Below are 105,675 nucleotides of genomic sequence, written 5' to 3'. Positions count from 1 at the left end.
TTGCTGCTAACATGATGGTACTGGGCCACTGCATTTGTTCAGTGTGTAATCACAGAGGACTGAGGTGCACAGGTATAAAATGCAATTGACCTTCCTCCAGTAAGGTTCTTCCAACAAACAGGAAATTTCTTTATCACTCCCTATTCACAGCTCCCTACTGTAGATTAAGTCATTCCTTTGGATTAGAATGGCCTGTCACAATGACACAGGTGTCACTTGAGGTGAAACGAGAGTACCCACATATTCCATTATCTTATCCTCAAAAGCGCCAGGTGCCACAATATGAGTCGGTCCAGAAAATACGCCATGCCCGCACTGTGGTAATGGACCTGAGTGAGCTGAAATCCGTGACCCGGTTTTGTGCGTAAAGGTGTCAGTTGGGTCACTGTGGCTCACGTGCAGACCCTGTATGCAGGCTGCATCCACACCATCAGAAGTGAGATAAATAGGAGGCGGCTGCTATTTCAGCTTAGAATAATGTGTCTACCCAAGTCCCCTCCATTCTTAGGAAAAATAGGCCCTGTCAGCTTAGCTTACTCTGACCCATCTTAGCTGTGTGTGTGCCGTTTTTATGCTCCCCAGTATGCCTCATTTCATTTATACTGATGGAGTTTCATCCGCTTCTGAAGTCCTGCTTCCCACAGAGTCTTTAGAGTTCAACCACCTGTTCCACGCTTCTTTGTAAATAAATGAGCTGTAATGTGAATATGTAAATAAATGTGTGAGTAATAAGATAAATAATGCAAAAAGATATGTAAAAAAAATGTTATGCTGCAGTGTAGCATAGTGTTAAGGAGCAGGACTCGTAACCAAAGCCAGTTTGATTTCCTGCTTGGGCACTGCTGTTGTACCCTTCAGCGAGGTACTTACCTAGAATTGCTTCAGTAAATACCCAGCCGTATAAGTGGGTGACATTTAAAAAATTATAACCTGTAAGTCACTAGGGATAAAAGCGTCTGCTAAATGACAATAATGTAATATAATGTAAATGAGTAAGAATGTGTGTCAGGTTGAGTGGTGGAGGAGGAAATGGTGATATTTGTGCTTTTTTTCCCCCTCTGTTACAGAGGCCCCAACAAAAAGACAGAGGCCAATTATGATACTTGTTTGCAGATCTGGCATATATCTTGGGAAGAGAAATGTGTGTAAATTAATGTACTTTTCCAGGGCTACAGGCCAAGCTACTGTTGTATCTGGAATTGGTTTAGCCCAGGTCAATCTGGTGTCGAAAGTTTACAGCTTGCTTCAGGTTTCGCTGACCTACAGCTAAGGCAGGTCAGGGGAAACGCCTCTGGCTCGCCTCAAGTGTGGGTGACCTCAACCTAAGGTGAATCAGTAGAAACGCCTCCAGTTTGCCGTTAGGTATAGCTGACCTACAGTTAAACTGCTTCCATAGAAATGCCACAGGTATAGCTGACCCACACCTAAGGTGAGTCAGGGCAGTGAATGTTTGTTTTGGAATGCAGCCATGATGTGACATGTTGACGGGAGCTAGTCAAAATTTTGGTTAAAGTGTTGGTTTGTGTTTAGAGCAGACCGGGGCAAGACTGTCCCCTGATGAAGTGGTACCTGCATGTGCAACTGCTTAACAACCACCCAACCTGTTAATCCTATGGACGTTAATGGCTTCAGATGAAAATCGGAGTTAGAGTTCAACCAAAGACACTGTTTAAATTTTAGATGTCCTTGAATTGCCCTCTCCTGATATTTTTTTCATAAATCATTAAATGAAAGCACTGACAAAGGTTATGGAATTAGTGTGTAATGAAAATATATCAATGCAACTTTATTGGGTTTTTTTCCCCTGTTTGCTTTTAAACAAATACCTGTATACCTCTTTATTCAGGAACTGATAAAAAATGGTGAAGATCAGGGATGTAGGTCAGTGGTTCTAAACATTTTTCAAATGATACAGCTAGCTACAAAAGACATATGGCTGCCTGACTGCTATAAAGTATTCAGAGGAGAAAAACAACTACAAAAAGGGCAGCATATGCATATAACAACTACAGTAACTACTTTTTTGCTGGTAGGAAAGACAAAAGTATGAAAAACATTGAGAGGTGTCTCAAGCGGAGTGGGAGTACACTGGTAAATAAACTTTTGAGAACAGATTGAGACTTTATTGATGTAAGTTTGATTTATTTACTCATAACATACAATATAAAGGCTTAGGAAGCTTGTTATCGTGAAATCACAAAAACCACAGTAACCACCCACCAAACCACTACCAAAGCATAGAGGTTCCACAACATTCTGGCTGGTAATTGCCACGGTCACCTGTTAAGCTACACAAAGCTACTGGCTTTGGTGAGGAAGAAGTGACACTGTATGAAATGCAACCTCTGTAAATGCTGGATTGCCTATGCAAGCACTCTCACGCTTATAATGCAGATGTTTTTTTGGGCTCTGCCTACATTTCCCTGTACCCAATGCAAATGAAACATTATAGAAATATAGCATACAAGCACAAATTCCGGATGGGCTGATAGGAAAATTCCTACACTCCTCTTAGTCCAAATCCCATTTTATGCAATGCTGGGCTTTTTTTGCTATTACTGGTGTTGCCTTTGATATTGACTTTGGAGCAACATTGACATTTGACGCCTGTTTCCCAATGACTTGTAACCCATTTGAAGCTCCAAAGTTCACCTCCTTTTTGATAGCTTTCAGAGTGAGCTATCATTAAATCCAACCACTGTGGTGCCTTGTCCCTACCTCAGTGAATGACTGTGTGCAAATGTTACACTTTTTTATTATTCTTATACAACATTTTTTGTGAATAAAGGAAAAAGAATAAAAGCAGAACAATTTCTAACGTTAGTAATGTTAAGAACAAGGCACTTTGGAGGATCACCTAAATCTGGGATTAAAATAGACAGATGCAACATACTGGATAGTGATACTTGGCCTATCTGTGAGGTCAGGGTTCACACCAGACTATTCAAAATTAAGAGTGACCAATCACACTCACCCAGAAGTTTCCCTTTGAGGAAATGGCATGCACAATGAGTAAACATTGCACCAGAAACTAACTGAAGCAAATAGGCTCAGTAAACACATGTGAATTTGTCTGAAATCTTGTTGCGTTACCTGATTTTGTAAACACTGGTATTTCAGTTTGTATCATAATAGTTGGTTTGTGTATTGTAACACTTCAAGTTGGAGTAACGTGAACCTGCAGTTATTTTCATGCTTCATCTCCAAAGATAATTAAAATGTGTAGAATATGTACTGTTTAAAGCATTTGCCTGTTTGGCAGATGCACTTTCAATGAGAACAAAAGAAACCCTCTATCATCTCTTGTTGATTTAGGTGAGAATTCCCCTGGTTCATAAGAGCTACCCATGTGGAAATGAAATACATTGTAATATACTGAGAAATATGCTGTTCAACCCAAGAAAATATAGGAAGTATAATGAATACCAAACAGCAACATAATTTAAATACCAAAAGGACAAAAAATTGCAAGTAGTTATTGGGGTAAAAACATATTCTCTAAAATATATTTTCAAAATATAATTTCTTGTAAAGGAATGCATGACAGACATGTGACAGGATTCATAATAACATGTTAATGTCATAATTAGTCATGATTATCCAGCATAATTTGACTTAGCATTCATGATGTGAGTAATATTCATCATGTGTTGAGTTCTAAGGAACAGGTAAAACTTGCACAGACATTCAGGAACCTATATGCAGTAATTAAACGTTTATTCTGTTCAGATAGAATATTGCACAGTATACATTATAGTGCTAAATACCAAATTCGAGTCTCAAAGCATCAACTAAGTAAAGAGAGTCAATAAGTCAAATACATGTTTTTATCTTTTTTATCATGCGGATGAAGTTGCTACATGGATGACAGGTTGATCAATCAGCCTGATTGATTACTTTGACTTTTGCATGCAGCTGCACCAAGATTACACCCTATTACACAGACGCTCTGTGTAAATATTCGGAGAGCTTTTCGTAACCCCCTTCCACCCACCCCACCCCCCTTTGCACCAAAATATGCCGCCCACTCCCGGCTCTGGTATAAAGGCCCGGTCCAGCTCCAGCCCAGGCACCTTTCCCTGCTCTCTCCTCTCCAGAACCTGGACCCAGAGGACCGCTCAGCATGAGGCTGCTCTCCCAGACACTGTGCCTGTGCCTGGCTCTGGCTCTGAGCCAGGCCGCTCCATCGTGAGTAGCGCTGTCACACGGGTCCTGCTTTGCCTCAGTCACACATCTGTGAAGCAGTTAATGTAGATAATGCAGGGCAGTTTGTCCCAAGGCCGAAGCCCAGCTTGTTATTGCTGTCCCTTGCTATTCATATTTTAATGTGCGGATACACTTTACGTTCTGTTTAGGGTGAATTCTGGCTCTCATATTAGACTTATTGCAGCTTATAAGATGTCGTGTTTGGCCTGCTGCAGGGTACCAACCATTGCTGATCATACAGATAATATAGTAAGAGAGAGGCTCTGACGGTGTCTTCATCATGGACATTGTGGATGGTTAAATTGTCATATGGGGCACTTCTGTGGTTCCCTTAGTCAAAAGTATTTAACCAGACTTTCTTTAGCAAATATTCTCCTGTACGAATGAAAAAAAAAAAGACAGAAGCGTAAGCCACTCCAGGTAAGCAAAGCTGTTATACAAATGAACGTTGATGATGTGATGAGTCCCTCCTATGATATTCTCCACCTACACTGAAACACATTCATAACAAATTCAGGTGAAGTGAAGGAATCTTTTAGATGTGGGAATTCTGAATGCTTTCATCTCTTCTTAACAGGCACTATGACTTCATGATGGCAGGTGAGTGATCCATGAGGTAATATTACACAAAATTAGTGATGTCAGTCACAGTGACAGACTCACACCTACACCCAGATAGTCCCAGTCTGTGGACTTGATGATAAATCAACATGGAAAAAAACACAGGTGCCTGAAAGGTCGTGTCTATACCATGAATGCTCCGGCACCGCCACTGTCTTAGCTGTCACAACTCAATTGACCACAAGAGGGCGATAGTGCCAAACATTTGAATAGTAGAATGGTACAGTCTGTGCTTCCAAAATGAGATAAAATTATCAGGAGATTTAGACTTGATGCTCTCATCATATCCTGACCTTTGTGGTGCATGTTAGCATCTCTTGCCATTCATGTGATCCATGTTAGCAGAGCATTTTGCAATTAACATGACAATATCCCAGGTAAACATGAGAAATGAATGGCAATTGGAATTTGGACACTGGCTGACCTGGAGTATGATTGGCTATGCCAGATCACCATGGTGCACACGACCACCCGCTGCACCTGGATGACGATGCCCACCACGGTGCCAAGCCTGACCGCTGTGAGGGAATCGAGTTTGATGCCATCACCCCTGATGAGAAGGGAAACGTCTTCTTCTTCAAGGGTATTGAAATGAGGACATTTTATCCGTTAATCGATGCAGACTTATTATCATTAGTGCCTTTTACTTTCAGCCGGGACCAATATTCATGGCCATGTCTCAGTGTTTTACAACTCCTGCTATGTATAATGGCATAACACGCAGTCCAGCCTCCAGAAGATATACTTTTTTCATCTAATTGAAAGGTTCAGTTGATTGCCTGATCAGTTTTTGGGCCAAAGCATGAGTTCCTAAACTGGAAAAATTGAAATAATTGAAAAGAGTTGCAGGAGAGCTGTACTCACCTTCATAGAAAATAACAGATATGAATGTAGTGTGCTGTGCCTGTATGTTTCAATGTGAAAATACTGTTACGCTATTAACAAGCTGAAATTTGAGAAGCGTCAGTCTACTAGCAGGGGTGTGACTCACCCCAGGTCTGTCATTTGGCACACCCAGGTGATCACCTGTGGAAGGGCTACAGTGGACCTGCTGAGCTGTCGAATGCCTTCTTCAAGGAGCTGGACGAACACCAACACCTGGGTCATGTGGACGCTGCTTTCCGCATGCACTACACAGACGACCCCACGCACCATGACCACATCTTCTTCTTCCTGGTATATTTACTCTGCCTCTCTCTAAAATCCTCTTCTTGGTACATTCCGTAAGCTCCTTCTTTCTTTGCTTCTGTTGTACTTTTTTCTTGGTACAGTACAGGTGCCTTCTTTTACATGGTCCATGTGCAGTCTATATGCTCTCCCCTTCAAATCTTCCATTTGGAATTGTTCAGAAAATCTTGCCTGCTGTTGAACATTCGCTAAGACGAGACTCGTCTTAGATTCTTAGACTCAGACGTCTTGCACACACACACACACACACACACACACACACACACACACGCACACACACACACACACACACACATGTGTGAGAACCTTTTTGGTCTAATGTTTTGACTTTTGACACAAAATAGTAATGTCTCTGATAACCTCTTTCCTCTTTCACTTGCATTGTAGGATGACCACGTCTTCAGCTACTACAACCACACCCTGGAGGAGGGCTTCCCAAAGAAGATCCAGGAAGTGTTCCCAGGCATCCCAGACCACCTGGACGCTGCTGTGGAGTGCCCCAAGGGCGAGTGTATTGTTGACTCTGTCATCTTCTTCAAGGGTGAGTGTGCCCAAGGGGCGCAACACCAGCACCTCCAACAGCAGTCTGACAGTAATGGTCACAGTGCAACCGCCCCTGCTAGCAGGTCACATGCTGGCAAGTGTTGCTCTAGCAACAACAATGCAAAAATTAAATATTGATTTTCTGAGGTTCAGTGAGGGATCACTGAACAGTGTGTGAGATGTGTTCTCTTGGGACAGTCTCTCTTTTTAAAGATAATCTCTAATGTTTTATTTTAAATACAGGTATATTTATAAAAACAAATATTGACAAGAGAAAGTTATGTTGTGCACAGTTAATTTAGATAATTAGCATTTATTAAATACCATTTATTTCACACAAAACTGTATCTCTTTAACTGTTTTTTCTCTATAACACAACCAATCTCTGAACTAAAAGTGAAGGTTTATTAGTTACAATGATATTTCAATTGTTGCTATCATCTTCTTTTGCCAGTAAAAAAAAAATGTATGCATTGTTTGTGGGATGGAACCCGGTTCAACAGTTTCCCTGTTGTTTTCTAGGAAACAAAGTGTACCACTACGACATTGCAACCAAGGCGGTGAAGGAGAAGGAGTGGTCCCACATGCCCAACTGCACATCTGCCTATCGTTGGCTTGAGCGTCACTACTGTTTCCATGGACACAATTTCACCAGGTTCCACCCTGTCACTGGATCTGTGGTTGGAATGTACCCCAAGGATGCCCGTGACTTCTTTATGAAGTGCCCCGGCCGTGGTATGTGGAGGAGGAAAAGGAAAGAGCAGGACATGTATTTGTCCTGCCCCTCTTGCTTGTCTTGAATAGAGTATATGGTGCAAAAAAAAGTAAAAACAAAAACGAAACAATCAAAGCAAATCAATTCTTCTTAAATTCGGGTTCCAGATTGTGCTTGTGTAAGGGGTGGTATCTTGCGTTGTGTTTAATTTGATGTTACGTGGGTCAGCGAGCGAGCGAGTTTTGAACCGAGGTTCTTACTGTTCGCTGTCAACCCCTTACAGCCAGCATCATTGCCAGTTGAGCTAAAGGCGAATTGCCCCTAGCCTGTTGGCAACAACGCTACTTAACCAGGTCTCGGATAGTGACGTAGCCGCTGCAACTGCTCGGCTACCTGCTACCCGCTACCCGCTACCAAGGCTTTTACGCAGAACTCACACAAGCTATTACTTCAGCTCTGCTACACTTGATTACTGTCTTGATTGCTGCTTGACTGTGCCTGTTGTAGTTTCACAAGATGTCGTGGTGCTGGTATGTGCGCAGTTGTGTCCAGTGTGCTGAATGGATGCCAACACCTGTTGCCGTTCTGCAGGCCATGGGCATGGTGGCTCGGACAGCGAACGCTGCAAGGACGTGAAGCTGGACGCCATAACCTCAGATGACAAGGGCAAGACCTACGCCTTTAGCGGTGAGGGCTGCCGCTCTCTGTCTGTCTCTCGATCGATTTAGAGAGATAGACCCAGTCTTCGAGAAGTTAGAAATATTACCTCCCCCTGTGTGCGCAATGAGTAGCAGGATCTGTTTTTTTTTGTGCATATGTGTGGACACATAGACCTGCATTTCTGCAAGTGGTAACTGGTTGTAGCTGCCCCCCTTCTAACACAGGTAAAGTCTACATGCGTCTGGACACCCACCGAGACGGCTGGCACGGCTTCTCAATAGCCAGTGCCTGGAAGGAGGTAGAGAGCGATGTGGACGCAGTCTTCTCCTACGACCAGAAGATGTACCTCATTAAGGTTTGCTTAGCCGGATGCCAGATGCATGAGTATGAGTGTTTGTGTGAAACTGAATGAATTCCCTTTACATTCTTGTTTCCTCAGCCGACACCCTAATCCAAGATCATTTGTAGACCTTCATTTGTAGATCATTTGTAGACCTTCTTTTCTCCAACATCTCTTACCCATGAAGCCTTACATAACACTTATAGTTTCACACCTTATTGAAGGGTGCGATTAATAGTGTCCCACCGGGGATTTGAACCCACAACCTTTAGATTCAGAGTCCAGTGCTGTAACCACTGCTGTACGCTGCCAGTCATAGCTGGTATTGTCTAAAGGCATCATAAGCAGAGATCGCGATGAATGATGATCTTTCAAATGAACTGAAAAATGACTGAAAACTAATGATTCTGACTTACATCATCACATCAATGAAAGTCCCCTCCGCTGTCTGTTTAACAGGGTGACCAAGTTTACATCTACAAATCGGCAGCACATTACACTCTCATAGAGGGGTACCCCAAACCCCTGAAAGAGGAGCTGGGCATTGAGGGCCCCGTGAATGCTGCATTTGTGTGTGGAGACCAACACACTGTGCAGATCATTAAAGGTACCTGCTTTTACCTGTGCATCTGAGCTTACCATTTCTCATTATTCACCTGCAGTCACCATTAATGATCATGCATCCCTGGTATTACCTGTTTGCATGGATGCTCACCTGAGTTGATATGATGAGAATCAAATACAGCCCTAGCAAGAGGGGCGATGCCATCCTCACTGAAACCCCGGTCTGTCTTGTCTTCCCCAGGGCCGAAGTTGCTGGACATTGACCTGTCTGCCACGCCACGGCGCGTGGTCAAGGAGTCTCCCCTGCCCTTCCCCAAAATTGATGCCAGCATGTGTGGCCCCACCGGCCTGAAAGTGTATGCAGGATCTGACTATTACCAGTTTGAGAGCCCCGCTCTCCTGACTTCTGGCAAAATTCGGCCCCAACCCCACAAGATCCCCCAGGAGATGCTGGGCTGCGGCCACTAGGATGGCGATCTCATAGAGGAAAGGGCATGGAGAAAGTGGTTTAGTACACACAATGTCAGTCAGGCATCGCCAGAATGGTGTTAAAGAATCTTGACAGGAGGTGGCCGTGTTGCCACACACACACACACACACACGCATATGTAGAGTAGCAGATTACATGTCTTGTGTTTGTTTCTGTGTTTACCATAGGAATGCATGTTTCTTGTAAATCACTCCCTATCACTTTTGAAATCTTGTACTCGCATAGCCACTGACTACATCATAATATGCATTCTTTACCACCACCTGTAGTTCTGCATCAGCTGTGTTCATCGCAGAGATTTCACGTAATCCCGTTGAAATCATGGAAGGAAATGCCTGTTCCATTGCAGCTGCTCACGGTGTCTCCACATTCCTGGTTGTGCCTTCCATTGTGACCACATTGTTATCAGTATTTTGTGAGACAATAAAAACTTTGACATGATTATTGCTATTTTCTCTCTTTGGTAAAGAAACCAAGAGATCTTCTATTAGTACACTATCTGTTCCCTTTCCTTTGCTTAGCAGATGCTCTTATCCAGAGCAAATTTCATAGCTTACAACATTTACACCTTGTGCATTTATACAACTGGATGTTTACTGATTTGGGTTCAGAACTTTGTCCGAGGGTCCAACAGCAGTGACCCACATGGGAATCAAACGAGCAGCCTTTGCGTCACAAGCCGTGCTCCTGACCGCTACACCACTCTGCACATGCTGCACTTTTTTTCTAACGTAACTTTCCAAAGCACGCCTTCATAATGTTACATTATGTTGACAGATTTAACCAGAGAAGTGTGGATGAAGTTTATAATTTTATGTAAAATACCTAGCTGAGCTTCCATATCAAGCAGTCTGACACAAATCTGGCCACAAATCATAGTTTAGACAGTTCTCATTTACACAAGGAAGAACAGAAAACTTCCCCATTGTACCCACAGTAAGTCCACAAGCACAACATCAGTGTCCATACAGTCACAGCTCAATCATTAAGAGGTGAAAAGATTTGGGGTGACAGAGGACATTGTAGGGGGCTCCCTCTTTGTGTGGTCTGTGTTCCGCATGGTGACAACACCAAGAGCTTGTACCTTGACCGTTTCGGCGTTCTGTTTAATACTACAAACCATGTTTACACATGGTTACACACTGTTCGATCAAACAGTCTGCCCTGGGGCCCACACTGATGAGTAACTTTGAATGATACTGCTGCTGCAAGAGCTTCAGAAAGATGAGAGTGCTTCGATTTTTCTTTGACAGCATTGTAAAATATTGATACTATATGAATGGATGCCTGAAGTACATGTTGTGCAAAAGTGCACTCCATGCCAGTTTAATGAACTTAGCTTCGGTAGCCTTTTCTTTAATCATGTTTTCTGTTGCAAGGATTTTAGCATTCTCAATAGAAACATTGGAACAGGAATATAAAAGAATTTCTTCCTTTACCATAAACTGTCATGGCTGCACCCAGGTAAGAGGGTTTGAGGTCTCGCGTGTTACAGTGTCTGACCACTCACAGCTGGGTGGCCAGATCGGATGTCTGTGTATCTACCATCTTTACGTCAAATGGACAGATAACCTATAGAAGCCTGAACTCCATGAACGCTGGAATCCTTCACCCAGAGTGTCCCCGGGTCTTGCATCTCCCTGGAAAATGTACCAGCTGACCTTGGCATTGATCCTTACGAAGCAACCTTGCCTGATATAATGAATCAACATGCCCCCGTTTGTAACTCCCACTGAAAAATCAACCCCGGTTAAGACCAGAATACTAAGCTCTGGAAAGGAAGGGGTGCTGCCAGGTGAAGGCTCAGAGGAAATGCTGTTGCAAAAGGTTGTATTAAGATAGCTGCCTAACTATCTCAGCTACAAATCACAAGTGACAAGAACAAGTTGGATGCTACAACAAAATACAAACTTTATATTTTCTCACGCACATGCTGTCCGCATGCAAGCAGTGGTGTGTCTAGGACGCAGGGAATCAAAACACAAGGAAAGTCTAATTTCGATGGGGCAGTGTGAAATACTGTATGATTAATATTAGCAAACTGGCTGATATGTGCATTGAGTAGCCTGTCACTTGTGTGGTTGAGCATCTGCAGCTGCACAAGTTGCAACTCAATACGAGGAAAAAGGCCATGTGGTTCTGTTCCCTGGGGCCATGACTCTTTTTCCACAGAGGTGCTAGACTTTAAAAGCCTGCATTTCCATGTTGCATTACATTACATTCATTTAGCAGATGCTCTTATCCAGAGCGACTTCCAGCAAATAGAACATAAGTGTATCCATTCAAGTTGAATGAGCAACAGTGTCAGACCAGGCTAACAAACAAGCCCTACCACAAGTTGTTTTGCCCTAACACCAAGGTTGATGGTACATGTGCCCTCCCCGCCCCTGTCTCATAGCTGCAGCAGTGAAGGTGGTTCCCCTGTTCCTGTGCCCAGCCCTGGGCTGTGTCCTGTCTCTAGGCCTTTGTACCTAAGAGAACAGTTTGTCAGGGTGTCAGTGTCCTACAGGCTATACTAACAGTCCTCCTTCAGGGGCTAAGTGAGGAGAATCAGGGCACCTCTTTTTACATTTTTGGGCTATAAATTTGGGTTGCCAGATGGCCGGGGCACATTTCATACAGGCAGAAGGGGTCAGCGGCTCTTGGCTGCAGGTAAAATGAACAGTCATTGGTGAACTGGGGTCCCCTCACTTTCAAATGGTGGTCAACAGCTTACTTTTACGTTCACATGTACAGTGATCTATTGTCATGGAGATCAGTCTAATTGCCAAAATGACGGAAACTGACAACTGACATGATGTCCTGTGATGACCCCTGGACTCCCCCTTCGGCTTCTGCTGTCACTTCTTTTTCTGAGGACATGGATGGAGGGTGTTACCTTTCTGTTGGTGCTTCCCAGGTTGCTACAAGAACTGTGGTTCTCAGACTGCAGATGTGGATGGAATGGAACACTGTGGATTATATAGTAAATTCCATCTCCTGTCACCAGGGCTGAGACTGTGGACCTGGCCTCTGACAGGACCCAGCACTTAACTCAGGGCCTCCACTAATCTGTAGTGTGAGTTTACAGAGTGCACAGGCACCCTAAACAGGGGTGGCAGGCTCTTACAACTGTAGCATACACCATCTGTGGTGTGCGGCCAGACAAAAGGATGGTCTGTACTGTGCTGCCCCAGTGACTCTTCCATTTGTACAAGAATTGCTTAATACAGGAAGATAACCACAAACTTTGTGTGGGCTTGTGGTGGCAATCTGTACTGATCAAACAGCTGCCTGAGGGCTATTTGCAGGGGTTAGCTAATATTTTCTCGAGAGCACTTGCTTGCTTTAGCCTCACAGGACTGAATACCCTCTGCATTAGAGGTGAAGCAAATTTTGAAAGCCCTTGCCTGGACATCTTTCAGGCCCGTAAGATTTATTGAGCCGAGCTAATTTTCAGTGAAGACTGCTTTCTTTTCATCAATAACATCAGCTAAGTGGGTTAATGAAGACACTTACAAGTTGCTTACAGCTGTAAAATCTGAAGCTAATTCCTTTTCATGCGAACTGGTTCTGCTGTCTTATACAGAACATTGGCCACAACAGATTTTGGCTAAGCTAGAACAATACTGTTATGATCTTCCAATAAAAGGTCAGATGACAGAATATCAGGAAAACAAAAACCACATATTCCAGGCAACACTGCCCCATAACATGCCCAAAATTATACCTCATATATGCATTGTATGTACCTTTTATACATTAGACCTCACAAACAATGCATTACAAAGCTTTAGCATTTCAGTGAGTATTTCTAAAACAGTGCATGCAATTAATAGTAGACATTTCAAAGCAAACATAGTCTACAAAATGTGGTCAAAACTCTGATAACATTCCAGCCCAAAGGGCTGTGTAGAGGTGATATTGAGCTCTGCAACATTATACCCATCCAACTGAAACCTATACTGCGTGCAGAATTAAACAAAAAGAGTCCAAGTAATGCATTCATGTAATACATGATCAGTGTAATGTGATTTGATTTTGGTTTATCTAGATATGAAATGAGGCTAGAACCCAAACATTTATACCCACTCTGCCCCTCCAGTCACATGCACTTGAAAATATCTCCAATAATACCAGCTCATAAATGCCATACAGAATTCGATAACATAATGGCCTAACCCTTTAGTAGCAGGACAGTTTTATGAGGATTTGTTTGCATTCCATGTGGTTTTTTTAATCTTGGGATACCTGCCAAGGGTTCAGGGTTCATAAGAGGCAATGCCAAAGCCATAGTAACTTATCAAACAAGGATTTCTTAAATTCGTCAGACTAAAACATTTAGCAAACAGTGCAAAATTCATTCCAAAAGGCAAAGATCCCCACGCAGTTTAAACATTAGTGCAATTCCAGGTATGTTCAGATTGATTTGTTCCAATGGCAAACATGTAGGTGTTGATTTATTTGTTTCTGCGATACACAGTGTATGCTGTTATTTTGTTTGCTGTCTCTTTATTACAATATGATTCTGTTCTTTTCAAGCACCCCTCAAAAATAGGTGTGTACGTACTTCTGCAGATATGCTATTCTGAAGAGCATCGAGCAAAAATGAATTTGCGTATAGACGTACTCAAGAAGAAGGCAAGATAATGAAAACACCAAACAACATATGAATAATAAAATTAGTAGCTGGGCTGTCCTTTGCATTCAAAACAGCTTTAACCCTTCTTTGGAATGCTCTTACACAAGTTTTGAACTGTTTCTACTGGGATATTGGACCATTCTTTGAAGGAAAAACTCCAGTTCTTTGAGAGATGAAGGAGATGGAAATCTACTCTGCACACATCCGGTGATTGAGGAGACCATGAAGGGTGTTTGACTTCATCCTGGTCTTCATGAAACCACTTGTGAATCTGTTTAGTAAAATACATGGGGGCTTTATCGTATATGGGAATATGGGAACATCTTGAGGGAACAATGTTTGAACCACAGGGTGGACCTGATCCCCTAAAATGGGTTTATGTGGCATGATTCCACCGTGCAGAGTAAGAACTGGACCCAATGATGTCGACGAAATGGCTGGCCATACCATAACAGGTCCATCACCATGTTTAACAGTTGAAAACAGCCAGTGTGGTTTCAAATAATAAAGATTTAACGGTAGAAATGGAAGCTGGGGGAAAGAGCAGAAGTCTGAGATTTGTATTTGTTTTTGTCACAGCGACGTGCTGCCTAACGCGTAACGGGGGAGGAGGTTCCTGCCCTGAGTCGTGTGTTCTAGTATTTTCCTCTCCAAAAAAAAAAAAAAACAGCACCATGTCAGCACACTTACAACTCAGCATTTTCCCAAGTTTCTGCACCCAGTGGTGCAGTATGTATTGTGGTCTAGTGTTTTAGAATGCGAGGCAGCAAAACCGAAATGGAACCGAAACAGAAATGATAGCAGGAAACACCAGAAAAAAGCTCAGCCACAATCCTTTTAAATTTCAAATATCTTTCTTGCATCAGTAAAACATCCATTTCTTACCCAAGGACATATTGGGTAGGATCTTCTTCTCTGACAGCAATCACAATTCAGAATGCTGCCAAACATCTTAATATTCAACCTGCTGTCCTGGTACCCATCCATGAAACCCTACCATTACCATAATCCAAGTTCCTCTTTCAATCTCACTCTATAAATCCCCATTTGGCAGCAAAACTATGCAACCAAGGCAAGATCCTCAGAAAATCCCAGGTCCTGAAAATGTTTAGATAAATCTGTATTACACTGGGGGAAGGTTTTTAAAATCATATTCTTATGATTCTTATGTGTGTTAACAAGGCTAATGGAATGAATGACACATAAAAAGTAATTCAGATTAAGCAGAATGGCCCTTCATAAGAAATAATGTGACATTTGCAAAAAAATCTGGGTCCGTATTCAACATGCCATACTCCTGTTACATATGGGGATGAATCCCATACTCTCTGTTACACATTCTCACATGAGCTAATTGTAATTGGGTGATTTTTGAGGAATGTATTCTGATACAAAATGTATAAATGTGTCTGAGGCCTGTTTCTGAGTTTATTTTATTTTGGTTAAGTAGGAGCATCCCAATGAGGAAAATCCATTAGTGTTTAGAAGCTATCAGTATCACGGTGCATAGGTAAAAATATATGGTTGGAAAAAGATTATATTTGCAAACAAGTGCATCCATGCTAAAATGGCCTGGAGGTTCAGTGAATGCGCTATACTAAATTAGCCGTATCTTCTAATAAACTAGCTTGTCCTATAGAGCATTTTGCAAAGGTTTGCACAAGCTACTGATGAAGTATTGATCTTTTTAGTGCAGAGATACCTTCCTTGAAACAGACATGCGCTGTCAAATACCTTGATTACCTTGACCATTGTCTGAAATCGTGCTCCCATCCACCTCCACTCTGTGTAAACTGTGGGAGAGGGTGTTTGCTGTCGGCGCTTTGTGCCAAGTTTCCCTGCACCCCCTCTGCCTGCTCTGGCCAACATGCCACCCACTCCCGGCTCAGGTATAAAGGCCCGGTCCAGCTCCAGCCCAGGCACCTTTCCCTGCTCTCTCCTCTCCAGAACCTGGACCCAGAGGACCGCTCAGCATGAGGCTGCTCTCCCAGACACTGTGCCTGTGCCTGGCTCTGGCTCTGAGCCAGGCCGCTCCATCGTGAGTAGCAACATGCTTCGCACCTTGTCTCTCCCGACCACTTTCCTCCTCACTCTCACTGTCTTTCCTGCATCTCACTGATTTTTGACTCCAACAAGCAGACAGACCTTTCACTATCTGCTCCTGAGCTTCACTAACAGTCTCTGAGATACTCTAACACGCTCTCCTCTATCTGTGTCCTGACTGACATTCTGTGAGGGTGTTTCCACCATCATATATCCATCATATAACTCATATTTTCTTGAACTTAAACTGTGACACATAATTCAGTTGACCAAAATTTTGTGATCAGATCAAAAACATATGGTTAATCTTTTAAGGTTTCAAGTTGTTGTATAGTTTATCCAGTGACAAAACTATGAATACAAAATTCTAAATAATGCATTTCTTCTCTGCACAGACACCATACTGAAAAGATGGCAGGTGGTGAGTCTCTTTTCATGAATAAAACTGTTTTCCCTTAATCGAAAATAGAAGGTGGGTGTGGAGAACAGTTCAGTGTCATGTCAATGTAGAATGGAGTCCTTAAGTTCTCCACTCTTGCTCTGGCTGATTTTGATTAAAAAAAAATACCACTAACCTTGGGTTACAACTTCTCTTCACATAGTTTTTTGATTGAATCTGTAATGCAGCATGGTCCATATGCACTCATTTTAAAAAAGAGAAGCATATGCTAATAAGAATACAATGACTGACACATCTGATATCTGATTGGTTTGCTCAGATGAGGCTCCCAAACATGACCATAAAGAACACCATGGTGCTGTTCATGAACGGTGTGAGGGGATTGAGTTTGATGCCATTGCTGCCAGCGAGAAGGGCGTCCCATTCTTCTTCAAGGGTATGTAACGAGTGACTTCATATGTGCGTGACATACACTTGAATACATACACATGCTCCTCCATAATTGCTCTTTTGCTATGACATTAGAAAAGCTTATTTAGTGTTAATTTTATGTGTATGGTTGTATCACATTTGGTTGTGAGCTTATTGTAGCAGGTTTTGTACCCTGAAACTCTATCACTGATGTGTTGATGAGTGTGCAGGAAATGAATATGCCTAAAGCATATATCCTTCAGTAATGGTTTCAGCATTCAGAATGCATATTTATTCGTATGCTCTCCCTATGCTGTTAGCAAAGAAATTTACATATGTTGCCAGATTTAGTTGACATGCCTGTCTATTTTAAATCAATATGAGTGTCCTGCTCTACTTCATCTATTATTGTCAATCTTTTTCTCGAAAGACCGAAATGAAAATATTTTCCACTTTAATATTAATGATATAAAGGGGCAACTGCTGTTAACTGAAGAACATGCCTGTGATGTTACCTTATAAACAAAGGTACTGCATAACGTTGCTCAGCTGTACTGAAATGGTTGTACTGTGCAAAGGTCGCACTTCATGCACTTCAACTTTTTTTTTATCTCATGGAACATTTGAGTGCATTTGAGCACTGAGGAACTAAAGAGGAGCTTTCCTGACCCAAGTTTGAATAACCACTCGTATGAGAGTTCTGAGTGCAACTGACCAGTGCTAATCGAACAAGCACCGCCTCCCCTGTGTCCTGTCAGGTGATCATCTCTGGAAGGGCTTCCACGGACCTGCTGAGCTGTCAAATGGTTCTTTCAAGGAGCTGGATGATCACCACCACCTGGGGCATGTGGATGCTGCTTTCCGCATGCACTACGAAGACGACCTCAAGCACCACGACCACATCTTCTTCTTCCTGGTACAGACCACTCCCATCTCCCATGGCTTCAGTTTGTTTTGTCCTATTACACCTTGCGTGCTGTCCTGCTCAGTACAGCGCACACTCAACAGATCAATGAAATCTGCAGTAGTACAGAGACCAAGCAGTGCCCTGCGTCTACTTATTACATCTCTTTACTTAATTCAGAAGTTTGAAAATGGCTAATAACCTCCCTCCTCTTTCATTCACACTGTAGGATGACCACGTCTTCAGCTACTACAACCACACCCTGGAGGAGGGCTTCCCAAAGAAGATCCAGGAAGTGTTCCCAGGCATCCCAGACCACCTGGACGCTGCTGTGGAGTGCCCCAAGGGAGAGTGTGATGTTGACTCTGTCCTCTTCTTCAAGGGTGAGCATGCGCAAGGAATGTGACGCTTTTACAGCAAAAATGCTGGGGAGCACCACCAGCATCAGTCTGACAGTATGATCAATGGCCTTATTTTTCATAACAATGGAACTTATGCTTTAACAGAGTAGTGTGCACTGTACTCTTGCAAAAAAGGATTTGTAATGATCTGTTCTGTTGCCAGCCAGGCATTACAGTGATCTCTTTCTGATAGAGGCTTGATTGAGGTTTCATTGCGCTATAGGCAGAAGTGCTGGTGTCAAAGGCAAAAAGGCTGTTGTCAGTGTATTTCCTTCTAGTCCTCTACAGGGAAGTAAACAGATAAATAGAGGATGAATTTGGTCCCAGAACACAGTCATGTGGAACATCACCTAACACATTTAAATACATTTAAGTGTATCCATAAGAGTAAATTAAAACGATTGTCTAATACAAATTTTGAGTGTAGTGTTTTCCCACCTGTGTTTAATATTTTCCCAGTTTAATTTCAGTGCACAAACTGAAATTAACTGAAACTCCTTTTGTATCTGTTTCCTAGGAGATGATGTGTTCCACTTTGAAGTTGCAAGCAAAAAAGTAGAGGAGAGGGAGTGGGCCCACCTGCCCAACTGCACATCAGCTTTCCGGTGGCTGGAGCATTACTACTGTTTCCATGGACACAAATTCACCAAATTCCACCCTGTCACCGGACTCGTGACTGGAAAGTACCCGAAGGATGCGCGCGATTTCTTCATGAGGTGCTCCAAGTTTGGTACGCGCAAAAAGGAATGCTTTGATAAAAAAAATGTGTGAAAAATGTGTAGAATTCACCCTAGAGCCAGTTTTCTTTCTCTACGAATTCATTGAAGCCCACAGTAGTTGTGAATTTCTAATTCACTTTCATGACAATCTATTAGAAAGCAAGAGCAGACCTTGCAGGAAACTGATCTTTAATAAAAAAAAAAAAAAAAAAAAAAAAAAATGAAGTTCCCCATATCCATCATGTCCCCATGCTGTGTGTAGGTGCTGTATTTTTGAGTGCAGGGAAATACGTTTGCCTTGTGCTAGTGGAACAACAGCGTTGTCGTGTTACAGGTGAGGACAGCGACCACGTGGAGAGGGAGCAGTGTAGCCGAGTGCATCTGGATGCCATCACTTCAGACGATAGCGGCACCATCTACGCTTTCAGAGGTAAGGACCGGTTCTATCTGTGTCCATGTGTGTGCATGTACAAATAGGATTTAGACCTACATGTGTATGAAAGAGGGCTATGTGACATCAATGACCCTCACGACCACACCCCCACCCCACTCCTCCAACCTTCAGGTCACCACTACCTGCACCAGGAAAAAGCAACTGATGCTTGGAAGGGCTTCACTATTGAGAGCAGCTTTAAAGAGCTGCACAGTGAGGTGGATGCCGTCTTCTCCCACAAAGGTCACCTCTACATGATCAAGGTAAAGTGAGCTGCAGAAGACAGGGAGGAAGGAGGGTGAGGGGTGACGGTGAAAGGAAATGCAGAAGTTCTACACTAGAGGTAATCGGTATCCCAACAACATCAGACAAAGGAGTCTACCAACATTTAGCAACTATACTATACATATATATATATATACGTGTGTGTGTGTGTGTGTGTGTGTGTGTGTAGTATGTATGTATGCATGCATGTATAGTATACTATACAGACAATAACAAAGATATGTCAGACAATCAGTGTGATATAATCCACTGTGAAACACTCTACTCTGCAGGATGACCAAGTGTTTAACTACAAAGAGGGGGAGCCCCACACCCTGGTCGACGGGTACCCCAAATCTGTGAAGGAGGTGCTGGGGATCGATGGCCATGTGGACGCTGCCTTCGTGTGTGGAGATCACCACACTGTGCATGTCATTCAAGGTATTTACATTTACCTGTGCGTATTACAGCAGCAGTGTGGAGTAGAGGTTTGACACTAGCTCTAAGAGCCCGGAACATCAAGTCTATGAGTGACTGTCCCTGATAGACTGCTCAGGGTTCTTAAAACAGGTCTCAGACAGACTGAAATTTTTCACAAGCAAATGGGTGCATTTTCACAACAGGTTCAATTCTTTCTTGAGTGAGTCACATTGGTTTTCGGCAGCAAACAGCTTTGATTGAGAGCTGCATTTTTCATTTGGGTTTTGTTGTGCTGGCTGCCGTCTGAATGTAAATCTAGAAAATCAGACCTGTGCGATACCCGGGGTCTTGTACCCACATCAAATTAAGCCATAAAATTAGCCTCTATGTTATTGTAATCATTAATTCTTACCTCTGTGTAGCCATACTCAGCTGAGCTACACTCAGTAGCTATACTCATTTTTATTAATGTTCACCTGGACAGACACAGTGTGCTTGCCTGTGCTGTATTTAGCAGTTTAAGGCCAGCCATAGGGGTGAAACTATGATGACCAATGCTGCAAGACAGCTTCAAATGCCCATTTATCTGTTTCTTTTCTCTTCCAGGACATAAAATGTTTGACCTTGACCTGTCCAAAACCCCCGCTGAAGTGTTACAGACAGTTGAGCTGCCTTTCAAAAATGTGGATGCGGGCATGTGCGGCCCTTCCGGGCTCAAGATCCTGCGGGGATCCCATTTCTACCACTATGACTCCCCCATGATCATGTCTGCCAGCAAGGCGATGCCCGAGGCACACAAGATCTCCCTGGACCTGCTTGGCTGCGACCATTAGGGCGGCGATCTCTCAGTGACGAGAGCAGACAAATCACAACAGCAGGAGGAGGAGCAACGTGTATCCAGTGCAAACACACAGACACACACTGCGAAAACAGTACTACACAGCAGCAGTTTTTAATTTTCTCTCAAGCGAACATTCCTACCTCCAGCTCTAGGTTCTGCTTTCACAAGACCCCCCCCCCCTTCCCCACAACCCCTGCAAGAGCCAATTATGTTATGTAAAGCCTTGCAGTTACTACTGTGATGTGATCTGCCTCAGCTTGGTGCATCCCTCAGAGAGGAAGCATTATCAGAGAGATATAAAGGGTTACTGAGGGTGTTTCTTAAGAAGAGAACTGCAAAGAAGTGACCTAACAGAGTTATTCAGAAATAAAGATGAGCCTTTAAGACAAATCTGGATTGCTCTCGTGTGTCTCTGTTTATTCCATGTGACTGGAGAGTCAGACTCTGTTTTTGTGCTTCCCTTCCTCTTTAGAAACGGTGCGCATGCAGAAAGATCGCCATTATAGAGACTGCCTGTATCCGCACATTGGAAGTTATTTATAGGGTTGCACGACAAAGGGGACAAAACTACACAGACTCATCCCTACAGAATTACATTACGTTACATCATTGTCATGTAGCAGATGCTCTTATCCAGAGCGCCTTACACAGGTTACAATTTTTACATGTTTATGTAATTTATACTTTTACCACTTACCACAGGTGGATATTTACTGAGGCAATTGGGGGTTAAGCATCTTGCCCAAGGGTACAGCAGCAGTGCGCCAGCAGGGAATAAAACCAGCGACAATAAGTGACAGTCAAATACAAAACTGTAATCATCTTAACATTGTTATTATTATTAACTAATTATATCTGGACAGCACCCAGTGACAACTGTTCAGAATAAAACTGGCATGTTCACATCACTTCTAAGCAGTAGCTGTCCACACTACTGGGGTATTTTAGTTTAGGTAAAATCTAAAAATGTCTCCACCCCTAAAAATATACTTGCTCTATAGGCACTTTAAAAGAGCGTCTCTTTGCCTCACCCCATCGTTGTCTGAGTGTAATAATAACAATGTCGTGCAACCCAAAGGGAATGAATACAATGAATACAATAGCCAATATCCCTTGCAGAGATCAAATGTGCCAATGCAGTTACCCTGGCTAATCTTCACCAACAGATCATCAAGGAGGGGCACAGGATAGCAAATCAGGAGATTAAGTTTATTTATATTAAGTCCATTCATTTTCACACTGGTTCTTTCTTTTGGGAACAGTGACTACTTTATGGTGGCGCAATAACCCCCATGGCCTTCATCATCTGCACCTTTACTTTCAGGACTCCCACTAGCCTCTCTGGCACCTGGTAGGAATGCTAGCATCTCGGAGCCAGACTATTTAGGCAAATAATTTGGTCAGAATGTTTTTAAAGCTTTTGTTGGAATACTGCTGGCCCCTGAAAGCTGTTAAAGGTCTTGGTGTTGTTGCTCTGACAGACTCTCCAGCTCCACCCCTAGTGGTTGGGTCTGGTATTACAAGTCACTGTTTGATCACCATCATCCTGCACTAAGCACACCATTAAAGCAGTGATGTGGTACCTCCACCTCTGATTCAACTCCCTGAGCTCCCCGTGTATGCCACGGGTTGCAATAGCCCCCCGCAACAACAGGACATATCAGCCCACTGAGGGCAAAGACAGGTAAGTATATATAAAAAATATATAAAATTATAAGAAAATATAAAATTAAGGATAATGCCCTCTTATTCCCACCCCCCTAAGCCCAATGTCACTCCCACACTCACACTCACACTCCAGGCTCCCCCTTCTGGCTACACACAATAGTGCACAACCAAATTAGTTAATGACACTGCAGTGAGTCTACTCCTGAGGTTTTAAGAGCTCACCGTAGAGGTCACTGATTGTGTTTGTTTGCACACCCACACATAGCTGGCAAAGCTAGCGGAAAAAAGCAAGCACACTTCACTTCACTGCCAGGCTTAACTTCAATGGAACTAACTTGAACAAAATCACTGCTGAAGGATTGTGACAATGGTCCTCCATTGGACCCAGAGCTGATGAAGGATTACCTGTGTTGATGTAAGCAAGCTACAATGACAGTGTCCTCTTTATATGTGCATCTATAAGAATTAAAAACATTCACTTTTTTGTTTTTATTTGAGTAAACATAAAATTTAACATAAAAAAATGTCACCAAACTTGAATATGTATTTGGTGACACATTTCATTTATTTATTTATTCATTTTATTCCAAAGATTTTTGTCTCAGAGAAAGAGGGAGAGAAGACAGAGGAGGATGAAAAGAGAGCCCCTATATGTCAGAAAATATACATTTTTTATATATATATATATATATATATATATATATATAAAGGTTATATATATATATATATATATATATATATATATATATATATATATATATATATATATATATATATATGTAAAGGTTATAAAAGGTTGCCGGTTCAATCCCTGCTGGGACACTGCTGCTGTACCCTTGGGCAAGGTACTTAACCCACAGTTGCCTCAGTAAATATCCAGCTGTATAAATGGATAACATTGTAAAGAACTGTAACCTATGTAAGTCGCTTTGGATAAAAGCGTCTGCCAAATGAATAAATGTAAATGTAAATATATATATATATATATATATATATATATATATATATATATAGAGAGAGAGAGAGAGAGAGAGAGAGAGAGAAACAGAGAAAGAGACATACATATATATGATATACACATAGATTGGGTAGTACTTTGACTTTGTCCATTTGCACTGCAAATATGTATGTAACTACTTACTGCCAGTCAACTGATCCTGCTTTCACGATCTGATAACAAAAAAAACTTAATGCTCATTCCAGATTGGGTCTTTCCTTTGTGTAACTTCACCTTAAAGCTTTTGTATCAGGTGTGATAAGCCCATAAATTCCATATTAGGCATGCTTTTGAAATCATGAATTATCCCAGTTAGTGGTTTGTAATTTTTCTTATAATAGAGCCCACCCATGTAAGAAAAGGGGAGGGGGAGGGGGAACCCCACAGGGAAGTGGTAAAGTGAGGAATTTCTAAAAGAAAACACATTAGACTCATAACGTAAGATGCAATTCCTCTTCTATATCAACGATGTCTCAGCCATCAGTCTGCCTTGGTTTGTGTTTTAAAGTGATTAAATGTACAATTCAATATCCTCCTGTATCATACCTCAACATAGACTATGGCTGTACATGACGGAAACTATATATATTCAACATAAATGAGAACTGATTGGTTGTAGCTAACTTGTTCTGGCTGCTTGATGTCCAGTAGTTATATTACATGATTGCATTGAAACATGTCTTCAATATATACAGGGTCACCTTCTGACTGTCCCCATTATTTGTTATCTGTACATTAAAGTTTTAAGAGGGGGACACTCCCTCAGTGAAGAAGTGACTTTTTATTTTTTGGCTTTTCACAAGATTCACAGAATTCATTGTTAGTGGACTGCATGAGCATATGTTGTACTTGAAGCAAAGGGCAATAAAGAAATAGAAGAGATTAGTTTTACTAGAGGAGGGCCGTGACACTGTCTGGGTTAACTGTCACACATAAAAGCGGCATACATCAAGAGGGTGCATTATCAGGCTCCTTGTTCTGCCAGATTATGTACCTGCACCTTGCAGAACCACACTGATTCTGCTCTTCATGCTGAGGGAGTTGGCCCGTCTCCTCAGCAGCGCGGTAATGAAGCTGACCTACAACACCTTTCATGAGGAGATGGGCATCAGCCGCCGAAGGGCTGAACTGCAGAACATCAAGGCCCGCCTCCCCGAGGACATACTCGGCAAATCCTTCTGAGGGGAGACAAGCGCACAGCAACTGCTTCTGACTTTTGAGGATATGTGGCGGATAAAGTGGTATTAATAAATTATTAGCTCTCAAGGCCAGAGCTCCCCAACTAACCCACTGCCGTTCCCTCTCATAGCTAAATCAATAAATCCCATCTTTATTTATCATAAAGAAAAAAATAATAAATCCAGTTATGTTTTACAACATTTTGATAAGGGTTTTGTGACGTGAAAGAGCAGCTATGTACCAGTTGCTCAGTATGTTACATCTTGCAAAGCTTCCTCAGTGCAAAGTGTTGAGTGCCTTTTCAGGAATATTAGTGTGTTTTTATATCCATTTATGATGTAGGGCAAAACACATTAGCACATATAATGAATTTGACCGTAGCCATAAGATCACAAACCAACAGACCCACCACTAAAATTGCAATGACAATTACATGGTATTAGGAATAAAACAATGTAAAATGTCATGGATCATTTAGAACATTTTTATTTATTACATCTCTTAAAAGAATTCAAAATATCAGTAATTAACCAAAGGATCTGCATGAAACAGAACAAAAACGTCAGCTATGGTGAGGGCATTCTGAATTCAGAACCAGAGATTCATGATGAAAGAGGGGCAAAATAAATACATCAGAATGAAAAAAAAAGTGAAGCAGACGCGTGCTGTTGGAAATTCTGCGTCGGTGGGAATTTCCCATCTCTCCCAACGGGCCATCCTAACTCTCCTTTCACTTTCTCTACTGGTGTGCTGTGTGTTTCCTGTCTGAGACACTGTCTGTTGTAAGACACACTTTTCTGATTGTAAGAGATTTGCTAGACAGCAGGATAGTAGAGATAATGCCAAAAGTGACTAATTATGGTGGCAGCCTAATGTGTGCCCACCAAGACTAAGGCCAGTTACTGTCATGCTTATGCACGCTTATGCTTGTGTCTTATGCACTAATATGTATTATAATGTCTATTTTAATATTATGTATCCCTGTATCTAATGTACTGTCTCAACTGATATTTTATTCATGACTGTACTGATTCTGCTGGCATGGTACTAATCCAGAATTGCATCAGTAAATATGTAGCCATGTTCTCAATATGGATAAATCTAATCAATGTAACATATATTTGCTAAAATGTATTGTAGCATGTATGTATTTATGGTAGCACTAGTAATGATAGTAATTGGCTGGGTTCAGTATGATCCATTGTGCCTGTGACTTGATTAGATGCATCTTGTACTCTTTAAATTGCTCTGGATAAAAATGTCTGATAAATGACTAAATGTAAATATAGGTCTCCCTGGACACAAATGTCTAAGTAAGATTGCCATGTAATAAAAGCACAGTAGTATTACATTCAGAGGTTTATCATTGTGTTTAATAATGGGCTTACTACACTCATGAGATAATGAAAAAAGGCCTTAATAATTTCCTAAATTACCTAACAATTTCACAAAATCAAACACACAAAAACAATGCAGCTCACTGACATACAGTAGTTCATTGGTAAATATACATAAGGATGTTGTACAGGCGTAATAATCAATAAAAAGGTTGGACTGTCTCAGAATTCATAGTCTTTACTCAAGTGACTTGACCACTGGACAAATTTGTCTGACTCCAAGGAAGGATTAGGATCTTGGCTACCAGCTGCAGATTCCACAAGTGACACTAAGTGTTTTTATACTGCATAAATGAGAGGAGTGATTTGGCATACACCTCCATCAGGATGTCTGCAGTGAGGGTAATGAGGGTAATGAGGTGGCAAGCTTCAAAATGTGTGGTTTAAACCTTCCCCGGTATAATGATAACAGTCATGCACTGAATGGACTGAGTAGTTGTGTATGTTGTTAAGCACAGAAATATATATGTTCTGAAAAATATTAACTGCTGAAACACATATAAATTCAATATTATACAGTACAGTATAATTTTAAAGAAGTGTGTGGCAATATTGTACAGTACAGTAGAGTTTTAGAGAAGGCTATTGTTTCCCTGAGAATAAAAGCCAAATGCAAGAAATTGCTTAATAATGGGCCTGCCATTTGCTACTTCCCCTGATGGGACGACCCTACAGAAAATAGAAAAAAAAAAACAAAGCAACCTGCAGCCCTGTAGGCTGAACCACCAACCTTGATGCTGTCCACTTCTCTCTATAAAAATGACAACTTCCTCACTGCCTCATTAAGAAGCGTAGGTGCTTAACCATCACATCCTCTTACCACGGCGTAAGTTCCTTTGTATGCGCTGTACGGTACGACTGTCAGAACTGCAGTAACTCAACAGCATAGTGAAGACTTTGGAAAAGCGAGCATTTTAAAGGTAATGTTGACACAATAATGTATGTGATGGTTTTACAGCTGTATGGAGCAAATTTCAGTGGTCTGAATTAAGATGTAGCAGAGAGAGATGTTACTTACCTGACTTAGTTTTTCAGGTAGGAAAATTTAGGAAATGTTAATTAGCATTCTGAAATGCTAAATACTACTACAGTAGTACTACTACTACTAATGTTACTGCAGTGTTCCTCAGAATATAAATTGAGGTGGGTGGGGGGAGATATTTATCCAATTCTTTTCAAGTAGATACTTTAGGTAATTAGAGATTTACATCTGATTCAGCAAATTCAGCCCCATCAGAATATTCCTTGAAGACTTAAGGATGCTTCCATATGAAGATGTTAAGTTAACCATTGAAATCAATAGGCATTAAAGATAACACATAAAGAACAGCCACTCATCCTATATTATTCCTGTATCTCAGATCCTCTTTCGACAATGGACGGCCCACCAGAAAGCTATGAAGATGCCATCGATTCTTCTGAGAGGTTAGTGTTATTTTATTTTTCTTAGACCTGCTTGTACACAATCTCTGAGATTTTTTTTGGGGAAATTTGATTCCATTTACACAGATTTTGATTATTTTGATTATTAGTCACAACAGCAAGGTTACCTTACTTTTACAGGTTGCCTCTAGTTTCTGGATGTTTCCACTGTTTTGAGGCTGTAAAGCGTGTAGTTATTGTTTCTTTTTTTGTTGCCATCTCAGTAAACCAATGGAGGGAGTATTCCACACCCACCTGGATGAAAGGGTCCGTCCTTACATCGATCTGATCGACTCCCTGAGAGGGATCGGCATTGAGAAGGACCTGGCTCTGCCGGCCATCGCTGTGATTGGAGACCAGAGCTCTGGCAAGAGCTCCGTACTGGAGGCCCTGTCTGGAGTGTCACTGCCCAGAGGGAGCGGTAAGACACACAGCATGCACACCACACACGCACACACACAATGGGATGCCAGATAGAGAGCCAATGGTTACTTGACTATCATTAGTTGTGGCATCTTTTCTGTTTAGTTGGGTCGATGTCACTAACTAACATTAACCATGATTTAAAAACATATTTTAACATGATTAAACACACACACGCGTGTGTCATTGGAGCACATTATGCAGTAAATTTGCGGAAAATATGATCATTGAGAAAATATGATTATGAATGGAATTTGCGGAAAGACCCTCAAATCCAACTAGAGATGCACACGTACTGTAACATTCCTTCAACATTGCTCTGACAACATAGCAGCTTCATTTGCTGTATTTTTCCAGTTAGACCCAAGATGTAAAAATGTTGAGGGACCTCTCATGTTCAGGCAGGAGAAAAGATTAATGTCTGCACATACACACACAAACGGGAGGCTGTGAACATCAAAGTGACCGTCAAAGAATCTTACTCTCTCCTATCCAGGTATAGTCACCAGATGTCCCCTTGAGCTGAAGCTGAGGAAGCTCAGAGGCGGAGTGCAGTGGAAGGCCATCCTCTCTTACAATGAGGAGTACATCCAGTTTGACGATCCTTCACTGGTGGAACGCTATGTGGCTGAAGGTTAGTCTGGGTTTGGGACACTGTGCCTGTGCAATGATTCTGGCAAAGGGCGGATCGGCATCATCAACAAATCAACTCCTTGGGTCTTTGGGCAGAAAATGAATGCCCTCGTCTCACTTCCCTCTCGATAACATGCGCTGCCAGGAATGTCTTTGCCTGGTTTGGATAAGTTCCGTAACAGATTACCCAAGTGACACTTTCTCAGTTGCAGTATGATGTTGTTCATCCTTTCATTTCCTGTTTTGAGGTGTAGAATTTCTTTGCCTTAGAGAGCAGCAATGAGGAACGTCGTAATGTGTGAAACTTTCAGATGCCACGATGCTGAAGTTAAACCAGAGCAATAACAGTTTCAAATTAGTGCCATACCGGACATTTCTTTTTTACCTATTTTTAATACCTGGTCTACAGGAGGCATGTTAGTTGAAGCTGTGTTCATAAACAGTTGGGGTTGATTGATACTTTTTATCCCCTTCCTCCCAACAGGAAAGCACTGTGTTGAGGTGGAAATATTGGGCTAAAATATTATGCATATATAATGCTGGTTTGTTCACAGCCCAGAATGAGCTGGCTGGAGAAGGTGTGGGGATCTGTGATGACCTGATCACTCTGGAGATCAGCTCCCCTGATGTGTGTGACCTCACCCTGATCGATCTACCCGGGATCGCCCGAGTCCCTGTGAAAGGCCAGCCGGAGGATATAGGGGACCAGGTAAGGATTATACCAGGTTAGGATTATAGGTAAAATTTGGGCCTAATGCCATATAATGACATGAGTTTCATCAAGGACGCTATTAAATGGATCCTATAAAAAGGTCAAATCAGTGACTTTTTAATGGAGCAGATTAAAGTCTAGCTGTGGTTTTAAAACTAAAATGTAATCAGTTACTCCACATCCAATCCAATCCTAACACATCACCCAGAAACAATGAGTGCTTTACAATGATTTAATACAACTACTACTAAAAAAAAAAAATAATAATAATAATAAAATTTGGCCAACAGTTCTCACAAAAAATGTGTTTAGTTTAGTTATTGGTTAGTGCAAATGTGTTGACACACATTTAAACAGAATTAAAATGTTTTTGGGGACAGTTGAAGGCTCTCCTTCACGCTGCCGTTTTTTTATAATAGGTGTTAATGGTGTAAAACATACTTGGCCATAATGACCAAAACACACTTAGAAATGTCACATTTATGAAAATGGCACGTAGATTTCACTGACAGAAGGCACCAATGGCAAATGCAAATAATGTGTTTACATTTTCAGATAAAAAGTCTCATCCTCAACTTTATTGAGAAGAGTGAAACCATTATACTGGTAGTGGTGCCATGTAATGTTGACATAGCAACCACAGAAGCTCTGAGGATGGCCCAGGAAGTGGATCCTGAGGGGAAGAGGACTCTGGGTAATAAAACAACAGACATAAGTCTTATTTGCAGGGAAGACCCTGCAATTGAGAATTTGCAATTTGCAGTTCCTGCCAGGCATCACTCCCTTGCTTTACTCTGGCCACAATACATCATGGCAATCCATTTATTGTATGCATATACATACATATTCATATACATATACATATACATATACATATATATATACGTATTATTCACCTGTTTTTTTATTCAATTGTAATTTAAAATTTAAATTTAAAATTTCCCTTTGCACCTTTGATTATCAGAATGCAACAACACACTATTTCCCCATTCATGAAGATTTCTACAACATAACATTTCTGAATGGCAATTTTCCCATTCTCTGTTGTGTCTGGAAGTATGCTGGGTCCTGTTTTAATGAACAGTTAATCCTCACACCCTCAGGAAAAAAAAAAAAGAATTTGCTGCGATTGTGTTTGTTTCTCTCTAAAGCTATCCTGACAAAGCCGGACCTGGTTGACAAAGGCACAGAGAAGAACGTTCTGGACATTGTCCGAAATCAAGTTATTCCGCTGAGCAAGGGCTACATCATTGTGAAATGCCGTGGTCAGAAGCAGATCAATGATAGAATCTCCCTGACTGATGCCACAAGGATAGAGAGAGATTTCTTCAGACGCCATGAGTACTTTAGGTATGTTCAAAGAGCAGTGCCTCACCCCACATCAAATTAAATACCACTCTGTGCATATTCGTAAATCCATTGTGTTAGATATTAGGTGGATATTACACAGATATGATGGGCTGGTGTGACTACAGAAAGAGGCTGAATCTATGAGTCAAATGTGAATTTTAATAGGGAATTAATCTTTCAGATGTTTCTGACTTGCATCTGAAGTGTGTTAAAATAAGCACCAAAAGAAGGTGAAATCATAAACAAAAAAGTATGTATCAATAGTTTTGTATTGAACCACTGGTATTCAGACACAGAGCTGTCATTCTTTTCCAGTTGTCTTCTGTATGAGGAAAAAGCAACCACACAGTGTCTTGCCTCAAAACTGACCCAGGACCTGGTGGACCATATCAAAGTGAGTCTCACTGCCTGCCATTTCTCAGCACAACTGAAGAAGCTTTGAGTGGATTTTAATTGTAGGTTCAACTACAGGCAGGTTACATGTTAGGGACCCTTTAAAGGAGCAACTAACCCCAAATAACATCATTACTGGTTTACTTGGGGAAACACATTATTTTTATATACCATAATTAGCCATGATTAAATAAATTACTAAATGTAAAATTAAAAAATAAAACATTATTCATTTTTATTCCAGTGCCTATACTGAAGTAGACATGATTCACCTCACAAATTACTAAAGGTCCGCTTATGCTTTATTGCACTGTCTGCATTAGAACAGGTGCTATAAACAAGTAAGAAATATTTGCATTTGCATTTACATTTATGTATATTCATTTGGCAGAGTATCTGGCACAGTAAAACGTTTTACTTGTCAGACATTTTTGGCTGAGCTGATTAATCGCGTGAGCCTTGATATAGTGAGTGTTACTGTCTAATTCTGAGCATTTGTTCCTCTTTCAGAAATCCCTGCCGATCATATCGGAGCAGATTAAGAAACAGCTGTGGGACACCAGGAAGGAGCTGAGCCAGTGTGAGGAGGGGCCGCCCTTGGACCCCCACAAGAGGAAGACTTTCCTTATTGATGTAAGCCTGTGCTCACCTGTGCCACTAGCATCTGCCCTGCCCTACACACCGTGCCCACTGTCAGCAGCCTCCTGCCTTCTGAAGTGCTCGTATTCCTACACATTCATTCCAAACATTGTTCTGAAGCGCTGAGTTCTACCTTTGACGGTGTATCGGAGTGGATGTAATCTGATATTCAAGATGAATGCAGTGAAGTCTTGTCTTAATGTATTATGTGGGTCGCCTTTATGTGGCCCACTGTAAGCCATTAGTTCTATGTACTGTTTCCTATGTTGGTCATTAAAGTATGATGTAAAATGTATTTATTGTGAAAGCATTATCTATGGTTTATTTAAGATGGTTATAATTAGATAAAAACAATAAAAGAGAAAAAAAGAATAAAGGCATTAAAGATACAATAGCACATTGCAAACAGAATACAAATAATAGCATAGAGCATTTAGCATTTCTGTTCTTTGACTTCCTTGTTTTTTGCCTCAAGACTCTGACCCACTTCAATGACAAGATAAACCGACTGTCCACGGGGGAGGTCGTCAATGAAGAAAACCTATTCATCCTTCTGCGCTCTGAATTTAAAAAGTGGAACGATCACCTGGACAACACGAAAGCATCATGTATGTCACAAGTTTTTAAAAAAATAATATTTCTATTGCTATTATTCTTTAGAACAAGCCTATTCATGCTAATTAAAAAGAAAAGAAAAGAAACATACATATACACACACATACACATGCCCGCACATGCACACACACATATAATATTATTGGTAAGTCATCGATGTTTCACAAGTGAAGCATTGGCAGATAAGTTTTTCTCTGTCAACACACCTGCATTATGTTTTGAAGGACGTTTAAAGACCCAGCTACTGTTTCCTATTTTTATTAATAATGTAAAGCTTATGTTTAGCTAACGTACAGCATACTTAGGTTGCATATAGGCTCACTATTTTGACACATTATGGAATTATATGCTTGTGTCTGTGTGTTTGATTTCCTACTTTGTTTTTTTGTCTTTCTGTGTCCATCCAGTCCACAAAACGGTGCAGGAAGTGATCAATGAATATGATTCCAAACACAGAGGGAGAGAGTTGCCTTGTTTTAGCGACTACAACGTGTTTGAGATGGTCGTTCAGAGGCTGGTGGTGGCACTCAAGGGGCCAGCGATAGACACGATGAAGGTTGTCAGAGGTAACATCACGTGCTTTATCTCAAGCTCTTAGGAAAAGGAATGTATCCACTTTTACAGAAGTGATTACAGAGTTTAATGCTACCAGATTACCCCTTTCCACATATCCTCATATGTGTAATGCCTCATTATAAAAATTTGCAAAAGCCTAACAAAATGTACTTACATAACATCATCATAACATTTATATATGTGATTTTTTTTGGGGGGGGGGGGGGGGGGGGGGCATTTTTAAATTTTGTAGTAATTGTGCAATGTTTTACTTTGTTTCCCAGAGACTGTCCAGCAGCAGTTTACTGACGTGACTAAAATGTGCTTCCCGTGTTATCCTTTTCTTCAATGCGTTTCATCGGTAATTCTCACAATTAAAACTGATATTAATAGACTCTAAAACCATTAATCCTTCATACTGAATTCTGACCTTCCCTTGATATAGATTGTCTCATTGAGATAAAAATACAACATCATTTATATTGAATTCTGATCCAATTCTCACACTAAGTGCCTCATCAGCAAACTCCCACAGTAATAATCCCTTGTCATGCATTATGTGATATATGTGATATCAATATAATGTGATAGTGCAGTCTTGTACGAGTGACTGCCAGGCCCACTGTGCTTCTCCCTTTTTCATTCCATCATCCACAGAACAAGATAGACAACATCCAGTCCAAGCAGCAGGCCAAAGTGGAGGAGAGGATCCTGGAGCAGTTTGAAATGGAACAGCTGGTCTACACTCAGGACGGCATTTACTTCAAGTCCCTGAACGAGTGTGCCTCTGCGGGGGTTTCAGAGGACAACTGCGCTGGGTTCGACAGCAGGGTCAAGTACCCCGAGATGCTCAGGGCCTACTATGAGGTGCGTCAGACAACCTCAAAGGGAGGGGGTCTCAATGTCTCAATCTCAGCTATGGGATTTGGAATTCTTCTTTTGTTGCTGTAGGTTTTTCTAGGTGGTTCTACACCAGATGTCTCTGAGTAGTTTGGTGACAGCGGGTACAATGTGTTTTGACACAAACCGTAACAAAACACCTGCAGTATCTGCTATATCAGCCCTCGTATTATATAGACAAAGAGGTTTCCCTCACAAGCTGTCAAAGCACCAAAATTGTTTGTTTCACGAAGCTAAATGTTAATTTGATTAATAAAATAATATATTTCAGCATGAATTTCCATACAATCAAAGTGTGAAGGCTACAGTTGATTTGGTCATAGTGGTTCTTTTATATGGTTTGGAGTCCGATGGAGGGATCACATCCCAGGGGCTGACGTTGTTGACCTGCCATTTGGACATCACAAATAGGGAAGAGAAAGCGGGAGATGGGCGGAGGAGGGATGACATGAACAGCTGATGTGGAAAGGGTGTGGTAGTTCTATAGTTGTCAACAAGACCAGTTATGGTCTATTGTGCTGGAATTCGCTGTGGATAAGAGCATCTGCTGAATGAATGTAATGTAATGTAAAATTCTCCTTCTGATTCTCCTCCTGATTCTTTGTTGCAAACTTCAGTAATACAAGAGGGACTTCTGAGATCTTACATCGAGTATTGTAATAAACAGTAATCGAAATAAACAGTAATCGAAACAGTCTTATTACAAAGGACAGACTGTTAATCTTCCCTCCTTGTTTTTTTGTGTGTTTGTTTGTTATTTCTGGCCACCTCTCGCAGATCGTGGTCCAGCGTCTGGCTGACCAGGTGCCCATGCTGATCCGCTTCTTCCTGCTGAAGGAGTCGGCCCAGCTGCTGTGCAGGGAGATGCTGAACCTGATGGACGGTGGGAACGTGAATGAGATCCTACGTGAGGAGTCTGAGGTCAGCCGCCGGAGGGTCGACATGCAGAACCGCATGGAGCGCCTCACCCTGGCCCAGAGCAAGCTCGGCAACTTCCTCTGAGGAGCAAAAGGAGCCCAAAGAGACAGGAAGCACAACACTGTTGGTCTGTGGGAGGCTCTCAGTGCTGCTGTGTGAATGCCATTCTTGCTGGTACTGTACCAGCACATTCTCAAAAACGTGTCATGGTTTATGTTTTTGACTTAGCAGAAAACACAGTTAACACAGCCTTTATCAGTTGAGAGATGCAATGTATTTGTGTGACAAATGAAACATGATATTGTAATAGAAACCAAAATAGAGAAATTGGAAATTGTGGTGTTTGTTGTTAATTGTGTTACGTAGTTACTCAGGTGAGTCTCCTAGCACACAGTTATCTGAAAACTGTACGAGTGCGGTTCTTCATTCATGACGTAATAGCTCCTGTTCAATAACAACTGTAGGCTTTTTTTTTTTCAAAAAATAAAAATGATTGTGAACCATGCAAGAGTGTTTTTTTCCAAAGTTTCTAAAAGGTAAATGCTGATTAATTTAAATCAGAATGTCAAACATAATAATTAAGCAGGACTACACAGTATAATGTTTTATTCTCCCAAAAAGGCAAGTGATTGAAGACCTGCTAAATCATCACTGAATGGTATAATAATTTAACATTTAACAATGATTTCCATTTCCCAGCGCCAGGTCAAGCTTCAGTACTGTGTAAATAAGTGCATATTCAATAAAAATGCGTTTTACATGCAAAATGTATATTTATGCAAGGGAATATGTCAGAGGGTTTTTTGCACCATTAATTTGGTTCCTGCAAAGAGGAACAAAACTTAGCTCATAAATGGTTTTGTCTTCCTCCATTCACCTCATATCAAGAGACAAAAGCAGTGATTGTTTAGAGCAGGTTATTTTCACTCTGTACCAGATGGCCAATGCAGCAGGTAATAAAGCCATCACTGGAGGACCATACCGTTGGGAACAGGTACATGATGTTATTATTTCAAAACAAGCAGTAAAAATTATGCTGAAGAATTTAAGAATATAAGCAATTTAGTGCTTAGTGGAACTTAGTGGAAATTTGCCCAGTGCTGCAAGCCTAATCAAAAAGAACTGTGTTTCCATTGGTGTACATTTATGGTAAATATCATAAGATGGATTTGTCACAGTTAAAATTCTGTAGACTTACACTTACACTGATTTTGAACTAGGCTATTTATCTTACCAAGAACACATTACAGTATGTTGGAATTCATTTCAGAATTTTTCGTCTCATCAAGTGGTTGTGTATGTGGTGGTATATACTGTTACTGAAAAGGTTGGATATCTATCAAAAATATTTTTAATGGATGACATACGCTTAATGCCCAATAGAAGAGCCACTTCTGTAACTTGCATAACAGACTCCCATTGTGGTTCCGAGCACATTTAAGGTTTGTAACAATAAAAATGAAATGTGCTGCCTTATTGTATAAATATAGAGAAAGGGGCTAAGAAATGGGTAATAATGTCACTAAAAGTTACAAAAAACTTAAAACTGCTGTTTCACACTTTTTTTATACATTCTCACAGGTTAGGATGCTGGCAGAAAATCTCAAGAACTAACCACTTCTCTCAAGACTCTCTTAATAACTAATGGCACAGATGACCATTGACACTGAGGTCTTTCATGGAGATCTTGTCACCAGGTGACTTGCAATTCATGTAGGACCGTAAATGTGGGAGGGGCGATACAAGTCTGATATGCAGGGAGATTACCTAAGGTTATAAGTATGGGAAAGTAGAAAAGAAGTAACATATATATATCTCTTTTACAGTTACCGGCTGGATGCTTCTTGCCCATTGTCTGTCATTGCTGATACATACCATGCTGCCGAAGATGCAGTGTTTCCCTCTCCCAGAAGAATTTGTAATTTCTCTACATCTAAGTATTTATCTCTCATTGTTTGGAATGTGTTACTGAGTAGGAGCCACTTCTGTAGTATTCATCCACAGACAAAAGAGGTGTGCTACAGCAGAAAGTGAAAGTCAAGTGAAATTATTAATGACAATAAACAGCACACATCATGTTATCAAAGTGTAAAGTCAACTTTTATGGGTTTTAATGGGCAAAGTCTAATTTTACCATGGTGCTCAGAGTACTAAATTGGGTATCAAGCATTAGTCTTCCTTTATGCCCTTGTGTATGCCTCAAGTTCAACAGTGTTCACAAAAGTAAAAAGTTACCATTTTTATCTTTTATTTTAAATTTGAATCTTTTGTACATGCTTTGATGCTGTCCCTCATTGCTTGTTTACATTTGCTGTATCAAATGTATAAAACATGCAAAAGTACCTATTCTACTTTTGTCACTTCCATAAATAAACCATGCAATACAAGAAGAATTTATGCTATCCTTGTGAATGCAGTATTGAATTGTAATGATTTTGCCTTCAAAATATCTGTCTGTGCATTATTTGATGCTACTCCTGAAAGCTAAGCAAAGGTGGATTTTCTTTGCACTACAGATCCGTATATGACTCTCTTAAAATATATTTAAGCAATTTCACAACACTTTATAAAGACAAAAAAGACAAGCCCGGTGAGGAATTTTCTTCTGTGACACAATTTTAAAAGTAACTGTCCTGTTTTTTTTATTCATGACAGCATGACAGTTTTTTTTTTTATTTTGTGTCATCAGGCTTACAAATAAAGATTATTCCCTTTTACACAATAAGTGGGTAATATATCACTGGAAAAGTTACAAGAAAATTACATCTGCTGTTTCACACTCTTTTTATACAATCTCACAGGTTAATAGAGTGCTGGCAGAAAATCTCAAGGAGTAACCATTTAAAACAAATTTCATTTTGAAGTGATCAATGTATTCTGAATGTTTGCATTCGGACGTGACAACTGTACTGTTTGAATTGTCCTTGATGCATTATAAACATGAAATGAAGTATTAAAACATATTTTATGCAAGGTAAAGGAAGACCATTGAATTTGGTCTAGATTGGCTGGTTATGTACACTTTACACTCTAGTTAGTGGTGTTAGCTAGTTATGTGGCTAGCCAGATAAAAGTATGATGGAAGGGTATATTAGAATAATATAGTAAAAAACGGTAAACTATGCAATGTACTGTAATTTTAAGTGCTACAATGTCTCTCTGTCGACTGAACTTCTATATTTCACAGACCAATAGTTGCACAAGAATGGCAAAAAAAAAAACAGATAATCTGCAAATGTTCACGTCCTATTGTTTTAAAACCTGAGGAACAATAAAGAAGAAAGGAATGAAATGTAATTTAAAAGAAAGATTTTTCTGTAATCAGAAGACATACAGGCATCAGGAAATTTGTTTCAAAATGAGTAGCTCAGTATTGACTGTTCTGTCTCCCTTCAAGTTGGGTTCAGGCAAAGTGGGGTAACAGAAAAAGTTATCTCCAGTCTGGGTACGGTTCGAGTGTTGAAGTGTGTGTGTTGGATTGGGCTGAGGTTTCACTTTCATGCCTGTGTGGATCTTTCCTTCCAGTATTACAGATTTTAGCATGTCTTTAATTTTGGTCTGGGAAGAAGAGTTATAATTGTAATTGTGATGTTTATTCTAAAATTTTCTGAGCCAATGAAAAAGTTAAATAAAACTGAAAGAACCTGAACCTGATCTACAATACTATACTGTTTTATTATATAGGCTACCTAAGAATGAAATCAGGCGATAGTCCTCCTTCAAAGACAGCAAACTCTCTCAATGTATTGAAATGTACTTCCTGTACAACAAACCTGAACTTTGTTCTTTAACCTGCTCAGATAGGATATATAAAGTACTTGCATCCCACCATTTCAGACAAGATTTTGCGTAACAATACACTAGAGCATCTGTTCTGAAAGGGGTAAGTTTTGTGTTTTCATTATTTTCCACTAGCAATGGACAGTCCTACGGAAGAGTCTGAAGACACCTTCTCGTTTTCACAAAGGTAAAAGGATATAGTTTTTGTCTCACTAAAGCTGATGTGTTGTTAAAATCATAAACTGTATCTGTTTGCCTTTGACAATTTATTTTTGGGTCAAATTATTGTTCCTCTGCCACAAAAAAGGAAAATGCACACAACATAGACATTTACTTCATAAAAGCAAATATTCAAAATATTAAAAAAACACACACACACACACAAAAACAGACAAAAGGGGTGAGATATTGGGGACTCCTCATCTCTCTACTGACAAAATACAAGTCATCACAATAATTGTACATGGTTCATAACACATTTCCATTGTAATAATTGCACATTTCCAAGAATTAGCCTCATTTCTGATGAATGCACGTTGCTCTGGATATATCACTGCTAAAATGATTGTTGATGTAGATGTGTCAATCATAGCATTTGCACAATACTCTGATTCCCACTGACAATAATTGCACATCACCTGGAATATACCGGGGTAGGCAAATAATGGGAAACACCAAAAATATGTGAATATTAACTAATAAGGAGTTGGGCCACCCTTTGCCTTCAGAACAGTATCAGTCCTTCTTGGAATGCTGTTATCCAACATTTGAAATGTATCTAGAGGGATATCAGACTACTTTCAAGACCCTTTCGCAATGGGTATGGGGGCATTAAAGGCTTCCTTTGGCTGTTTGTAAAAATAAACCTCTTCAGATGTTGGAAAAAGAGTAATAGATGACTCATCATATCATATTACTTCCTTCCACTGCTCAAAGGTCAAGGTTTTGAGCTCAGTGCATTGTTGTATGCTGGTGTTACACGGAGCAGGAAGAATGCAAGTGCAGAGACCACACAGCGACACACATGGGTTATGAGAAAACAATTTTCACTGGAGGCTCAAAAAAAAAAAAGACTTTGTGCACAGGAACATACACATAGCATAGCAGCTCAAGACTGTGTGAAGACCCAGAGAACAACCAGGGTTTAAATAGTACACAAAACACATGACCAGACCAACTAAACAGGTGAACTTGATTAACTGGATTAGAAAAGGTACAAGAAGACAGGAACTCTGGTGGAAGTCCAGGGCAGCAGAAACACCTACCTCTGTTACAATAACTGTACATTGTCCAAAATATATGTCAGTCATAATAATTGTACAATACTCTGAGACTCAAAAAAAAGATTGCACTTAGTCCAAAGCATCACAGCTATAGTGATTCTGCACTGCTACAGATAAATGCTAATCATGTTAATTTCATAATCAGAGACTATTTGAGGAAGCTACCATACTAACAGCTGTGGTAAAGCACACATCAATAGTTGACTCCTTAGCTGACTCCTCGGAAAAAAAACAGTGGCTGCATTCTACTTACCCCCATGTCTCATAGACAGTTGCTGCCATCAGAATTGCTTTCCCTAGCTTGCCCCACTGTCTCTACAAGCACAGCTAAAATACAAAAAGAGTGATTAAAATCACAGTGACTCCCTATGAAGCATGAGACCCTGCATGCAGACTTGAAGAGAGAATATTGACTACCTTGTCAGCTTATTTGTAGACCAACAACACAAATTTGTCCGAAACAAACACACAGTAGCTGTAGGAGTCATATTCAACAGTCAACTTGATGTGCCATCAATGTGCCATCTTTTTGCAGAAATTGCAGAAAAATATAAATTGTAGAGCCTTTTTTGTTGTCTGCTACCTACATGGTCCTACTGCATTTCATTGGCTTTGTACTTGTACTCTGCACAATGACAATAAAGTTGAATCTAATCTAATCTAATGCCCTACCTGTTATGCAACTAACGAATTTTGCTCCAAAAATTAGGAAGGTAATGTTATATAATTAAATCAATGTAATCATTTTGGACAATACTTTGAGCTTAACTTTTAACTTCATGTAAACCATGGAAACAGCTAAGGGGAACTCCTCATTTTGAGTGTAAAACTCATGAACCACTCTTAATGCACACAGAAATTATAGCTCTGAGTCACACTAAACACTTTTTGGTATTATGCTGTTACCACCAAGCAGTACATCATGGACAAACCGGCCATTTGCTTTGTAAATGGTTTATTTAATGTTATGCCTTTTCAGTAAACCAGTGGAGGGAGTCTTCTACAGCCACTTGGAGGAGAAGGTGCGCCCTTACATCGACCTGATTGATACCCTTAGAGGGATTGGCATTGAGAGGGATGTTGATCTGCCAGCCATTGCTGTTGTTGGAGACCAGAGCTCCGGCAAGAGCTCCGTACTGGAGGCCCTGTCTGGAGTGGCACTGCCCAGAGGCACCGGTAAAAGATTTCTTATTAAAAAAAGGAAATATATGTTTGTATGTATCTGTGTGTGTGTGTGTGTGTGTGTGTGTGAAAAAAAATCACCAGTGAAAATGTTTGAAGGGTAACTTTAATGGACCTTTGAAGACTGATTTTTGAATGCAAGACAGTGGGCATTGGGATTTATCAAAAAATATAATGAAAAGATCTATGCAACTGATATTAATAAGGAGACGTACATCTGCTTCTAATGTAATGTAATGATTCTCACTCTGGTTTCAAGGAATAGTCACCAGGTGTCCACTGGAACTTAAGCTGAGAAGGCTGAGGGGTGGATTGCCATGGAGAGGAGTCATCTCCTACAAGGACGAGAGAATTCCCTTTCGTGAGCCTTCAGAAGTGACGCAACATGTTGAAAAAGGTCTGTCAGATTCCTGATTAATTTGGGCAAGACAACGAGTCAACAAACACAACGCCCCCCCCCCCCCCCTCAAAAAACAAAACAAACAAACAAACAAAAAAACTGTGTACTGGAATATATTTTCTGTAAATAACTCAAAGGCAGTAATGACAGTTCCCACAAATAGCTTGTTAGCTAACAAGACAGTTTCTGTGGTTAAAAAACTACATCAGGTAACATAGTAGTTGGTAAATATCTAGATAGCCAAACTGGGTGATAAAAACAGAAAATAAATTGTAGTTAGCTACCTAACTACTATCAGGTTACAATAATTAGGTAGCTAGCTACTTTTGCTAAACCCTTGCTTGATGGTGGAAAGAAGTGTTGATAGCCAAAATGCTTTTCACTTGCTAGTGAAGCACACGTACTGACTTGTAAATGGGGTGTTATCACATGTAGTGAAGCAGCTAGCTGGCTATGGCATCCCAAATTTACCAACTGGTAACATAGGTCATTTTTTATGCCATTGGTGGCCTGAATTGGCTTCTTTTGTTATTAAAAGGCAAAAACAGTTCTAAAAATCTCAATAATAAAAAGTGTGACTGTTGACCAATAGATAAATAGCTTCGCTAAAAGCTTAGATAAAAAGTTCAGGTTGGCAGGGCATATACCCCCTACCAACACAGCACCAAGAGTTAGAGCCTTACAAATAACCACAATGACCCTGTGGTCTGATCCATTACATACAGTACATCTCCATGTGACACAGTCCTGGAGACACTGAAGAATCTATTTATCACCATATGATGTTTGACAGTACTGCCTGGAATGGCATGTACCCAAGGGTTATGGTTATGCTCAAAGTGAACTCCTTGCAGACGTAGCCACTTTATTTGAATAAGAAAGGGTAAATATTGACATATTGAAAGACAAATGTTGAAGGTGATGCAAAGATTAAATATTAATGAATTCACGAACAAATAATTTAATAAAAATCTGGCTAATATGACAAACATTATATGCTATCATTTTTCAGGTTCTTGTTATGATTACAAAACTGTTTTTTTTTTCACAGCCCAGGAAAAGCTAGCAGGAACAGGTGAAGGAATATGCAATGAAATAATTTCTCTTGAGATCAGCTCCCCTGATGTGTGTGACCTCACCCTGATTGATCTACCTGGGATTGCCAGAGTTGCTATAAAAAACCAACCAGAAGACATAGGGGAGCAGGTGGGTACAGAAATAGATTATAAATAGATTATATAGTGCTGTATTGTGATCATTCAGAAAAAAAAAAAAAAAAGTTTGGTAATGCTGAATACTGTACAAAGCGCATTGACAAAGCTGGTTAGAGACAGCCATAATCTACCGTTTCCTAAAATAATTTAGTGAGAATTCCATGAATCAGCTACTTTGCTAATATGTTCTTCATGGTGTGGACATTTCCATGCAATTTTGCGTCAAAGCTCGGCTTAAGGTTTAAGAAACCCACCATTCTAAAGCTGACATGTTGAGATGAATCTGTTTTAAAGAGCAACTCTTTATGCCATTCTCTATCAGTGTTAAGAATCAATTAAGCTGCAAAGAAATATTTTCACTGAAATTTCTCATATATTTCAATAATACTGTTTAGAAAACAAAACACAAATCAAAATTATTCATGTTCCACTCAGCACCACAGTGAGAAAGCCATTGACAATTGTCAGGATTAAACCTGACAATTAAAAATCTATCAAAAATGGGGCCGGGGTGAGGGGAGGTCCCTCATGCAACTAAATTTAACTACTGTCACTTAATTCCCATTCCTTCAGATCATTTTTACATATGCTGCATTCTTTTTAGATCAGAAGTCTCATACAGACATTTATTGAGAAGGCAGAAACTATTATTTTGGTGGTGGTTCCATGTAATACTGACATAGCAACAACAGAAGCTTTGAAAATGGCCCAAGAAGTGGATCCTGAGGGAATAAGAACACTAGGTAAGGAAACAAACAATTAAACATTCTTTATCTTCATTCTGGGTTGTTTTTAATTAACTGAAATGTATGAATTCTAGTTAATTGACACTTAAAATAATATTTTGTTTGTTTCTTTCTTGAAAAGCTGTTCTGACAAAACCAGACCTGATTGACAGAGGCACAGAGAAGAATATTCTAGACATTGTCCGAAACAAAGTTGTCCCACTCAGCAAGGGCTACATCCTTGTGAAATGTCGTGGTCAGAAGCAAATTGATGAAAAAGTCTCACTCATTGATGCTACCAAGACTGAACGAGAGTTCTTCAGTAACCATGCAGAATTCAGGTATATCCACAGACAGATTGTTTTGGTTGGGGGGGGGGGGGGGGGGGCATAAAAGAGGCGTAATGAACACAACTTGGAAAAATAAAGAAAAAGCATACTAGATGAGGATGCACCGCTGTCATTTATTATGCCAGTTTCTGACACAACTCTTGATGCATTTCCAGGTCTCTTCTTAGTGATGAGAGAGCTACAACACAACGTCTTGCCGCAGTTCTGACCCAAAACCTTGTGGACCACATCAAGGTACATTTAGACTGAATCTGCCCTTTTGATGCCACTCGTGATCATCTTCAGCTGTCTGCCACCTTTTTATGTTGAATAGTGGAGCTGATTTAATGCATTTTACAGTCTTTTTTATTCATGGTTGACATTTACTCAGCTTTTCTTTTGAATATTTTCTGTAGACATCACTACCAGTCATAAGTGAACAAATTAGGAAGCAGCTAGGGGACTTTAAAAAGGAGCTGATACAGTATGAAGAGGGACCCCCACTTGATCCACAGAGACAAAAGACATTTCTAATCAATGTAAGTCCCTTCGCTTTTCTCCCTACATTTGTGTAAGTGTATTTAATGTAACAAATGCATGCATCCAAAATGTTTGAATATTTGAATATTTCTATCCAGATACTCACCAATTTCAATGACAAGATCAACAAACTAACTTCAGGAGAGGCCATCAACCAAGAAAATCTCTTCTTGCTCCTGCGGCCTGAATTTCAGAAGTGGAAGAAGTGTCTGTATGACAGCAAAGATGGATGTAATTTTTTTCTAATTTTCAACTGTGTTCCTATTTTCATTTTCTGTTGGTTGTGCTTGAATAGTGTATTCACAGACATACATCTTATGGTTATAAAGAGATATGAATTCCTATGAATTTTACATTTGTTTATACAATTACAAACACCAACTACAGAATGCTGATATGATTCACACTCATTTATATGCATTAATATTTCATTTTCTTAATTTAGTTTTGAAAGTGTGAACATATGGAAAATCCTCAAAGTGCTTTAGCAGTCATAGATATTTATCATTTTTATCTCTAGTTAGTTTAAATAGTACAAACTGCTACTTCCTCTAGCTACACGTTGGTGGTGCCAAAGTTTTTTGGTTTTCATAATGGATGTTTCTCTTGGGACATATCACATTTTAAGACTGTCACCCAATGGAATAGGCACTACACATCATGTTTTATTCAGCTACAAAATCTAGATTTAACACAGTGTATCCCCTACATTACATGGTGAAATCACGACCACTTTGCAGTTTGAAAAAAGTATTTATTTATTTTACTCTAACTGCATAGTCCTTAGCTCCAGGCAGGAGGGAATTGAACAGTAATCATTATCATTGGCCTGGTTCACCATTTTCATTCACTGTACTGATTTAGTGTGACAGATTTATTCAGAGCTTTTATGTTCATGTTGATGTTCAGTGACTCTATGGGTGCACATTGTTTGGATATACTACCTGGTGAGAAGCATGCCCGGTCAGTAATTATTTTTGTTTTGTGGTTTATATTTAAATAGGGGTCTATATATAAATAGGTGTTACTCAATGCATTTGGGACAGCCTGGGGTTGACCTAAAATAATGCCTTTTAAAATAGCAATCAAGCAAGTCAATTTCAAATATGATACACAAAACATTTGCTCATTTGCAAATTGAACACAACTGTTACCTGTTAAAATGCAAATGAAATTTTGAGAAGTACTAAAGTACTAAAATAGTAATCTATAGAGGAGTACACCTGTCAAACCTGTCATTTTACAAATGCCAGAAAATATATCCATGAATATTAATAAATATCATTAGATGAGTAAAAGTTGACAAGTCTAAGTGGAAATTGAAAGTTGAAAGTTGAAAATTGAAAGTGCAAATTGAAAAATAAACAAGTGTTTACTTATTTTTATATCTTAGTATTAATGAAATAATTTAATAACATGAAATATTAATTGCAATTGAAGTGTTCATTTTCTATGTTTATGTTTCTGTGCTTGTGTGGGAAAATCTCCAAAGTTTAAATTTCTAAATGAAGCAGGGAACATCACTATATATCATTGTACTATTTGGTATATGTACTGTAAAATACACCGATGAGCCAAAACATTATGACTACCCGCCTAATATGATGTTGGTCCTCTGTGCGCCGCCAAAACAGTGCCGACCTGCTGAGGCATGGACTCTACAAGACCCCTGAAGGTGTCCTGTGGTGTCTGGCACCAAAACATTAGCAGCAGATCCTTAAAGTCCTATAAGATGCGAGGTGGAGCCACCGTGGATCGGACTTGTCAGTCCAGCACATCCCACAGATGCTCAATCGGATTGAGATCTGGAGAATTTGGAGGCCAGGACAACACCTTGAACACTTCATCATGTTCCTCAGACCATTCCCGAACAATGTGTGCAGTGTGGCAGGGCGCATTATCCTGCTGAAAGAAGGCATTGCCATCTGGGAATACCATCGCCATGAAGGGGCACACCTGGTCTGTAACAATGTTTAGGTATGTGGCGTCCGCGTGAATGGCCGGACCCAGGGTTTCCCAGCAGAACATTGCCCAGAGCATCACACTCCCTCCTCTGGCTTGTCGTCTTCCCACAGTGCATCCTGATGGCAATCAGTTCCCCAGGTAAATGGCACACACGTACGCGGCCATCCACGTGATTTTAAAAGAAAACAGGACTCATCGGACCAGGCGACCTTCTTCCACACTTCCAACACTCACGTGCCCATTGTAGGCGCTTTCGGCGGTGGACAGGGGTCATCATGGGTGCTCGGACTGGTCTGCGGCTACGTGGCCCCATACAACAACAGGGTGGGATGCACTGTGTGTTGAGACACATTCCTCTCGTAACCATTATTAAAATTTTCTGAGACTTGTGGCACAGTAGACCTTCTGTCGGTTCAGACCAGACGGGATAGCCTTCATTGCCCTCATGCGTCGATTAGCCCCAGGCGCCCAACACCCTGTCGCTGGTTTGTGGTTTGTTCCTCCTTAGACCACTGTCAGTAGGTACTCACCACTGCTGACCGGGAGCACCCTACAAGCCATTTCAGAGATGCTCTGACCCAGTCGTCTGGCCATAACAATTTGGCCCTTGTCAGTAACTCAGGTCTTTACTCCTGCCCATTTCTCCTGCATCCAACATGTTGACTATGAGAACTGATTGTTTGCTTACTATCTAATCTACCCAGACCTTGACATGTGCCCTTGTTTCGAGATGACCATCGTTATTCGGTTCACCTGTGAGGGGTCATAATGTTTTGGCTCATCGGTGTACACTGAAGAGTACAAAAAGAAACTCAAATTTGAAGCATTATTGTGAACTGTATTCTATTGTCTAATGTTGATAGCAAACCAAGATAATTTCATGTGAACAGATTTACATGTAAGTAACTGAAATTTGTATGTGCATGTTTCTTTTCTAAATCAGTCCAAAAAACAGTACAGGAAGTAGTTGATGAGTATGACTCCAACCACAGAGGGAGGGAGCTTCCATGCTTTAGCCAGTACCATGTGTTTGAGAGCGTTGTTAAGAGACAAGTGAAGGAACTCAAGGAGCCAGCAATGGACACGGTGAAATCCATCCAAGGTATTTGTAGGTCAAGCATTGACACTCTGACATGCAAAAAGCTGTATGTAGGCTAATCAATGCATAATAACAGTATAAACTGTGTCAAACATTCAATTCACATATTAATATTTATATTTACATCCTGATTTTATTCAAATGAATACACCTTTTGTTTAATACACCAATAAAATAAGAATCATCATTGTATATCATAGAATTTTTTCCTTTCCTGTAACCTAATTTTGTTTGTTTCCCAGAGATTGTGAAGAAGCAGTTTGCATATCTGGCCGAAACATGTTTCAGGAGTCACTCGTACCTTAAATCAATAGCTTTGGTAAACAACATTTTTTACAACAATACAAAATAATACAGATAACTTGTACACTACTAAAGGGGATATATACAGTAGTTTCCTGTAAATGCTGATCTAGGACCAGTTCTGCTGTTAGACTAGCATTAACCATCTCTGGCTTTATGGGATTATTTCAAAACCCCAACCCGAAGTTACAGTAGCTGTCTTCCAGAACAGCCCAAGCCAAAATAAAAGCCAAACTGTCAGCTGGCTTTCTGCAAGTTAGAATTTGTAAGGAATCATACTGTGTGGCTATTTCTGCACGATCCCACCTTGCCTTTTAGCTGAAAAAGGTTATCACTCCTGCTTTTGTGTCAGACTGAAGTCTTTATAAGCTCAAAATGAAATGTCCTTGCTTTCTAAATTGCTATGTGGACTGCATCAAGTACTGCCTCAATTATTTTTGTGGAGGGCTGTGTGTTATAAAAGGTCATACAGATTGTGTTTCCTGAATGTCTCTAAACAATAAGTGCTTAGGGTGTCCAAATACTGCATGCAGGAATACATGGTGATGTAACTAAATATAATGATTGAAAACAGTAAATCAAAACAGATTCAATCAATCTACTAATTAGTCTCAGTATTAACAGGTATTGCATCCTCATAAGACCTTTTGGTTTACCATTGCGATATTTTTTCTCACTATCTTGCAGGACAAAATTTATAACATCCAGTCAAACCAGGAGGCCAAAGTGCAGAAAAGGATCCTGGAGCAATTTGAAATGGAACAGCTGGTCTACACTCAAGACAGTATTTTCTTCAAAACCTTGTTTGATATCTCTGAAGATGATGAGGTTCCACGTGGGAAATTAGAACCATTTTTCAGCAGGTCTACATACCCAGAGATGCTTGATGCCTACTACAAGGTGGGAAAATGCACTGTAATATCTTTATCTAAGCATGTAAAAAATATGAAATCAGTGAAAAGGTTTTTCTGCATTAGAGCAGCTGCATAGTATGAGGGCTGCAGAAATTACATGAACCTGTGTTGCATTTCACAATTCATCCGGTTCTTTCAAATAGCGCCTTGTGAACTAAGCTCTCCGATAGACACAAACACTGCTCTTTCTGAATCATACTTACTGTGCTAACAAAATGAATGAGTCATGTTGGATTCAGTGCCTTTGTTCCTCCACCTCAGATCGTTGTCCAGCGGCTGGCAGACGAGGTGCCCATGCTCATCCTTCTCTTCATGCTGAAGAAGTCAGGCAAACTGCTGATCAGCGAGATGCTCAACCTGATAGACGGGGGTAACGTGGCCGAGATTCTGCGCGACGACTCGGCAGCCAGCAGGCAGAGACTTGACCTGCAGCACCGTGTTGCCAGACTCAACAGAGCTCAGGAGAAACTTGCTGAATTTTTCTACTGAGCCACAACTCTAGAATGTAGATTACAAAAGTCAATTGAATGCAAATCTGTTTGCCCAGACGTGCGTTTAGGAATTAATTTTAAGTATACATTTCTGTAAATCAATCATATAATATAATAATGATATTTAATACATTTAAATGTTGAATACTTAATGATATTTTGCTTTTACTTTGAGTATGTTATTCATCTGTACTTATCTGAAGTTATTCCTTAAGGCTGGAACATGTTGCCACTATGCATAAATGCAAGACTTACCAAAGTTATTTGAGAAATCTGACATTTCAATATAACATAGCATAACAAAAATGGCAAATGTAAAAGTGTGTGATGTAATTTCACTATTATCATCATGGCATTTTCATCTGCAGTGCTCTAAGACATGCCAACCTTGACTGTCAATGGTTATAAAGAGAAAGATGGAAGTTGGATGTGCATATGACATCACTAATTTGCCAAATAAAAGGGGAAAACAAAGTTATGATGAAGTCCATCTTAGAGACCATGCTGATAACCCAATACAAATGCATGCTTAACCCATGACAGCACTTCCAAGTGTTGCTCTGCCTTAAAATGCTGTTTGGTCACAATCATTAGATGAGTGCAAAATATATGAGATTTGCTAGGAAAAGGATAGTAGAGATAATGCCAGGATTTACCTCATTATGGCGACAGCCTAATGCATGCCCACCAAGACTGAGGCCATTTATGGTTACGCTTTGTCTTATGATTAGTTCTAGAATTGGGGGTACATTTTGCGTCTCGCAGATAAAGCTTCTGTTATTTTTCAAAAAAAAACTTTATTGAATCACTTTTGAATAATAATACTAATTATATTAAACTTTCACTAATAATAGTGCTTGATGTATATTTTAGGCGCAATTATTATTCAAGTTCATGAAAGATCTGTAATTCAGATGTTAGGGTTAAATAATTGTTTTTACATTTAAAAATGGTTTTAAAAGTTTTTGAGTCAGGCAGAAATTGTTTTTGGTCTTTCAACTATGGGTGGTCAAGTCTGTTATTCATATTTATTCATATCAACTCTGTTACCATCAATGTCAACTCTGTTTAAGGTTTTGCTTTAAAAATGATCATTAGATATGTTTTATTGTTAACAAATTGATCAGAAGCTGTGTCACAACTAACATTCTTACTACATGAAATTTCAAAGCATTTCATTCATTTTTAAAGCTATTTTTAGAGAAAATGCGCACCATCTTGGCAACGTTTCAGTTAAATATGTTGATATTTTTACTCCAAAACAAAAAGTCGTATAGACGACAGTAATGAAATATCTTCTTTGAAGTTTCCCCCCATAAAATATTTGAAGCTTGTTATCTGATCCAGTCTCTTTTCGCACTACACAAACAGCATTCAAACATGGTTCTGAAACATAGCGCTGTTATTTCAGAACCATGGACAGCGCTGTTTGTTGTGCATTGCCAAGAGATTTATCTATTATATTTGAACTGTACGCGATGTGATAAAACCGTTAACACTCAAGCTAGTTTGCTTGCTAAATATTTAATTCAACTTTCGCCACCATGTTACGTAGCTTGTTTGCTTAGCCAAAAAGCAGTTCAGGATGGATATCAGAACGTGGTTTTGTAAGAAAAAACAAAACATCGTAGTGACCCCAGCCGAGGCCAGTAGCCTCAGCAGCACCAATGATATTGCTGAGCCTGAACTTAATCTACTAGCTCCACCAGCCGCACAGTAAGGTAGGGTCATAGGGAATTGTTCCCATCTAGTCAAAACGCCACTATATTGCCACCAGGATGAAACAAAATGCAGAAATAGGCATAGCAGGATGATAACCTGCTGTTTTACTATATAAAAAGATTTGCCTATATCCTATAAGCCTCAGAGTGGATGGCCAAGTGTTCTCAATGCACAGGTAGCTCCAATAAACCAATGTCCAAACAATAGGTCCAGGTTTTTATCTGGTGCAGATCAAAGGTGCTGGTGATATTAATAAAAGGAATTGTGCTGTGATGGTTGTAGTGTGGCAGCATTATTTTGGCTACGGCTACGGTAAGAAGCGTGTCTCCTCCGCCATCCACACCTTCACCTAATTAATGTGTGAACACCTGTTCATATACACCTGTGAACCCATGTGACTAACACCCAGTGCATTACACCCCCAACTGGCTAAAACAAGAAAGACCAATAAACCCACAAATTAAAGGTGACTAAATGGCTCCTACACCCCCCTCAGTCACTTCATCCTGGTGCCGGGCCTGGCTCATTAAGTGCTTGGACCGTACTGTATGTGGAATCCCACTTTTGCATTATTTCTCCGTTTTGCAGACAATTTCATCCAACTCAAGGAAGGATTGGGATCTTGGCTACAAACAGCAGATTCCAGAGGTGACACTAAATGTTTTTATGCTGCATAAATGAGAGGAGTGATTTGGCATACACCTCCGTCAGGATGGCACATCATCCCCGGAGAGAGATTCGTGAAGAAAGGAGGGCAAAATAAATGCATCAGAATGAAAGTGAAACGGGCACAGGCTGGTGTAAATTGTGCGACAGTGGAAATTTACAAGGTCTGCACAAACTGTCCCAACCTAACTCTCCTTTCACTTTCATTCTTAAGTCTCTTCTGGTGTGCTTGATGCCCACTGCTTCTCTGCATATATACCACAGCTTCCTCTCCACCTCACTAAGAAGAGTAGGTGATCAACCATCACATCCTCTTACTGTACTACGGGGTAAGTTCCTTTGTATGCAATCTTACAAATGTTCCTTAGTGCAAAATCTTGATAGCCTTTTCAGGAATACTGGTGTGTTTTTAGATGCTGTTTATATCCATTTATGATGTAGAACAAAGCACAGTAGGATATGGAATCAATTTGACTGTAATCGGGAGATCAGCAACCAACAAACCCACCACTAAGATTACAGTGAAAGTTACATGGTATTAGGAATAAAACAATGTAAAATGTCAGGGACCATTTTACATAATTTTTATTTATTGCACCTCTTAAAGGAAGCCACAATGTCAGTGTCTGGCATGGGCATTTCTGGCAATGTAGTATGGGTTTCTATAGCCTCTTTGCACAGCATAGAATATTTCTGTAAATACTTCTTTACACCACCCACTGTTTGAGATGCCATTTTCCCAGAAAGAAGCTCATTAATCTTTTGTTTAATTTTATTGGCTTGTGTAAGTTTAGATTTCCAATTCTTATGCAGGTTTTCAAAGAGCAACGTAATTCCTTTTAACATCAATTTCCTCACATGCCTTTCTGGCTCAACAGAAGAATTAAGCTTAGCACCAGCATCATCTATTTCTCCCGTAGCCGCATCAGCGGCAGTGGCCTCGGAAGACAATGTCAGCAAATAGCCAAAGAATCTATGTAAAAGAATACTAAAAAGTCAGCTGTGGTGAGGGATTTCTGTATTCAAAAAAAGAGATGCATGATGAAAGAGGGCAAAATAAGTACATCAGAATGAAGGAAAGTAATTAAGCAGACTGACTTAAATTGAAACTGGCTGACTTAACTTGCCTTTCACTTTCTTTCTTAAGTCTCTACTGGTGTGCTCTGTGTTTCCTGTCTGAGACATTTTGAAGGTAGTAATAATGTATGTGATGGCTTTACGTCTGTATGGAGCAAATCTCACTTGACGCCAGCTGTCTCTGATTGGCTCCGTTGCAACAATTTAAATGTCAACTGTTAAACTGGTCAGAGTGAGGGGATATCAAAGACAGAACAAAGGCTGCCAATAAAGCCAATAAAAACACTGAGCGTATTGACACTGGCAACAAGAATCCTCCTCTGGGTCCTAACTGTATGGACTTTTTATTCTGCTGTTACGTCATACCTCTAATTTGTTGGAATAGAATCTTAGTGGGATTGTTTTATCTAATCTGTTGTTATGGAGATTGTTTCAAGTGCTCCTTTCTATTAGTTAACTCTCCTACACTGGAAATGTAGTGGGGGGGGGGGGGGGGGGGGGGGACTGCTTAGGGGACTGCTTTGGGGGACTGCTTGGGGTTATGACTGATGACGCTACTGCTCCGCACGGACCAGCCTGGTTTACTGTATGTGAACCATGTACAATAAACCTTTTGCATCAGACTTTGAGGAATATTTTGTATTAATTTTTGGAGATTGTTCCTTTTTGCATTGGATATAGCTTCCTTGCGGCGCATTAGCAGATAACGGCGGGGAGTGGTGTGGTCACCACACGGGACACCCCGATTGCCACCTGGTATTTTGCACAATGTTAAAACCTACAATGGCTATATGTGTGAAGACTGCTGTATTGCGATAATTCTATACGTGGACTCTGAAGTCCGTTTGGGGGTGTAATGCACCCCCTTAGCGCCGGCGCCGGATTGCCATGTGTCACTGCTCGTCAACCCCAGAGGAATCTAGGTGAACAGCCCTGCGAAAGGCAGCAACTCTCCTGCTATAAATATCTGATAACTGAATAACTGAATTACTGGGCAGATGTACGCCTGAGACGGTGAAAAATAAGCAAGGAGAAATCTGAGTTAAGGGCGCGGCAGCTGTAAATTGTTTCATTCCCACTCAATTATGCGAACAATTATTACGTGAGCAATGTGTGCAGGATCTTTATCGCTAATCGCCAACAACGAAATAAAACAATTACTCAACTAATGCGACTAAGGCGATTCTTTATGACAGGATGAGAATTCAGGTGTCGAAAGGCTTACGGTTTGATTACGGCAAGTAATCAAGATTAATTACATTTGTACATACGTAAATGCATATTAGATGCCATCATATGATGCCCTCTTCATAAAACAACAAAAACGGGGTTTTTCCGTGACTGTCGTAAAAAGCGAGAAACGAAACTTGGCTCGTCTTTGACTTTCAGTTTCCACAGTGTACACCTCCTACCCTGCGTATAAAACCCAGTATGCTTTGTTTCCGTTGTAGTTTCTTGTCGGTTACCAGCTTCGATGGCACACGTCAAGCGGGGTCAGATCATGGCAGATTCCAGTCTAGAAACAGAGGCACAAGAACTGGAAACAGGTACGGTTTATTCCATTATCCCTATTCACAGTATATATAGTAAAAAGAAATATTAGACATTAGACATTTCAGTATTTGATTATCTAGTTGCGTCAATGATTTCAACAACGATTGTTGTAAGTGAGATCACATTATTTGCTAATACTGGGTTTTACTTTTTACTTTTAAAACATTTAATTCCATGCATATTGTTCACTTTTTTGTAAATAGCAGAAACGCATCATATGACAGTTAAAATGAGTAACACCCTGAACCAGCACTATGAAGAGAAGGTGCGTCCCTGCATCGACCTGATTGACTCCCTGCGCTCCCTGGGGGTGGAGAAGGACCTGGCTCTGCCGGCCATCGCTGTGATTGGAGACCAGAGCTCCGGCAAGAGCTCTGTACTGGAGGCCCTGTCTGGAGTGGCACTGCCCAGAGGGAGCGGTGAGACACACACACGCACCACTCTCTCTCTCTCTCTCTCTCTCTCTCTCACACACACACACACACACACACACACACACACGCCTCTATGTCTGAATTATTAGATAAGATAATGTCATGAAACCACAATATTTGAGTCATATTCTGAGGCATTAACAGACATTAACAGGCATTAACATCCACCATCTCTTAAAATGTCTGTAATGTGCTTGATTTTGAAAGCCTATTGTTGGAATGACATCAGGAGGGCACAGCAGTGTAACTAAGTTTTCTGACTGTAACCACTTTCTCTGTGCAGGCATTGTGACAAGATGCCCTCTGGAGCTGAAGATGAAGAGGGTGAAAGAGGAAGAAGGGTGGCATGGGAAAATCATCTATCAGGGCAAAGAGGGTATAGACATTGACGACCCTGCTGACGTGGAGATGATGATCAGAGAAGGTAGGGCTCCTGCCACACATGAGCCTTTGTGCTCAGCGGAAGGATATGACATTTAGAGGTCATTTGGTGGTCACCCGAGATGCAAGCAACAACTCATCACCACAGAGGTTAGGACAGCAGAGTTGCATCTGAAGACCCACCTCTTCAGACTGCATCTTGGTTTCACCTCAATCCCCACCCCCAATATCTGCTACCTCTAGGATTTGATGTGTATTTTACCTTGCAGTGGAAAGGCTTGAATAGTGTTATGCTCACACTCACTGGTCTGTGAGTGTTGTTAGCCTGGTCTGATAATGTTTTTAATTCAACTTGAATGGATACACTTAATCTCTATTGTGCTGGAAGTCACTCTGGATAGGAGCATCTGCTAAATGCATGTAATGTAATGTAATCACAAGGGAATGTAGTCTGTTTCCCTGTTTATGGAGACCAGCCCAGAACACCATTTGGTTGCATGCTGAAGTGTAATGCATGGATAGTATTTCTGAGAAAAGAGTTCTTCCATTGCTCCAGGATTGGGTTGTAAGATACTGCTGAGAGCTTACATGGTTATGCAGCCTTGTTAGCATGGGTAGCTGATATAAATTACCAGTTTGGTGAACAGGGGGAAATATTTTAATTCGTATGATCATTTCAGAAAGCCTAATGCATGGGGCACTCTAAAGTTGTTGAAGACTGTTTAAGCAGTCTTGGGCTGGGTGGCTGTAGCGAAGGGCGAGAGCAGTCGCCCCGCCCGGCCTTAAACCCGGGTCTACGGGGTACCAAACATGCAACTTTGACCGCGACGCCAAAGAGCCAGGCTCGTTGGTATGGCAGTCAGAGCACATACTCAACCGTAGTGACGGCACTCCGTCACAGTGGCTCATATTCATTTGTTAATTTAAGTTTTACTTGGATTGACTGGGAGACAATGGAGTGTCCTGATGGCCGTTTACATATTGCTTTACATTCCTTTAAAACCCACACTTCTGCATTCCGCCTTCCTGCAGCTCAGGACGAAATGGCGGGGGTCGGGGTGGGGATCAGCGATGACCTCATCAGTCTGGAGATCTCCTCCCCTGACGTCCCTGACCTCACGCTCATCGACCTGCCGGGCATCGCCAGGGTCGCTGTGAAAGGTCAGCCCGAGAACATCGGGGACCAGGTGAGAGCCCCACCTATGACCTGTGCCCCAGCCTCCACCTGCTTTAAGTATGCCTGAGTCTGTGAGATCAAAAATCAACTGTAGTCTTTTGAAAGTAGCTGCTTATTTTAGTTTAATTTACTGATTAAAAACTTTGGCTGGAGGTGTATGTGGCTGTTATGTAAGGTAATGGTGAGATAAAAAAAAATTATATTTTTTCTTATGTTAGCATTATTAGCAGGATATTTCATTTTTGTAAAAGCAGGTTGACAATGAGAAAATCGAAACAGGAGAGGTTTATAAGATGTTTGCACTGGATGAAATTATTACCTTAATTCAGTCTTTTCTGTGTGGATTTCTTGATTTTAGAATAATGACTACTTCCATTCAGTATGCCGTGTTTTACTCTCCATAAAAATGCCTTGAATTTCACTTTGTAGTTTTTAACCCCCACTTTTTAACCAAGGAAACAGCACATTAATCTAAAAGCAGTGTAAAGCAAAGGTAGCCATGGGCACTGTGAACACAGCCTTCATTAGTCTGTCCAGTTTTATAAAAAATATAAAAAATATAAAAAATCCTTTGAGACTTACATGCTACGTGCCTTCAGAGTGGTTGATGAAAACTAGCCAGGAACATTAGAGAGGCCAGAAAAGTGTAATATTTATACTAAAATTTTACTGTTTTTCAGATCAAGAGACTGATCAAGAAGTTCATCATGAGGCAGGAGACCATTAACCTGGTGGTGGTGCCAAGCAATGTCGACATAGCAACAACGGAAGCCTTGAAGATGGCACAGGAAGTGGACCCTGAAGGGCAGAGGACCCTGGGTAATAACATGTCACTCAGAGTGCAGTGCTACTACTGCTCTTTTCACAGTCATAGCTCACAAACACTGGCTAAATGCCGGCAACTCATTCTACCATTGCTTTCCCGACCAGTACTTCTGTTGTCTCTGCACTGCGATGCTGGCAAGACTGGACCAATGAATCATATTTTCTCAATATAAGAAGAAAAACGTTGTAAAAACTCTGTGGCAGGTATTCTGACAAAGCCGGACCTGGTGGACAAGGGCACAGAAGAGACAGTCGTGGACATTGTCCACAATGAGTCATCCACTTGAACAAGGGCTACATGATCGTCAAGTGCAGGGGACAAAAGGAGATCATTGACAAGGTGTCCCTGAGTGAAGCTACCGAAAAAGAGAAGGCCTTCTTCCAGGATCACCCACATTTCAGGTAAGAAATTTGGCTGCGTGTGCCCATCTCAAAGTTTTGGGGTCATACAGACATAATGATATCTTTTCTTTTTTTGAGGCTCATGTTGCCTTTGGTCATTATTGGATCTAAGGGCCATAATTTCTGTTGTTTGTAGCCGCCTCTCAATCTTTTGAATCATGTAAGGCAAATTTACTTTTGGTTATTATTTTAAATACCTGTCTTGTTTACTTAATGTTTTTGTCACACTGTTGGTGTCCTGTTCAGTACCCTGTTTGACGAAGGTTTTGCCACCATACCCAAGCTGGCAGAGAAATTAACCTTGGAACTGGTCCATCATATTGAAGTAAGCAACAATTTCACAATTTAAAAATTAGAAACCAGAAACTGCTCACAAAAAATACAACATGTGTCTCATAGCAACATAACACCGCATGCTATTTTCTTCCTCAAATGAATTGACTGCAACACCAAATTTGTTTATGGTAATGCCAAAAATAGTCATAGTCAAATAAACATGAACATATTCAGGCAGCCTGTGCCCAATTTGTGAGCTTAGTAAAGAAAGTGACTGCTCAGGTGTGTTTTTATTGCCTGTAGAAATCTTTGCCTCGGCTGGAGGAACAGATTGAGGCTAAGCTGGCTGACACTCAGCTGGAGCTGGAGAGGTATGGAACTGGACCCCCCACAGACCCTACAGAGAGGCTATACTTCCTGATTGACGTAAGTTTTGATTCAAATGCGGATACAGCTGGTCTGAATGAAGAGTTTTGGTTGAAGAATCTGTCCTCGGAACAAGAGGGAAAAGACAACATTGAGCACCAGCACTGTCATTGTTTTGATGATCTTCCAGCCATAGACTACTAACCAGTGATGATGCATTAATTACCATATCCCTAATTCATCAACCACACATAAAGTGAAAGAAATATACATTTAAACTGTGACCCATCTGCTAATAACCATGACAGGGATAGGAACAGCAATGCAATTTGAATCATCCCTGGTTTTTTATTAACCTTGGGTTGAAGCTGTCTGTTGGTTTCTTCCAGTCAGTATACTTACCTGCTCCCAGGAAGACTTAGAATGGTTTTGTGACTTCTCTTCATATTCAAGTATAACTTTTTTTTTTACCCTCTCATTCAAATACAGAATTATAGTGCAGTACAACACAGCTAAAAGACCAAAGATTAGGTATTGGGACTCAAATCTTATGACAGTTTGAGTACAGGCATTCCTGCTAGGGTCAGAAGCCTCCCGTTTGTATGTCATGAGTAGAAGGTAAGGGACAGCTTCAGAAACATGGACATGTGCAGTAATACCAGGCCGCACATGACCAAGGGACACACAGTTTGAAATATGTAATGTGGATAGAATTGGCAAATCAGAGCCTGTCCTCTGTGCATAGAGATGGATCAATCAAAAAGACTCATTTGGCACAAGGTTCCCTTCACTTGTAAAGAATGCAAAGAATGCTTTTTCACTTTGGAGAGCTTCCAACTCGCTTTGATACAATGTGCCCATGCTGCACATCGTCCCCTACAGAAAGTGACCGGGTTCACCCAGGACATCATCAGCCTGACCATTGGAGAGGAGCTGAAGAATGGAGACAAACTGAACCTCTTCTCCAAGCTGAGAGAGGAGTTTGGGAAATGGAAGGCGCATCTCGATCGCTCTGGAGACAGCTGTGAGTGCTGCTTTCCTCACTTCCTGTAACGGTCAGTGAAACTGTGATGGAATTCCGAAATCATAGATCGTGGACCACATTTAAAATGCTGACATAGCTAGCAATCCCTTCACAGATTAACTTCTTTTTCTAAAATGTCATGTTCAAAGGTGCACCACTACTGATCTTGGGACCATGTGACTCCACACCTTATGAATTTGTACTTGTGTCTTTGTCTTTGGGAAGCCAATCCTTGTCCACATGGACCATTTCTTTTCTAGCCCATGTCTAATAGGGTACAATTAATCAAATAGCCCCCATCAAAAAGGGACTTACTGTATTTATTAGAGGGATTTTGGGGAGTATCTTTTTTCTTATCACATGCAAAAAATAAAGTCAAAAAGTCAAAGGAACACCATAGGCAGCCTTGAGAATGTTGATGTCTGTGGTGATTATGAAAAATATCCATAACTGAGTATGAGTTATTGCATTTGGGCCACTTAGTCATGAAGAATCTAATTTACCATACTCCATTGCCAAATACAGTGATACTGACTCTCCAGTAACCACTGTAATTATCAATTTCCACAAGAAAACTAACTCATCTTACAGTTGGAGACAAACCACTCATTCTGATATCCAGACCTCATAACATCTTATTTATGTACTGTATGAGTCTGCAGTAGTATATACTACAGCTAGCAAGCTGGTTATCTAAGGAGCTAACTGGTGTAAAATAAAATCAGTCTACTAACTTGCTGGCTTTTAAAATACACAACAATGTAAAAGCTTAAAAATTTTACTGAATAGCTTTATAATCTGATCCATCATTACACCATGCCTTTAGCCCCATTCTGAAAGAACCCATGCAAAGTTTGAACCAATTGGATGTTTTTGGAATAAAGTGGATTTTTTGCAGTTACTACGTTCATCCTCATCCTTGTATTTTGAAATTGAAATATGTCATTCTACACAAATGATTCCGTCTCTCAGAATGTTTAGGTGTCAGGTACAACATTTGCCTTTTCAGGTACATAATTTGACTTTTCTGCTGATGTGAATTGGCATATGAAGTGATGTTGTTGTTAAATCATTAATTAATAAGATTAATAATGTATTTTAGAACCATTTCTACAGCCTGTAGAGGATAGACTGCTATGTTAACATAGTTAATCTTGGGTTAGCTTAAACCTTAGTTAGACGGCTTTCATGGACAACTAAGATGGCTGCCACCTATTTCTGACAAGGGCAGAGAGTTGGCTAAACTGAACATATGTGGCAATTGGTTGTATTATTATATGATGAGAGTCTGATGGTAAGATATAAAAATTTGAGTACCAGAATGTTTTCAAAGATGCAATGTGGCAGGAAAATACAGAGAAACAGAAAAAAAGAGGATGAAGAAGAAATTAGAATTGATTCACATCTGGACATTTATTGTGCCTCATGACACTATGTACAGATTTTGTATGTTCAAGTGAGGTTAGATGAGTCAGAGCAATGAATCAAAATTGGTCTGACTTGGTGCTGTATAGGTATGGGGCATTCTTTTTCTGAACTGTATTTTGGCTCATATCACATTGTGGTGTATCACCACACAGTCATGCTGTTATGGTAGAACCAGTTCCACAGATTGTTGCAGATACAGGGTACCAGATTAGAGCATACTTTTAAAAAGTGCACGTTCTTTTCATGCATGGAGTTTTTTGAAAACATTGTATATGCTGTATTCATTTTCTCTGCAGTCAACAAGAGGATTGAGGATGAGGTACATGAATATGAAGTTAAATACAGAGGCAGGGAGCTTCCAGGCTTCATCAACTACAAGACCTTTGAGGTGCTGGTGAAGGACCAGATAAAACTGCTGGAGGAACCTGCTGTAAAGAAGCTCAAAGAGGTCACAGGTAAACCCCACCTGACCATTTCGTCAATGGCTTCTGCTAACTACAACCTTAAATAATCAAGCCTAACTGAAATGCCAATTTTATTGAGGTTGTAGAATTTGATTAGCCTTTTGATAGTTGATCAGTTAAATTCCATACTTGAAAACGTTCAGCAAAGCTGGCATGGAGTGAGATCTTGCTGTGTAAGTGGATAATGTTAGCATATCAGCTATGGAGATTACCCTGGATACTGATGGCTAGTAGATAAATAATGATGTACTAGATCTACAAATGATAAAACCAACAGAAATGACTACTTGCTTTGTGGTTAGGCAGATATCCTTTTGAGGGCACATAATTAGTACTGACAAATTGATTGCTTTGTACAGGTATGTTAAGTTAAGAAGTTTATCTGTTTATTGTGATACTTAATAAAGGCTCACTAATGTTCATATGCTCAGGTGCTGCAATAATCAGCTGCAAAGAAAACATTTTAATCCAGCCCTGGAACCCATTTTTATCAACTTGAATGCAATGGTTTTAGAGGGATACTGTCCCGTTGCTATCAATGGGAACCAGACCTGGATTGTTATCAATGAAGCCTGATGAATTTATTTTATTTCTTGCTATTTTTAATGTATTAAAATAACGTGCTTTTTTTTTACTGTAGACATTGTGAGGAAGGCCTTCATGCAGCTGGCTTACAACAACTCAGTTGGATACCCAAACCTCCTCAGAACTGCCAAGGTAGGCTTTAATAAATGGCAGTGCGACCCACCATGTGATTTGCTTTTACCTTTGGATGAGGAAATTAGGTGATGTGTTGTCATCTGGAAATTAGGCAATTGTTGTCTCTTTTCTCTTACTGTATTTCTTTCATAACCTTAGGGTTACCTGCAGTTACTGTTACTAATTAATACAATACAGAGAAAATGAAACACTTCTTCCATGTATCAATCAATTTTAAGGAAGAACACAAAAACCCAAGCAGCTTCTGGCTGGATTGAATCTGAGATTTAGTCCTGTCTTTGAACCACAAATCCACAATGTCATTCATGTAACTGTTGCTTTGTCTTGTTCATTTCTTGACATCCAGACCAAAATTGAGGCCATTAAGCAGGGCAAAGAGTCCACAGCAGAGGACATGTTGAGGACCCAGTTCAAGATGGAGCTCATTGTTTACACTCAAGACAGCACCTACAGCCAAAATCTCAGTGAGCTGAAGAGGGAAGAGCAGGAAGATGAAGATGGGTATAGTTTGCAGAGGTCCAATAGGAGCATGGTCTACAGCACAGACAGCCATGCCACTCTACAGGAAATGATGCTTCACCTCAAGTCATACTACCGGGTAAGTGGAGGCTGTTGTGCTACTTCACGCTTACATTAGTTGGTTTTTGTGGCTCTAACACATTATACCACTGTTAGTATCCTGTCCTTTGAGAATACATTTCACATACTATCCATTCTTTTGCTTAGCAGTCACTCATATCCAGGATGTCAAGAGTCAAGGATTCAAATCTTACATCACCGATAGTCTTTGGTTCAAGGTGATATGGTGTATGCCATAAATGAAAATGCTGACATTTTCAGTTCTATGACACAAAGTCCTGATCTGTGAGGAGGGAGAGAAAGGCTGTGCAGTGAGAATGTGAGCAAGAAAAACAGCCAGTGCAAGCCTCTGAGTGAAGTTAAAAAAGAAACATTTAAAAAGATAACAGTGATTTTTTTCCTCTCGATTGGGGATCTTGGTTTTTTATTTGTTGTTTTGTTGTTCATGTTTTTGTTGTTTTCATTCATTAATTGATTTGTACATTGAGTGTATTTTGTTGTAAAACCACTGACTGCCTGTGTATGAATTTAGATTATAGTATAATCGTACTGAAGCAACCCAGGGTAAGCGTACTTGCTGAAGTGTACAAGGCCATGCCCCGCCTGGAACTGTAAACCTTTGCACGACACAATTAAACCAGTCAGAAAATTAAACCAGTCATCGCCATTGCCATCGTGTCCGTAATCTCTCACATGGCATCTATGGACGTGGAGAGAGGAAATTACTGTGTCTTTTATGACTGTGTTATTTATGTGTGTTATTTATGACATTTACTGTGTTATTTATGACATTTATGAGTGTTGGACACATGTTATCCCACGCTACCTCTACACAGACAAGGGCCATCACTGTAGTGCATTATGGATGTGTAAGTTATGTGATGAACTACTGCAATAATTATAATTTTTGGTTGTGCTGTGTTGCTACTTCCTAGAGCTATCCGTTGAAGAATTTAAACCTCCCCTATTTCACAGAAATTCTAACATGCCAGTCACTGGATGCATAAGACAAGCTACAGAACCACTGAATTCATTATGACCACAGATGAGATTGAAAAGACATTTATTTATGAACGAGTTTGCCAGCTACTGGGTGTACATGTTTATCAAAATAGGAGATGCATTTCATTGACAAAATTTTCTGATGTTGTGCTGCTACTACTCTCACACTGAAAATGGAAAAGTTAAAATCATATTGTTGATTTTAACTTCTAACACACCAAATTTCTAACATACCATGCATTTTTTGTAGATGATCTTTGCCAGCTACTTAATGGAATGTTGTAAGCCCCTTCAATTCCACAACACTTCTATGTCCAAATTTAAAGTTATAAACTCCTGTTTTTCAAATTGTAGTCTCACTGGAAGGTTGTGCATATAGAGGTTGTGCAATAAAGTCTTCATCAATGGTAACGTCACAATAATAGTTTGTAGCGCTCTTGTGCACGATTTTACTGGATACATTCTGCTTAAGATTTTTTTACACAAGGATATAACAGTGATGTCCATTCTGAATTTTCTTGACCATTCATGGGTCTACAGTCCATGCAGTAACTCACATTAATGTTTGACTCCTTGTGCAAAGTTCATTTCCCAGCTTACTTTGTTTTGGGAGATGAAATGGCCGAAAGTGGACTTGTGATCTCACTGACATCCTATCACATGACTTCTGTGCTCCGTCCTCCTCAGATTGCCAGCCAGCGCCTGGCTGACCAGATCCCCCTGGTGATCCGCTACCTGATCCTGCAGGAGTCGGCCGCGCAGCTGCAGAGGGAGATGCTGCAGATGCTGCAGGACAAGGAGAACGTGGAGCTGCTGCTGAAGGAGGACTTGGACATCGGCAGCAAGAGAGCCACGCTGCAGAGTCGGCTCAGTCGCCTGATGAAAGCTCGCAACTACCTACTGGAATTTTAACCTTCTTTTCCTCATTCATCCATGCTAAAGGCATATAGAAATTATCTGTTGTGATTTTTCTCCTTTATATTTGACTTAGTTTCAAGAAGGATGGTTTTAGTCAAGGTAGTCAAACCTTCTGCTTTTGCATTACATTTACATTAATGGAATGTTATGTGTTCTGTGGAAGAAATCATAAATATATACTCTGTAAATGCAGACATTTAGTCATTGCAGTTGTACATTAGCAGTTGCTTTACTGCAGTTCTTATCCTATAACCTAAACATTTGTTGCTGTCATGGAAAAGAATGTTATCGATATGCTAGACGTATTGCTAGACGACATCCAAGACGTATTTTCCCTCACACTTTGTGTACTCTACTTGTAGCACTTACATAAAATATTTATAAACATGCTTGTGTTAGAAAATGTGATATTCATATTACTATACAGAAAATGCCAGTCTCTGAAATAATATTTACTTGTGTGGCAGATAACCATGTCTGACACAGCTTTCAAGAGCTTTCTGGTCCTTTTTATACAGCTTTGGTATGAAGAAGAAGAGCAGTTTTGGTCCTTGAGTAAACAGCAAGGAGTCAAACTTGCAATCTCCCCTTTCTTACCTATTACATGACACTGGCACCATACTCAGGTACAGCTCTGAACACAGGCTTACTGCTTCCACATACAGAGCGCATGATACTAAGATGAAACAAATGAGAAGTGTTAGCTACCGTTAGATCACCTGCAATGCAGTTTATGCCACCTGTCTGGTATCCAGGGAACCAGCAGCAGCCTCACCTGAGATCAGTGAAAAACAAGAGACAAAGCATGTATTTCATACAAGTTGAAGTGGAAAGACTGGTACATGTAAATTGACAACAGGCCATTCAGACCAACTAGCCTCATCATTTTGTGTACCTTTTATAGAATGTATCTACCACAATGTCACACCTGGTCCTGACAGCTAAACACTCTACTAAGGTGATTTGTAACTAGAAAGATCCAAACTATTTGTGGGGTTACACGGTTTCAGCAAAAGGCTCAGCCTTTCCAGTCAGTAGACATCCATCTATAGCCACGGGTAACTGCTTATGTGAGTTACCATTTGAGTTGTAGATCTTCTCATAGACATTTACTACAGCACAGCTCCAAAGGAAAAGCAAAGCACAAAGACGTTCAAGTGCTCACTGATGCTAATAACCTGAGAATCTCAATGCCCTGCTCCACTCACTGAATTTCACCGGTGACGGTGTACAGCAGGGACTCTCACCCAGTACGGTGTACCCAGTATTGCTCAACTATTTTTCTTGCCACCATAATGTTGAAAAAAAGGGGAGAAAAATGCATCTTCAGAAAAGATAAACTGACTGGTCTTTTCCTGCAATACATTCTGCCAGTGTTCAACCATTTCAACACACGCTTTCTGGACTAAGATAGATTGCCTTTTGGAATTTTTTTCAGGTTTCCACATCAATGTGGGGCTTAGGTAATGAAGTTTTATATATGACCCCAGGCAAAAGCACCCACTTACACCTATGAAGTTTTCACAATTGGGACTTCAAACAGAGTCCAGCTTTCCATTGGGACTTATTATCAAATGATACATACTGCATGAGGGGAAAGCACCTATTTCTGATTTTTTTTTTTAACAGACAGCCAGCCTCCCCATGCCAGATTGACACATAACTCCCCATACGCACTGCTGAATTTCAAAACAACTAAACTTAGTTTTTTTTTTTTTTTTTCGAGGGGCGGACAATGGGTTACAATTTTTACACGAAATATGTTGATCGGGATAGGGTTAACTAAACACTGCCAGTGTGCGGTATCGGCTAGCCTGTAGCTAGCTAACGTTGGCTGATTGAACTCTTTTTTTTTTTTCTTAAATCTTTACATTGTATGACTACTCAATGAGCTGTATCAGGGTGTAGAAATGATGAGAGTTACAAACGTTGCAGCTCCAGGAAAAAGATAAATCTTGAAAACGCTCCCAATATATGAAACACCCTACACGACAAGCAGGTTTCAGGCAGGCAGAAAACCTCTTTCCCTGTTCCCACAACCATGCCATTGACATTTGTGTACATTTCATTAGGCTGTTGCCTCCGCTTCAGCCGCAGTGGTTGGCTTCGCAGGTTACGGTAAAGAAAAGTCTTTGACGCCCAGTGTGATGCCGGCAGAACTGTTATTAGATTTCATTTTACGGCAAAACGAAACCAAATCTCTAGTTTCGTTTTCCAGCTGGATCACACTGGTCACAGATATTTAGTCCGCACGACTGTTATATTGCAGGCAGGAGCGCTTCCCCCACACCATCCACACATTGAATCCAAGGTGTCAGCTGCTGCGGCAAGAAGTAAACTACCTGCCAGTAAGTTCTTACTTTTTACGCTCACCGCAAATCAGTAGCCTATACATATGTCCAGGCTAAACTACTGTCGATACGTTGTATAAGTTGAGAAATGTATTAGAAAAATAAAATGAACGCTGAACAAACATAAGAAGAATTTAAATTACTTTTAAAGCTAAACGCCGCACCTTTCTTGTGGAGGTTTTGGACAATTAATATAATATTAAGTTTCTAGACATCACAACGTGGTCTTTGTGTGTGCATGTGTGTGTTTATATTAGGTTGCAAAATCATATTGGGTACATACTTTTCAACTTACTACTTTCGATGAAATTAAAGTTTTTGTAATCTCTTCTTTATAATGTTTAACAAGGTATCTACAAAATTTACATATATCACAGCATTTGATTTGATTATCATCATTTTACCGGCGTCGTATACACTAGTCTACTTGAGTTTCGATGATCAGGTTGGATGTACCTCGCCACGTACAGTGAGTGGTAGACTACAGTGCCTCCTTCGTCCATCGTATTGTTTGAACCCCGCGAGCGGGCTCAACCGAATGTCTACCGGTATCCGAGAGCACGTTTGTTTTTGGTGACGTGGGTCCTCCTCAGCTATATTTTATTGGCAATAAACGCTGAGGCCTAAACTCATAAACATCAATGAGTGCTGGGGTAAATGTGGTGCCCAAATCCTGTTGGGGATGTTAGAGATATAAATGTTTCAATGGAGATGTAGACAGCAAACATTTAACACAGAGTAAAGCTTGGGTTTTGCTGGTTCGACTGCATGCTCATGCTCAGCTGAATGCATAAATTCTTTTTTTTTTTTTAAATAACATGATTTAGTTGTTGCTTTTGGAGGATTTATATTGTGTATAACCTGCAAATTGTTGTAAGTAATCTTATATGACACTTAACCTTATCAGGATCTTCAGTCTTCCTAATAAAGAAGTGCCACAGCGAGCATGGCAAAGTATAAATGCCTGAACCAGCCGAATGGGGCCACAAATGGAATTTTGGTAAGCATGGGTCTGAGTGTCTAAGTGTCATTCATGTTCTCATAGGTTTTCATTTTATTGTTTCATCTCAACAGAGCCACAGTAATACTACAGAGAGCAACTTGAGGAAAATGAATAAACCATCAATGTTCCTTCTGTTGTTTTGCACATTGGGCATAGTACAGCATTTCTTATATTGGTTAGTGATGGTACTGTAAGGCAAAGTCCTTTACCTGGGTCCTTCATTGAGTGCAGCTGTGGTACTCAATTCAATTTTGGTCTAATATCCCAAGACCTCAGAGAGCAGCGCATCTCTGGATCAGCACTATGAAGAGAAGGTGCGTCCCTGCATTGACCTGATTGACTCCCTGCGCTCCCTGGGGGTGGAGAAGGACCTGGCTCTGCCGGCCATCGCTGTGATCGGAGACCAGAGTTCCGGCAAGAGCTCCGTACTGGAGGCCCTGTCTGGAGTGGCGCTGCCCAGAGGGAGCGGTGAGACTCACACACACACGCACGACTCTTTCTCTCTCTCACTCTCTCTCTCTCTCTCTCACACACACACACACACACACACCAAATCCATTGTATGTCACAACACAAATGCACACCTGGGTGCGAAACCGTCTATCACTGGGCAAAAGAGAACAGGAGTCAACGAGCTGACTTGGTTCCACCAGGTATGGGGGCGGCTAGATGGGGTTCCTCGTCTCATAGCTCTCGGGCACTATGTAATTTTTAAGGCGCCTCCGAGTTGCTCAGATAATGACGGTTGACTGACGCCTATCTTCCAGTGAATGCTGATTCCACTTTACAGCACTGTGTGAACTGTAATTCCATTAGCTGGGTGCGAGTTTACCAGTGGATTGCATTTGTCTTGTCTCATACAATATAGTATACAATTTCTGAAGAGGGAAAAAAGCATTAACAAGAACTGCACTTCATACTCTGCTCTGAACAGAACAGTTCAGTGTGATTGTTTCAGCCCTTTGTAGCTGGGCTGTTCATGTAATATGGAACTATACAGAGCAGTAAGTCTCCACAGACCTGAATTTGCTATGCATACTGCATATGAATAATGTACCTGCACACATGCGCACACACACACACACAACCTGTATTCTCTAAACAATAAGTATGTGTCCTGTATAGGTATAACAGTGCTTTGGACTTCACCCAGTAATTAAGTTGAAATTGAGTTGAAACACAATTATGGATATGGCCTATTTAGTGGTAGGATATTATATCTGTCTTAAAAAAGGTAGCATGTTGTCTTAGATTAATAATAATGAATTGCTTACATTAGGTTCAGTGAGATTTACATTTACAGCAGATACACTGACAAAGAACCACTGTGGAAATACTCTTTACTATGACAACAAAACTGGTTCTACTGTATGTGCTGTTCTCCAGCATACTGATAAGATCCAAATATTCTGGGTGTGACTACTGAAAACTAATTAATTCATATGGGGTGGCCTACAGGAATCGTGACACGTTGCCCTCTGGTTCTGAAACTGAAGAAGGTCAAGAATGGAAAGCCTTGGCAAGGATTGCTGACGTATAAAAATACCCAGGTTGTCCTGAAAAGCCCAGAGGACGTTGGCCAGGCAGTATCTGAAGGTTTGTACCTGAGCTACTACTGTTCATGGTAGAGTGAGGCTTCATGTATGCTGGGTGGATCTATAGCTTGTTTAAAAAATTATTCACTGATTAGAACAGCTCAAAATGTTTTGCTAAAGAGATTAAAGTCTTTTGATTGGTTCATGCACATGTGACGGCGCATTGTAGCCCCACCCATTACGGGTACATCCAGCCACAGTGTCCTATTGCTACTGATCACTCTCTGATTTGTGTAAACAAAAAAATTTTGTTTACACAATGTAACTTGTGCTTTAGATGCACAACGCATCAGGTGCTACACTACAAAAGGAAAAATGACCCACCTTCAACTAACAGATATCAAAGACTCAGCTGCAACATGTTTGAATATGTTTGTGAATGGCTAATTTAGCTCAGGAGATGATCGCTGGGAAAGGACAAGGGATTAGTCACGACATGATCACCCTGGAGATTGGCTCCACAAATGTGCCAGATCTGACACTGATCGACCTTCCGGGGATTGCCAGGGTTGCTGTGGGGAATCAACCAAAAGATATCGGCGATCAGGTGAAAGCAACCACAGGCAACAGAACTAGCTGAACTTGTTTTGTTTAAATTTCTGTCATACCCATATTCTTGGCAGCTAATGTGACAATCCAAAAGGAACAGGAACCTCATTGTTGAATGAACGTATTCATTTGTGTGATATACAGGTAACTGTTGTTAATGTTCCAGTTAATCATGACTCTGAAGTCATCGCGTATGTCAAATTTATTTTTCCCACAGATTAAAAACATGATTCGTAACTTCATCAGGAAACAGGAGACCATCAGTCTCGTGGTGGTGCCAGCCAACATTGATATTGCCACAACAGAAGCTCTAAAAATGGCAAAGGAAGTTGACCCACAAGGGCAGAGAACTCTGGGTAATGAATCAGCCTGTAATGTAGCATTACATTAAAAATTATGGTAACTTATGTTTTGATCCATGTTTTTTCCTGGTTACATAGTGTTCTTTTTATTTAATATGGGTTATGGGTAATATGAGTGAAGAGATACTTTAAGGACTGTATATATAAAAACAGCTGATATGTCTTGAACCTGCTGCAGGTATCCTGACTAAGCCAGACCTGGTAGACAAAGGGGCTGAGAAACCTGTGGTGGACACGGTCAACAACCTTGTCGTCTGTCTGAAGAAAGGCTACATGATGGTTAAGTGCCGTGGACAACAGGACATCAATGATAAACTGAGTCTAGCAGAGGCCACCCAGAGAGAGAAGTCTTTCTTTGAAAGCCACCCTCACTTCAGGTCTGTGTCATTTGAATCTGTCCCAGAATGAATGGGGCTCTACCCTCTGTATTCATTTATTTGTGTAGAAGACGTGCTTATCCATGAGCTGCTCACGTAGCTCACGTTTACAAGTTATTCATGCATACGCCTGCATGTTTACTGAGGTAGCTCAGGTTAAGCAACTAGTGCAACCTGCAACTTGCTTGGTACTTGCCAAGTGCCAAAATCATTTTGCCACACTGAACAATCAACCAAATATTAGTTATTTTTTATTTTATTAGTATTATGTACAGTATGTCTTGATAGAGGAAGTATCACAGAGCGCCTGACAGACCATAGTACTTGGAACTGACACATGTTAAAGCAGATATAACTTGAAATGGGTGCAAAAAAATTGAAATGGGAGCAAAAAGGGAATTTTTCTTTGACAAATAAGAAAAACATTACTTGCAGTAATGTATTTGAAAGAGAAGAACACCAACATAGAGGCAATTTGTTACTCCAGAGGGCCCCGGATAAACAATGAGAAACACAAAAGAGAAATGCAATTACTTTTGTAATGAAGTTAATCTTTTTAGTGACAATTTTATGTGTTTATCATCAGCACACTATAAAATGTACAGTATTGCTCACAAGGTTTGGTGAATAGAACCAAATGCTTTTGGTAATGTTATATACCTCCATAGTTCCTAATACACAACTTTATACATATGTACTGTAGCGTGACCTACCGTATATAAGAGTTGTTTTTGAGAGTTTTAAACAAACAAACAAAAAACTTTAGTGGGATGTGAAAGTAGAAAATTTTCCACTGGTCTTCTCAATGTCAACACTGAGAAAAAATATGCCAGGAAAATACAACACTTAGACAGATTTGTTGTGCTAGCTTGTTAAGATTGTTAACAGGTTTATGAAGGTGAAATTAACAGAAGTATAGACACAAAATTGATTCATAGTGCAATTTAACATCAGTGTCATTGTATAAATAATACTTACTGCCTTGCATAACTTCCATAATGAAGGGTTCCCTTTTGCGTGTTTTTGAATTGGTTCTGTCTTCTGCATGTGCCCTGACCCAGGACTCTTCTGGTTAGTGGCAAAGCCACAGTGCCCTTCCTGGCTGAGAGGCTGACTAAGGAGCTTGTGGAACACATTAGTGTGAGTACACTTGTTAGTGTGAGTACATGTGCTCATTTCCCTGTCACTGGACAGCTCACATCCTTAAAAAGAGCTTCTGATTTAAATTCCATCCTCACTGCCAAGACAGGAATAATGAATATTTTACTCAAATTCAGGTTTCAATCACAAGTCTGACAGATTATTTTGTATCACAAGGAGAAATGTTTCCTATCCACTCCTTTAATTTCTAGGACTCTTCAGTGTTTTTTTTTTTCCTTTACATTTTTTTTGGGATTCTTCAGAGATCCCTGCCCCAGTTGGAGGAACAGATTGATGTTAAACTAGAAAAGACGGCTAGACAACTGAGGAAGCTGGGAGATGGAGTTCCTCAGGATGAGCGGCAGAGGGCCAACTTCCTGATTGAGGTGAGCAAAGATGCAGATGAAAGATTTAATGCTGAGGAGCATGCAGGAGGGAAAAAAAATCCTGTGTCCCATTATTGCTGTTTTTACAAGTTTATTTTTTTTCCACAGAAAATCAACAAGTTCAATCATCTCCTCTTTGAAGTGGCCCGGGCAGAGGAAATGGTGGAAGAGGGCGAGACCAGGGTGTTCACCAAAATCAGGGATGAATTCAACAAGTGGAAGCAACAACTGGACAAGAAGGCCAACAAACGTGAGTCAGTCTATTGGAGATCTGTCACCGGAGATCTGGTGGAACATGTAATCATTTCAAGTCATTGTGCAGGATTAGTCAATGAATAATATCACCTGATATATTTTTTTTATTTTATTTGTGATGAAGTTGGTTTCCATTTTTTGGTGAGAGAGATGGCAAAAACATTAAGGTCCACGCTCTCAAAATTGCTGAGACAGTTTTCTGTATGTGGTGCGAATGCAATGCGTCAGTATCTAGCTTGTATATAAATGTGTTTTAGGGGACTGCTCTGAAGTTGTCGAATTTTGTGTTTAATGCTGGTAACATACAGACCACTTGGCTCTGTTTTTCATAACGTATAGCTGACAGATAGATGTCATCTTTATATTTTACTGGAATTTCTCACTCTGATGTTCCACTTTCTATGTTTCCGGGCACAGTGGAGGAGCACCTGAGGGACGAGGTGGAGGAATACACCAGGAGCCGCAGGGGAAAGGAGCTGCCCGGATTTGTCAACTACAAGACCTTTGAGGGCATCGTGAAGCAACACCTTCAGGACATGGAGGAGCCCTCTGTCCTGGTGCTGAGGAACGTCACAGGTAAAACGGGGTGGACTCTGTTCTCTCGACTCTGTTCTCTCTCTCTCTGTTCAACTGTCTCTGCATTTTCTCTCTGTGTCTTCATGTTGTTGTTGTTTTTTTTTTTTTGGGGGGGGGGGGGGGGGCTAATTTCCACCCACATTCCAAAGACACGTTTATACTGTCTTCATTTGCCATCTCCCTTAATTTTCCTCTGTACATGTGCCCTGCAGACGATTTCAGTTGTAGCCTGGCCTGGCAATGTTTTCTGACTGGGCTTAGCTCCAGCTCACTATTCCTCACTTTTTTATGTAGCAGAATAAAGAGATTACCAAAAATAACACCTGAATGGTAGGCTTAACCATATACTTCTTTAAACGGTGGACGAAAATAGAGTATAATTTTCTCACTTTTTTGTTGTAAAGAAATTATTAGGTGCAGCGTAAACAACATTGCCAGCTCTCATTTCGAAGCCTTTCCAAACCTGTTGAGGGTTTCCAAGGCCCATGTGGAGGATCTGAGGGAGGAGGAGAACAGGAAGGCTGAGGAGAAACTGCGGTCGCAGTTCAGCATGGAGAATACAGTCTATTCTCAGGACTGCCTCTATAGCTACCATCTACAAGCAGTCAAAAAGCAGAATGCTTACTTACTGACAGCAAATGCAGATCTGAAAGAGATGGCCCAACATGTGAAAGCATACTTTAAGGTAACTCTTTTTTTTTCTTGTTGTGGTTTGTTCCAGTTAAGTTATGCTAGCCTGAGCATCTATGCATGTGAATTACCACATACAGCATCTGAGTTAATCCAATATGGATTTTCCCTGATCTGTTGGATGAACTCTGACCTAAAGAACTCCTGCTTTCCTTTTTTATTTGGTTCTGATAGCCAATAGTTTATAATTATGATTTATACTGGAATTGGGTGTTGTGTTTTAAATGTATATGATGGCTCTTATAGCAGCCGCCTTTGAAATAAGATTTGTCTCTTGCTGTGGATAAGAATGTCTGCTAAATAAACAATAAAGACATAAACACTTTCTGGTGAAAGATCAGCTCTTCTTTTTGCTTCCATATAAATTTGCCAGAGCTTTCTGTGTGTTTTTGCACAATACAGATAACCTCAGACCGACTGGCCAACCAGGTCCCACTGATCATACAGTATCACATGCTGGATCAATACTTCAACCACCTGCAGACCGCCATGATGGGCATATTTGGACAGGGCGCCAACATCAGCCACCTGCTCCGTGAGGTCGTGGACAACTCCCGCTTGAGGGAGGACCTCAAGGAGAGGATGGAACGCCTCAGGAATGCTCGTCGGCTCCTCGCCAAATCAGTGCTTACTGGGTAACCACCAGGGGGCATTAAACTTGTGACGGCTGCATGACTCAACTTCTGTCTTTGAAGAGGAAGAGGAGGCTTGCTTGTAACCAGTGAAGTCTAAGCTTTTCTGCTGTGTCCTCAGAATCATTTGCTATTTCCTCAAATGTCCTCTTTCACCGACTACAGCATTTAACTTTAACATTTAAGTGTAATGTATGGACTCCTACCACCTTACTCTTTGTTCATGACATGACTTTATTCATGACATACATATGTCACACATTATAGGCTTCACTTTTGAAGGAAAAATATTGCTTTTAAAATCACTGGAATTCTGGTATTTTCTGCCATTGTGTCTCTTTGTGTATCTTTGTAGTAGGATTTGCTGTTTGAAAATAAATGTTTACTAGCTCTGGCTTTTTTTTCTTTTCCCTCCTCACATCACTTTTGCTAATGTGTTTAGATGTACGTGAATACAGTTTTTATTGTGAAGTTGAATATCAGTTTATAAAATGTTGTTCAAAAATTCTTTCAAGAATATTAGGTTTATTTTTATTACATGGTCTATCACTAATCAATACCTTGACACAATTTAGCAGGGTTATATCTACTTCTGAGGCTAATGTTTTAATGGAGAAAGGTCCAATTGAAACAACCGTAACGTCATGTTTTAATTTACATTTATCTTACCTTGTTAATAAGCCCATAAGTCCATGTTATCAACTCTCTCAACATAGCATAGCATAGTGGTTAAAAATCAGAATTCGTAGCCGAAAGGTTGCCTGTTCGATTCCCCGCTGGGGCACTGCTGCTGTACCCTTGCCTACATACCTCTAATTGCCTCAATAAATGTATAGCTGTATAAATGGATAACATTGTAGAAAAAAGCTGTAACCTATAGGGATCCAGACGCTCTGGATAAGAGCGCCTGCTAAATGCCAGTAATGTACAATAAACGGGACTATGTTCAATGTTCTGGTCCTGTGACAAAAAATAATTCCAATAATTCGAAGCGTTAAATACAATCAGGCAAAACGCGAATGGATTATGAGCAAACGAACCCTGCCCGCCGTTTGCCGTATACAAACTTGTTTTGCGTTTGTTATCGTCGCTTTACGGTAGCAGACGACTACGCATCGAGTCAACTATTTTTAGGAGCTGTGTAGGGCATGCGTATTTTTGCAAGATTTTACATTTATTTCACGGCCTCGATGCATGTGCATTGCAGTCAGTAAGGCGTCAGAGATACTGCCTTTGTTAGTTAAAAATAGCTGATAATTACAATAACTGATAATTCACTGTTTGACCTTGTTGCAGGGCACGAATTCTAGTGAGCGGCAAATCGTTACCCAGCTTGCTAACTACCTACGACAAGCAGGGATCTCTGCAAACTGGCTAATGTGAATTGTAAATCCTTTTCGTCATAGCAGCTACCGCTATATGGTTAATTTTATAGTAACTTAAAACACGCATTAGTTTGTTTACCGCCACGTACTATTTTAGGAAGATGTTCGCGATAAGGTCGGTTGCTTCTAGATCTTGTCTCACCTTCGTGAAACCACAACTTTTTGGTGCGGGGTTACTCCATAGCAGTGCTAGCTGCAGAAACGCCAGAGTAGCCGTTGTAAGTATTCTGTGTCGGTAGCTAACTATATGTAGTGGACAGACGTAATTAATTAGCATTGCAGCCACAACTACAGCTAATCATTTGTCGCCCTTTTGCTAGTGAAATGCAGCGTGCATTAATTGGCAAGCGCAGGGGGTCGCCTTTGGCGTATGTGTGGTTCATTTCCCAGAGTAGCAATGGAATCTGTCAAAGGTCGAGGTCAGACCTCTAGACACACATTTGCATTTAGCAGGTATCTAGCTGGTCACAGTCTAATAAGATCGGAAGCGCTCATATGTACTGCATACTCACTCGTTTTTCATACTCACATACTTCGTTCTGCATACTCACAGGCTCGTTTGTCCAATCATTGACTAGCTAGCAAGACATTAAGAGTTGGATTAAGTGTAACTAACACACTTGCGCATGTCGCACGTTGCAAGCAACCCATAGCTTTTGCTGATTCATTTTAAAGGATCTGGATTCAAAAATGAATGGTGTCGTAACCGTGACGTACCTAACAGCATAACTTCACATGTGTTTACAACTGGTATGCCATTTTGCTGTGGACAATTACATTAGTTTTCAACACAATGTAAAAACATGGATCATGAGGAAACGCTTTGCATGGTTAAGTTCAGAGTTACGCCTTTGTTCACAGGTGCTATCAGGCTGCGGGGTGTACGATGGGACAGAAATTCACGAGGCGTCTGCGTACGTAACATCTCTTCCCATGCTGAAGATAATGCCTGTGTGACCTTAGGATTTGCAGAGATATGATAGTTAGGGAGGGTGAACCTGCGTGCTGAGTATAGTGTGTTGCCAGATTTTAACATTTTTGGAGTGGAGAGTCTGGAGTGGAGTCTTGTCTTTATTTGAAGGCTAACTTTTTTATGATTTGTAGGTAAAGCATTTGTCTGCTTTGAGCAGGTCTTGCACAGTGCAAGCAATATTTTGTTGCTGAAATAAAAAAGTTACTTTTTTGGTTCTTTAGTCATAGCACAGGAATGTTTGTCCCTTTTTTTCATTCTTGCACATCCTTGACAATGAACTCATCAGGTATACAGGTGTTAGTTATTTTATTGTACTTTTTTTTAAAGGAAGGATGTGCTGAGCTTTTATCATTTGTATTTGCCATGCTGTATTGTGTAGAAGCATTGTTGTTTGCGTAAATATTTCTTCTGCATACATCTGTGATGATCATTGCCAGGTATGAGAATGCCTGAGCTTGACAGTGTCATGGTGTGTGGTTCTCTCTCAGCAAATGACGGTAGGGGGCAGTAGTGAGAGTTGAAAACTGCACTGTTGTTGTGCTGGGCAGGATTCTTGTGCACCTGAGCCGGGGAGGAGCCAAAGTGCAGATGTATGCCCCAGATGTTCCCCAGATGCACGTCATCGATCACGGCAAGGGACAGCCGGCGGAGAAAGAGTCCAGGTGAGGATAAAGGAGAAGAAGGGGTGGGGGCTGGAAGTGAAGGTTAGGGTAGAGGGCGTGGTTCTGTGGGGTAAGTGGGTGGGATGATTGAGAGGGAGGAAGGCGTGGCTGGGTGGATGGGGTAGGACTGGTGGTGGGGGTTGGGGAATAAGGTGATTGGTTCAGTATGTGGGATGGGAGTGGGAGTGGGTTGTGAAGTGAAAGGAGAGCGGGATGCCCACGGAAGGGGGGGGGGGTGTCATGCGATTATGGTTGGCTGAACTACTTATTTTTTTCTTTCTTTATTCAGATGCTTCTCTCAAAATCTATTCAGAAACATTTTAAACTCAGATGTGAGTGTTAGGGTTGATTAACAGAAAAGGCCTGGCCCTTGTATGGCTGGATACATACTGTATCTCTGACTCTTGTAGACCTAGTAAATACCCTGCCCTGAAAGTGTGATCTTTTACCTATATGGTGCATCTTGGTGCTGTGTAGGGGTTGTGTTTGAAATGGGCCTAACTGAGGATTTAAGGGCACTTTTGAACCTAGTTTTTTGAGTGTGTGATTCAAATATACTATTTTTTTCTTGTTTTAAAAGTATATGAAGCCTCTGACCGTAACTTAATTGTATCAGTATACAGATTCCACAAGAGAGAGTTCCAACAAAAAAAAGTACAGTATGAAAGTCACACGTTGAGGTTTAGTTTGAAATGAACCAAATGAACCAAATGGGCACTAAACGGTGGACTAACTTGGCGTCTGATGGAGTGATGCTTATTTGCCTTTGCTTCACTGATCTGGCTTCTTATAATCTTGATTGGCCTGTGTCTTTCACAGATAGGCACAACGTTGTGAGTACTACTGTAGATAAAGCAATGAAAAAATGCCAGACATACATCCTCCATTGCAGCTTAACAGCAAATATACTGAGTACAACCAAAAAGTCTAAATTGGTAAGAAAAAAAAGGAGAATTAATTTGAAAATTCACTTGGTCCAAAGTGTTTGCTTGTGAACTTGGAGTGAACATGCAGACATGGCATGGTACAAGTACTATAAATGTCCCCTTTTTTCATTAAATGTGTTTTCTCTCTTTTTTGGTGTGAAATCAACGTGCTCTGCCAGGAACGTGTTATCTGAATCTGCACGCATTGCTCGGGGGAACATTGCTGACCTCTCCCAGCTCCACACCAGCAACCACGATGCTGTCATCTTCCCTGGGGGCTTTGGTGCAGCCAAAAACCTGTGAGTGCAAGCAGTATGTTTCAATTCTGGGCAAAAACGCAGGCACCTGAAACACACATCATTCAAATGGCTTGTGTAGATCAGTGCATTTTGTACAATCATGAAAAAATTTCCTCATAGAGGAGAAAACATGAATAGGTAAGGTAATATTCAAGAGATCATGGCTGACTGTTTGACAGGGTGATGTGGGTATCAAAAGCTACAGTGGTCGCACGGAAGCTGTCTCGCTCTTGTCGTCCTCATGGTGTTGCTGTTGGTCTCTCGTTCTCTTGAGCTCTCTTGATCTGATAGTGGATGGATGACTTGGTTGGCAGGTCAACATTTGCGGTTGATGGTAAGGATTGCAAAGTGAATAAAGATGTTGAACGCATCCTGAAGGACTTCCACAAGGCGGGCAAGCCCATTGGGTGAGTGTGACCTGTCCGCCTTGCTTTTCAGGCTGTGTTGTATCTCCCCTGTGCCATTTCAGGCTTGTGCCCTGGCTCCGCTGTACTGTTTCAGGCTGTGTTGTATATCCCCTGTGTCAATTCAGTCTGTGTTGTATATCCCCTGTGCTGTTTCAGACTGTTGGATATACCCTGTGCTGTTTCAGACTGTTGGATATACCCTGTGCTGTTTCAGACGGTGCTGTATCTCCTCTGTGCCAATTCAGGCTGTGCTGTATCTCCCCTGTGCTGGCAGCCAAAGTTCTGCCGGGGGTGGAGGTGACCGTGGGGCATGAGGAAGAGGAGGGTGGAAAGTGGCCTTACGCTGGCACCACCCAGGCCATCACATCCCTGGGGGCGAAGCACTGCGTCAAGGATGTCACCATATCCTCCATCACAGTGTCCGTTCCTGAAGCACTCTTTGTCGCAGGACCCCACAGTGTGTACGTCTACCACAGTGATGGCGTCCCCTGCTGTGGACGAAAGGGAGTTCAGTCTAATTCACTAGACACATAGGTGTTTTCCCTTAGCACACTGAGCACTCTTTTTGCAGAGTATACATGGCATGGTTATAACCACATTCCATGACCCTCCCAGTCCAATAGGACCACACATGTGCGACTACATGCTTGCGTGACTGTATTTGAATTTTAATTTGTACATTTGAATGTTTTTCTCTTCCTTGTACACATTTTTTAATGTGTACAAGAAAGAGACATGCTTTCATTGCTAGCGCATTCCATGAGCTCTGTGTGTTAGCCACCCAGAGCCTTTTACCTCACACTGGTATAGTAATTACAGTGCTACACTGTTTCTGGTTGTGACCATAATTGTGGCTTCATGGCTCTATTAAGGGAGCAGGTAAACCCACTTTCAGTGGGGTAGGCTTTGTTGCCGTGCACACGGCCTGGCCGTCTTTCCTTAACTGCCGGCTCACGAGGTCCACGTGGACCAGAAGAACAAGGTGGTGACGTCTCCGGCCTTCATGTGCGAGACCGACCTGCACTTGATCTTTGACGGGATCGGAGCCATGGTGAGGGACGTGCTGAGACTCAGCGGGAAGTGAGGGGTGCACACCTCCCCCCCAACCACTGCACACCAAAGGGGAGAACCAACCCCCCTGCCGCTCTCATCAGCTCCACCTCTTCACGCTTTTGCTGGATTATGATTCATTTTGTTGTATGTCTGTTGTATAGCTAGGGTTTTGGTAAATGATAACAGACAATATAGAGCTCCTAATTTGATATTCAGGAAAAAAAAACATTTTGGAATGACTTTAACTGCTCTATTGTGGGAGATGATTTAGTCATTTTTGTTTTTGCAGAAAGTATGATGCAGTAAATACAATTTTGTATGTAAACCGCGCATCCACAAAATACTTCAGCTGACAAAAACATTTCCAACAGTATTTTAACAGGAACATTGAATGAATGGAATTTTCCCTAATATCCAGAAGGTGGCGCTCACAGTCTTTTTGCAAGGTAGCCATGAAACTGAATGATTTTGTGGCAGGTGGATTGTTTGTGTGATGAAGAACTAAAGATCCAAGAGATCTTTATTATATGTAGCCAAGCAATCAAATCATTGCACTCCTGACAAGAGTGGAAAAGTATGGCAGTCAAACCTGTAATTACTGTGTCAAAGCTGTATTATTACTGGGCTGTGTGTTAAGATGCAGAAATCAGGAATGGTATGCGCTTATCCTGTGGGAGTAAAGGCAATGTTTATTCCTTTAACACAATAAAATATGAAATGTAAAATTACAATTTTGTCATTTTTAAAACAAAAAAAATGATACAACAAATTCAGGGAGGAACTAAAATGCCAGTACTGATTTAAAGTTATTGAAGGAATCGCTTTGTGAAAAAATATGGTATACAAACCTTTTTGTCAGGTGATTTTTTTTTTCTCTTTTGCTAAATTAGTCAGTTGTTCTGAACTTGGCTAGATTGTCCAGTGAACTCAGAGAATGCCTGGGATTTTTCATCCTCTATAAGTACCTTGGTCAATTAGCAAGCAGACCAAGCAGACTTGCACCTGGCCTACTGAACCCCTAGCCTGTGAGGTTCTTTAGCACTGATGCTTGGGAACTGAGTGACCCAGGAGGCAGGTGCGCACCTTTCAACCTCCCAGCTGTTTGCCTACCCTTGGTTGATCTCTGCCCAACCATGACTCCCGAGGCACCCTCTGAGAGAGGAATCTGATAGAATAAACTCTGGGGGATGCTCAGGCGTCCAGGGGTTGCTGTGAGATTCAGGGGAGTTTTTGTTGGTAAGTGGACCCCAATGGATTTTTGGGGGTAGGCGTGGGGGGTGGGGGGCTTATAATTGGAATCTTGAAAGGCAAAATCTGGCATCCAGCCAGCACACAGAAGAATTTGGGGAAGGTTAATTAACAGCTACAGGTGATGGAGAGGAGAATCGAGGAGGGCCACTTCACTGGGCTTCTCAGCTTTTCAGATGATGAAATGAGAGGGGTGGGGAGGGGTATTCCCGACACTGTGATTGACAGGAAGTCATGACTGAGTCATCTCTGGAGAATGTTCTGTGTGATGCACTGAGAAATCTCACAATGCTGGGACCAGAGGAAGGGTCAGCTGGGTTGAGGATCAGAACTTAATCTCACACAGTGAATTCAAAGCTTCTCCCCGAAACACAGTAGTACCCATCCCTTGCTTTAAATTCAGTCTTGGTCAATCTTTGTGGAATTCATGTAATCATCTTTGACAAATGGAAGAAACCACACTAGAAACAAGTATTCCTCACTGACAATGTCTGCTGCAATGACAGTGTTTCACCAGTAGAGGTACTGATGAGTAAAAAGCTCAGCAATGGTCTGGCAGCCAAAATGAACACCACCTGTTGACAGCAAGACATGCTGCCTATAAGCGCTCTCTGTTTTCCTACACACTAGCGTGGTCTCCTTTGTGACTCTTAATCTACAGTCTGTACTTTTTGGGGAATGTCCTACAGTATCATCCAATACTTGATACTGCTTCACCCTTCTGAAGCAGTATCAAGTATTGAAAAGAATCTTTAAAAAACCTCTATCACCATCACCGTGGGTGCAATCTCATCTTATCTGAAACCTCTCGACTCTGCATGATGTCCATAGTGACCATTTACATTTTTGTCATTTAGCAGACGCTCTTATCCAGGGTGACTGAAGTTGGAGTTGGAGTACAAAGAGCATTTAATAAAGTTGCGTGAAAAACTGTACTTACAGAACACTACCGACCATGTTTGAACATGTGTCAGCCCCAACAAATGCTGGAATAAGCAGTGTGTGTATGCTTCAATATGTAAATGCAATGCAAGATACCTTATAGTAAGATTACAGCATACCTAGCAGAAGGGCAGTCACTGTAGTAAAATTTCAGTGTGCAATAAAACTACTCAAAATGGGAAGGAGAATTTAAACTTTGTGAGAAGGTCTGGGGGCAGTTTGAAGAAGTGGGTCTTCAGTCTAAGATGCACAATTGGCAGCAGCTCTGCTGCTCTGACCGACCATGTGTTGGACATCGCAAATGGAGAAAGTGGTCAATTCTGGGTCAGAGGTCATGCCACTGAAACTTGCCTCGGCACACTGCCCATTTTGTCGTCCCTGGCTGGACAGCTGGACCTTTGGTAATGGCTGGCCGGCAGTCTGGACCGACGGTCGGGGTTCTGGACTTTTGACCCGTGTTTTCTTGGGTTCATGTCCCAGGTGGGGGAATGCATACATGGAGGCACCACCTCTCTAACTCAGTGATATGGATGACTGGATTTGTCTGAACCCCAATCTGGCTGTACATGTCTCAGTGTTGCTTACTCTACTGGTTAACTCTTCAAGGGAAGGGAGATGTATAAGCTATTGCCCTGGGGTACCCAAGAGGGTATGGGAGAATGTCTTACAAATCCAGAAAACAAAGCCTGTGTGAGTGTGTTCTGACTGTCCCAGGATCTCCCACTCCACAGGGACGGGGAAGGTGGAAACAGGATCAAGACACAGGATTCAGGATTCTATACATCTGGTTGTCTTATGGTACCAGTGTACACTGCCACCTCTTGAAAAGTCCTCAGTGCTAAAAGAAATTCTCATCACTCTGTCACACTGTCTTTTCCTATATGTCACTCCTGTTCTGTTACAATACTCACACCTCAGATGCTTTCTCATCACTACTGTGCTAAGCTTTGAACCCTGCTGATGAGCTACTCTCTCATGATTGTTTTCTCAGTTTTCTAGTATCCCGTGTATAAATGTACTACAGCAGTTATTTCGGTTTAAATTGTCAGCAACCAAATATTTTCACTCCAAAGAAATATTGTGAAACATACATAGGGACAACACAAAATGTGATGCTGTCTTGTTTTAGCTATGTCAGTATACCTAGAATGCATGACAGAAAGTCCTATTAGAGGCCCGACTGCAGACCAGGGTGTTTATTTCTGTCCTGCCCACGGGTCCCTCAGTCTGGATGGGCACCGTCCTGTTCTCGGTCAGTCCAGAGGTTTGGCAAGCTAGACCTCTGGGCCTGGCCAATTGTATTGGATAAATGGGGCCGATTTGGAGAGAATGCAACTCTCAGAACAACAAGTGCTAAGTGTTTGTCTGCTAAGCTTATCCCCCCACACACAGCAAACCACCCAACTGCCCGCTTTCACTTGTTCCATTGTCAGATGTAGTGTATAAAAACTTGAGTCTAGCATATGAGGTGTTAGCACGATTGTCTGGCTCACTCTCTGTTTCAGTCTTCATTTTCACACACAATAAGGGTGTTTCATTATCAAAATAATACCAAATTTACCAAGAAAAAGAAATGCAATTCACTCAATTACTTTTATTTCTTTTTTTTTTTTTTGGTCTGTAATTTTCCCAGCACTCAAATGAATTGAGTTTGGGGGTGGGCCCACAATAGGCCAAGGCCCCAGTGTATTAGTACAAGTGCCTCAGACAATCGCACCCTCTGCTGGGCTAGGCCAACCGCGGGCCTCCCTGGCATGCTGATCAGAGGATTAGGCCGGTCTGCAGCATCAGGTCAAGAGCAGCGTTAAAAAAGGGAAAGGCATGTAGAGGAAGACGAGGTGCCTGCCGACAAACAGCACAGTTTCTGATTTCCTAGCCACTTGTCCGAGCTTTCAAGAAAACACAGTGGCGTGATGGGGAGAATCTCACCATCTGTTTTTGCAGCTTTTGTTTCTCCTTTTTCAATTGTGACTAGAAGAAGCAGCCCTGGAAACAGGTGTGTGCCCCCCCTCACTGGCTTGCCCACTGAGTGAAGGACTTTTGCAGTAGCAACATCCCACCACAAGAGGCACTACAGGATGGAAAAGCCAGTGAATGAGTTGCCACCAATGTGAAAAGTATCAGTTCAATTTCTTTTTAAGTTAGGTGAGGAGAGAGGTTATACACTTACATAGCTGTTTTACTGGGCTTTTCATTTGACTGAGGTTGATGTGCCAAAACCACCTCTTCAATTAATCCTCTCTTCATTTATTGTGCATTATCCTTAAAATGTTCAGAAGAAAGAGCCCCTTTATAAAAGAACTTTCTATTGTAACTGTAGTTTTTTGTCAGAGTAAATGAGGTAACAACAGTATTTCAGAATGTTTTTATCGAAATGGAAAATTATAGAAAAATATAGGACATGTGACCCATGGATTTTTTTTACTTGTCCTGCACTCAATGATCACACAAGCATCCCTACAGCCTGTTATTAGGTTGATAACTGGGAATTTCTGAGTATGTGGCATCTTGTTTTGTCAAAAAAATTGACAAACACTGCCAATACTTGACTGAAGGATGTAAACGTGATTCTCCTCAGTTAATGTGAGCTGTTTTTTTCTTTTCCCTCCCATTTTGAAGGAAGCCATTATCTGCAGCCATTGAAACTGGTCTGAATGTCGCCTGACAGAGTGGTATGCAAGCGCCCACACGTGCACAAGCTGGCACAGGCTCACGCACAGTGCTCGGCCCAAGGACCATAATCAGCTGCTCAGTATGTCAGGCTGAACAAACGTGGCCCAAACTAGTGACCAGGGTTAGCGTTAGGGTTAGGGTTGAGGTTTGGATGGTCTGTCTGCAATACAAGCGCTCCCCAACACTGACCTCGCCTGCTCCTTCCCAGCAGGGTGACTTGGTTTGACCCAGCATAACATCCCAGTACCCGATAATGGTGTTAAGAAATAAGGGGGTATTGTAAGGGGGTTTTGTTCCAGATGGATTAGGGGCCTACACTTTGCCAGATAATAGGGAGCCTTCTACATATGCATACACTGGGCAAATGACACAGAATCATGGCTAATGTGTGTGTGAGGTGACAGAAAGCAACAGGCAGGAGAAGGGAGAAAAGGGACACAATATGGAACTTAATTCACCACAGGGCCCCCTTTTAAAGAGTGAAAAACACAGCAATTAGGCCAGGAAAGTAAGACAGAGAGAAAGGGAGAAAATTAGACCAAAAGAGGATAGGAATAGCTGTGAATTTGCAGTGTTAAATGGTGGCATGTATTAGCATATGTCTGTGTTATTCATTTTTGGGTTGGCTGAATGCAGCTTCATTACCATGTCTTCCCCACCTCCCCATCTGCAGTCTGCCACCCCACATTTTCAACCATAGCGTCCACTACAAGAGAGAGAATACTTTGAACACAGAGATGAGAGGCACAGGCAAACAGAACATCTTTGCACATGGAAACCCGGTATGGCAAAAGTATTGCTCCTTACCATTTCCACAGCACAAAAAATCCTTGTTGACGTGAATTCACTCTCTCTCTCCTTCTCTCCCTCCTAAATGCAGGAGAGCTATCTGTGCTTAGTCAGGTACTGCCCTTGATCAGGTAAATGGGATGCAGGAGAAGAATCACCAATGTTATATATTGGCCCACACTGTAAAGAGTGAGCATGTTTTGAAAAAGCTTACATGCTATTGTCATCAGCCATTTTCTTTTTGAAATCTTGTCTTTTTGATGAAGAATGACATTGGACCTGTGCGTGAAATAAATTAAATAAGGTAAAGAGCAACATGTTTTAGTGGGGCATAGGAAGAAAAAGTACTACCCACTGGCAAAGGTAGAAAAATATATTTACTCGTATTCAGTCAGGGAACAGCTTACTCGTTACTATGTTTATTTCATACTATTATGACAAATAATATGCGATAATGTTACAGAAGCTAAATGTTTGTATAGAGCTGGATGTCTCTCAAAGACAGAAGTGACACAAAAACTAAACCATGGCTTTCCGAACAGGTACGATCTCGTAAAAGCAACAAAAGTGAGATGAGGCTTCTGTGGTAAAGCCACTCTTGACTGTGAGGTGAGGTCGCAGACAAGAGTTAATGGCAGAGCGGTGTCTTAATGTCTGCAGGCCCCCTGCCCCACCTCTCTGTGTCTGTGGCCAAATGTCCACGCAGAGTGGTCAGTCTGGGGCTCTTGAGGTCAGAGATCATGTCCGTCTTGGGCAGAGAGAGACACCTCCATCTGTCAGGGCGAAGAGAGTGAAGGTCAGGGCTGACGGGTGAGAGAGTCGTTCAGGGTCAAGGGAAGCAGCTAATGGGTGAAAGTGTTCAGGGTCAGGGTCCACCTTCTGACCAGTCCTCCAGAGCACTTTAAAAGCCCATAGAGGCTGAAGGAGCCTGACCTTTGAGTCCTCCCCCATCGTGGAATCAAATCATTACAGGAGGTCTGTGGCTGGGGGCCACTGATATAGATGTAGGTATCATGCTGTCATGCTGCACTTGCCTGACAAAATCCTCTGAGGTAAAATAAACACTATGAATTTATGAACATTTTTCACAATATGATTCTATTTAAAGGATAATTTTCACAGACCCTGAATGTCTATGATCTCAGATCATGTCCCAAATTAACGACTGAGATCCTTGTAAGGGTTAACATGGATTAGTCTTGGAGTGTTTTGAACAAAGGTAAACTTTAGAAGGATAACTACTGCTTCAGAGGCTACTAACACTGCAAAAATCACTTGTCAGGCCTGGGCAGGAATATCATACACCTAACGTCTGGAGTTTTGTTCTCTCTGGTTTATTGGATGTATTTGAATAGTCTAGCACCAAGGGATTAGTATAGCCTCAGTTTCAAGACACTTGTTAGACTATTATTCCATCACAGGACCTCAATCACAATTAATAATTAACGCAGACAAATACAGTTGATAATTATATAATTATTCACATGCCTGTGCTGTTTGCTGAGTTTGTAGTGCCTACAGTGCCTAGAGGGGTGTTATTACATGAATTCATTGATGTGTGGACTGTTTAAAATTGCAAGCTTACAGTACATGTTTTATTTTCAATCATGGGACTGAGGGCATGTATGATATTTCCCCCAAACTGGGCAATAATGTTTCTACTTTGCTGGCCACTCCCTGCCCATTCTATGACAATCTCTACCCTCCTGTCTCCTCTCTTTACCTCCCCTCTCCTCTACTCAGAGCAGTGAGTGAGTACTCACCCTTACCCTCCCCCCTCCCTTTCCTTCAGTCCAGCTTGTCAGAGGAGCGCCATGTCAGCCCATTAGTATGTTAATAAGAACGGAGGGTGACAGGTGGCCCAATAGAAAGCTCAATTAAGCTGCACATTAAAGGAAAGCTAATGAACCATCTCAGGAAACAATGCGATGGCAGGGGCAACAAACTGGCAGGGAGTGTGACAGTGCGAGTCAGAGAGAAAGCATGCGAGGAGTCGTACAAGAAAAGGAGGGGTCAACCCTGTACGGTGAAAAGGAGCCGGGGAAAAAGCCATAAAACAACAAGACGTAGACGGGAATCGCTAATAAGGGACGCTGCTGGATTTGCTCATGTCAGACGAAGAAGGGGAGAAGGAAAGAGGAAGAGGAAAAAGCAGGAAGTCATATAAACTTGCTGTTTCTCTCCTTTCAAGCACATTCCATCCCCCTCAGGGTTTAGCAAGTACAACAGGTACTCTATGTGCCATGGTGTGCTTTTCATCAATGATGCGTTTTTGGCAACTTCATGGCTTGGGAAAATCAACAACAATTCATCGCTGACTGAATCTCTGAAATTAATAACATGTTCTGACATATCTTCTTTTAATTGGATTAACTTTTATTACACATTTATTGTGTTGCCTTACAGAGAATGGGGCATCATTGTATTTACAGTAAACAGACAACCTTATAAATTCACCTGCATCAGTTGATTTATTTCTTTCTATTCATATTTTAGTCAGTTTACAGAAATAATCAAGTAAAAAAAAAAGAATTTATATTGATTCAGCCTGCGCTCAAGATGAGCTCCTTGAAATTGAAAAACTGAAAGTAGTTTGTGTACCCTTGTGTTCTGATCATTTTGGTGATTATCTATAAAGATGAGTAAAATTAATTAGTCGGCCTCACTCAAAAAGAAGAAAGAATTCTCTAGTTCATACATTGATTTATTCAAGCAAACATGGGAGCAGAAGAAAGAAGAAAAAATCAAGGCCCTTGTCAGTATACAAAGTTTGCTCTCTCCTCTGTTCCGGTCATCAGCAGTGTGCCACTCCTTAGCTCGTACTGACAGTTAACACAATGCAGGTGTGTAATTGATCAATTAGCACTCCAGTTCACCTAAAAGGTGTGTAATTGACAATTAACAGAGCAAAGAATAAACAAATAAAAGGATCAAATGAGTGGCAGTAGATCCACCGCAATTCAAACGCACGTGGGCAACATGAGAGCAGAGCTGTGCGTAATAACTGCCAACAGAACCACTTTCATTTATTTATTTATTTTTTGGTAATTTCTGCTATGAAATGGAAATCAAGCTAACGCCGATGACAATGCATGCCAGTCATTTGTATACTGCAGTTTTAATGGGCTAACTGACCTTTAGAGTTGTGAATAACATTCAGAATAATAAATACGCTCACAAACTCGTGTTCCTTATTGCAACCACAGTTGTGTGGCTCTGTCTGACCTCCTTGTCTTTTAATCTAGACCATGAAGTATTTCAGTGTGTATGTGAAGCCAGGTAAGGAGAGAGCAACTTCATTATTATATTCTGCTGAGCTATACAGTGGAGGAGGTGGAGAGAAAATGCCCATTCAAAAGCATATCTACACTTGCGTCTGCATTTGCTTGAACAGGTATATGTGGCTTCAGAATAAGAACATAAGAACAATAAGAACATTTCGCATTCTGGAATGCATTTTAAACATTTTGAATAACTTTTGTACCTTTCAGATTGTTAGCTTCACCTCTGAGTTTATCATAATTGGTGATTTTAAGTATTTTGCTTCCAATGTCCTTGTCAGGATTTATGAAAATAAGGAACAGCAAAGGTCCTAGCATCTTTCCCTGAGGGACCCCACTCCCTTCACTTCAAACGAAAATCCCTGCATGAAATCCCTCATATCATTGCTCTTTGTATCGTATGCTGAAGATGATTTTTAATCTACTTTAGAATAACTGTGTTAATCTCCTCTGATTTCATCTTAATAACGAGTTGCTCATGAGGTACTGCTTTTCAAAAACTGACACATACATTGTGATAAGCCCAATTTAACTATGTATCTCTGTTTCCACCTCTCTCTATTCTCTGCTATTATCTCTTACTCAGCTCAATTTAGCTCCTAACAATTTTTAATTTAAATGATTTTGTAATTAGTATTTTGGTGTATTCATAGTTTTTATATGTAGTGACCTGAAATGTTTTGGTTCAAATCTTAACCTGGACCTGCTGTTGTACCCTTAAGTATAACCATAATTGCCAGAATAGAGATTATCATACCCCCCCCCCCCCCCCAAAAAAAAACAACACTCTAAAGCTGACTTACAAGCAACATGTCCTATAGTGTAGCAGAAGCAGTGAAATAAATCCCTGACTGCTGAATGTAATACTGCAGAATTTCTGTTTTCTCTGAGAACCATTAAAGGAATGTGTGTATAAGGTGCAGAAGCCAAAAATTCCTAGTCCTCATGTTAACCTGTTACACCTCATGCTCCTGTTTCAGCATGGTCCCATAGTGATCCCTCTGTCGAACCCTCCCCAACACTCCATTAGGCTCCATTAATCTCTGTCACTCAGCGGAGAATGCTGCCCTGAAAGGCTGGATTTTCTGGGTACATGAACCCATTAGGAGTGGATCAGCCATATGCCAATGGACATGCAGCTCTCAATAGGGAACACCAGTTGAACAGCTCTGTCATTACAAAAGTGTCAGCAGGGTGCCAACGCCTCCAGCATGAGATAATCCACACCTCCATCAAGAGGAAATCCACGCCTTCATCATGAAATAACCAACACCTCCATTAGGAGAAAGCCCACACCTTCAACATGAAATAACCCACACCTCCATCAGGAGAAAACCCACACCTTCAGCACGAGATAACCCACACCTCCATCAGGAGAAAACCCACACCTTCAGCACGAGATAACCCATACCTCTAGAACACACACCTCTGCACGTACCGACAATGGGAGAAAACCCACATTTCCAAAAGCGAATACATGCCTCACACTCATGTTTATACTAAATGTACCCAATATGTATTTCTAGCTCATTTCCTTTCTAGTAGATTAACCGCAGAGACATGCGTTTATCATAATGGGACCACACATTCCTGGTGAGCGGTTAGTTATGTGTGCTAATACAATATGCTTAATCGTGGTTTAGAAGCTTTTATTCCATTAATCAATCCAACTATTTAAACTTTGCTCATGGTTGCAGATTTGGCTCATAATCATATCAATCATTACAAAACGTAGGGCTGATTTTTCAGTATTGAAAAACTGATAAATCAATGACTTTGTTCATTGTTCAGGAGATATCTAGAAGAAGTGCTAGCAGTATGCCTGATGCAAGAGTTTCAGCACGCTAAACAACACATGTATTAGATGAGGCTATGCTCTGTGTTTGGAATGATAAGCTGAGGGTGGCCTCGATGGACTCTTCAGATCGCTACAGTGAATCACATCCCTCTCTTTCTATACGGACTCTTCAAATGGTGGGTCTTGCAGACAGGGCCACCGTAAGGATTTGCATATTACCAGAGCCCAGTTCTCATACATCTCTCCCTCACACATGCTCACATATTCACATTCAAGCACACACTCCTGCCATCTCATCTCCCCCTCCCAGCACGGACACCATCTTAGGCCGAACACAAAGCGCTCCTCCCAGACTCTGAATGGGGAAACCGGGGGTCACGGCCTCCACTGCACGTCACATTGGTGGGGGGGCTTCTCTAAACTCATGGTTCTGAGGCAAAGAAGAGTCTAGGATTGGGCTTCCCAAATTGAAATGTGAATAAAAATAAATTACATAGTGATTACACGGAGTAAATTTAATCTGATAGATACAGACCCAGGATGAAAGAATGGGCTGATCATGGAAGGAGGACATGCATTCCCCTGTCCTGTTATGTCCGAATTTCAACCTTACTAGGGAAGAAGAACATCAGTAGGCTCATAGACCAAACAGACCCAATGTAGCACTCTTTTGTACATCTCAACAAGCACATGCACTTATAGCTGCCCCCACTATATCCTGTCAGAAATTCTGCCTTGCCAGAGAGGCTTCTGCTGGTAATTACATAACTAAAGCATGGGTTGGGCCAAACTTGGGAATGAATGGTGCAAACATCTGTCCTTCCTGTCCATCAAGAAGGGATGTGTGTGTGTGTGTGTGTGTGTGTGTGTGTGCATTGCATAGATTATATAGACTGACAGACAGACAGAAAGAGGGAGAGAGATGTGATTTGCACCAATGAGAAGATATTAAGATGGGGGAGACTGAAAGAACACATGGTACTGCTGATGATAGAGAAACAATGCAGTGATGCTCAGACAGAGAAAGGTAGTGGAGACCAGAAGCTTAAGCATCTCAAGAGCCTGGAACCCCGGTGGCGTGACAGCGTGACAGCAGTCGATGGGGTCATCGCTAGGGCTGCCTCAAACCTGGACTGTCCGCAAGAGGTCAGGTTATGGTCACCAGGGGGTCAGGGAGGGGTTGAATGAAAAATGCGTGTTTGTGTGTCCTTTGAGACTTCCTTTACATTGACCTGATTTGTAAGCATCACTCAATTTAATCAAACAGAGAATTATCCTAATCTTTGAATAAGTAATTGAAGTTTTACTTTTCCTATGTCATGACATACAGTACACAGAAGTAAAACTTGTCTAAAGTGGTTACTCGTAAATGAAGACAAATAGCTTTGAGGTTAGAGTTCTCTAAATTTAGGACAAGTTTTTTAATGTAATTTCCTGTATTTCTCCTTTCTTTTTATTGGTTACATTATTTTACCAATCAGAGTTTCAGAGAACATCAAGGATGATATTAGTGGATACAAAATTCTATAGTATTAAAGAAATGAAAGCATGTTGGCATACTTGAATATATTGATTCTCAATCCTGCTCCTGGGGGCCCTCTGCTCCACACGTTTTCCATCTTTCCCTGCTCTACCTACCTGACAGAACTCATTAGTGGCACTTTTGATTAGCTGAGCACACCGGATGAGAGCATGTTAATTACACTAATTTCAATCAGGTGCGTTTGGAGCAAGGATAGATAGAAGATATGCAGGACAGTGGGCCTCCGGGAGTAGGATTGAGAAACACTGCTTGAATACATTGTTGGGCTTGATTGCTGAAAATGCTATTTTTATGCTGTGACACTTGAACAGGGACCCCACCCCCCAACACCATGCCCCATGACAATGCCCCCCTTCCTGTGATGCTGTGAGAGGAGCACCAGTACAGTTATACTGAAAGTACCCCTCCCCAACACAGTGAGCACGCTGAATGTCTTTCTTAGAAAAATCCATAATTAGCCCCTATTAACAGTGCTGGTCTCTGGTTGTAGCAGCCGCCCTCCTGGGCACCTCATTACAGAGCTCAGAACTGCATTGTCCCCTCATTACCACCTGCCTCTAATATACTCTGTAATTCTCACTGGTGCTTGTGCTTTAATTGGGAGTTGTACTGTATGTAAACAGGAGTGCAGTGTAGATCAGCAGAGCACGTTGATGATGTCGCTGTCGTGAGTCGGACAGGCTGCACTGAGCGGTGGAAACAGGGGCCTTGGTGGAACCCAACTCCCAACCCCCTGGGTCACCCACAGCAGCCCATTAGGTATGCTTTGTGGTTGTGCCACCAGCAGTGGTTAGGGCTGACAAGCCTGATAAAACAATAGGCTGCAGGTTCAGGTTCACATCCTGTGCTGGGGCATAGATATAACAACTTTGAGGTAGTTGAATGCTGTTGATGCAATCAGCTTCGACTTTATGATATCTGAAGTTAAAAAGTGAAGTTGTAAAGTGCCCTATATAAGGGAGTTTGCTGTGCATTAAGTGTTACTGACAGCATGATCTAGGGAGGGGTTAGAGGCATGGGGATCGGGGGGGGGGTCCTCTTCAAGGTGCAGCAGGTGTCAAGAGCACCCCTTCTGAAAAAGCAGCCCTGACCCTTGATAACTTGAAAAAGTCTGGCTGTTAACATGCTGGTATTGGGTTGAGAATGATGAGGCAATGGCCATGGGAGTCAGCAGGCCGCAAATCATGGCCTTCTAGTGAGGGAATGTTATTTATTTATGTTATTGTCCGCAGATGGTGGGCGGTCTGGGTGGTGCCGGTGGGAGGAGCAGGGTTAGGTAGGTGGTCAGCAGCGACCTCCGCTAACCCTTGTCTCTGTCTCCTGCTCTTTCATGCTGATTTTGTAGGAAGATCCTACGGCCTCCCTGGTGATTATGGTGAAGTGTACAGTGCCTCACTGAAGAGTAAATACAATGCCTGTGCCCAAAACTCATGTATATATATATATGTATATATGTGTGCTGGAATAGAAGCCAAATTCACCTAACAACCCCCCCCCACACACACACATGCACACACACACACACACACACACACACACACTCAGACACACCACCACTCCTGTTCTCATCCTATGCTAGTCGCACCACATTCCTACATTTTTATCTCTCTGTGTTGAATTCTTCCTTCAATTCTCTGACTTAAACTCCATCCACATATACACAGATGCACACACACACACACACACATACGCGCGTGCATACACACACACACACACACACACACACGCACACTCTCCACCCCACACAGAGTCAGCACCTCTCTACCCTACCCCAATTTACATCCTGCTCCGCCCCTTAACACACACTCCCTGACCCCCAGACACAAGGCCAGTTAGATCCTCTGTATATGCAAGGCGGTGCAGACACAGAGAGAGCTGGCGCATGCATGCATAGCAGCAGGCTCTAAGGGGGACATTCTGGGTGGTATAGTGCCTGCGATGGGGGGGGTGTGAAACAATGCCCCCACTGTTCTGGGAGGCGCACAGACCCGTGTTTTACAACAGGGGAAGGAGCGGCATCAATGCCACAATGACGCGAGGCACCACCTCTGATCCGCGCTGACAAACGGCTTTTCTGCCCCCTGCCTGCGCACAATGAGGGGAGGCACACCGGGAGGGGGGCAGCGCAAAATCAGCTTATCTGAAGGGTGGCGGTAGGCGAGGGAGAAAGGAAGATGTCGCCTTGTTCAGCCACAATCCTTCACTCAGGAATCGATTGACGCGCCACACCACCCCACTTTCACCCGCAACCCCCCCAATCCTCCCCCACCACACCCTATCCACTAAACCCAATTTTGCTTTTCTTTCTCCTAATCAACACCGAGACTTGAGCTGGTGTTACTTTAATTCGATCAGACTGTTCCTTTCTTCTCTTTGGGGATTTAAGCCGCAGCTAAACACGAATAAAAACTACCCCTAGACTTATTGTACTTTTTTATCTATGTACATAAGGCATTGGTTTACTTATTCCATAATGTACTTACTTTCCTGTTTCACAATGTGTAACTGAACAGAGTTTTGTAGCCAGAGCTATTTTCTATTTCCACACATAATTGGTCTGAATGGATTAACCTCTTGATTACTTTTTCACCTGGTTTGCTGCTTGCTTGTAATTGCTGAATGTTTTTTTTTTTGAGACGAAAAAGGTAAACACTCGCAATTACCTATAAGTCAAAGTTCAGGACAAATGTTGATTGAGTCCAGGGGTAACAATTCTACATATAATTACTCATCTGCACTTAGTTCATAGATTGATTTAATATTCCACTTCTCTTGTTCAAAATAATCACGGTTGCAATAATGTCCTATTTGGAACATTTCATTCAGGGTACCCTATTAAAATGATCAGGACATGTTCTCTCCGTTCTTGAAATGTAACTAAGAGAATATTTGGATGTGTGAGAAAGTAATAAAAGTTTCAAGTGTGTGTATGTGTCAGGACATTGTCGGAGAATGTAAGCATGTGCGTGTAATAGTCACTGTGTCAGTGTGTCAGCAGTAATTAGTAATCCAATGTAAGAATGTGAGTACATTCATATAAGGGTATCAGCGGGCCAATGGAATAGTATCATAGATTAGGTGATATTAATATTATATTAATATTATATATTATGGGCAGTCTGACAGTGTCATCAAGTCTGTGAGTGTCAGTGTGTCTGTGGTATAGTGTCCCTTTATCAGAGTGTCAGTGTGATAGTGTTATTGCATTAGTGGAAGAGTATCAGCATGTCAGTGTCAGCGCATTGGTGTGTGAGTATTAGTGTGTAGGTGGGTTACTTTCAATGTATCAGCATGGAAGAGTGTCACTGTGGTTAAAGTGAAAGAGTGTCAGTGTGTCAGTTTTGAGTGGAGCGCAAACACAGGGAAGGCATCACCACTTAACACTCCACAGAGAATAACTGCGTTGGGAACACAGCGCTCTCATGTTGTACAGCAGCACTTAACATCCAAACATCCTACCACAGAGGCCATTGTGTGGGCTTTACGAAGGAAGACAGAGGATAAGATAGAGAGATAGAATAAAGAGAATAAAGGATATTCTTTTAGTAAGCTAAAAGTCAGCAGACAATAGCTTTGCATGCATCCACTTAGTTCGAACAAGGTGACCAAGGGGGCATTCAATGTTGCAAATCAGCCACAGGCTCTTACACACAAAACCCCAACCTGTTACTAGCAGGCAATAAATGGTCAGTAAATGGGTATGTCACCTCCCCTGCCTCGCCCCCTGATGCAATGAGTGGAGAGGGTAAAGAGTGGAGGAATCTCACACCCCCCTGTATGACGCTAATTGCCTTAGAACTGTCAAAGCCCGCAACGTTCACTGGCAGATTTCTTGCATTCATTGTAATGCTCTCCATTGTTTTTTCTGCAATGTGCTTGTTAGAGCTGGCTGTGGAATCCACGGTCCCCCCTCCCTTTGGACTATGCCCCCTGTGGGTAATTTAGATGACTACAAATCACAGCTGCCCCCTGGATACAATCAACATCTGCCTTTAGGTGTGACTCACAGTTAAACGCAACACTTGCATTTCTTTGTTTGATAAAGTTGAGGCAAACTGATCATTAAATCCATTTTGAGTGTCTGTAATTCCATTTAAAAGTGCTTTCTCTTACTTAAAACTGAGGCAACACCTCTTGTCAATCCAAACTCCTAATACATTTAGAGTTCATATGGTCAGATCAGTATTGGCTTCAATTTCTCCCGCTAAGCAAAAAAAAAGAAAAATAAATATAGAAGTAGCAGCATGCGAATGGCGAGACAGACAAACAGACAGATGCACGGACACCCTCAGCCTGCAGGTCTATCTGCAGAGCCCGGGGGAACAAGCAACGGCCTTGTGACCCTGGAGGGTCAGAGAACGGGTTGCTGAAACATTTGTTGCATTTTGGCAAGTGCAAGTCTTAGGCAGCCTCTCAAAAAGAAGATGAAACCAAAAAAAAAAAATCCCCCTGCCCTCCACACACAGAGTCCCCCCCTATCCCCCCACCCTGCCTCGGCCTCTAGAAACACCACCCCTGAACACCACCCTCACAACATCCACAAAATCCCCTTTATCACTAACCAGATGGGTACCAAGGAATAATAGCTCTGGCCAAATGAGTTCCATTCAGTTTGTCCTCCTACTCTGAAGGAGCTTGTAAGCTTCCCATTTGCTGTTGTGTTATAGTGGCTATGGGAGTCTTATGTGTTTGGACTTAATTACCTCCTAATAGCTGTTGCACGGACAAAGCCCACCCCCTGTCCACACACACAGAATCAGAGATGCATCCTCACATGCATAAATGTACAACTCCTCCCCCCATAAAAACAAAAATAAAGTTCCCAGAGTGCTGTGGGGTCTAATCTGAGCGTAGCCAGTGAGCCAGAAGCTCTTCGCTCTGTTTTATTTTCATTAGTTCATTTTGAAACTGTAAAGTATAGGTATATAGTTTGTTTCCTGTATCTCATCTCCTGTTAGAAATGTCCATAGGGAAACACAGGTGTTTTTCTCACATTGCTTCCATTACCATTGTTTTCATTTTCAACTTGGAGACAGATTATGGGTATCATGTATGACTTTGATTAACAAATCACAGCACCCACCCAGTTACCCTGAGAGAGATATGGAGAGCGAGAGTGAGGAAGAGAGGAAAAGAGAGGTAGAGAGGGAGAAATACTGACAGCCACTTAGTTATAGTATACAACCAAAAAGGAGAATGACAAACTGGGTTAACTGAAGAAGGGGAAAAGAGGGGAAAACTTTATCCATACCACAGACCATTCAAGAAAAAACTGACATGACATCATAGAATTAACACAAGAATGTAACAGATAGGGTGCTTGTGACTTTGCCTTGATTTGATTCTCATGTTCAAATAATTTTGAAAAAACAAAATAAATAAATTAATTAATTAATTAATTAATTAATAAAAGCAACAACAAAAACAGTACAGTAAATGTACAGACTTCTTACAAGTCTTGTCATTTTATAATCATTATCAGCTCCAATGTCATTATTTGAAAACAATAATTCCTTCATAAATGTCTTCCTTTGCGTACATTTCAGTGCTGAAAATTCATTTTCTCCACTCACTTCTAAGTTTTTAAAATACTGTACAATTTTAATCTGTGGAGTGTTTTTTTTTATGTACGAAGCACTTTCACACATTGTGACACATTGACATTGAACAACACATTCCTTTAAATTGTGCAATTAGTATTGATTCATACTCAGACAAACTTAGTGCCTATAAATAATTTGCCTGAAGTTGGCAAAATAATTTCAATCAAGCACTTGGCACAAGAATATGGTTTAAATGGCAAGACGAGCATTTCTCTGTGCAGCATTCTGAGCTTGTTCATAAGGCAGTGCTAAATGCCTGTCAATGTGATAATTCCTCTGACATTTTATTACTCCCATTTTTGCACCTGACAAATACAACAACAACAACAACAACAATAATAATAATAATAAGCATGTGCACTCTATATATGAAATAATATGATAATATACAATATAATATAAATACAGCAACAAGGTGACTAAAATAAAAAAGAATGGCAATAATTAAAACATGATCAACTGTTACTGCACCTTGGGTTTCTGCCTGAAAATAATGATCTGTATTCCACTTTACAATTACAATTCATCACACATACCTACTTGGTTTTCTGGTTTTCTGTATATCTTTATTATGTGCAATCAGATATTGTGCCGGTTCACTGCGCTTGTTCAATCCTTATACAATGTATGACTTCTGTACAAGGGCTTAATTCCACTGCAGTATTGCCAGTTGAAAAGCATTACAACTAAAGCAAAAATTAATTTTCAGGATGCAAAATCAAAACTCTAAGCTGTAAACTAGTCACCTTAAACAGCTAACAAATACAGAACATGATTTGATTAGATCTGGGCTTAACCTCTGTGCACAAAAGACAACATATAAACATTTTTCAAGGTAGCATGTGACAGTATCTACAGATACAAATTTGCTCCAATTGTAAAGGGGGATGTTTGTGAGCAAGACATTTTTGTCATCATTATCCCTCTGATTAGAGGCCCCTCTTCGGATTCAGCACCCAATTCTGTTTGTGTCCCTGTCAATCACGTCTGAGAAAATTAGTCTCCCGGGTTAGTGTGGAAATAAAGTCACTCACTGCGAGTCTCACAGGAATTTGTGCATTTAAAACCGACTTCCTCTCGTCTCTCTCGAGTCCCTGGTATCTTTTCCTCTTTTCTAATAATTACCTCCCCGACAGTTGTGACCACATGCACGGCTTTAACGAGTATAGTTTTCCTAATGCTCAGCGCTTAATTTTTGGCTGACATTTTAAATAATGATACATGCAGAAAAAAATGCAAACATTTCCCAGGAATCCTTTAATGTGCCATTCTTTTAATCCAGATCCGGACGACATTTATTACCATTTGTTACGTTAACAAGTGAGATTATGAGAAACTAATGAAGGCGTCGTGCTCAACCGAAGGCGCTGATTAAAATGCCACTTTTCACAGCAGCAGTTTATCCCTCGTCATTAGCATAATCGTATTCACCGCGAGTAAACAAGCAAACAGACGGACAGAGACCGAAGGACAACTAAACAACACACACACACACACACACACACGCACACACACACACACACACACACACACGCACGCACACGCACACGCACACACACAGGGGGAGAGAGAAATGAAGTCCAGGAAGGAAGAGAAACAATGAAAGTGTCCTAATAACCTTGATTTTTGTTATAAGTTTTCCCTCTCTCTCTCCTGCATTCGCAGGAACTGCGTGTGTCCCCGTGAACTAATGCATGTGTGTGTTGTCCTTGTGCGTAGGCAACTCATGCCGGTTGCCAAATGCTGATGACCACTGCTTAATTCAGCGTGACGTCACACCCCCCGTCCCTGCAGGTACACCCTGGCCCCACGCACAGGCCCCCTGCTGACCTGGACTCGTGTCGGGAACTGCTTGTAAAACGATGCTACTCTCAAAATCCACAAAACTGTTTTCTTTTCCCCAGGGAATTATACCAATGTAGGCCTACTTGTGCTGTGTACATATACTTCGAATGTGAACGAAATTTAAGTACGAAATATGAGCGATATTAAATAAATCACATTATTAAATGAACCAAATTTGTATTGCTGCAAATAATTTACATGTATTGCAATTCAAGTTAAAATATATTATTAACTATAATTTAATGGAATTGTTAGGTTACATACAACTACCATGGTATATCATCTTATAATCATCGCTCGGACTGTCACTTAAGGTGAATTGTGTCACGTGGACATTATTATCGATCACTTTCACTGACACGAAGAAATGGATATTTAATGAAAAATGAACCTGAAATAAACCAAGCAATATTATCCACAATATTTTTCAGCAAAGCAGGATCTGTCCACATGTGATCGATGTAAATAATAGCATAGTTACTTAATTATCTGATGGCAACCTTATTCAGATCAACGTGCAAATTAACCATATTATTAGCCTTGCTAGTCCTAAACTCACATGTCATTGCATCAGCTACTATGCGCCATTGGGCTACAACATCCACAATAATATGGAATATATTATGGAATATTATTTGAATAATTAGACTGCCGCGGACAATAATTGTATATAGCCCATTTAATTAATTTCCTAGCTTGTTTTTAACCCACCCATTTATTTCCTTTTCCTTAGGACCGCCGTTGCCCCGAGCACTGCTGTGACAGCAGGCAGCTTTAACTAATTTATCTAATTGAAATGTTACTGATCATAACCGTTAAAAACTAATTTAGCACGCTTCGTTTAATAACCTATTAAAAGCCTTTAACGGCCGAATTCGGAACGCACGCCATCAGCTGTTAGGCGCCGGGGGTAGTGCGCGCGTGTGTGTGTGCTGGTGGTGGGGGAGTTATATTAGCATATTGTTGCTTTGCCAAGGAGTCACTGACAAATATATTTTGAACCTTTGTGTCAACATGAGTTTCTGCAACTAGGTACACATTATTGTATGAAGAAAGAGCTGGGCATGTACAAGCAATAATAAAAAGAGAGCGACCGCCTGTTTTTAATTAAATTTGAACACTGAACAAGCTGCGGGCCCAAACTACGAGACTAACTTGAATAGTAGAAAGCGCCGCAAAGTTCAGGTTTTAACCGAAGCCCAGCTGGACTAAGCTAGTCTGCACGTCAAATTTAACACCCGACACTTCACCGTTCTTTTTGAGTCCAGTACATCTGACTTATGCCATTTGGAAAATGTGGTGTTTGACGATTGTTTTCTCCTGTTTACAATCCATTTCTATCGGTAGTTTTATTTAATCGAGCGTCATTTTCTTTGTAGTGGCATCGGATTTGGAAGTGTCCCCATTACTACCCCCCTTCCTTCTTCCTACCAGTTTTCGAGAAGCTTATTGGTCCATCACAGGCAGCAGGAAAAACAATAACATTGTCCCCTCAGACTTACCCCCTCATTGTCGAGTCCGCTATAAAAACCTGTCCTCACGCCAAAGTACCAGCAAATAGTCTGTCAGTACTGGCTGGGAATAACAAGAAAATTGTGACACTGTCGGTTTCTCACCACGGCGCAGTCGCTCCGGTAAGTTAATTGCCCGATGTAACTTGTAACGGTTGTAGCTGAACTGAGTTACCTTTTCGTCGTATGCAACGTGCCAAATATATGACATGTCACTTTTTGATAATTCGGTCCATTGTCTCACCATTAACACTAATTTTAAACAGTTTATTTTTATCTTTACACCATTATATGTTTACAAATTCTTTTGCTGGTCAACTAATAATATATCCTTGTGCCAATGTAATAGTAAGCTAAGTGTATTAGTGGAAAAGGAATGGTGGCAACTGTTTTGTTAAGTATTTTGATGAAAATATATGAAGCTGAATTGCGTAACTCTTTTTGCACATCTGTAGGACACGTAGTGCACAACAAACGGCATAATATGGACTCCGATACCAGTCGATTTTCCAGCCGACCGTCCTCTCCCGAGGTGGATGATATTTTCCTGTCGACGGTAAAAAAGACAAGCGGTTTCTCTGGCACTGTCTCCTCTACGCAAAGCGACTCCCCTCCAGAGCTGAGCGTCGACCTGCGGAGTCTGTCTAGCAACGAGGAGGACGCCCTCACCCTCAAAATGCTGTCAAAGAAAGACCGAAAACTTCTTTCGGAGAACGAACTGCAGGTGATGCGGCTGAAGATCAACAGTCGAGAAAGGAAGAGGATGCACGACCTTAACGTTGCCATGGACGGGCTACGGGAAGTTATGCCCTACGCGCACGGCCCCTCCGTGCGCAAGCTCTCCAAAATCGCCACCCTTCTGCTAGCGCGAAACTACATTTTGATGCTGAGCAATTCGCTCGAAGAGATGAAGAGACTGGTCAGCGAAATATACGGGAGCGGTCACCACGGCGGTTTTCATCCGTCCGCCTGCGGGACCTTGACTCACACGGCGTCTTTGCCCGGAATCCCAGCTGTTACCCACGCCTCTCACCCGGTTCACCACCCGCTCCTACCGCCGGCAGTTTCCACCGCCACCTCCCTCTCCGCACCTGGCATCTCGGCTGTGACCTCAGTTAGGTCTCACCATGGACTGCTGAAGGCGCCATCAGCGAGCGCAGGCCCCCTGGGCAGTAGTTTCCAGCACTGGGGCACTGGGATGCCATGCCCCTGCAGTATGTGCCAGATGCCTCCCCCACACGTCCCGAGTATGAGCACGGTCAGCATGCCCAGGCTCGCGACCGACTCGAAATGACTTCAACACTTACTGCTCAGTAAAACAAGGGCGAGGAAACGAACTGTGTGTCTGATACCGATTTGTACAGATTATACCTTTGTATGTCTCAGCACACCTCAACAAATGTCTGAAACAATATGTTTCTGAACAACTTAAAATGAATCAATAGGAAAAAAACCCTTTAAAACTATATGGAACAAATAGGGAAAAAAAATACCGCTGATTTGGAGTTTTCCCAGCATAATTTCGCCATTTTGTTCGCCTGTGGCTGTTGTTTTTATAATTATTATACTTTTACCGTGTAAATTTAAGAGAAACAGAATTGTATTGATTTTTACAATGCGATGACCTTGTTCAAAATCCAGCACGCGATCATTTTAAACACACAATATACTGGATGAAAAGACCATGAGCATGTGTTTATGTATTTATTACTAGCATTTTCTTTGGTGTGTATTTTATCGTTTCAAATGGTAATCTCACACGGTACGGATCAGCGTTCGAAAGGATGGGATACAAATGCCACTCTTTTTGAAAATGGTTGTATTTTATGATGAGAAGTGTTCAAGCCTATTGTTCAAATAATTATGATATTGTTAACCTGTAAATACGTAGGCACTGGTTTCTGATAATATGCCATGGGATTTTGTATTAGAACGGCCGTTTATTGTGTCTTTGATGTAACCTGTACGGGTCTTATCTTAATTCTGTTTCTCAAATCGCCGTAGATAACATCACAGTATTAACTTCTACTACCAGACATCACGATGTATTGCGTATGTCCTATTACATATTCTTTTCTCTGTGTTCTCATTTTCCCTGCAGTGATCATCGGATATGACAAAACTGTCCACCTCATGCAGGTTGCCTGTTTCTTTTTTTATTTCAAACATTTTGCTATCATCTTGCCCAACATAAAGAATAATCGCCTCTTTATTTTTGTATTAAAAGTGTTAAATAATATTTATTTACTTATGTCGCTGAGATTTTGAATGACTGATCGTGATATGCTGGGATTTAAATGTCAATAAAGAAGTTTGAATACATTTTTGGCAGCTTTACGTTGAGTTCGTTTCTGTTACCGACGCGATTATTTTTGTGAAGGCCCCTTGCTCTTTCAGTGACACATCTTTGATAGCTTGATGAAAATATTGAATTTTGTATTTATTTCTGGTAAAAAATACTTTACAGTGTCGGAAATAAAAAAAGGGACACTGCTCTCACTTTGCCACGGGAAGTTCAAAATAAAAGACTTTTGACCACCCTACATTGCAAACAGTGCATCTGTCAACCAGTTAATTTGTCACCCAGTGGTTACTATCAGCAGACTTAGATATAATAATAATAATAATAATAATAATAATAATAATAATAATAATAATAATAATAATAATAACCACAGTTTCGTTCTACAACTGTCCTGTGAGGTCGAAGTACCACAAACGTTTTGCGCACAAACATGTTCCAGTTTAGTTATTTCGTCCTTTTTCTTACATAGTTTTTCCAAATAAACACGCACAAACGTTTTTTTGCATGCGTTAAGAAATGCACGTGTATTACTTTTCGCACCACAAAACAGAAATACACTTGTGAGCAGTTTATGGGGTTAACTTCGATGCATTTGCTGTTAACTTATGGAACTTGTGGAAACGTGCTACATTAGACAGGCCTCAGCAGCTTTTATGGTTAATAAGATTACTGTCATGTCTACAATGAAGGAGAAAGGTCCATCAGTCTTCGGTCTTGAAAATAATAACACTGGCTTAATAATCATTATCGGCAGACTCCAGGTCCGTTCATACGTTTTGTGCAAATTTTACGTTTGTCGAGAACTTTTGTAGTTGCGCTAAGGCTCTGCTTGAACGAAATGTGAAGACTTTGGGGAAATTGAACCAAACAATTCAAACCGTACCGATGGGGAAACTGCTGAAGCACAGCTCTTTTTAAAGAATAGCTGAACCCATGAAACAGCGAGTAATGACCGTGACTAACTCTGACGATAATTTACGTCATATTACCAAGTACCAGATTTTACCAAATTATAAAAACATATTTCGAAAGAGAACTTCGCGTGACCCTGGATTAAACCAACAGTTTTCGCAACTTTGACGCACATTTACATGGAAGTGTTACTTTTTACATGACAGACATGTTCATTTATTTTGATGATAGCTGCATTCATTGAATTGTTTACAGAAAAAAGTAATAATTGCATTTGAAGGCAAAGTTAAGTATCCTGGATATAGTGTATTAAGGGACTATTGCTGCAGTGAATTCATATTAAGTCGCCTGGTGGCAGCCAAAATGCTACAAACACTTCAAACTAAGAGAAAAATATTTTATTAGATTTTCTGTAATTTACCTTACATTACGATGACTTTACGCTCTAGGTTGAAATTAAAACTTTGAAGAATATGCTCCACTCTCCAATCACGTATTAATTTGTGCTATTAAGGGGGGAATGTATTTTTTGTTCTTTACTGGCCAATTGGTTAATCATACCCTTTAACAGAATCACATGGAAAGATAAGGCAAACGTTGATTAAAAAAAAAAACTCAACAGCCTTACCCCTTTCTCTATGTCTTTGCAGCGTTGAAAAAAAGGGAAAATAAATAAGTGAGAAAAATGGCCATACATCTCAGCCCAAACGAATAATATAAATTAGTAAACACCGTCTCATGTTCATTTTGTCATCGTATTTTTTTTTTTTTCTCGCTAATTTTATACCCTTATCTTTTTTCGAATATTTAACCCGCGCATTTGTGCCTGTCACACTGGTTATTATTTGGATTTTTTAAAACGGAAACCTACGGCAACTCATTAGTAGTACAAAACAGAAACTTTTCCAGTCGTAAATTATGCAGAATATTCGTATCAAGGACGCTTAGACGTGAAACGGATGTCCTGTATGCCGAGTTAAATAAATTAAAGTAAATAAATGGATAGGGGGATTCATGAATAAATGTCTGCAGCTGCATAGCAGATTGTGCGTGTTGTTACAACGTTTCCGAAAGGCTTTGGAGAGGAGAACAGTATGGAATAGACTTGGTATTTTAATATTCATATTCGGGGCTGTTTACTCTTCCCTCCTCGGTAATTGAATATTTTAGCTGCATGTATCAGACGATGATACGTTTTTAAAGGTCTGCAGGATACTTACGGGATAGATTATTAAATTGCTTTTGATTCTTCTTCTTCCTAGTAGTAGTTGCTGTTGTAATACCAGTAGATAAACCTATAAACCTCAAGACTACTATATTGTTCCTATTATGATTGTTACTATTACACTAAAAGTGTTCAAAAAGCGTAGTTTGAAATTGAATGTGCTATCCCATCGAAATTATTACATTCCTGAAATCAAAACTATTAACATCGGAGTGCATCAGTTACTGTCCGTTCCTTTGAAAATTATTCCACGTCGCTGTTTAGTTTCTAAAAGTTATTTAAAAACTTGACATGTGGCACTAACATTGCCCTCATAAATACCGCCACATCCACCCCCCCCCCTCTCTCTGTCTGTCTGTCTGTCTCTGTCTCTCTCACACACGCACACACAAGCACAAATCATGTAATGTTAAAAGTCCCAGAGGTGATGAAAGGAAATCACCAGCTGATTCAAATTCTTTGTTTTAACACCCTTCTGTCAAAGCATATTGAGAACAGTTTGGGGTGAAAAGGATGTCATATCTTCGATTCCACAGCCCCACCTGTCATTTTGT

General features: G+C 41.0%; 8 protein-coding genes across 8 annotated transcripts; all 8 read left to right on the top strand.

Annotated features, from left to right (window-relative positions):
• Positions 1 to 4,055: 4,055 nt before the first annotated feature.
• On the top strand, positions 4,056 to 9,728 carry LOC118789082 (hemopexin-like). The gene is made up of 10 exons (XM_036545390.1): positions 4,056 to 4,188; positions 4,784 to 4,806; positions 5,276 to 5,410; positions 5,846 to 6,003; positions 6,403 to 6,556; positions 7,081 to 7,293; positions 7,865 to 7,960; positions 8,158 to 8,288; positions 8,733 to 8,880; positions 9,079 to 9,728. The coding sequence occupies exons 1-10, from the start codon at positions 4,124 to 4,126 to the stop codon at positions 9,303 to 9,305; spliced, it is 1,350 nt and encodes a 449-aa protein (XP_036401283.1). The 5' UTR covers positions 4,056 to 4,123; the 3' UTR covers positions 9,306 to 9,728.
• A 6,132-nt stretch (positions 9,729 to 15,860) lies between these two features.
• LOC118788892 (hemopexin-like) lies at positions 15,861 to 21,180 on the top strand. The gene is made up of 10 exons (XM_036545086.1): positions 15,861 to 15,986; positions 16,387 to 16,412; positions 16,711 to 16,827; positions 17,561 to 17,718; positions 17,936 to 18,089; positions 18,625 to 18,837; positions 19,161 to 19,256; positions 19,392 to 19,522; positions 19,817 to 19,964; positions 20,550 to 21,180. Exons 1-10 carry the CDS (start codon positions 15,922 to 15,924, stop codon positions 20,774 to 20,776), a joined length of 1,335 nt encoding a protein of 444 aa, XP_036400979.1. The 5' UTR covers positions 15,861 to 15,921; the 3' UTR covers positions 20,777 to 21,180.
• A 5,647-nt stretch (positions 21,181 to 26,827) lies between these two features.
• On the top strand, positions 26,828 to 34,669 carry LOC118788765 (interferon-induced GTP-binding protein Mx3-like). The gene is made up of 14 exons (XM_036544815.1): positions 26,828 to 26,945; positions 27,387 to 27,450; positions 27,672 to 27,868; positions 28,367 to 28,504; positions 29,058 to 29,212; positions 29,771 to 29,909; positions 30,367 to 30,565; positions 30,881 to 30,959; positions 31,469 to 31,591; positions 32,073 to 32,205; positions 32,620 to 32,778; positions 33,052 to 33,128; positions 33,425 to 33,634; positions 34,445 to 34,669. Exons 2-14 carry the CDS (start codon positions 27,401 to 27,403, stop codon positions 34,667 to 34,669), a joined length of 1,884 nt encoding a protein of 627 aa, XP_036400708.1. The 5' UTR covers positions 26,828 to 26,945; positions 27,387 to 27,400.
• A 3,833-nt stretch (positions 34,670 to 38,502) lies between these two features.
• LOC118789259 (interferon-induced GTP-binding protein Mx3-like) lies at positions 38,503 to 48,808 on the top strand. The gene is made up of 13 exons (XM_036545603.1): positions 38,503 to 38,552; positions 40,628 to 40,824; positions 41,090 to 41,227; positions 42,282 to 42,436; positions 43,049 to 43,187; positions 43,312 to 43,510; positions 43,675 to 43,753; positions 43,915 to 44,037; positions 44,137 to 44,269; positions 46,947 to 47,105; positions 47,345 to 47,421; positions 48,093 to 48,305; positions 48,581 to 48,808. Exons 1-13 carry the CDS (start codon positions 38,503 to 38,505, stop codon positions 48,806 to 48,808), a joined length of 1,890 nt encoding a protein of 629 aa, XP_036401496.1.
• A 4,930-nt stretch (positions 48,809 to 53,738) lies between these two features.
• Positions 53,739 to 63,819, top strand: LOC118788902 (interferon-induced GTP-binding protein Mx3-like). The gene is given in 14 exon segments (XM_036545100.1): positions 53,739 to 53,822; positions 54,033 to 54,248; positions 54,547 to 54,687; positions 55,677 to 55,831; positions 56,502 to 56,640; positions 56,851 to 56,919; positions 56,922 to 57,048; positions 57,295 to 57,373; positions 57,628 to 57,750; positions 58,573 to 58,714; positions 60,439 to 60,597; positions 61,247 to 61,323; positions 61,673 to 61,924; positions 63,595 to 63,819. Coding segments are annotated over 14 exon segments (1,977 nt in total). The 5' UTR covers positions 53,739 to 53,749.
• Positions 63,820 to 66,138: 2,319 nt separating this feature from the next.
• LOC118788903 (interferon-induced GTP-binding protein Mx-like) lies at positions 66,139 to 73,938 on the top strand. The gene is made up of 13 exons (XM_036545101.1): positions 66,139 to 66,173; positions 67,084 to 67,176; positions 67,449 to 67,647; positions 68,638 to 68,775; positions 69,167 to 69,321; positions 69,541 to 69,679; positions 69,864 to 70,062; positions 71,124 to 71,202; positions 71,466 to 71,588; positions 71,697 to 71,838; positions 72,261 to 72,419; positions 72,824 to 73,104; positions 73,512 to 73,938. The coding sequence occupies exons 2-13, from the start codon at positions 67,123 to 67,125 to the stop codon at positions 73,746 to 73,748; spliced, it is 1,905 nt and encodes a 634-aa protein (XP_036400994.1). The 5' UTR covers positions 66,139 to 66,173; positions 67,084 to 67,122; the 3' UTR covers positions 73,749 to 73,938.
• Positions 73,939 to 74,852: 914 nt separating this feature from the next.
• On the top strand, positions 74,853 to 80,110 carry gatd3a (glutamine amidotransferase like class 1 domain containing 3A). The gene is made up of 7 exons (XM_036545102.1): positions 74,853 to 75,344; positions 75,988 to 76,040; positions 76,648 to 76,761; positions 77,867 to 77,986; positions 78,301 to 78,393; positions 78,639 to 78,795; positions 79,349 to 80,110. The coding sequence occupies exons 1-7, from the start codon at positions 75,228 to 75,230 to the stop codon at positions 79,475 to 79,477; spliced, it is 783 nt and encodes a 260-aa protein (XP_036400995.1). The 5' UTR covers positions 74,853 to 75,227; the 3' UTR covers positions 79,478 to 80,110.
• A 20,612-nt stretch (positions 80,111 to 100,722) lies between these two features.
• Positions 100,723 to 102,320, top strand: LOC118789519 (oligodendrocyte transcription factor 2-like). The gene is made up of 2 exons (XM_036545986.1): positions 100,723 to 100,802; positions 101,135 to 102,320. Exon 2 carries the CDS (start codon positions 101,164 to 101,166, stop codon positions 101,971 to 101,973), a length of 810 nt encoding a protein of 269 aa, XP_036401879.1. The 5' UTR covers positions 100,723 to 100,802; positions 101,135 to 101,163; the 3' UTR covers positions 101,974 to 102,320.
• Positions 102,321 to 105,675: the final 3,355 nt, after the last annotated feature.

The sequence above is a fragment of the Megalops cyprinoides genome, chromosome 14, assembly GCF_013368585.1.
Source record: "Megalops cyprinoides isolate fMegCyp1 chromosome 14, fMegCyp1.pri, whole genome shotgun sequence".
NCBI lineage: Eukaryota > Metazoa > Chordata > Actinopteri > Elopiformes > Megalopidae > Megalops > Megalops cyprinoides.
This window is presented reverse-complemented; position numbering and strand designations above follow the sequence as displayed.

Bases quoted from the DNA above. Each gene is read 5' to 3' on its own strand.
- LOC118789082 (XM_036545390.1), top strand. From the start codon at position 4,124: ATGAGGCTGCTCTCCCAGACACTGTGCCTGTGCCTGGCTCTGGCTCTG. The intron at 6,557-7,080 runs GTGAGTGTGCCC...GTTGTTTTCTAG, and splicing joins CTCTGTCATCTTCTTCAAGG to GAAACAAAGTGTACCACTAC. The intron at 7,961-8,157 runs GTGAGGGCTGCC...CTTCTAACACAG, and splicing joins CAAGACCTACGCCTTTAGCG to GTAAAGTCTACATGCGTCTG.
- LOC118788892 (XM_036545086.1), top strand. From the start codon at position 15,922: ATGAGGCTGCTCTCCCAGACACTGTGCCTGTGCCTGGCTCTGGCTCTG. The intron at 16,413-16,710 runs GTGAGTCTCTTT...TGGTTTGCTCAG, and splicing joins TACTGAAAAGATGGCAGGTG to ATGAGGCTCCCAAACATGAC. The intron at 19,257-19,391 runs GTAAGGACCGGT...TCCAACCTTCAG, and splicing joins CACCATCTACGCTTTCAGAG to GTCACCACTACCTGCACCAG.
- LOC118788765 (XM_036544815.1), top strand. From the start codon at position 27,401: ATGGACGGCCCACCAGAAAGCTATGAAGATGCCATCGATTCTTCTGAG. The intron at 31,592-32,072 runs GTAAGCCTGTGC...TTTTGCCTCAAG, and splicing joins GGAAGACTTTCCTTATTGAT to ACTCTGACCCACTTCAATGA. The intron at 32,206-32,619 runs GTATGTCACAAG...GTGTCCATCCAG, and splicing joins GGACAACACGAAAGCATCAT to TCCACAAAACGGTGCAGGAA.
- LOC118789259 (XM_036545603.1), top strand. From the start codon at position 38,503: ATGGACAGTCCTACGGAAGAGTCTGAAGACACCTTCTCGTTTTCACAA. The intron at 38,553-40,627 runs GTAAAAGGATAT...ATGCCTTTTCAG, and splicing joins ACCTTCTCGTTTTCACAAAG to TAAACCAGTGGAGGGAGTCT. The intron at 43,188-43,311 runs GTAAGGAAACAA...TTTCTTGAAAAG, and splicing joins TGAGGGAATAAGAACACTAG to CTGTTCTGACAAAACCAGAC.
- LOC118788903 (XM_036545101.1), top strand. From the start codon at position 67,123: ATGGCAAAGTATAAATGCCTGAACCAGCCGAATGGGGCCACAAATGGA. The intron at 67,648-68,637 runs GTGAGACTCACA...GGTGGCCTACAG, and splicing joins GGCGCTGCCCAGAGGGAGCG to GAATCGTGACACGTTGCCCT. The intron at 71,203-71,465 runs GTGAGTACACTT...GGGATTCTTCAG, and splicing joins AGCTTGTGGAACACATTAGT to AGATCCCTGCCCCAGTTGGA.
- gatd3a (XM_036545102.1), top strand. From the start codon at position 75,228: ATGTTCGCGATAAGGTCGGTTGCTTCTAGATCTTGTCTCACCTTCGTG. The intron at 76,041-76,647 runs GTACGTAACATC...TGTGCTGGGCAG, and splicing joins GAAATTCACGAGGCGTCTGC to GATTCTTGTGCACCTGAGCC. The intron at 78,394-78,638 runs GTGAGTGTGACC...GTGCCAATTCAG, and splicing joins AAGGCGGGCAAGCCCATTGG to GCTGTGCTGTATCTCCCCTG.
- LOC118789519 (XM_036545986.1), top strand. From the start codon at position 101,164: ATGGACTCCGATACCAGTCGATTTTCCAGCCGACCGTCCTCTCCCGAG.